The sequence below is a fragment of the Callorhinchus milii genome, unplaced genomic scaffold (assembly GCF_018977255.1).
Source record: "Callorhinchus milii isolate IMCB2004 unplaced genomic scaffold, IMCB_Cmil_1.0 Scaffold8, whole genome shotgun sequence".
NCBI classification, from domain to species: Eukaryota; Metazoa; Chordata; class Chondrichthyes; order Chimaeriformes; family Callorhinchidae; genus Callorhinchus; species Callorhinchus milii.
The window spans coordinates 9,715,218-9,857,299 of NW_024704749.1; the positions used below are offsets into that span (position 1 = coordinate 9,715,218).

The 142,082-nt window shown below is 42.6% G+C and overlaps 11 protein-coding genes and 1 long non-coding RNA gene across 13 annotated transcripts in view; 3 read left to right on the forward strand and 9 right to left on the reverse strand.

The window, feature by feature from the left end:
• The window catches only part of LOC103184067, a 36,394-nt gene extending 24,373 nt beyond the window's left edge, over positions 1–12,021 (reverse strand). Inside the window, exons 1-4 of the mRNA XM_042337262.1 lie at positions 11,804–12,021; positions 2,309–4,258; positions 1,584–1,716; positions 1–1,161 (exon numbers count right to left, since the gene is read on the reverse strand). The exon at positions 1–1,161 is cut by the window's left edge and continues 1,515 nt beyond it. Coding sequence (XP_042193196.1) covers positions 1–1,161; positions 1,584–1,716; positions 2,309–4,197 — 3,183 coding nt within the window. The 5' untranslated portion in view covers positions 4,198–4,258; positions 11,804–12,021. The remainder of the gene's footprint in view (positions 1,162–1,583; positions 1,717–2,308; positions 4,259–11,803) is intronic.
• A 12,083-nt stretch (positions 12,022–24,104) lies between these two features.
• LOC103184097 (transmembrane protein 17-like) lies at positions 24,105–26,545 on the reverse strand. Its single transcript, XM_007901946.2, has 4 exons — positions 26,431–26,545; positions 25,152–25,255; positions 24,763–24,876; positions 24,105–24,407 (listed from the first exon to the last, which is right to left on the reverse strand). Exons 1-4 carry the CDS (start codon positions 26,543–26,545, stop codon positions 24,105–24,107), a joined length of 636 nt encoding a protein of 211 aa, XP_007900137.1.
• Positions 26,546–27,673: 1,128 nt separating this feature from the next.
• On the reverse strand, positions 27,674–28,711 carry acyp1 (acylphosphatase 1, erythrocyte (common) type). The gene has a single exon (XM_007886820.2). The coding sequence runs from the start codon at positions 28,632–28,634 to the stop codon at positions 28,329–28,331; it is 306 nt and encodes a 101-aa protein (XP_007885011.1). The 5' UTR covers positions 28,635–28,711; the 3' UTR covers positions 27,674–28,328.
• Positions 28,712–32,752: 4,041 nt separating this feature from the next.
• LOC103184066 (NACHT, LRR and PYD domains-containing protein 1b allele 2) lies at positions 32,753–44,788 on the forward strand. The gene is made up of 13 exons (XM_007901914.2): positions 32,753–32,814; positions 33,116–33,209; positions 34,336–34,362; positions 35,219–35,254; positions 36,502–36,575; positions 36,657–36,718; positions 37,959–38,173; positions 39,224–39,477; positions 39,564–39,683; positions 40,412–40,553; positions 40,868–40,912; positions 42,112–42,387; positions 43,416–44,788. Exons 2-12 carry the CDS (start codon positions 33,128–33,130, stop codon positions 42,363–42,365), a joined length of 1,311 nt encoding a protein of 436 aa, XP_007900105.2. The 5' UTR covers positions 32,753–32,814; positions 33,116–33,127; the 3' UTR covers positions 42,366–42,387; positions 43,416–44,788.
• Positions 43,557–51,164, reverse strand: LOC103184096 (NACHT, LRR and PYD domains-containing protein 1-like). Its single transcript, XM_007901945.2, has 10 exons — positions 50,856–51,164; positions 49,138–49,221; positions 48,894–48,980; positions 48,346–48,420; positions 47,761–47,840; positions 47,612–47,673; positions 47,163–47,383; positions 45,783–46,039; positions 44,843–44,968; positions 43,557–43,565 (listed from the first exon to the last, which is right to left on the reverse strand). Exons 1-10 carry the CDS (start codon positions 50,959–50,961, stop codon positions 43,557–43,559), a joined length of 1,107 nt encoding a protein of 368 aa, XP_007900136.2. The 5' UTR covers positions 50,962–51,164.
• Positions 51,165–56,115: 4,951 nt separating this feature from the next.
• On the reverse strand, positions 56,116–58,658 carry LOC103184065. The gene is made up of 5 exons (XR_488479.2): positions 58,629–58,658; positions 58,385–58,465; positions 57,777–57,797; positions 57,211–57,237; positions 56,116–56,150 (listed from the first exon to the last, which is right to left on the reverse strand). It is a non-coding gene; the product is annotated as an uncharacterized LOC103184065 (long non-coding RNA).
• Positions 58,659–59,164: 506 nt separating this feature from the next.
• Positions 59,165–68,342, reverse strand: LOC103184095 (NACHT, LRR and PYD domains-containing protein 1b allele 1-like). The gene is made up of 16 exons (XM_042337381.1): positions 68,075–68,342; positions 67,181–67,213; positions 65,058–65,090; positions 64,899–64,958; positions 63,987–64,057; positions 63,805–63,863; positions 63,506–63,726; positions 62,715–62,968; positions 62,501–62,620; positions 61,820–61,961; positions 61,541–61,576; positions 61,308–61,379; positions 60,741–60,788; positions 60,332–60,397; positions 59,560–59,580; positions 59,165–59,175 (listed from the first exon to the last, which is right to left on the reverse strand). Exons 1-16 carry the CDS (start codon positions 68,340–68,342, stop codon positions 59,165–59,167), a joined length of 1,515 nt encoding a protein of 504 aa, XP_042193315.1.
• Positions 68,343–69,498: 1,156 nt separating this feature from the next.
• pxmp2 (peroxisomal membrane protein 2) lies at positions 69,499–76,135 on the reverse strand. Its single transcript, XM_007901912.2, has 5 exons — positions 75,952–76,135; positions 73,459–73,575; positions 72,782–72,944; positions 72,207–72,326; positions 69,499–71,428 (listed from the first exon to the last, which is right to left on the reverse strand). Exons 1-5 carry the CDS (start codon positions 76,056–76,058, stop codon positions 71,360–71,362), a joined length of 576 nt encoding a protein of 191 aa, XP_007900103.1. The 5' UTR covers positions 76,059–76,135; the 3' UTR covers positions 69,499–71,359.
• Positions 76,136–76,520: 385 nt separating this feature from the next.
• Positions 76,521–113,000, forward strand: pole (polymerase (DNA directed), epsilon). The gene is made up of 49 exons (XM_007901911.2): positions 76,521–76,628; positions 77,968–78,103; positions 78,331–78,411; positions 79,307–79,351; positions 79,592–79,684; positions 79,780–79,934; positions 80,423–80,561; positions 81,104–81,184; positions 81,802–81,909; positions 82,410–82,520; positions 82,862–82,947; positions 83,982–84,101; positions 84,708–84,840; positions 85,162–85,275; positions 86,036–86,248; positions 86,675–86,782; positions 87,423–87,551; positions 87,791–87,893; positions 88,240–88,386; positions 89,476–89,621; positions 90,137–90,285; positions 91,976–92,068; positions 92,460–92,604; positions 93,357–93,514; positions 93,883–94,078; positions 94,659–94,873; positions 95,240–95,342; positions 96,071–96,151; positions 96,816–96,938; positions 97,702–97,920; positions 98,264–98,470; positions 98,893–99,036; positions 99,142–99,282; positions 100,639–100,792; positions 101,324–101,430; positions 102,273–102,449; positions 103,495–103,718; positions 104,301–104,521; positions 104,696–104,900; positions 105,128–105,301; positions 105,567–105,692; positions 105,816–105,948; positions 106,312–106,504; positions 106,594–106,725; positions 107,364–107,557; positions 108,334–108,534; positions 110,078–110,203; positions 110,806–110,895; positions 111,532–113,000. Exons 1-49 carry the CDS (start codon positions 76,570–76,572, stop codon positions 111,643–111,645), a joined length of 6,852 nt encoding a protein of 2,283 aa, XP_007900102.2. The 5' UTR covers positions 76,521–76,569; the 3' UTR covers positions 111,646–113,000.
• A 3,929-nt stretch (positions 113,001–116,929) lies between these two features.
• Positions 116,930–126,591, reverse strand: p2rx2 (purinergic receptor P2X, ligand-gated ion channel, 2). The gene is made up of 10 exons (XM_007901943.2): positions 126,452–126,591; positions 122,586–122,733; positions 121,033–121,108; positions 120,269–120,362; positions 119,658–119,738; positions 119,060–119,201; positions 118,240–118,376; positions 117,758–117,848; positions 117,432–117,497; positions 116,930–117,046 (listed from the first exon to the last, which is right to left on the reverse strand). The coding sequence occupies exons 1-10, from the start codon at positions 126,589–126,591 to the stop codon at positions 116,930–116,932; spliced, it is 1,092 nt and encodes a 363-aa protein (XP_007900134.1).
• Positions 126,592–133,235: 6,644 nt separating this feature from the next.
• LOC103184060 (polyubiquitin-like) lies at positions 133,236–136,615 on the reverse strand. The gene is given in 2 exon segments (NM_001293148.1): positions 133,236–134,613; positions 136,447–136,615. A coding segment is annotated over 1 exon segment (468 nt). The 5' UTR covers positions 136,447–136,615; the 3' UTR covers positions 133,236–134,145.
• LOC103184061 (2'-5'-oligoadenylate synthase 1) overlaps positions 135,667–142,082 on the forward strand; it is a 10,104-nt gene continuing 3,688 nt past the window's right edge. The window contains exons 1-3 of one of the 2 annotated variants that reach the window (XM_007901907.2): positions 135,667–135,972; positions 140,128–140,267; positions 141,776–142,070. In XM_007901907.2, coding sequence (XP_007900098.2) covers positions 140,208–140,267; positions 141,776–142,070 — 355 coding nt within the window. In that variant the 5' untranslated portion in view covers positions 135,667–135,972; positions 140,128–140,207. Of the gene's footprint in view, positions 135,973–139,691; positions 140,268–141,775; positions 142,071–142,082 lie in introns of those variants that run through there. The other variant, XM_007901905.2, reaches the window with a different exon arrangement.

The following is a 142,082-nucleotide window of genomic DNA, read 5'->3' on the forward strand; positions in this document are numbered from 1 at the left end:
TTTCTTCCTTGTCCTCCTCTCCGCCCCCTCCCTTGGGACCCCCAGTTTCGTGGTCCCATCACCTGACAAGGAAACCTGCGGCTCTTTCCACATTTCGATGTCTTTTCCCCCTTTTGTGATGAACAACCCCGAGGCTCCCAACACCTCCTCACCCCTGGGGATCTCCTTGGGCCCGCTGCTGGCCCCCACGTCCAGCCCGCTGTGAGAACCAAGTGAGGTCTTCTCTAACCGGCTCCTTCCAGAGTCCGAGACTGGGTTGACCGTTCTCACGTCCTCTCTCTTGCGTTGGCCAGTTCCAATGGGGTCGGGCTTCACTTCGGTATTTTTCTCCAGGATCGTGATGGGCTCAGCGTGAAGCAGAAACTTCAACGGTCTCCTCCTATCGGAGAGGTCCTCGTTGTGGCTTTGCTCCACTGGGGGACGGGACCTCCTGCTCCTGAGGGGTATAGCCTTGTCCTCGCAGGTTGGGAGGGAGCAACTTATGGCCTTCTCACTCAGCGTTTGCAAGATATCCACCTTCGCTTCAATTTCGCCAACGTTCATTAACGAGAGCAGGTCAGAAACCTTTGGCTGCGGGGCTTGAGCATGTCTTTCCTCAGACACCTGCACGGCACACTTCTCCTCAATGATTGGACCTTTCTTCCTCTCTACGGGGGCAGCATCAGACTCAGAAAGCCTCTCTTTATGGCTCTCCCTCTCCCGGCGTTTAACCTCTGTGGCTTTCTCTGAAGTGTGAGCCTTGACTCTCGAGTGTATATCCCTCCCTGTGCCTCTGTTCTGATCAGCGTCACTGTGCAGCGAGGGCAGGGCTGGCTCCGAGCGCTGGGGCTCCGGCACTTTGTGACGCTCAATGTGGTTGTCAATCAGCGAGACCCTCACAGCCTTTACACTGGAGTCCGAGTCAGAGGTCCAGCTGCTGGCCGGCTTCTGCTCCGAGCAGTCAGTATCCACTCGAGACACAGAAACCACAGTGAATGGGATGTCTCGGTCCAGCCCGTCCCCCCTCCTCTCCCGCTCTCTGGTGAAGCTGCTTTTTACACCCATCTTCTCCGGGGTCATTTTCTCATCCCCGATCCCTCTGCTCATTCCCCCCACAGACCCTCGCCTCCTCCAGACAAACTCCTCGTAGGGATCCAGGGTGTGCAAGGGCTCGGTCTGCGCCTGGAATACACAGAACATTTCATAAGATTCTATAAAATGTTATAATTTTATAACTGTTTGTGGGACACTGCTGTGCGCAATTGGCTGTCGCATTTCGCTCACAAGACACATAGCCACGACACTTTACCGTATATTCTGTGAAGCGCTTTGGGACATCTCGAAGTCATGATAAATATAAATGCAATTTGTTGTTGCTGTTGTTGTCCTGTTACTCCACACTGCTCTGCAGTTGTTTTTGTCCAGCTGAGGCAGGAAGGGAGGGTTGAGTTTAAAATAACCTCAGGATGAGGGGGTCCTCCAAAACCAACCGAGAGATTCCGAGCTCCTGATCTTCCGTCCCAGAAAACAAGCGTTACCAACTGAGCCAAACTGACACCTGAGGTTTTAGTTTCTAAGCAGCAAAGTACAATACGGCCGATTACCTGGTTGCGTTTTCCTGGCTTCTCTCTGGCTCGCTCCCGCTCGGGCCTGCTTGAGGCTGGATGTTCCTGATACGTGGAGTTGGCTCGTTCCATTTGCTTTTCATCGTCCTCATCAGCTGCTTCAGTCAGAAACCTGCAGGAAAGTTTGTTCAGGACATCGTTAAGCGAGCCACTTTAGTGAGTCCAGACCCGACCCTGTGAGATCGGACAGGAGGCTGGAAAACTGGGAAATAAGACAAAACCGGTCAACAATTCAATCCCCAATCTGTGAGCTCTCTGATCATACCCAGGAGAGCAGAAGGCTACAACTGGGCTCAGTGCCCACAACAGGGTTAAGGCTATCGGAGGGTGATCAGACAGGAAGTGATCAGACAGGTAGTGATCAGACACAGTTCGTGCTCTTGATTCCATTTGGTGACCTCTGCACATTAAGACAGGACCAGACTCTCCTGTAATACCCTGATAGGTGAACAACCACCCTCAAGGCTCACGTGCGAATCATGCCCAATTGAACGAACGCCGTACCCACAGAACAACTGACACACGTGGAAGGAAAAATGAGTCAAGTACCTTTGCAGAGAAGAGAGAGGATAAATCGGAAAGAAGAAAACCACAAAAATCACTCCAAAAGCACTCAGAAGTGTGAGCCCAGTGACACAGCAAAGCTCTGGACATGGAATTGACAGCCGAACGCACACATAGTTCCGTGAAGCGCTTTGACAAACCTTTTGGTGATGCCCGTGGACAGCGGTCTGGGCTGGAACGAACGCCGTTGGGAAGCTCTGCGTTCATCTATTTTGGCCTCGCTCTTCTCCACGGCGAAGGTTTGGATTCGCTTCCTGATGCCAATGTTCAGCTTTTCCTTCTCGGAGCCAGTCTGCGGAGAATCCGATGTTTTTGGTGGGGAGCTGGCGGAATCCAGCAGCAGGCTGATCCGACTCTTGATGATCCCCCCAGACCCCGGGGTTCGGCTACCCTCCCGTTTCCTTCTATCATCAGAGGAGAAAGAGGACCCTTCATCCTCTCGCTCGTGGCTCGAACTCTCTTTCTCCGGTTCTCTCCTGGTCCAAGTCATTTGTTGGTCAGTTCTCAACATGTCAATGTCAGCTTTGAATGAGGTAGTAGATTCTTCTAGTTTGTCCCTGACATCTGCAGGGATTTTGAGGTCGTTTTCAAACCCAAATATTTCTTCTCTGGAGGTCAGTTTCTCTGGGTCTTCCCTCCCATTCAGCCTCAGCCCTTTGGTGTCCTTCGCATTGTTCTCAGTTTTGGGGACATTAGTGAGTTTTTTTTTACCAGTGCAATTCTGAGCATCGCTATCTCTGCGGTCATTCAAAGGAGTCACAGCCCATTTGTCAGTCTCCCCTGGAGGCTCCTCTTGTTGAAGCATCAGCTCACGTACCTCGCGTCTCGAGTCTGAGGCCAGCCCACTGGTGCTCTTGACTACGGGAACATTTTCCTTGCTGTCCTCCGACAAGGCTACAGTTTTTCTGTGACCACCGGGTCCTACAGCTTCAAAACGTGCCGTGAGGTCCATCGGCAGGGGCCTGGGTTTCTTAAGCCAGGTTTTTTCGTGACGGACAGAACCTGTCTTATCATCGAGGTTCACAATGGTTTCTGGAGGGGAGACGGACTTCTGGTCATTCGTGGTTCCTGGAAGCCAAGTCGCCAAGGGTCTAGATTTCCTCATGCCAGTCCTGGAGGGCACTGGGATCTCATTAGCATCTGTTTCTTTATCCGTTTTGCCCTTATCTTCCTCTGTGACCCGTTCAGACATTCCTAGAAAAGCCAATGAAGCAGCTTTAGAGGGGTATTTTGAGGTTCCGGGTCCTTGACTTGTACTTGGACTGTGCTTTCTGGAAAGTGCGGATGGTCTGGAGAGGATTAAAGATCTAGGGGTCCCTTGGGACTCTTGATCTAATGGAGAATCCCCCCTGGTCCTTTGTCCACTCTCTTTCTCCCATTCACTCGGTTGCTTCGATTTCAACCTCTGAACATCAGACTTTTCTAAAATGACTAACGCGATTGGCTCGCTTTTGGGTTGTTCGTCCTTCTGCTCCGCGAGCCCTCCAGTTTCCGAGCGTGAAACTACCATGGACTTGGGCGAAGAATAAGACTTGAGCAGCAACGTTTCCTCTTTATCCTGAGAATCCAATGGCCTGAAGAAGTGGCTGGCGTCAGATCCCGATGAAGTCCTTTGGCCAAAGGAAGACAGCAATGAAGACACAGTTCCACTTGGTACAGATTTGGCAGCTGTGTGTCGGATGCCTGACTCTCCAGTCAGCTTCTCGGGCAGCAAAGACTTAGAGCCAAGACTGATGGGCAGAGGGTCTATGAAAGGTGGCTTCATCTTCCCTCCTGTTTCGTAGAACGCGGATGGTTCCAGACTGAATGGTTTGGGAGATAGCCGTGGTTTGGGGCCCGCTGTGGGTCTAGTCAAGAAACTAAAAGTCCTACTCAGTTTGTTATCATTCTCTAAGATGAGGGGGCAGGATGGTTCAAACGCTTTATTGCTGGCATCCGAAAGAGGGCTCATGTGAGTCCGTGGAGATTTGGTCTCGTTGGGGCTGTCGCTCAGGAGTGTTGCCGGTTTCCCTTCCACTTGCGTGGCCATGGCAGGTCGCCTCAGGCAGCCATCATCCCTGCCGTCGCAGTCCCCTCAGCAAAGTCAGAACCTAGAAGAAGAGATAACAATGCTGATAACAGGATTGCTTCAATAATAATAATAATCCTCGCATTTGATACAGTACCACTTCCTTTTTATTTCCCCCAGCGAGTTGTTACCACTTGGAACGCACGGCCTGAAAGGCTGATGGAAGCAGATTCAATAATAGCTTTCAAAAGGGAATTGGACAGCTACTTGAATAGGAAAAATTTGCAAGGCACTTGCAAGTAGGTCTAGTTGGATAGCTCTATCAAAGAGCCTTCACAGGCACGATGGGCCGAATGGCCTCCTTCTGTGCTGTAAGATTCTATGTTGTTGAGAATATACTGTAAAGTGAATTGACTGTATATTTTGTGGGCGAAACGCAGCAGGCAATTGCCCTCCACAGCTTCCCAGTCATTGATTGAGTAAACACATTTTTTTTAAAAGGTATTATTACCCCCGGAAAGCGATCCACCGATCAATAAACAACCAGGTTCCTACTTACTGCTAGGTAAACAGAGGCGTATGAAGTAAGGAAACTTGCCTAAGTTTTCGTCCTGACCGGGAATTGAACCCAGGTCCTCTCGCTTTCGAGGCGAGCGCTCTAACCAATACACTGCAGGACTCCACTGGGTACAACTAGGAATATTTTTAATACGTAAAGAGAAAAAAATCCCCAAAGCATTGGTATCACACAGGGCAAATGGGCTTCTTCTGTGCTGTAAATTTCGATGGTTCCAGGTTTAAATGCAAAGCCCAACGCTGCAGGGCCCGTGTGTGTCACCAGGTGGCGGCACAATATAATGTGACTGCACTAGAAGGCGAGACAGTGTTTTGGGTCAATGGAAGTTGCAAACGTGGGATATTTGTGTGGAAAATTATTTACGTTTAATCAACGTGAAGTGGATCGGAAAAGCTCGATTGATGAAACATTCAGCGACGCGAAAGTGGGCGACAATGCACAAAGCTTCCACCAGCTTTAACCCCTACCCAATGGATCAACAACAGGAACTTGCATTTAGATAGTTCACGCGGGTTAGTGTCTCGGAGCACAAGACTCGATGGGTTTAAGTCCTGGTGAACGGCCAACAGCCGTGCCTCCTCCTTGACTCAAAGACTTAGGACAAGGGTGGGCTCTTATACAACTAACATTTGGGACACTGTGCTGGGCCAGGGAGGTGCGGAGAGACTTTACAGTTTGTTTTCTGGAAAGCCATCACCGTGCTGTGTTCTCACCTGTGCTGGAGTGTGAGCCTGGACCGTGAGCTCAAGTCCCAACGCGAGGCTTGAACTTAAAACCTTCTGACCGAGAAGGGACAGTGTCATCGAATGAAATTGCAAAGAGAAGTTGCCGGTGACTTGGAGGAAGGACACAGCTGGGTGTGATTCTCATGCGCCTTTACCCAAGGATTCAGCGCAAATTGCATTCAACAGGCAGGAAGTCACCAGCAGCCAGACCCTTCCACCAATTCAGGTTCGGAATTCCAACCGCCCAGTGAAAAGGAAACCTATTAACATGAGGGCCTCGACTTCCTGTGGACAGCAATAAAGCACTTGATGCAGGTCAGCGGTGGCTTCTGCAGGTTTCTTCCTCCACGACTGGAGTGGAAACTCCGCTTTCAAAGCAGAACCACACTCAACGCCACTCAAAGATGTTTATTTACTGAGTATAGCGCTGTTCAAATAAAAGGACTTCTGAAAGAGACCAACTAATGTAGTGGCGCAGATCAGGGAGGGGAATGACAGATATGAAGGTAATAATAATAATAACCCTTGTATTTAATGTAGAGCCTTATCATGTCATTGAGATGTCTTAAAGTGCTTCACAGCATATATACTGTAAACTGTAGTGACTGTACGGAATGCAGCAGCTAATTGCACACAGGGTTGGAAAGAAACAGAGGTAGCGTTTAGCGAGGCGGAGGGATTTCTGGAGGGAGTTCTGGAGAGTAGTGGCTAGAAGTGAATCAGTGAAAGGTGGTGGGCCAGAGGGGGCGAGGGACAGGAGGGAGACGACAGTGGGGGTCGATCTGCTGGAGGACGGGGAGCCAGTTGATCCTGGGGAAGACAGGGATGATCGGAACAAGGAGCCTCGTGTGGAAAAGGACAGGGGCTATTGGAGCTCTGTGTGAGCTGGGGCTTGTGAGGGAGTCAAGCAAGGGACGCCGGCGAGGAGGGAGAGACAAGTGAGCGAGTGAGGGTTTTGGCTGCATTAGGGACAAGATTGGGGTCAGAGAGTCATGGATCAGATGTAGGGCTTTAAAGAAACAGCACCAAGTGTGAGACTTAGAGAAGGTAGAAGTCGTGATTCGGTGAAGGTAAAGTAAATTGGGTTTTTCATGGCTGTGGATTGCAGGAGGAAATTTACACTGGGAACAAAGGAACAGGCCATTCAGCCTGTCAACTCCAACCTGGCAAATTATTAGATTGTGACAAAGGTTTTAATCCTATTTCCCCACATTTTCTTCATCCCTTTTCATAGAATCATACAGCACAGAAGGAGGCCATTCAGCACATCGTGTTTGTGCCGGTTCTTAAAGAGCTATCCAAATCAATCCCGTTCCCCCGCTCTCTCCCCATTGCCTGCAAACTTGTCCTCCCCAAATAATTATCTTATTGTCTCTTAAAAGTTGTTTTCGAATCGGCTTCCACCACCCTTTCAGGCAAACGTTTTCAATACATTTTCATCCACAAATTATACACCCGTCTCCCTGTTACACACCCACATTAACCTGCCACCCACGGCCTCCTGTGATTCAAATTTTCACACCCTCCCGTGTGACGGAACATTTTCAAAATCTCTGATGGCTAATGGTTAATATTCCATCCCCTTGTTGTTAGCCTTCTATTATCAGAGGCAAGAAGTCATCGACTTTCAAACTTGCCGATTGCCTTCATTGCTTTGAACCCAAAGATAGGAAAGATTATCGGCAGGCCTGTTTGGCGTCTGAGGAAAGGTTAACTCATTAAAATGTCCTACTTCCTGGTTCACCTTGCTTCGGACTCGCTTAACCATTCGTGTCACGTCCACTAACTCTGGCATTCAGCGCATTCATCAGCTGGTGCAAATGTCAATGGGCCGGATAGCAAACAGGAAACAGCAGAATGCGCAGCAGAGATTGACAGGGGGTGTTGGGGAAGCTCAGTCATCCTGGAAAGAGTGAGACCCATAAACAAAGAGAGACTCGTGTACAGGGCTCAACCAAACTGGTATTGATCCATACCAACACAAACACCATGTTCTCAGACTCCGAACCCCTGCGATTCACAAAAACCTGTAGCCACACACATGTCTCACCTCCAATCTTTACTCCCCTCCTTTAATACACCATCACAGGTACCGTATCAGACAGTGTATACACCAGCCCAGCAAGCAGGAGGTCAGACCTCACATAACCTGGCATATCGTCCCATCCAGGTCAAGGCATCACAAAATCCTGGGATACACAGTGACCTCCATCCAACCTGCATTTTATATTGCGAATCAAAGTGACACACGATACTCTCAAAGAATTAATCTTATAATTTACCCGCATGGATGGTACGGGACTCACCCACTGTTAGGCTTGTGTGCTATGCTCACTATGTCCTCTCACTGTGCTATGTCAGGGAATGATGTCTAGGACGGATTGTGACATTTCGATACTACATTCACCTCCTCCTCCTTCAGGTGGATTCACTGAGCACATACATAGGGAGGTGTGGCTGCTTCCAGTGACAATGACGGATAATTGAGGCGAGGTGAATCAATCTGGTAAATGTCAGCACTGTGTTTTGGTAGAGATCTAGGCAGGGCCTCAATAGGGAGGCACTTGACAATACGTCAACAGCCAAGTCATTGCAGAGAAATCTGTCACATTAACACGATCGCTTCCCACAGAAACATTCCAAACCCCACAACAAAATATCCGCTCAACAACAACGTGTCTTTATATAGAAACTTTCACCTCGAATAACATCTCATAGCACATGACAGTGGGGACAAATGTGGCGCTGGGGGAAATGGAGAGGTGTGGTCAAGGAGATAGGTTTTAAGGCAAGACTTGAACGTAGACAGATTGTGGTGCGAGTAGGGCAGGGAACTTGTACGCGAGGGTGTGGACCTTGAAATCAATCCGCTGAGAGACAAAGAGTCAATGGAGCCTGGCGAGGCCTTGGGCGATGGGCCTTTGGACCAGGTGAGGATGCGGACAACATTGTTGTTTTGACCATCCACTGGTCAAACTGGCCTCTTGTTCATCTATCTAAACTATCCTTGTGCTGGTGGGGCAGTGAAGAGGGATCTTTGCTGTGCTGACAAGGATTAACAAAAATAAATAATTAAATAAAGCAAAGATTGGCCACTTGGCCCAACACGAGGAGCTAAACACCTATCAAGTCAAAGGCCGGTAGCTCAGATGTTACGAGGCCTGTAGTGCAAAGCAACATAGGACATTTAACACTTCACCAATTTCCTTCACAGCCCTAAATCCACAGGGGCTCCCACTGAATGTAAGATTAACTTACAGAAATATTGTTTTTAAAAAGAAAGGGTCTAAAGGAAAGCGAAGGCCTGAAAGCCGCCTTTGTGTCAGCGTCTGGGGCTCGTGTGACACTCTGGGCTGCTCTAATTACACTAATTATATAAGAGCCCAAGCCAGCCTAGTGCCAGGCTGTAATGTGGTCTCTATGGGAACCAGAATCAAGAGACCTTAAAGCTGTGTTGACCTAGGTTTTCCCTCCCCTTATTCCATCTTAGAATTCTTCCCCCTCTTGGCAGACCCCCCTCCCTCCCGTACCCCACCCCCACCCCCTCAACAGCAGAGAACAAGAGTCCCACCCTTTCAGACGAGTGACAGACATCGATGCTGAAACTGAAGGATTGCAAGACCTGGAGCATCGAGGATTGGACCTCAATTTAACGAACGTCTCATCTGAAAGATGGCATCCTTGGTGCCCAGTACTGCACTGGATTGGGAGCTCAGTCTAACCGTTAGCCAAGACCGGGAGCTCATTCTTAGTATCAACCTACACAGAGATTAAACTGCATTCCCTTTAGCTGAACTAAGGCCTCAGGCAAATAGCCCAGAGATTTAATTTGAATACAACTCATTTGAAGCGGCTTATTCCTGTGCACTCAAACCCACAGTTTGACCCTAGCCATTGCAATAATCTCCAACATTATTTCCCCTCCCCCCATTGTACTAATAATCATTTGGTTTTTCTTCCACCACAATGGGCTAAAAATAGCCAGAGATATACTGGGCAGATGACTCAATAAACTCAATGTTTCAGGTGGGAAGTAACAAGGTTGGAGGTGTCGGTGTGGCTTAAAGGTGCCTATCCCATGCGGCAATCCCCAGCGATTACAGTGACTCACTCTCCAGCACTCTGTGGTGGTGTCAGCCTGATGCAGTCTGCAACTCTTTCACCTCTGGCTCAAAATGTTGTGAGTTTCAATCCACCACTGTTTGTGGGATACTGCTGTGCGCAATTGGCTGCCGCGTTTCGCCCACAAAATACACAGTCGATTCATTTTACAGTGTATTTGGTGAAGCGCTTTGAGATGTCTCGAAGACGTGGTAAGGCGCTGTATCAAATGCAAGGATTATTACCCCCGGAAAAGCAAACCGCCAATCGGCTAACAACTGGGTTCCTACTTACTGCTAGGTAAACAGGTGTGTGGAGTAAGGAAACTTGTCCAACGTTTCGCCCTGCGGAATCAAACCCAGGTCTCTCGCTTGTGAGTCGAGTGCTCTAACCATTACGCTTCAGGACTCCATAAGGTAGTTACTATGGGATCTAAATAAGTTGCATTTTAGACGAAGTGAGATAGACACACAAGGAAGAAAGGAGGGAGTAAGGAGTGGATGGAGAGTGGAGTAGATGGAGTACAAACACCAGGATGGACTAGCCGGGCCAAATGGCCTGTTTCTGTGCTGGAAATCAATCTAAAGTTTATTTAATATTTAGCTAGTTACTAAATAACAGTAAATATTTATATTTCACAGTAAAGTCCTGTGAATGGATGTTTGAGTTGTCTCGACGATGTGATAAGTCACTGTGTCAAATACAAGGATTATAGTATATATTGGAGTGATATTTGGAAGCGATAATGTGCATCTGCGAAAATGTCCAGCCAATCTGACAGGCAGGCGAGTGATCAGGCTGTGGTGTTTGCATGGTGCTTTGCTTGTTAATTTGCATGTTATGGACGAGAATAAGATGGATTCAGGAAGCAAACAAAACCAACAGTGAAAACCATATCAGTTCGGTTGTCCGTGTTTTGGATGCTTATCTGGTAGAGATTTCCAGCCAACTGTGTTCTAGAGCAATAAAGGCACCATGTAGCTTAGTGGTTAGAGCGCTCGCCTCACAAGCCAGAGGGCCTGGAGGGGCACATTTCCTTACTCCATTCACCTAGCAGCAAGTTGGAACACGGTTATTAGTCGATTGCTTTTCCGGGGGTAATAATTCCTTCAAAAATAATAATAATTTGGTCACTCAATGCATAACTGTTTGTGGGACGCTACTGTGCACAATTGGCTGCCGCGTTTTGCCCACAAAATATACAATCAATTCAAGTTACAGTGTATTGTATTCTGTGAAGCGCTTTGAGATGTCTCAAAGACGTGATAAAGGCTCTATCAAATGGAAGGATTATTATTATTAAATGTAGTGATTGTGTAATGTGTAGGCAAACGCAGCAGCCAATTTTGCACAGTAACATCCCACAAACAGCCATGAATTGAATGACCAATTTTATTTGGGGGAATTTTGGCCAAGACATAACACAAAAGAAGGTGGAGCCACAATGCTGGGGACTGAGGTTCAGGTGAATGTTAAAAGATCCCACGGCGCTATTTGAAAGGAGAAGGGAGTTTCTCCCAGGCTCCTGGCAAACAAACCTGCAAATAAAATTGCTCATTCACTTCATGGCTGTTTGTGGGATTATTGCTGTCCACAAACTGGCTGGCACAAAGTAGTCATTACATTACTTTAGTGCACTCTGTGAAGCATCCTCCCAACATGGAATAAAATCGTAAAATCGCCATATTCCCACCCTAACCCAATGACAGTTCCAAATTACACAAGGACTCCCAACAGTTAATACAGCAACAACAAATTGCATTTACTATAGCGTCTTTCACGTTGTGATGACTACACACGGCAATCAGTTAAACAAATCAAACTCAAACAAGTTTTACCGGAATCTTAAGACTGAATGAGACAAGAGAGAACAAACAGAAAGACACACAGACATACATCTAATCAAAATATCTTGTAATTCATTACAGTGGAAAAGGCAGGGATTGCGGGAGTGAGAGACTCCGCAAGGGGTTGAATTACCTTCACTCCACTCCACCCCAAGCAATCACTCACTCAACAGCAGAGCGTCAATATTTAGTCCTTTCTTCCTGGTTCCCACAGTAAAGGAGGGGATGGGGTGGGAGGTGAGTTGTACGCTCTGCCCGTCACATTAGAACACCTTATTTTGGAGGCCACTAAAGCCACAACACATTATTCCACTCCCTCCCTCCCTCCTTCTCCAGCAATATCTAAAGCTGAACACTGAGAGACTGTAAATTCATACCGTCTGTGCCTGTGTCTTTCAGATTCCTAAACAGAACAATCGGAGGAGCACCGGCCTCCCGCTACTGTCTGTCCACCTCCAGACTACCCGTCGCACGAGATCTCCAACCAGGATATAACCTCCAAGCTGTCCCCTAAGTCTCTGATCACCTCCTGTAAAATGACTTGACTTGTGCAATAGATCGCTTCGATAATCAACTCATGAGTCCCACACAATCCCGCCCGCCCATCACCGCCCACTTATGACTCTGTGCAAGGACACTTGTAGCACAGTGCAAAGTTTCCGGTAGTTTGCGTGAGGAATGACTGCAATTAAGATGTCACAGGTTCCAGGAGGCAGGCATCACATCAAGATGGCTTAACATATTCCAGCTTCGCTTCCAAACCAGAACCACCACAAAAACGTCTGAGCAACCAACCGGGCTTCTTTACAAACCAAAATGTTTTTTTCTTTCATTCACTGAAACCGGTCAAATGTCTCTGTGTCTGTGCTTCACTGCCACTTGCTGGACTTGAACCCCAGCCAAGTGTTGGAAGTGGCAAGTATTAACTCTATCATTGCCAAAGAGAGCTGAGGAGAGAGAGGCAATGTTGGAGGTGCTGTCCTTGGGATGAGACGTTAAACCGAGTTCTGTCTGTCTGCTCGGTTAAGACATTAAATCCCAAGGCACGATTTGAAAAGAGAAGAGAGTTTTGACCGGTGTCCTGGAAAACAATCCCCCCAAATAAAATTGCTCAAGCCTGTTGTGGGACATTGTAGGGAGACGTGGCAACACATTTGTACGCGACAAATATACACATGCGAAGCAATGCCCAACAAAGACCTTTGAGATCTCTCGAATGTTGCATAAAATACCAGGATTATGATGGTGTCCAGGACACTTGGCTGAGCAGATTTCGAGAATTCTGCCAATATTCTGCTGTTACACTCGTTCTCCTCCGAGTGTTTTCTCCGGATTCTTCCAGGAACTGACTTATAATCAGCATCTACATACTTACTCCCTCACCTCTCCTCTTTAGCCTAAGGTATGCACATCACAGTACTGTCATCGCATGTACCCTGCATCTCACATAATACACAGCGCTGTCTGTTCTATGTGCTCTGTATCACTGCATTCTGATGTTACTGGAAACTGTGAGGTTATTGTAATGATTTAAAGGACATAAGGACATTTGATACACCGTTGGAAACCTGAGATCTTGCAAAGCCACCGTGCGAGGTCAGAGGCTGTGACTGTGTCGAGTCAGTCAACGTCTTATCTGAGAACTGAGCAGGGTTTAAAGTCCATAAGAGCAACGCCCATGCTGAACACACAGACAGACGGGTGCAGCGTCACTACCCTGGACGCACACAGTATATTGTCCGGTTGCACACGGTTAGTGTGAGTCCAGGGGGAACGGGGTAATTGGTGAGGTGTGGGAGAGGTGATTGCAGGAGAAGGGGCTGGGGCTGAGGAGTAGGGGCAGGGATTGTGGGGTGGGGGAGAGGTGGGAATTTGGTCACTGCTGTGCACAATTGGCCGCTGGGTTTCACCCACAAAATAGTCAATTCACTTTACAGTATATTCTGTGAAGCGCTTTGAGATGTCTTGAAGACTAGACGTTATGTCAATTGCAAGGATTATTATTATTAATGTTTTGTGGTTTTAGCTGGTTGGACTCCAGCAGTACCCAGCAACTCACTCTGCTCCCCACCCCAAGCCTCATCTCTCGCCAATCTGTGCCTAATACTTTCCGGAATTAGGTAAGCAGGATGCATCCCTCCAGACAGAGAGAGAGAGTGCTCATTCCATTCCACCAACCTATCTCTGGACTTTCCATGTGTAGGCGGGATGCATGGAATTCTGTTTGGTTTGCAGACTGTTAAGCACGGTGATGGATTTCCGCACGTGAGGTTGTGGAAGTCAGGGAGCCAGGTACCAAAGCCAAGTGTTGTTGGGGATCATACAAGTGACTTCTATTCAATGGGAGTCAAAATAGTCCTCAGAATCTGAAGCACAGAAGCCACAGCAGCAGGATAGCCCTGATACCTTTGCCCAAATATCCCACACTTCATCTAAACACTAAACTAAAAACTAGACAACTAAACCTGGCCCACAAGAGAGCTTGGAGCTTCTTCCGAACCTGCCCATGAGTCTTGGGGTGCAGTCAAGTCACCAGCAATCAGCAGTCTACTGGATCTGCAGGAGTCAATTGGAAAACAATGCACCTCAGTACAGCAAAGTCAGTCTACACTATCCCCAGTAATACGCCTCAGTATTTTGCAAATTTTAGAGCACGGAATGTTTCACAGAAATGTGCGGGGTTTCTGTCAAATCGTTAAGAATCCTCAGTCTCTCTGCCAAGTGCAGTGAATAACACGAGTCTCTGAGCCCAGACACTGAACCGCTCACTGGAGTCTTCGCATACTTCTGGGAAGGAATGAAATGCGTGTCGGTGAGGGAATCCCACGTGGACATTCTCTGCTGGGAGGAAGAATGCACCATTGTACTGGTCAACACTAGTCTGCAGCTCAGACATGAGTATATGCATTGTGTGTGTACAAGCAACATGTGCATATGATGCAGAATGGGTACATGCAACAAAACAACTAACATTTATATAGGGTCCTCCATGTAGGGCAATGTCTTCATAGGGGAAGGGGAGGTCGCCATGGGTGCATTCAAAGAAGTAGGGTTTGAGGCATGACTTAAAGTCCAGAAAGAAAGGGGAAGAGACGGAGTGGGTGCGCTATGAGTTGAGGGGGCAAGCAGAGGAGGGTAGGAGATCGGAGAAGGGAAGGGGGTGTGAGGGAGTGGATGGATTTGTCGGTGAGAACCTTGAAATAAGAGCATGTGAGTTTGGGTATGTGTAGCATGTGAATGCAGCCAGCTTCTGGGTGTATGCACGATCAAATTCAGATCGCCTGTGCGCATGTATTGTGTGTGTGAGAGAGAGTGTGGTATTGTGTGCATGTGCACATAGACAAATGTCCATTCTCTACATGTACAGCCTCGTGGGGAGAGCACTGCAGGTTATTTCTCTTTGCTGCATTTCGTCCACAAAATACACAGTTAATCCACTTTACAGTATATCCAGTGAAGCGCTTTGAGACATCTCAAGGACATCATAAGGCCCCATGTCAAATGCAAGGATTATAACTGTGACTCTGATCATCTCTCCACCCCTTCTCCCTTCCTTGCTGTCCAACCCTGCCATTGTGAAGGACTCAAAGACACGATCCTATGTGATGGGTGCAAGTCGTTCTTGTTGATTCCCCTCTGTGTAAAGCTGCTCAATAAATAATTAAGATGCCGCAGTTGAATGGTGAGTGAAAATGTAGTCCAGTGTTTCAGAATGAAGAAAGCACATCACTGCTGTGGATTCGCAGCCTATTAACAGTGCCTCTGAGGATCGAGTACAAGAGGAGCTCAGTGCTGCCCACAGCACGCCTGCTCAGCTGGATCAGCAAATAGCTGTGGAAACAAGCCACAGAATAAACTGCAACCTCTGGCAGGCAGAGAGACCAGCGAGGCTTAACCGTGTCACTTACAGATCCGCACTAGCCCCTGTGTCTCGACCTGCCATCTTTACGTGTCAGCCTGGCGCAGTCACTAGCACTCTTGCCACTGACTCGGATGGTTGTGGATTCGAGCCCCATGTCGGGACTTGGAACTCCCCATAGACTAGGCTGAAATTTTCACTGCACGGGAACTTTCAGTCTGGTTTGGATAGACTTAAGCACGGTGATGGTTTCTGCATGTGTCGGACACCTGGCTGAAAAATGGACCCTCGCTGTGCTCACACAACTGCCTACAAAGCAGTCAAAACATTTGACAGCAATTACACTACAATGCTTTGATCCGATAAGACACCATAAAACTCTCTTGTGCAGTAAACGGTGGAGAGGTTCTGAGGCGGATTTCTGACCCGCTTTGTTCACTGCACCAGTGTGATTCTAGCATCCTTGGTTCTGTTGTCTGGGACATCGCCCGAGTCTCTCCAGTAGATCCCCGTCTGTGACCCGCTCCGATATCCTTGTAAAAACACCCACATTCCAGCCTGTAGCTCACTCCTGATAATCCATTGTTCTCTTACAGAAGCCTCACAAAACCTCATCTCTGCCCAGGGCCCGTTACCCAGGAGGAAGGCTGCAGTGTCTGTCTCTCTCTCCCTGTGTTGATCGAAGCTTGATGCCGGATACTAGCCAGAGACTAGTATCCCCAACTCCCCATCGGGATATCCAGCGCACAAGCCTAGTGCACGGTCCTGGGTAACTGACTTACGTGCGACAACAACTTGCAATTATCCAGCACCCTTCAGGTCAGATAAGCTGCTAAGAATGCACAGGTTATCTAACCTGAAGGGTGTTGTATAAATGCAAATTGTTGTTATCGTGCCAAGTTACCCATCTTAAACTGGAGCTGCAATTAACCTTGTCTGCCCACCGCCACCCCCTCCATCCCCAATCCCCTTACAATAAACTAAACAGCAAGAAAACATCAGCCAGGTCTGCATCCAGCGACTCCCAGCTGCCGAGGCCTTCACCTGGAGAATAGCTGTGGGCAGGATCAGTTTGGCCTCGATGTTTGTGGTGGAACAACAGCTCAACAAAGCTTACACATCACGAATGGTCATTCAGCAAAAGTACTGGAGGACCCCAAAGAAACATCCCCGACATGAGACAAGGGAGGGTGACGGAGAAGAGAAGAGATCTTTTTATGCTACATAGGTTGGACTCTGGAGTACAGGTAAAGTCCTGTAACTCAGCGGTTAAAGCACTCCCCTCACAAGCGAGAGACCTGGGTTTGATTCCCCACAGGGTAAAACGTTGGGCAAGTTTCCTTACTCCACACGCCTCTGTTTACGTAGCAGAAAATAACCCGGTTGTTAGTTGATTGGTGGATCGCTTTTCCAGGGTAATAATCCCTTCTAAAAAAATAATAAAATAAAAAATGATAATAAATTGGTCACTCAATCCACAGCTGTTTGTGGGACAGGACTGCGCACAATTGGCCTCGGTGTTTCCCCCACAAATTATACAGTCAATTCACTTTACAGTATATTCTGTGACGCCCTTTAGATGTCTAGAAAACATGATAAGGTGCTATATCAAAAGCAAGGATTATTATTATAAGTTAGACTCTGTACTCAGTAATTTGCCACAAAGCACTCACTCAATATGAGTTTGCATCAGCGACTTGTGCAGTTTTATAGCAGCTATAAAATGTTGCACTGTCTCAAAGCTTTTCACAGTAATTATTGTCACAACAAAATCTGCCAAGCAGCCATAAAATCAACAGCTGATGGATCTGGAGGATTGTTGGCCAAGACATAAAAGGGAAATCTCCCTTCTCTTTTGCAATAAGTGTTGCAAGATTCTTCAAGTCACCTGAACAGGCAGACGGGATGGGATCTCAGTTTAACACTACATCAGCAGGAAGAGGAAACCGGGTAGGGGTTAGTGAAAGCATTATAACAGACGACATCAGTAATTAATAGTGCAGGAGACATACACAATCATCTCCCTCCTGTCCTCCTGCCCAGATGTGTCTTGGTTCCACAGAGGCTATAGCTTCCCAGGTGCACATTATATAAGCGTTCTGCACACTCACTGCTGTCCCTCAGCTCACACACACCCAGCCGCAACACATCTGCTGGAGTCAATCCAGATTGTATCTCTCAGTCCCACCCTTCCCACCTCTCACCCTCCCCTGGACCTACGCACCACATAACATTTAGTAAAGCAATTCCTTCCTTTAAGAAATGAATTCCGGATCTGTCCCTTTTCTTTCTTTCTAATAATAATAATAATAATCCTTGCATTTGATATAGTCGCTTTTCACGTCTTCTAGACATCTCAAAGACATCTTTCCATCAGGATCGAGAGGCGACAGGGCTGGGGAAGATAAGCTTTCAAATCTAACAAGACTATACCGCAAAACTCAAGAGACAATCAATAATAATGTTAATAATAAACCTTGCATTTGATATAGTGCCTTATCACAACACTTCAAAGTACCTTGCAGGATTTTATGGTAAAGTGTAGTGACTTGAGTATTTTGTAGGCAACTGGATTTAACTTGGATACAGTCCTGATGTGTTGTGTGGGTCTTGCAGCACTGTGGGGGGGGGGGGGTCACATACACAGAGATTTGCCCAGAATTCAGTCGAGATGATGAAACAAGGGAAAGCGTTAAACACAGCAAATCCTGTTGTGACAAAGAAACAATGAATGGGGTGTGTCGGACATGGGAGGGGGGGGAGGGGGTCGGCAGGGGTCACCACGAGGCTGGCCGAGGTGGTTATGGGACAGGATAAATTCCCTTTGACCGTGAAGATAGAGAAATTGAAAAGTTTGCACAATTAAAGTAAATTATTAACCAAAGGAAGGAACCTCAGGCTAATTGATCATCACTGTACAGGCCTCGGCTCCAGACCCAACATGTCAGCCTCGCTCAGTGGCAGCGCTTTGAGACGTCTCGAAGACGTGGTAAGGTGTTATAGCAAATGCAAAGATTATTATTATTATTATTATCTTGCAGCCACCATGTGTGGCCAAAGCACTTTCTGCTACACAGACAAAACAGAGCAAGAGAGACATACACACATGCAAACGCACAGCCACACAAGTAGCTTCAGCCTGGTTCACTGGTAGCACTCTCACCCCACGTCACAAAGTCAAAAGCTGACACCCCAATGCAGTACTCAGGGGGTATATTGCATTGCCGGAGGTGCCTTCCTTCCGATGAGATGTTAAACCAAAGTCCCATCTGCCTGTTCAGGTGGATGTTAAAGATCCCGTGGCGCTATTTGAAAAGAGAAGGGAGCTTCTCCTGGTGTCCTGGTCAACAAATCGCCCAAATAAAATTGGTCACTCACTCCACGGCTGCTTATGGGATTTTGCTGTGTGCAACTGGTCACATTTCACCGACAAAATACATAGTCAATCCACTTTACAGTATATCCTGTGAAACCCTTTGAGACGTGATAAGACACTATATCAAATGCCAAGATTATTATTATATACAGATAAATGCTTATGCACACAGAACCATATATATGAATATATATAAACATATACACACATACGTACAGCACATACACACAGAACAGAGACAAACAGCACAACAAGAACTTGCATTTACATAGCGCCCTTTTTGTTTCATGTGATCACACGGACAAAAACAAAAAGACACAGACACACACAGCCAAAACAGAGACACACAGTATAAACACACAACCACAATACATACAGCACGGACATGTCCATACACACATATACATTGGACATACCTGGGGCAGCAACTAATGCTTCAAGAATTGAAACAGGTGGAAGATGATTGATTTATAGCTCAATGCAACGTAATGTTCTGATGACTAACCACACAATCACGCACGGAACAAAAAGAGAACAATCACATAACTTTAAGGTTGAACCTTCCTTCAACTCAAAACCACCAAACAAGTCACAACCTGGCAACACCCTAGGCCTGTAAACGACCACAATAAAGCTCACCCCACCCGTTCCATTGCCCAGGGTCCCACCCAAACCTCTCCCATACCTGGCTCTGCCCTCCCACCGACCCATACCCCTGTCCACCCCCGCGATCCGACCCATTCCCCTCTCTCCCCTCCCCACCCCCACAACAACTTGCATTTATATAGTGTCCTTCGCGCCGGATGGTGTCTCGGAACGCTTAGTAACAGTCTGAAGTACGGAAAACGTTTTGCCTCTGACTGTTTTATTAAAGACAATTTTCTGGGCAGGGTTGGCTGGAACATCTTGCCTGAGGTCCCGGGAGGATTCAGGAACCTCTTTTCGTGGCAAGCGCAGGGATTTTTTCCTGCACCACCAATGCTCTCCCTGAGGAAGGCGGTTGCTTCCTCTTTCCTGGGGACAGTTCTACAGGCAGCAGAAAGACAGGCAGAGTAGAAGAGAACACACCTTGGGGGCAGAGAGCGGCGTGATCAAAGCTTGTGAAAGCCCACCCCAAGCGTGCTCCAAGCAGTTTATTCTCCGCAGATCAGCTGGTACAGAGCTTTACAGAAAGAGCTTCGCGTGTATCACTGCGTGAATCTAGCCGTGGAATCCAACCTGAATCCAAAACGTTCCCCAGCTGAGCCAACCGTGGATACCCTTGTCACAAGTGTCCTGGGACGCTACCCTGCATGTGAGGGGTGCTATATAAATGCAAATTGCTGTTGTTTTTGTTAAAATTGTTACCCAATCTCACACACTTCAAACCCAATTAACAAGTAAACGAACACTTTCGTAGTTTCTGATCACGTTAAAGCATTTGAAAGCATTTACTGTTGATACGTCCTGTTTTGAGTGCAGTGACTGTTTTTGTAAGCCAATGCTGCAACCGTTTTGTGTACATCAAGGAACCCACAATCAATCATGAAGCAAATGACACTTATCAGGAGAAATTGTCCAAGAAGCACGTCAAAAGCTCCCTTCTCTTTTCTCATAGTGTCACGGGACCTAACTGTCGACCTGAACGGGCAATTGGGAACTGGGTCTAACATTTCTCTGAACGATGGCGCGGCCACTCATATCACTCGAAAGGTCATCGACCTGAAATGTTAACTCACTTTCCTCTCTCCATAGATGCTGCCTGACCTGCTGCGCGTTCTCAGAGACTGTCTTTATCTCATACCACTGTACTTGCCTGTCAACTCAAGGTCCTGGTATGGGACATGTATTCAGAGCATTCTGACTGAGGCGAGAGTCTTAACGACTGAGCCAGGCTGACACCTCAAAACAATTTGTCCCGAACAAAAAAAAGGACAGAGGGGAAACTTGACAATGCCTCAATAAAGGCAACAAAATGGGCTTGTCGTAACATGTTCTTGCGATACCTCAAACCAAGGGGATACTATGCCTTCTGTGCCTGGAGGTCATTAATTTGCCCTTTTAAAACGAGACCAAACTGCAAACAAGAGCCACGCACAGGACTGAAGGAAGCTTTTTTGTCATGAACATTGTTCAGAAAATGATGGGCAATCATTTCATGCACAAAAAAAAATGAGAACCTTGAAGGAGAGAGGTTACATTGCAATAAATGACAGGAGCAGAGTCAGGGATTGAGTGAGTGAGTGAGTGAAACTCACACAATAAGTGAACAATAGCCAGTGCTCGTATCTCTATCTCTATCTCTACTCATCCCCGCAAACACCCACGCACCCACTCTCCCTTAACACATACCCTGAGCAACATTCGCAAATCTAAAGGCTCTGTGTCTTTAAATAAAAACCCTGGATCATTTTTTTCCCATTGATTTCCTGTTCAAACGAGAGAAAATCTTTCTCTTTAACCACACACACACATATATATATATATATACATACACATATATATGTATGCACACACACACCCCATCCAGCACTGCTCACTCACTCACTCACTCATGTCCTACCCAAACCTCCTGCCTTTGCAATGTGCATTCAACGTAAGGACAAAGAGAAAAGGGCAACAAAAGAGAGGAAGAGAGGAAAGTTTGCCTGGAGCTGGGGGTGGGGGGGGGGGGGGGTGTAAGCAGCCCTGAGCTCCCTCTGCTCCTCTCCCCTCCCCTGATCTGCCCCACACAAAGAGCGAAGTCTCCCCCCAGGACTAATGAAAGCCACAAAAGGCGAGGTTTGTCCCGAAGAACAGAGAGAGAGAGAGAGAGGGGAGAGACGTCGGAATCACTGCCATTAACTCGTGAGAAGGACAGAGCCTCTGTGTATAAAGCACAGACCCAATGCCACAGAGCAGCAGTTTGCAAACACCCACAACCCAAACCCTCATATTAATCTTAAACCAGACACAAAAGACAGATGGGGTTTTTTTTTGTTGCAAACTTCACTTCCTCGAAGGTCTATGAGAAAAAATGATGGAAAGCCACAAATCATCTCCCAATCAGCCACTGTTCCCTTGCAATCACAACCTCCTCTTTTTTATTTCCCCTCTCTCTTTATTCCCTTTACCTGAGTGAGAGACGTGGCCTTTCCCTTGGCTGGACCTGCCCAGGTCTGCCCTGGCTCCAGTCCCTGCTGAAAGAGGCTCCTTCCAGCTGCAGATCTCACAGCATTGCCACCTGCCTTACAGACCCTTCACCTCCTCCCAGACTGGCCAAACTGGGGCAGAGCCTCCTGGTTCTGGGCAGCTGAGAGAGGGAGGGAGGGCCAGGAGGCCAGACAACACACACACACACACACACAATGGGAAACACAGCTTTACACACAACAGGCTCTGCTGGAGCTGCCTAGAATTACAACCACATATTCCCCACAAACACACACACACAAGCCTCAGGAACCTGCATGCTCAAGTCCTGCCAATGGTTCTTGACATCAATGCACCAGCGCTCTCTAGTGGACCTGAACGGGATGATTCCCTGCCCCCAGTGACCGGTCTGCCCTTCCACGTCCTGGCGGCGAGTCAGGTGTACACTGTGAAGCTCCTTGAAACAATCTCTCTACAATGTGATAAGGCGTTACGTCAAATGCAAGGCTTGTTATTATTAATATTAACCCTGCAAGCCAAAGGCTTAATGGGTAGAGCCATCCTCGCCGGACAAGCAGCGGGAAGCTTGCCAGACAGTACGTTCAATGGCAAGCTGTTTAAGTGCGTTAACCTCCAGTTACCTCAATCCGCACCCTGGGGTTCCGAAGCCTTGGCTCTTACAAACCTGTGCCTAGTTTCAGCCCCAAATGATGTCAGAACAGCTACAATTGGAGCTCTCCGCCCATCATTTTGTGCTACTTCAACTCTCCTTCCCACTCGTATTCTGACCTCTCCATCCATGGTCTCCTACGCTGTTCCAATGAACCACATCGCAAACTCGAGGAACAGCACCTCGTCTATCTGCTAATAACCTTACAGCCCTCTGGCCTCGATATTGATTTCAATAATTTCAGTCCGTAACAGCTCACCTTCCCCTGCCCCCCCCTCTTCTGTGATCATTACCACATCATCTAGGTCCCAGACACACCTTTTCTCTCTCTGGTCTGCCTGTTTTGCTCCATAGAAGCTGCCTGACCTGCTGAGTATTCCCAGCGAGTTCTGTTTGTGTTGCAGATTTCCAGCATCTGCAGTATTTTGCATTTTGACATCATTTTGTGCATCTGCCCAAACTCAATGGTGTTTTTAAACTTGAGCCCCTAAATTTAAATTCCCCCAAATGTGTTCTTCTTCCACGGCCCCGTATAGTGCTGCTGTGAACAAACTCCTCGATGATTCTGCAAATAGGGAAGAGGGTTCGAACCTTGGGAGGAAATGCATTGAGAGAAACATGTGATGGTTCTTTTGCTCATTTCAGCAAAAAAAATCAACCAACGGACTGAGAAATTATTTTTGCACCTACATCTTTTTATTTATTAACATATGAACATCTCCTGTTGAATGACGAATGCTGTTGTTGCTGAATTAAAGTTTTGCTCTCTGAGTCATCATGTGCTTCTGATGGCTCAGTGAGTAGAGACAGGACCCCAGGGATGTTCAGATTCTCATCTGGGCACAGATCCCGTTCCAGCAGAATTTTTGAAAAAATATGTTCAGACGACTTGGTAAACGGCCATACACTAATAAAATGACATTGTTGTGATGTCTCCAGTTTCAAGGCTGAATAACTAAACCATTTTGAGCTGTCAAATTTAGAGATTAGATTTGAGGGTTATTTTCAGATAACCAATTACATTGATACAGTGTCTTTCCCTTGAAAGAGAACATCTCAAAGCAATTTACAAAAAATGGTTAATTAAAAAGTGAATGTTGCTAAAACACTGCAGTCAATTTGCACCAATAGCATCTGTAAACAATGAGATTAGCCAATTTGTTTGAATTTGGATGAGAAGGGAATATAAACTACTCACTGCGAGAAAAACCTAGCTGACTCTGTATCTGGTAGAGTGTGGGTTTCACTTCCATTTCCTCTGTACTGCTCAAAGTCCTGAACCTGTAATGATCTGCAATATTAATCCTTGCACTTGATATAGCATCTATCATGTCAAAATGGCTCAAAGTGCTTTGGAGGTAATTGCTGTTATTTATAGGCAAATCTGGCAACAGTCTGTGCACAGCAAGGTTACACAAACAGGCATGAAGTGAATGAACAATTTAACTGGAATATTGTTGGTTAGGACACCAGGAGAAACTCCCTTCTCTTTTAGTATAGTGGCATGGGGATTTTTAACATCCACCTGAATAGGCAGACAGGAGTTTTGGTTAACCAATTGTGCCAACACATTGAGCTGAGGGTAATGCAGGAAACAAGTCCCAAGACACAGTGACAGCTGGGATCTAGCTGCAAGGCTCAATACCTATGGAAGTTGCTGCCCTACTGAATGCTGGTAAGGGAGTTGCTACCATAGGGAACACCAATGTCTTGGCTTCTTTCTGGCCGCTGGGGGCACTCTGAGTCCTGAAACTGCTGGAGGTAGAAGCGCATTGCCAGCTGGTTAGTCATCATCTTCAGAGCCTGGAAGCCAGCAACCACCTCGAACACCACAAAGCTGAGGTAGGGGATGTGAATGGCCCGCTCCAGGGGCAGAATGATGATGGCTTCATCAGTGAAGAGGAAGAGAATGATGGGCAGCTGGATAATAAAGGTCACCAACCAAAACCCAGCTAGCTCTGGTACCTGCAGGCACAGACCAAATCGGAAAGACATCACTGCACTATTGAATGCACGGATCATTATTATGATTATAAACATCAGCCTGGATACAACGTATCTGCACAGAGGTAACATGGATGGAATATGCTGGTCCAAGTGGTGACGTTACATTAACAACTCTCCCTCTGGGGGCCTTAACACCGAAAATAGAGCTTTTGAAAAGAGAGCAGATTTAACCAGGCGGAGAGTGGGTTGGTGGTGGGGGGATGTGGGGAATAGCATTACAAACGCAGCAGAAATAAATAGAATTGCTTATGAAAAGTACAACTTAAAGGCAAAATACTTCAATTGTAAATTGTCATTTCCTTACAAATCTTACCTTTTCATGTAAATTTCCCACATATCCCAGGGAGAGGCGAACACATTCCATCAGTGTGAGGATTACCACTGCCAAAGTAAGCAGGCACTGGTAATATCCTGGTAACATGCTGTACTGTGGTTTGAGGAGAGGAAGCTTTAGTTAGTGATTTCCAGATCATCACCTCTTTGCTGACCTCATTAAATCATGATTTAATTGTGATTCAGTGGATGTTAAGGGTTCCCGTGTAATAATGTAATTATTATAAAATAATGTCTTTATTGTCAAGTAAAGTGGAGTTTTCTTCACTTGTTCTGCACCAAAGAGACGTGAGTCAACGAGTCCTCCTATGATGTATCCTCAGACCCTTTCCCTAACTTTTGAGATTTTTCAGGTGAACAAATTCCTACCTTCATCTGAAGCATGATCACTTCTGAGACCCACCAGAAGGGGAAGAAGAAGGTGTTGAAATACAGAACTGTCTGCAGGGTGAGGCTGGACACCATCTCATTAACTGTCAACACAAAATGCCATAACTCAGCAAACCTCAAAAGACTCTTATAATTCATATAATTATAATTAATCCCCAAATAACTTCACGGTTATTTGTGGGACAGTGCTGTGCACAAATTGGCTGTCGTGTTTGCCCACAAATAAACACGTTCACTACCTTTCACTATAAATCCTGAGGAGAACATTTTCAAAAAAATCAAATACACAGGTCACTCCACTTCACACTAAATCCCATGAAACACTTTGGAACAACCTCTGGACATGGAAGACAATATACCAAATTATTATTATAGGAACAGCACCTCCAACTGAAGATATTTCAAATGGAATTTCGATTAAGTAGCTGATTTAATCACACTGTGTCCCCAAAGTGAGCAGTAACACATTCAGAGCCAAACAAATCAGATCAATGGAAAGTTAAACGCATTCAGTGACAGAATCTAGAAGGAAAAGTGCTTCCTTGTTTCTTTGCTCATTCCAAGTTATTAGATTCCATGTTCTGGTACTGGAGCAAATGGATATACTGTATTTGGCTATTTAGTATTGAGGGATCTAGTAATCCACCTCTTTTAAGAAAAATTAGCTATGAAAAATTACTAGAAAACACTGACATTTCAGCTATGAAAAGAAAAAGTCTAAGACAATTATGGAAGTACATTAAGTGTTAAATGGGGTTTAGAAAGCAACCCACAAAATACTTTTGCACATGCCAAGGCAACAAGACAAGAGGTTCTAGGTTATCCAGGGCCATTTTATAGGACAAACAACTTGAAACATTTCTTCACACAGAGGGGAACCAACAGGTAGATGGGGTTAACAGGAAGGGTGATTTAGGCCAGAACACTCAATTTATTTAATAAACAGATTTATGTTGAAATAGGAAGATGGTAAAATGAGAGTTTTGGAAGCATGTTATCAAATCACTGACAACAACCCCGTCTACAGATATCATTGACTCACTGAAGGAGTCAACAATAATTATCTAGAGACATATTGCTGTTATTTTACCTTAAAACCATGCAAAGCTGCAGAGTACCTGTATAGGCCATGAGATGCAACTGGTACTGAAATGACTGCAATACAACAATGCTATTTTGAAATGTGTAGCTGTCTTAAGTTGATTTATACGTATCTCATAGTATTAGATGGTTCCTGTTGGAAAACTCTGCACCTCACCTGGTATATTGGTATATCCATCTCCGCAGTCCTGCGTTTTATTGCTGATGAAGAGCGAGCCACTGAAATTGGCCAGCCTCTGTCTGATATTTTGAGGTAGAGAATACAAAGACATGGCTGGTAAAGGGCTTGTCTCCACCCGTGCTAAATCCACAGTAATCCCAGCACAAGCTGCTCGTAGTAATAGTGATCTTCCAGGTCAGGGGGCATTGGAGAGGTGTCATCATAACAGAAACATGTTATTCATATTCATTAAGTCCCCACCGTAGGGCATCAACGCCTCAGATTTTCTGTTAAAAACTGTTTTTAAATTTGTAGAATAATTAAGGTCTTTCATAATCATTCATTGTCTGATTTGCAAAAGGATTCTTATTTTCACATTATAATCATTCCAACCAAATCACTATTCGTTGGCTTAATCATCACTCCTGTAAACAGTAATTCTCTCACAGAATCTGTGCACTAACTATAATTATTAACAATTCCATTCTCTCATCTAAATAATTTGAAGTAAACTTTATATTGAAACAATCAGTTTTATTTTGGCCCTCCCTCAATCTGCAGGTGTTCCTGGTGTTGCCCTAACAGCATGTGCTGAGGAGGCTTTGGCTGATTTGTTGGGATGAATCCAAGTCCCAAGGAAGCCACAGCTCCAGTCTCAGCTCATGCAGTACTTATACAGCTATACGTGAGCACCTTAGTCTTCTATAAGGAATGATTAAAAAAAGCAACAAATTACATTTGTATAGTGCTTTTCATGTCGGGAGGACATCCCAAGGCGCTGAAACTGAATAAACTGAAACAGGTCCACTGCTCATATTTATCAATTGAGATAAATATTTATGCAAATCTTTTGCAACACCTGTCCATGCGCTGAGACATGGTGTCTTGGTCAACGATTACCCGCAAATAAAAAAAAATGGCCATTCACTTCATGGTGGTTTGTTGTGTGCAAATTGGCTGCTACATTACGCTACATTCTGTGAAGCACTTTGAGACGCAGTCCCAAACATCGCAGCACTATCTCAAATGTAAGGATTATTATCGTTTTATACATTATTTGTAGAAAGTACTCTTAAGACCATACACAGCATTGACTGCCCACAAACGGCTCAGTTAGTAGCGCTCTTGTCAGATGTAATACTGCGCGCCCGCCTGGCTTAGGAACAGGGCTACTGAGGCCCTGCTTACCATGACATCGTATTGTTTTAAAATACTGTGTAACAAACTCAAAATACAACACTTGCATTTGAGGAAAACGTTTAATCAGTGCGACAACAAATCGTCAATATCATAAAGCAAAAGATGTCAAACGACATTTTTACAATTGGAATGACTCCAAATAAATAACTCTTTAGAATTTAACCTCGAGACAATTTTACCCTTTTTTCTCCCCCCCCCCCCACCCCCCACATGTTACAAGATCAGAGCATCGTCCAGACCCTTTTTAAATCAACTCTAATCCGAATGAGTCAAATGTGCACTTTAACATTTATCTTCGAGGTTTCTACCAACGGGGGTTAACGTTAACGTTCAAAGAGAAACGAAGCATTATAACAATTAAACCACGAGCATAACCTTCGGGAGTCGCCGAAGGCAGCGATTCCTCGCGTTAACTCGGTTTACACGTTGAGGGTGGAGCTGTCCATGGTGTAAGCGGTGGGAATCCGAGAGAGAGAGAGAAAAAAAAAGCCAAACGAACTGGAACGAAACAGGAGAGTCAACAACGTGCAATAACGATTAAGGTCATCAACGGTACACATTGAACATCGAGGTGCAAGTGTTCGGGATGTATGTACTGTTGAAGACCAGTTCCCCGGGGCCGGGGTGGAGAGAGGAGGGGGGGGGGGTTGGGGTGTAAATGTCTCCCCAGCGCCGATCCCGGGCCGGGCGTTAGTTTACTTGATGATTCTGAAGTCCGAGTACTCGAGTCGTGGGATGCGCCTCTCTTCGCCGAAGAGCGCCTCGTCTATCCTGGCGCTGGGGCTGCCGGTGTGCCGGAGCCAGGCCTGCATGGCGCGCACACCGTCCTCGGAGCCCTGCAGCTGCCCCTGGACCGTGCCCCGCGGCGTGTTCTGCACCCAGCCCCTCAGGCCCAGGCGCCTGGCTTCCTTCTCCGTGTGTTTGCGGAAGAACACCCCCTGGACCTTCCCGAACACCTCGTAATCCACCGACACGAACAGGGCCTGGCCGCCCAACGACATGGCGGCCCCGGCGAAGAGCGGCCGTCCCCCTTGGCAACCGGCCCCGGAAGGGACGCTCGCGCCGCGCCACAGCAACTGCCACATCCGGGGGACTCGGGGCGGGGGGGGGCCGCCGTTCAGGCGAGCACAGACTTCTGGGAGTTGTCGTGCGCTTCCGCTTGGGCGGGCGGAGAGCAACGGGCATTGGGAGGGGGTGGGGGGGGCGAGAACTACACGTCCCACAGTGCTTCGCGCCCAACCCAACCCGCCCGCCTACCCGTCAGGCTCTGCGGTGGCGCCTGACCGTTGCACGAAAGGCGGGAAAAAAAAAGCCCCGAAGCGTTTGAGGATTTGTCGAGTCGAGTCGGTGGTGGTCCCGGTGACTCTCGCCACTGAGTCAGGAGGTGGTGGGCACGAACCCGGTGAAGATGGCGGGACAGGTGGATACAGCTGTTTTATGAACAGCTGAGTTGGGCCTCAGCCAGAGACTGTGTTCAGTTCTGGGCCCCACACTTGAGGAAGGACGTCAAGGCCTTGGAGAGGGCGCAGCGGAGATTGACCGCGATGGCACCAGGAACGAGGGGCTTCGGTTATCAGGAGAGGCCGGGGAAGCCGGGGTTATTCTCCCGGGAGCACAGAAAGGTTAAGAGGAGACTCGGTCGAAGTTTTCGAAACGATGAGGGGGTTCGATAGGGTGCGCGCGGAGAAAACCCTTTCCGCGGGCGGGCGGGCGGGCGGGAAACCCAAGGACACCGATTTAATATAGTTGTTAAAAGAAACAGGAAGGGAGATGAGGAGAAATTTTCCACGCAGCGAGTTGTTGGTAAATATACAGTCACTTCACTTTACAGTGTGTTCTGTGAAGCGCTTTGGGACGTCCTCCCGACGTGAAAAGCGCTATATCAAATGCGAGGATTATTATTATTATCTGGAATGCGTTGCCTGAAAGGATGGAAGACAACAGGGCGATTCTCCATACAACCCGGTCAACAGTCCTCCAGATTCCAGAGAGCGGGGACAGAATGGTGGATAATAATGCTCATTGCGTTTGATACAGCGCCCCATCACATCTTCGAGATACCTCCCAAGCGCTTTAAAGAATATACTGTAAAGTGAATTAACTATTTTGTGGGTGGTGAAACATGTACATAAACTTATACTGGCTTAAGCAAGTTTTAACAATAATAAACTGGATCGGACACGGGCATGAAGCAGCCCAGTGTTAACCGAGCAGAGCGATTGCCCAGGCTGGTGGTGTCACAGAGGTAGGGTGGTGTGAGGCCTCGGAGGGATTTGAACATGAAGGAAAGGATCTTGAATTTGATTCACTGAGGGTGGGGAGCCAGTGGAACTTGGGTGTGATCGGCTCACATAGCCTGGTGATGGAAGAGGACAAGGATTGGAGATTTGGGATCATTGTGTAGGGAGCTTGTGTAATAATAATAATAATAATAATCCTTGCATTTGATATAGCGCTTTTCACGTCGAGAGGACGTCCCAAAGCGCTTCACAGAACACACTGTAAAGTGAATTGACTGTATATTTGTGGGCGAACGCGGCAGCCAATTGCGCACAGCAATGTCCCACAAACAGTCGTAGATAGGAGCTGGGGAGGGAGTCCAGTAAGCAGGGCATTAGAATACAGGCCTGGAGACACGATGAAGGTATGAATGAGGTTATTGGCAGACTTGGGGGAGAGATAGTGTGGAGGCAGGCAATTTTGTGGGGTGAGGGCAGGCTGAGCACGTGAGAGCTAGGATAAAGACTTGGAAGACAGTTGAGGGTCAAACCAGGTACCAAGGTTCTACCCCAGGTCTGGTTAGAACAGCAGTAAACCTGGAATTACGTTCATATGGAAGTGGACCCATGATTGCAGATTATGTCACTGAAATTATTTATTACATAAAGATATTTAGTTCTCACATATCATCTAGAAGTATAGCATCTTTGTTCTTTAATACACTGGATCTCCTGAGAAGTGCAATTTCCAATAGAGTAACAAATAAGCACATTTATGGTTGCATATACCTGTACGTAAACTTACACTGTATTAAACATGTTTTAACAAATACAACAACAACAACAACAAGATTCCATTTATAAAGCGCCTTTCACGTCAGGAGGACGTCCCAAGGCGCTGCACAGTTGGGTCATGACCCGAGCAGGGGGGAAATGGTCAGGGTGAGGGGAGGGAAGGGAGGGAGCGAGGAGGGGGGAAATGGTCAGGGTGAGGGGAGGGAAGGGAGGGAGCGAGGAGGGGGAAGAGAGTCGAGAGGGGAGCTGAAGGCACGGTCAAAGAGAAATAAACTGGATAAATAGCGCTTTCCACACCAGGCATTATCCCAGAATGCTTAACAATGGTGGAACTCGATGCCAAGCCAGGGGTGGTGGGGAAAGGTGACCGTAGGCGCGATCAAAGGGGAAGGTCTTCAGGCGCAACTTGAAAATACGCCAGTTTCTTTTATTGAACTTTCTTAACTTCTGTTCAGAGTAGGCTTCCTCTGCTGCTGATGTTTCTACTCATCAACTGAGAATCAGAAAAAGTTTCTCCACAAACCCCTCACCCTCTAACATTCACTGAATAATTCTGTTCTTTGGAATTGAGAAAATGTGATAATGTGAAGCCTGAACACATTATAAGGTTACTTGTATTACTGTAAAATTCGTATAAGTCTGATTTGATGCAAGTCACACATTTGCCCAAGTTGAATTTCCCATTAAATCCACTTCAATTTATCTGCATTAGTTGTACTAACAATCATACAACTCATAACGCCACTGCCTCACTCGCCCCTACCAAATTTAAAGAGTCAAAACTTTGTTTTCTGAGCCATTTCCAATGATACACTGCACATTCGCACACCAATCCTCTCCATGTCCTCCTTGCTGGGGGTGTAACATCAACATCATCGCACACTGTAGCGGGGTGGGGGCGAGAGAGGAAAGAATCACCTGATTACGTGGAGGGGGCGAGGAATATCTAATCACTTGGAGAGGGAATTGAGGGTTTATGATTGACTTAACATTTTCTTAAAAAGTGATTGATAATTCTGTTGGTGTTAATACTGTAGTTCTTTGTAAGAGTTTATATTCTGCATTGTGACAACAACAAAATTACATTTATTGGGAGCCTTTCACATCAGGAGGACGTCCCAAAGCGTTGAACAGTCAGGGTTCGGGATCCGAGCTCAAACGTTGGAGCAAGCAAAGCTGCAAAGAGCCTCTGCTTATCTACCCAAACCCAACCCCAAGGAGTAGAGTCACTAGTTTGTCATTTGAGCCCTCACAAGATGGACAGCACAGGTTTTCTCTGTTAGGTTCCTGGTGAGTAGCACAGATTTGCATGAAATAATAACCCTTGCATTTGATATAGCACCTTATCACGTATTGAAAACGTGTTTAAATCCCTCCATTCCTTGGCACCCCCACTATCTCTCTAACCTCCTCTCTTCCCATCGCAGTATCCGTTGCATCTACTCTGCTAGGTCCGTCGTCCTCCGTGTCCCCCGAATCCTCTTCTCTTCCATCGGCGGCTGTGTCTTCAGTCATTACTCCCCAAAACTTTGGAACTCCCTCCCTCAACCCCTTCGCCTCGCCCCCTCCTTCGCCAACTTCAGGTAGCGCCTGAACACCTTCCTCTTCGACTGCGCCTACAGTCACTTCCCCCCACCCCCCACCACCACCACCGGCTTGGCATCAGGCTCCGCCATTGTGAAGTGCTCTGAGACATTGCTAGGCATGGAGGGTGCTATATAAGTACAAGTTGTTGTTGTTGAAAATGTCCCAAAGCACTTCACAGAATCTACTGTAAGGTGTATTGACATTTTGTGGGAGAAACGTTTGCAATACATAAAAGCAACCACACCGCCACAAGTATGGATTGAAACTCTGTGCACTCTGCAATCTGCTACTGTACATTACATAAACATCCAGCAGAAGGAGCCAATTCTGGAGTAAAACCTGTTCAGTGGGATAGATTATAGTTAAGAAAGAATCAGGAAGTGAGGGAAAAATTGATAAGCGGGGAGATCTATATGAAAGGTGTGGCCTGTCTTCCTTGTCATTTAAAGAAAATTTCTTGCACACGCTAGTCTACACTGGATCTCCACATTCACTTGTACTTCATCAGTGGTGAGAAAGTGGAGCTGGAAGGGATGCTAAAAATTGGCTGGAAATCTGTGCTAAAGTTGGTTGGGAGAGAGTGAGTGTGAACAGGCCAAAAACTGTTTGTGGTTGTGATTGATCACTTCCCATTGCCTGAAAACCACCTGGTGTGGCTGATGAAATGGATTCTGTGCTGAGTTTAAACCTCAGGAGAGGTTTGATACTGAGCAGCTACTCTGAGTCTCTGCTGGCAAATTCCTGGAGGACGGAAGCGAGGGATCCAACCCCAGTCTCCCAAGTGTTTACCGGGAACGGCTCTGCCTTTTTCCTGCGGGAAAACTATCTGCAGAAAATACAGAAAATATTGTTTTTCAACCTATGTTTCCATGTTGTTTCAGCCTCGACACAGAATGAGTTTCAGGTCAATGAGTGTCGTCGATTCGTTGGACGCACTGACTTTAGAAGAACACTCAGCTAAAGCGAGTCAGCGTTGTAAGTAAATAAATCCATTTCTTCTAATTTCATCTCTCCAGAACAGGGAAAGGTTTGCTGTGTGACTCCTGTCATTGCATTCCCCCAGGACAGAGCGAACCAAAGCAGTGATTTGGTTTGGTCTGCCAGAGCGACATATACCACTTATGTAATTCCAGAGTGTATTAAACGCAGGGTGGCAAGAGCCAAGGCCAGTGTCACCAGAGTGTGGGTTGGGGGCACTGCCAATCGAAACCGCAGAACTTGCATTGGAAGTACTATCTGGCGTGCTTCCTACTGCTTGTCCTGCTAAGGCCACCATTACTCCCAGGTGGTTTCACTTCCAACTGGGTTCTGAGTCTGCTGATAATCGAGATTGAACTGACCGGTGATGATTTTCTTTGCGATTCGGAATCTTTCTCTTTCTTTCCACTTAAAACCTCAGTTAACTGACTCAAAAGAGAAATTCAGTCTTAATTTAGAAGCTGGATTTCTGCAGGGATGGTTGAAGGAGACCTTCATAATTCTGAAGGGAATAGGAAGAATCTATATCCACTGGTCAGCAAGTCAATGGGTTGAGCCCATTGATTTAAGATAATTAAGAAATAAGCCGTAGCTTTTTTTACACAAGGGATGAATAGTATGTGGAGATCCCATGGCATGGTGATTAAAATAGGATCCATGTAAGCTTTCCAAGAGGGAACTAGATGGAGATCTAAATAGGAAGGTTTTGCAGGGCTTTGGGGAACAGCAGGCAAATGGGACTGGATGGATTTGTCTTTAAATTTTTTGAAGCTCGTCAGACAGACACAAAGTACGCCTCCTGCGGTCATGTTGGCTAGCAAGTTACAAAATTGTTTTCATACAGGTAACCTTCCATTTGCAATATTTATTGAAGACATGCTATCAAGCACATTGGCAATCACACACAAACTAATGTTTTTGCTAATATTTGCCTTGAGGACTTCATCAGCCACTCCATTCAGGCTGAACAATTGATTGAGAATGAAAGAAGTTACTAATTCAATAGTCTGCCTGTTTGAAATAATTTACCCACAAGATAATAATAATTTAGGTGTTGTATAGTTGATGAGAGTTAAGAATCTGTGAATTGACCCTACCTAATCTGCTGTGTTTTGTTTTTCAGTCGTTGACGATGATGTCATATACTTAGGTAATAATAATAATCCTTGCATTTGATAGAATGTCATATCAGCAGAATGTCTCAAGGCTCTTGACAGGATGTACTGGACAGTGTGGTTTCTTGGTAACGTGTGTGTTACATTTTATATTGGAAGTAAATTGAGAATCCTATTGTGACTCAAGCACCTCTTTATATAAAAAAAGGATTTCAAATCTTTTACCTGGTTCGATTCCCAAATGCAAATAAAGCTTCTTGAGATGCTCTCCACTGTTGCACGAGATCAGGTGCAACTGAGATGCAACCATTGCCCTATAATGGTGGTCTCTCTCTTGAAAGCTGATGTATATTGTGAAGGCTTTTGCATCACAGCGTGGGATGTAAATCTCCAGAAATCCTATATACATCTCAGTAAATAAGCAAACTTAAGCAAACTGTGTGTAAAGATCAACAATTTGTTATTGTATGAGGAACATCATTAAAATTATTGACTTCTGAAAAATCTCTCAGAGCAAGGAAGTTTGAGGTAATTGAAGAGTGTAGTGACTGGATATTTCAATTCCACTGCAGGAATGTACGATACAATCAATTTACATTTATGTAGACCTACCACATCAGGAGGATGGCTCAGAGAGTACAGTTATGAATGTAGAACCTTGTGTTGTGCTGCTTCTTTGGAAGTGTGGTTGAGACAGTTGACATATCTCCATTAGCTTTAAACTACTTTTTATGGTAGGTCTTTTTCTGTTGCGGTGAGTTAGTCAAACATATAGCACTTCAGAGTAAAGATTATTGATTGAAGCTACTGATGTAACATTTTTTACTTGTTTATTTGAGGATTACCATTAAGATTATATATGTCTGAAACATGTATTTGCCTCATGTGTAGGAAAATCCAAGTCTGCCAATCGCCATTCCAATACAGGTATTCTTTATTAATTATTTTTCAGCTTGTGCTCCATATCTGTAGAATCTTGCCATGGTAAATATCTTTACAAATGTTGCTCATGCATTGGATTTAAAATGCTTCTGAGATTACAGTATTTGATGATTTTTTTACTCATGGGATGAGGACTGTCACCCTGCTTTTCTGTGATAATAATCCTTGCATTTCATACAGCATCTTTTCATTTCCTCGAGACATCTCAAAGCGCTCCACAGAATATACTGTAAAGATATACTCTAATCACTGGGGAAAGAAGGGGTTTTCTGTGAGGAAACTGCACCCATGTTGCTCAGAATCTGTCCAATCAGTAGCCAAGGGAATCTCTGATTATCCATCTCTGTCGAGGTTGATGCTCCAGTGCAGTGCTGTTAAGAGGCTTCAGTCAAGAAAACTTGTCCGCTGATGAGAGCACTATTGTTTGTCTAACTAGGATTATCCTACCCTTTAGGGCTTCAGCTTGCGGGGTAGCAGGAGTGGAGTGGGAAGAATCCCTGCTCCCCGTCTGCCCCTCCCTCAGTCCTGCTGACAAGCCAGGCTGGACTTTCACCAGAGGTGCGGTGGATTACTGCTGACACGTCTGACTCAGCAATGTTTCAGTTTCATAGTCCAATATAATAAAATAATATTACTATTTTTTGTTACAGTGCCTTATCACATTGTCAAAACGCAACACAGAATGTATTGCAAAGTGTAATGATTGTGTGTTTTTAGGCAAACGTGGCAACCAATGTGCTCGCAGCAATGTCCCACAAACAGCCATGACGTGAATGACCAGTTTTTATTTGGGGGTTTGTTGAGCAGGACACTGGGAGAAATTCCCTTCTCGATTCGAATGGTGCAGGATTTTTAACGTCCATTTGACATTAGCAACGCAATGTCCTGGAGTACTGCAGCCCCGCTGGCTCTGGAATTTGGCAAGATGTCAAACAACAATCATATGAAGCCTATTAATATCCATTTCATCCACCAAGTATGAAGGAGTTGGGTTGACATTGGGCAGGACATTGTGTACAGCATCGACATCCCCTTGCACATTTTTCTTGTAGTAATTTGTATTTGTACTTGTACATCTGTACAAGATGATCAGAATTAATCCCCCGCCCCCCCCCCCCCAGCGCCTCATGCTATCACTACTGTGAGAACATGAAAGTTTTTGTTACTTTCTGTGCACATTGTTGGACACTAAAGTTAGTTTATTTTGATTCATATTATTCTACTTTCTAAAGCCGGACGGGAGAGAAGACCAGTCAAGGAATTTGAGGAATACAAAAGAATTTCTTGTGAGCTTTGTGGGGAAGAGGTAAGTGCATAAACAGCAAAGTCTTTTACTGTTTCCAGTTAACTGTGGTGGTGTTTCACGTCTCTCCATGTTACCTTCAAGGATTCATCAAAATGGATTATGGTGGAACCCAAAGTTCATTCAGAAAATGAGATGATGTTCAGGTAAAATAAAGCAAAATCTAACACTGAATGATTAAGTTCTGACCTCTTCTCTCTCGGTTATATCTAATAATAATAATGCTTGCATTTGATAGTGTTCCTTATGGCGTTCAGACCTCGCAAAGCACTTCACAGAATATTCTGTAAAGTGAATTAATTGTGATGGATGCTGACATCATTTTTGTGCATTATCAATCAGGCTCACTCCAAAGTCTCCCACAAAGAATAGACAGGATTGAGAATGTGTCTCTTTCAGAAAACAGAATAACTTTTGTTAGTCTTTGAAGCAATGCAGGACTTGGCCAAAAAAAGGTAATTTGCGATTTGAGGCATGAGATAACAGAGCACAGTTGAACGCTGAGAAAGCAAGTGCCATACTGAAGGTCCCACAATATGCTCATCCTAGATAAAATTTGATCTGATTTAAGACTGTCCCCTCACAATGTGTTCGGCAGTGCCAAAGCTGTATAGCTTTGTACAGTTCCGTTCCAATAGCAAATGGCCATTTTCCTTGCATACCTGATTTAACCTTGCCAGCCAACGGTTCAATCTGTGTCACTGTAAAACAGTGGCCATATACATAGGGGGCCAAGACCATTGTTTTTCACAGCTGCGTACAACATCTCCGCAAGCAGCAGTTTTCGACTTGGGTAAGAGAAATACATAACCCCCTCTGAAAGGAAGCAGAGAAAAGTTATCGGTGGTCAAAATGGCAGGCAGTCTTAAGTGGAGTGTATGGGGTCTGTACAGACCCTCCTCCTTTTTGTTGTATATTTTAATGACCCGCAAGCTAAAGCTCTTCCTGCTGTCCTCTCTCAGCTTACTCCCTCTCTAATTTCTGCATGTAAAACATTTACAGTTTTCTATCTATCGTTGACAATTGGTTTCTTTTTTCCTGATCATTTGACATTTTCACATTTGCCTCTGATTTTCCTGGTTTAATTTGCTGACATTTTCTGCTATTCCTAAGGTATGTATAGTTGCTTGCTTATCCTGTTTTGGATGGACGAAGACTGATTTATGCTGCTGAAGTAGTCTGTTTGTGGTGGGTGGCTAACAAAGCTCATGAGTCTGTCTCCTTCCCCACGAAGAAGCAAATTAGTCTAGATTGAGAACTTGTGTCTTTCAGAATACAAAATAATTTGTTAGTCATTTGTAGCAATGCATAAATTGGCAGATAAATATTAATAGTGCAATATATTAGAATTGACAATTCACACCCTTTTTAATCATTTTTGTTTAGTGTTTCTCTTCCAGGTACAGGCGATTATGAATGTTCTAAGACTGGACTGAGATGGGAAACCAATACAAAAACTATCATTTCCTACAGATATGGCTCATGGAAGAAAGATGTTTCTATGATGAATAGCGATCTGCAAATCTGTGGACCATTGTTTGATTTCCACGTAAAAGGACAGGTCACAGCTATTCACCTGCCTCATTTTTTATGCTTGAAAGGTACATTATTTTCATTATTTCCTCTTAATTCAAACTTTTCATTCGCAATCAAGTGTTTTGATTTTTAGTTCAAGCTGATAATTACCCACTAAAGGGTGAATCCAATCATTGGGATAAACGCAAGTCCCAATCCATGTTCCACTTGACAGCTGCAGCTGCCCTGTGCAACTGTTGGGACAGCTTTTGGCAGGAGCTCAAAATATGGAACAACAACTGGAGTGGGACAGAGACTAATTGCAGAGGTGATAGGAGCAGTAGCTATTGTGCATGGCATACATTGCAACAGCTTCAATAGGTAACATGGCGCAACTTCACTGTGGAACTGGGTTGTCCTGACTCATACTGGCAATGTTGAATATTCATTCTCATTGTATATGCACAGCCTGTTTACAGATTCCTTACTAGAGATATAATAATAATCTTTGTATTTGATAAGTGTTGTTTGCCATTGTAATGTCTCAAGAACAAATGGAGTTTACATAGCGTGCATATATGTGTCTCGGAGAGCTTTATTGGGAGAAACTCCCTCATTTTTTAATAATACCATGGGATAAGATTAACCACTACCTAATCAGGCAAATGGGTCCTCAGTTTAATGCCTGATCTGAAGGAAGGCACCACTAACAATACAGCATTCAGAGGGTTGCCAATTCAAGCCACAAGTCAGGGACTTTGAGCTCACACCATAGGCTAATACTCCAGTGCAATGCTGGGGATGCACTGCATTGTCAGAGGTGCCACCTTTGAAGAAGGCATCAAACTGAGGTCCCACCTGTTCGTGTGGACGTTAAAGATCTCCTGACGTTATTCAAAAAGAGGTGTCCTCTCCAGCAATGTCCCAGATAAAATTGGTCATTACTAACATGGCTATAGGAAATTGCTGTACCACGTTTGCCTACTAATATACAGTCACTACATTTTAAAAGTTAAATCTTGTGAAGAACTTTGAGAGTGTGACGACATGATGTGATGCATTGTATGAAATGCAAGAATTATCATTTCTGAGAATATTCTTCACTGAAGTATGGAAAACCACATTTTGTTGTGTAGGTTGCACACCTAAGGATGAATTGAAAATTATTCATGTGAAAGATGGGAACTATTCACTCATGAACCCATCAGCAATCAATGGCAGCCATGTGGAACTGAAGGCACCAAGTTTTTCTCTGCTGAGTGTTGTTATTTCGAAGGTTTCCTCGCGGCTGTTCCCTGTTCACACTCTGGCAATGATTTATCGGACACGGATGGTTGGAGAATTAACCCTCCACGTCTACTTTGTACCGAATGAATGCTCAATAATAAAGGTAATTTCTCTCTACTGCTGAAACTCATCAAATCATTCAAGGTTAAAATGAATCTTGAGGATACTAACCACTGAGTCTCTTTGCAGGCAGTTAACGAGCAAGAATCAGGTGCTATGAAAATTGAGAAACCTCCTCAGATAAAATCACTCAGTTATGGCAAAACCTATTTCTTGACCAGCCCTGCCAACGTCAATATTCTTCCACCAGTAAGTGCTGCTACAGTGTGCGTGGATGGCTTATTTCAGAAACATCTATTGGTGTGAGGGACAGATTTGACCTGAAAAGAGAAATTGCATGAAAGGACACTGATCTCAACCATATTGATTCTGTGACGGGCAGACTATATTCTGGAAGAATGAAATCAAAATTAGAAGGGCATTCTTCATCCAAACTAATCTTGTGAGATCATCAATTTTAGTGGAATCAGCATGTTTGGCAATAGTGCCTATTTAATATTAGTATAATGTTGTTGATGAAGGTGAAACAGTAGGGGCCCCACATAGAATCCAGGGAAACCTTTCAGAGCTACCCATTTCTTAGATGCAAGTTTCAGAGAAAGGGCAGCTTGGCCAGAGCTTTTGTACAGCCTCAGCCACTGCCCCACCCTCTGACCTGGCTATACCCTGATTGACTAGCAGCTGCCTGAAGTGATTCCACCCCTTCAGGGTTCTGTAGACACATGGTCGACTGAGCAGGGATTCTGAGATAACCACCATCTTAGGCTTTCTCTTTATCAACCACTTCAGCGCTCCAAGACACTATTCCGCATGAAGGGTGCTATATAAATGCAGGACCTTGTCATTATAACCAGTTGCCGATAGTTTGGCAGAAATGGCTGGGTTGAAAACCATCTTGTACCCAGGAAAATCTCCTGTCTGGATGCACCCAGGAGAATATTGCACAATTAAAGTCTTTTTTTGTACTTTTGTTGCAGGCTATCAACTTCTGTTACTTGAGGTCTGATCAACGCCAACAGTACTGTGAAGTACATAGCCAAGATGAGAATGCCAGCATCGAGTTAAAACTACGGCCGGAAAAAAAGAGCGATCCTCTCTGGGTGACCTTGCTGAGGCCAAGTAAGCATTGAAATGATCCATCCATAGTGTAGCAGTTTAACATACCAATGTCCTATGGCAGGGGACTAGAAAATACTGTTATGGTCCATTTGGCTGACCCCAAAGTAATTTAATCCATGATTATGTTATTATTTTAAATATACTTTGATGTTGTGATGGGGAGATGACAGGGGTGGATATTCTCGAAAGTTGAAATCAAATGGGCTGAAGGGCCTTCTTAATCTGAACCAATCTTGATTTCAATCAAATTAGAATAAATTCTCAGAGAAACCTTTCTAATTGCCATGAACTACAATATATTTTTGTTTCCTTAGTGGAGCTTCAAGTTCCTCCCAAAGTACCTTTGACTGCAAACCTTGGTAAGTCTTGGAGATTTTCTGCAGGGTAATTGTTAAAGTCATCTTATTCTAGTCAAAAGCCCTGGTGTTGGGATGAGTGTTTTGACAACTGCAATGTCTGATTTGCTCAGAAATGGTTGACTTTTCAGACCTAACAATACTTGCTTTTAAATAGACATGAACAATCCCATGACACATTTGAAAAGAGATTTCTACTGGTGTCTTGGTCCATGATCTTTCAGATAAATTGGTCATTCACTTTGATGTGAAGTGCTATACAAATGTAGTTTGTTGTTGTGCCAAATTGGGATGCAGCTCAGCTTTTATTTTGGACTCACAGTTCCAAGGAATATGGTAAACATTCCTTGTTCTGTAACAGAATTGCCATAAACACCAGTGGTTTCCAATCTGATTTGTTTAGATCTTTGAAGTAGATTATAGTGCTAGTGATATAAAAGCAGTGGAAATTGCCTCCAGAGGCTTGGGTTAATTTTACACACTCACACCAATGTTACGTGGCTCACTCTATAGCATGGGAATAAGTTTAAAATGCAGGAATTTAGGATTTAACAAAAGTATAGCAGGAACAGAATGGTAACTTTATATCTCTGTTGGGAAATTTCACTGTTGTTATTAAGGAAAGTGGATTGCAATCCTAATTCCACTTGTTGCTGTTGCAGACCCCCTCTTACTAATGTTTTAATTCTCAGGGCTCATCTTGGAGGCAGTGTAAGGTATCATTGGGGTATGAAATCTTAAGTGTTTTGTAGTCACTTATCTCCGAGGTGTTCCTCTACTGCAGTGGTGGCCAACCAATAAAATACAATTTTCTTGATTGAATGTTTCTTGATTTATGGCATAAAACGAAAAATATTCAATCAAGAAAAAAAATGGAAATAAAATATAGCCTCGGCTAATGTGAATGTTGAGCGGGCCACTTCTTGACACCCCCCACGGACCATTTTGGGGTTGGCCACCACTGCTCTATTGTGTGGTGAGAACCAGAACTAGATGTACAGTACTCCTAATATTGTGCTGAGTCAAAAAGCAATCTTGTATCTCATCTACTGTGCAGATTCAGAGAATACTGTCAAAGACTTTTGTTTAAAAAGATGTTGTTTTACCTTTTAATTCTAAGCAAATTTGCACAAAAGACATTTTTTTAAATTGTCACAATATCTATACTCCTGGCTGTGTCTGATACAGAACTGTTTCTACAGCTGTGGAGTTCATTAATCGGCACAAAAAAAGTATCATTGAGAGACTTGGAGTAATTGACCCTTACCTTAGACACTTGCTCGAAGAAAAAGTGATCAACGAGGATGAAGAAGAGGAAATTCGTATCAATCCAAAACGTACGAGAAGTAATGAAACACTAGTGCGAATGGTAATGAAAAAAGGGCCACATGCCCAAGAGCAGCTTTACAGAGCCATGGAGACACATGATCCCTTCCTTGTAAAAGATTTGCAGTAAAAATTGACAAGCAACAGACAAGGTGAGTTCCTGTTGACAAAGGTGTTGCAATTTTGTAAATTCCTCTGGTTTGAGCTTTAATAACCTGCTTAAGTATAGCTGAGTGCAAAGCAAGGTGTCAGGGGCCTTGGGACATTCTCCCAATGTGAATGATGCTATATAAATGTAAATCTGTATTGTAAAGAGGGCTACCACTTTCAACCTCACCCAGCCTTCCTGCTCTTGAGCCCATACAGTATGTGCTGATTTCCTATAGATACAAACAAGCCCAGAGTAGCCTGGAACAAACAGGCTTTCATTTCACTGTTTCAGGACAAAGGATTGTATACAATAGTTTTACTCAAGACAAAATATACACAACAAAATGGTAAGAAATAAGTAAACAAAATAAAAGAGAATATAGGGCAGATACAAGCCAGTATATGTTTTTCTCTACATTACACTGACACAGAGGCAAAATCAATATCACTGACCCTAACAAAACTTTCAATGTTTTACTTCACTTTTTAATTTGGCCGCCAACAATTTAAACTCTTTGAATTGTGCATGGACAGTGCAAATAAACTCTGTGACTTTCCCTTACTTAAGGCTGAATCTGTCTGTTCCGCATTTCTCCTACTGCATTGTTTCCCTAAATTCCTCCTGTCTTCTGAGTCACTTTTGTAAAACAATTCATTTCACCCTATTTTTCTTGATTAAGTGTTGTCATTTCTTAAGAATTTATTTTAAAAAATAGATCTTAAAGTTGGTTTGATATCCACAAAAAAAAATTTAGATCACAAGAAATTCCAAATCGGAAAAGTCTTTTAAAGTGTTTCTTGTGGCAGATTTTGTGGTGGTAAGGAGTTGTATAGACCTTCTTTAATGACTGAGTCATAGAAACTGAATATTCAAAACTAGGCAATTGCAGCAATTTTTTGCTATGCAAATATCCATGGAAAAATGCTAATAGCTATTAAAAAATGTTCACTATTGACAGCTTTAAAAATGCTCCATAGTATTATTTGCTTAACATGTGCAATATTAAATGCAAATTATTTCTTATTTCAGGAACAGAAAATTGAGGATCTAATAAGATTGTTTTCTGCTGAAGAGTGATTTGTTTCTCTGGTGAATAAAACTGTTTTGATGATTCTAATATGTTGTATTTTAGTGCAGCAGAAACCAACATTTAAGAAAATCTGTAGCCAATTAGAAAACCTGAAATTATACCAAAAATTATACAAACCACATGAAGAAACCACATTCCTTCAGTTCTACGTGTTGCAGAGAAGCTCCCTGGCTGTACAGTTGTTAAACCAAATTGTCTTATACAGTTATTACATAATTTGTACGAGTAGTTAAATTCCAAGTTCTGCACAAAGTCAGAATTATTTTTTAGCAATGCTTTATACAGTTCATCTTCTGCATCTTCTCCCTTATTCATTACTAGTTGAAGCATGGCTTTATTTTGTTGAATTTCTACATTATGAGTGACAATTTCGGACTCTTCAGATTTAGTGATAACATTTGTATCTCGTAAATGCAACAGGATAGGTTGAATTGTTTTGAGACAACAAATTATTTCCTTTTTGTGTCTATGAACAAAGTCTACACATCTTTTCAACTTCTTAAACATATCTGAAAGAAAAGCACAATGGTTAGAGAACTGTAAATTATATTGTTTATAATGACTGCTGCTGTTTTAAAAGGATAAAAAGAAGCGTTTTAAACTAGTTCCAGATACCCATATGTGTCAAAGGTAACATATTATAATAATCTTTGCATTTGATATCAAGCCTTACCCATTCATCAAGATGTCTTAATGCACTTTACACAATTTTTTTTGCAAAGTGCGGTGAATCTGTATTGGAAGGAAATATGGCAGCCAATTTGTACACAGCATTGCATTCTAATGAAATAGAATGAACAGAAAATACAGATTTCTTTCCCCAAACTATTATTTTCTTTAAATGGTTATGCATGTTTATTTTATATCTGAGTTTAGGTACATTAGCACTGACCTGGTCGTAACAATATTTCCCACAACACATTGAGCTTGCTTCTTTCAGTCAAACACAGCTTAATGCTATATTTCGACTCCTGGATATAAACCTCATGGAATGGTTGCTGTTGTTTATACCTGAAGTAGCTGAATTTTATATCCTATAATAACAAGAATTTGAGAGAGTATAATGCACAGGAACATGTGTTCAATGAAGGTACAGTCGGTGTAGCAATAACATGGCAATTATCTGTAGAAAACCGATAAACTGACTTTACAATGACAATTGTTTTAATAAAATAATGAAAATAATTATTTCCTTATAGTTTTGTATTTGAATCAAGATTTTTTTTAATTGTTTCAAGGATCTATTCATTTTGAAGAATCTATCAATAGTAAATAAAAACTTATCACAATAAATTCTGATCTGTCAATACGTTATATGCCTGAGTGACCAATTTTATTTGGAGGATTGTTGACCCAAGACGCTTACCAGTGGTTTTATAGCTACATTTGAAAAGGATGTCAGCCTATACTTCTTGCCATAGTAAACTGATGTTATTTGTGGAGGCTTTTGAATTTTCAGGGACCTTATTTCTTTTTCCTGCAAGTCAACTGCCTGAAAAGAGTTAGAAAAAGATAACTTTTGTTTCCTTATATGATTATATTTTAAAGCAAAATACAAAAAAAACACCACAATAAGTAATCTGCACCTAAATAGTTCTCAGATGCTCTATTCTAATTATCACTGACACTGACAGAAAAGCAACATTCATATTAATTAATTACATATTAATTAGATTCACATTCATATTCATTATTGGTCTGGCAAGAACCACTGAAATCAGGGAGAATTAGGTTGGAGGGGATAGCAATGGTAGGGAGTGGTAAAACTTAGGGTTTGAAGATCTTGGTCTTTCTGTTGGGTTATTGGAAGCCGGTAGAGGCTGGCGAGGGTGCGTATGAAGTGTGCAAAAATTCCTGCTTATTTTTAGATGGATAACCGAAAGTGATTATTAATTATTTCTATTAGTTTGACAACTATAAACATTAAGGTTTTGTAGCAAAATCCACAAATATTTTCAAGTACAGTACAACGTCTCATTGTTACTGAAGTTTCATTTAAATGCACAAGCTATGTATTAACTTTGAAATATTTAACTTTCCATAGTTAAATCACACCTATCACTCCGCCTCGCCCCCTCCTTAGTCTCCTTCAAGTCCCGCCTCAAAACCCTCCTCTTCGACCATGCCACCAGCCACCCCACCCTTTCCCCTCCCCTCCCTTCTCCCCCCCTGACCCCAGCTCGGGTCTGAAATGCTGTACACTGTCCAGTGCCTTGGGACATTCTCCTGATGTGAAAGACGCTATATAAATGTAATCTTATTGTTGTTGTTAAAAAATAATATAAAAATTGAATATTTTCAGTTACCTGTATTAATGAGCCATCATTTGGTAACACATAGACATGAAGAATTGAACAATCAGCTCGAAATGTTTGATATATCATTATGACAGCATGAATAGCCACCTGATGGACCTGACCAAGGATGACACCCATCAAGGTCAACGGTTGATTTCTTTGCACGACATGAGATAAATGGATTTCTGATGGATTTTCCAATACTAAGGTATCATCTCTGAGGCACACAATACAATATCTCGCAGAATGTATTGCTTCCCCTGCACCTAAGAATATTCAAGTTTTATCAATTGCATCAATAAGGTATATTACACCACATTCACAGTAAAATAAGTCACTTCACTTTGGAGCCTGAGGCTGCACCAGTACATATCAGGTGTATGGATGGCAATTAAGGCTCTTAAAGATTGTAATGTATCAAGGCCAGAAATGTAGTGCAATGCTTAATAATTGACTTCCCTAATAGAACTATTACTACTTGAAATATTTACATCCCATAATCAAGGTAAGGCTATCAAACTGGATTATAATTTATACAATTAATAGTCACAGGAAAGTGCAACCTGATCAGATACTTAATATCTGAATTCAAAGCTTTGAAATTTTCTGGGCTCATGCAACAATAGCAAGTTAGTTCTTTGATCAAACATGCATTATAAGGCATTGGGTGGTTGTGGCACTCTTTTGGAAAAGCAGCAAAGCAAAAATAACAAATGGATAATCTTTGCTTTAATATAGTGCTTATAATGCTAAAACATTTCAAATTGCTTCACTGAGATTTGCTGTCAAGTGCAGTAATTGTTGGCAAACGTGGCAGCCAATGTGCATACAGCATAATAATAGGCAAAATTTGGAAAACACCATAAAAGACCAAACAAAGCCTTTAGAAAGTCGTACTTCCTCTCATCAACTGATTGTAATGCCCTTCTGGCTTAGTTAGTAACTCTTGTCTCTAGGTGATGAGGCTCTTGGTTCAAGCCCCCCGTCGAAAGCTCATGGATCTAGATTGACACTACAGCGGTGCATGTGTGGGGGGTGGGGAGCACTGTATTTTTGAAGATAGTACCCGTTGCATCAATGGTTAAACTAAGCTCTGCCTGTTCAGGTGGTTATTAAAGATCCCATAACACTATTGTAAAATAATGTCCTGCCCAACATTCTTCCATTTAAATTAGTCATTCACTTCATGACTGTGGGACTCGAGGCAAGACTACTGCGTTTTCCTACAAATAGTCATGATTTTGATAGCAATTCCCTGTGAAGCACTGGAGACATTTTTACCTTTTACTAATGTCAAACTAACGAAGTAATATACAGCATGAGAAAACAGACCACCGCATGTAATAAACAATCAGAGAAATATTAAACATATACAACTTTACAAGATACCTGATTCACAAATGAAATGAGGAAGATGAACAGCAGCAATATCACCATAACTAACACGAATGTTGAACAATGGTCCTCCGATTATCCAACATTCTCTTTGCACATCAGAAATATAGTCATCCCAGGAGTTATACTCGTAAAAGATTCTAGCATTGGATTTCGATTCCCATCTCAGTCCTGTTTCAGCACATTCATAATTGCCTTTCTCTGGTAAGGTAATACTTTCAAAGAATATTAAAAATGTTAATATGGGCACTGATTTTAAGTAAATAGAATCAAAATTCATACACAATACTTCTTATGATATTTGCAATTCCTGCCATATTTTGTCCCATTTACAACAACTTGCATTTACATAGTGCTCTTCAAAAAGGTAACATCTCAGAGTATCGGTTACAAACTACAATGAATGGAGCTAAGATTGCACAAATTTTACTTTCAGAACTTACCAGAATTTCCCATTTGCATCTTCTGGAATAGTCGGCTTAACAATGATCCACTTTAGTTTATCCTGGAAACGATGAAAATAATGTATGAAAGAATTCCAGCGTTAACAATGTATAAAGTTGAAAGTTTAAACACGGTGTAATTGTGTCACCTTTCTAATCTTGGGTATTCTACAGGGACAGTGTTCCTTTTCAAAGTAACAGACTACATCTGTAATGCCTCTGCACACTGCTGTTGGAAATAGATACAATACAGTAAGCAATCAGACTATTCCCCCAAGAAAGATGCGCCTCATTCTGCTTCAACACATTAGCTGGATACATAGTGACCTTGGCTGAAGACGAGGAGTTCAAGAATCTTGCCTTTAATGGGGATGCAAATGAGCAGTGTACTGTGGCAATAGCAGATGTAAGATATCATCCCCTCAATAAAAAGGGTCAAGGCAACAGTCAACAAGGAGCTGAAGTACCTAAAAACAATGGTGAAAGTCTCCAACGACGACAATATTGGTTGCCCGACATGCAAAGAAGCATTTAGCACAATCAGAGCCATTGAAAGAAATGGAAGAAGCAGCTAAGTATCTGGATAAGATACAACCACTAACTGTCCCTAACTGCAATATAAGAAAAACAGTGAAGGCTGCTCTTTTAAAGCAACAAATATTAAGGGTTTACATAATGAAATATCTTTCATGCACTGCTAAAGCAAAATAGTAAAATGTTACTGAATGAATTACCAGGAGCTTCAAGAAACTGCATTTGTACACAGATTTCAGGTCCCAGCGTAGTGCACTGCTGACCGGTTTTCACCGCTGAAATAAAGTAAAAGACATTTCACTAAAAAAATCAGAGTTGTGATAAGAGAAAGAAAAAACCTGGAAATACAGTTGAGTTTGTAATGGTATTATATAATAATAATAAATCTTGCATTTGATATATTCTTCTAACTGCAAAACGTTAGCAGTTCCAATCTAGTCCAAGACTAAATGAGATCTACAAACACACTATATAGATGTATATCGTTTCTTTAGGACCGAGACACCACTAACCAGAGAGGATTGATAAATCCTTTATCCTGTTACACACTGCAAGGGACATCGCATAACAGCTTCTGCAGCTACTGATGCTCCCCTCCTTACAAAATCTGTCTACATTTTTCTTCAATGTGTGGACCCTGTTCGCACGAAGTATCACGTAGGAGCCTTTATTAATTACGAAGTGACCCAGACTAACAGGCCAGGGTGATTTTGTAATAAAGGAAGTGACCTAGACTTGTTAGTGTTACCTGAATACGAGGGTGAAGATTTCAAATTTTCTGTTTGTACCGCAATATCTGAGGCCACAATTCCCTGCTTTTGAAGAAGTAATTGATCTGAAATACAAAAGTAATAATAACTATGAATAACACAGTGCCAAATCATTAAGAGCTCATTCTTGCACTTTCTGGCTTTTTATATTTTTATATTTTAATAGCTACTGCCTTAAATTAAGTGGTTGAACAAAAATAAATAAATATACAAGATATTTACCTAAATCAATAAAAGATTGTATATTGTCTGTTTCTGTAGCAGAATCAAGCAGAAATGCCCTGAATTCCTCTGGTGTATATTTACCTGAAAGATAAAAGCAACATCAATTATAAAGTACGTTGAAAAAGCATTTCTATCACCATCAAACAGAGAAAACAATAAAGTAGAGTGGATCAATTGGTAGATCTCTCACCTCTGAGTCAATTCTCACAATTATGGGATTCAAGCCCCACATCATGACATAGACAAAGTCTAAATTGAGATTCTAGTGCAGTGCTGGGGATGTATTGCATTGTTGGAAGTCCTGTCCTTTAGATGAGAAGTTGAACCAAGGCCCCAACTGTCTATTCAAGTGGATGTTAAAGATCCCAATTTCCAACAGAAAGAGGTGGGCTGGGTTGCAAAGGAGCTAAGGGAAATGAATTAATGGCTTTATCGGTAATTAAAGATGGCTTTATCGGCGATGATAACTTATGAGATGGTGAGGCCCTGGTAATCACCAGATCAAGGAGGTGACCCTGGAAACACATCCCTCCTCCACCTTGCTAGAAAGGCATAAAGTAAATGGCTGATCAAAATGAATATATACAATATTTATTTAAATCAGCAAAATATTGTGTATATGTTTCTGTAGTGGTATCAGACAGAAATGCCCTTGGGGTTTTTTTTTACCTGAAATATAAAGTCAACACCGATTATAAACCACCCTTACTGGCAACTTGTTCCAGTCACTAATTACCTGCTGATGATGTTTAGCACACCACATGAGCTATTAGTGTGATGCTTGTCTCCTTAAAGGACTATCCTGCACTCTGCTTTTACAGAGTTTTGACACAATCTATATAGGCCTCTAAGCATTTAAAATACTAATATACAGGCTTACATTAATGAAAAAGATTTTAAATGTACCTGGGTAAGGGGCTGAATAATGTAAAAATGTGACATTTAGTACTGACAATACACTGATGAGATTTTTAGACAAGTCTTTCAGGCCGACAAATTATTTTCAATAACAGCTAGAAGATAATTTGTTGCTGGTGCAGAACAATTGCTGTGTTTATCTACATAACATTATACAGGATTTCTGTGTTTTGGTGTGGGAGGGGGGCAGAGTCTGAGTGAGGGGGAGCTCTGTAAAGAACGGAGTGCAGTCAGAGGGGTGGAAAGGGAGAAAGGAGACTGGAAGGAATGCTCGGGAACTCTGCTCTGGAAACTGGTAGAGACTCAAGACCTTTCGAACTGTAGCTGTGAAAAGAGCCGAAACAACATATTGACTTGTAACAGTCATTCTCTTTCTTAATAGCACTTGCATCAGCGAAGCGTGGTTAAATCTACAATCTTTAATTGCTCCGAGATGCTACCCGCATGAAGCAGACTATATTATATATATATACAGCAAGTTGTTGCTGTATCTCTGTGGGTAACTGGACTCTGTTAATTACAATTACAACAACATCTGAATTAGACTGTCGCTGCGATTTCTTTTTTAAGAAGATTCTCAATCCTGTAGCATTAATATTATCCATGCAGGTGCCTGAGCTGAGCAAGACAGTTGGATACAACTCGTCCATTCTCAGGGGACAGAATTTGTGACACATTCATGTACAGATAGTAAATTACATCCCAATTTCCAATACCCCTAAATAGTTCTTGGACTTGAAGCAAATTAAGAGACCAGCGTAGTCACACATTTCAACATAAATGTACACAACATTTACCTAAAGCAGTGTGAAAAGATTCTATGCTGTCCATTTCTGTAGTAGAATCTAACAGGAGTGTTCTATATTCCTCCAGAGTTGCTTTATCTAAAATATAAAAAAACATCAGTTACAAAGCATACTGAAAAAGTATGAGTTTCAATCTCTCAAACCAATTCCATTGTTGCTAAATCAGTTGTAGTTTGTGTGTAGAGGAGCTGGGGGGAACGGCAAGGTGGGTATTGGAGAAATTCTTCTCATATCACTGCTGAAACAGATATAGATTTAATGAATAATTTTACTTAGTTGCGAAGTTGGAAATTTTAATCTTTCTGTTTCTTTACCCATTTTTTTTCCCAAGAGCTTGATTATCTGAAATGTAAAGGAATACCATGAAGAGAACTGACGGTTCAATGACATTGAAACAAAACAATGTTAAGATAAAACAAAAGTTAAAACAAAATAGTTTGTATCCATATATAAGTGAGAAACAAGCATGACCCTTCTCATGGCGTATTGAATGAAAAAGTTTGAAATGTTAGGTGATTGAGAATGAAAATTTTAATCTTTCTACTCTTTCACCTATGTGTTCTCCGAGAACTTCATTATCTGAAATGTAAAGATACTGGCATTTAGGGATAATAACACAACAACAACTTCCATTTATATAGCACCCTTCATGCGGGTTAGAGTCTCAGAGTGCTTAATAGAAGAGACGGAAGATGTTTTTCAGACCCTTAAACCTTTTGTTATCAATGTTGAATCATTCAGTCCATATATTTGGCCAATTATGTTGTTAAACATGAAGCATTATGTGAGCTACCGTTCAACAAATATTTAAGACTGTTAATATTCCTTAATTATAATTATGGTGAACATATTTATAGAAATAACTTATTTTGGGAAATGCACATAAGAGGTAGGAAATAAGGTAGGAGACATTGGAAAAGGACGGAGGAGGTGGAGGGGAAGGCATTGATATCCTCCATCCAGTACCAACCCTCATAACAGTCTAATACTGGATCTGGACTCCCCCTCTCATCCAGAACTTCCACAGTTCAACCATTTCTGAGGTCTGCCCACACCTCAACAAAGACCTATGATCTTAATAACCCCATTCATTGAGGTCCAGATTGTTTAAAAGACTCATCAAGGTGTTAAAAAAGTGCCCTTTGTCTTTGAAACAATATCTCTGACTATCTTAGTTCTCAACACATTTGTATCAGAATGTTTAGAAGACGATGCCTTTTTTAAAAAAATTCCATGAAGTGGCTTGACAGCTTTTGATTAAAGAACATAAAATGTTAAGTTCAAGAATAAATAAATTATCTAATTGGATATTATTCAGTGTTTTTCAGTTTTAGATATGATGCTAAAAAAAGAATAGACGTGTGTACATGTAGACACTGAACAACTTTTACCTGAATCAGTTTGAAATGGAGTTTCTTCCGTTTGTGTACCTATATAATTGAACGGAGCTCTGCCTTCCCCAAAAGCTTGTTTGTCTGAAATACAAAGTCAACCCATTTAGGAAATATGACCTAATTGAGAGATCCTCATGTGAAAGATCACTGGTGTAAGCAATCAATGCGTGGTTATAATATTGAAATAGAACAAAATAGATATTTCTAAAAGAAAAAATAAACCTTTTTCTGAATCAAGATGTTGAGATTCTGTTGTCTCTGTCTGTATACCGATATCACATAACACGGTACCTTGATCTCCAAGAGTTTTTATAACTGAAATACAAAGGCAAAAATATTTTTAAATAATTGCACTAAAATACCAAATCTTACTTAAAATGTCATACGAAAAATCTTTGCTAAAGCCTTTTTTCTCTTGGGGGGAAAAGTCAAAGGACCCAAAGTTTATTTGCATTCCCCAAGCTCAAAGACCAATGCCAGAGGGGCAGAACAAGAATAAAAGTACAGCTCTTTTACAGCGTCTCAGGTCTATGCTTACATATCTATAATTTAGCTGGACATTTGCAGCTAACAGTAACAACTTCAGTCGGAATTCAATGGCCACTAAAACATACACTATAAAATGAATACTGAATACAAAAAATGAATACAAAAGAATTAATAAAATAAATTCAGGAATGAAAGAGAAGGCAAAATACATCTTCTGAACCTTTACCTTTCTGAATAGATAGAAACTGCTCTTGAATGGAATCAGGAATGGTTACTGGTGCTTTTAAGAAAAATACAGATTTGTTAGTTCTATTATAAACATCCAACTTCTTTTTTTGTGAATTTGAAAATTACAAACTAAATAAAAATTCTGTTCCAGCTGTCTGATTGTGAAGAAAGACCAATGAAGAGGTGGTCTCATCAAGAACTTGATTTGCATTGCTGTATAGCAATGACTTGGACTTGAATAGATTTTTCCATGTTTCATGGACAAAGATTGCTTCAAATCAATGACATGGATCAATGAGCAGGAACGAAAGGAGGGGAATTTCTGGGCGCTGACCAAAGGCACGGTCAAATAAATAAGATTTCAGAGGGTTTTGAAGAAAGCAGACGCAAAGTGAAGGGATGAGTTCTGGAGAATGAGGGCACAGTGACTGAAAGCTTGGTCGCTGATAAACGATAATCATTGTGTTTGATATAGCAGCTCATCACATTGTTGTGGCTAGGGAATTGAGCAATAGTTCAGGAGTGAGATTTTTGGGGCAGGTAGAGTACAACTGTGAGGAGATTTGAAGATTCGGACAAGGATCATGCATGTACTGAAGGTGCAGAAATTATTTAACGGATATATTTCCAGGTAAAGCATTCACATATAGATATCCCAAATAAAATTAAATATGCATACCTATCTGATGACAAGATCTTTGGTCATCAATTGAATCCACTTTTGCATCTTCACAAGGATCGGAAACACCTAAAATATTCTTGGCTTCTAATGAAAACAAAACTAAAGATTTTATTTGTTGTTTGACATCAGTTTTTGCAACTTGATATGTGTGAACTCAAGCACTTGACTAGCAGCACAGTGCAGTCAGTGGGTTTATGCCAACAGACTGGCGAATCAAAAGCACATCAACAAGGGCCTAACCCTAACCCCAAGTAGACATCTAAAGACATTTCAATAAGACACTAACACAATCCTAAACAACTTTCTGTCAATGTATAGGATATAGCAGCAAGGAGATAAATAAGGCATTATTTAGGGTGGAGCATTCTTAAACATAGTACTAAAATACCTGGTTCTGATATTGCAGTTTCCAGCATTGATTTGACTTCGGCTAAAACGCTGCTATGTTTACATTCGATTTCTGCATCATGAACAGATTTACTTGTTACCACAATAATCTATAAAGATATTTCCTTTCCCACATACAAATAATATTTTTCAAGATATTAAATAACTGGATTAAATAGAGATGAAAACGGTTGTAATACTTCAAAAAGAAACTATCCAAAATTAAGGAGGAACCAACTCTAATTTCATTGTCAGATGTGATTCAAAACCAGACTGCACACCAGAGAAAATTGAACATTTCCTGAGGGCATGTTATAATAATCTTTGCATTTGATATAACATTGAAACATCTCAAAGCACTGAATGCAAGGATTATTATATTACCCTTATCTACATGCACTGCCACTTTTAATGACCTGTACACCAATTGTGATTGGAATTATTTTGAAAGGTATTATTGTTGGTAATAACCAAGCCTGCATAAAAGATGGACGAATGAAGTTGTTTTCATTATAAGATTACGACATTAAGATTTAGTAGCAACTGGCTTATATCAGAATGTTTTAGTTAAAGTAAGTACATACAAACAATTCTATAAACAAAAAGTTAGAAACGTACCTGACTGATTATCCATTTCTTCAAGTATATGTTTGCAAACATCATCTTCATCTGAAATACATTTAAGATGTAAAATGGTCATATCATGTCCCTGAATTGCATTAGGTACGTATTCCTCTCTACTCAGTTACCAAGATATTTTCCTATTTATGTTTCCAATATACTTGTATAATTCACAAATAGCAATATAGATTATAATGAATGAAAAAAATTAAAATATAAATTTACTAAAATGTTTATGTCATAGATATTTGCTCTATATGAAGTATGACATGACTATTCTCATTATAAACATATACAGATTTGGCACAATGACATCTGGCAAAAATGGTGCACATGTCTTTTCCTTCCCCCAAAAAAAGTTTAGCCAAAAGTTGAATTTAAGAAAATAAGTAAATTTATACCTGATTGATCATGAGGCAATCCCAAATTTTCCAGTAACATTCTAACTTGGCATAAAAGAACTCTATATTTGCAGATACGCTTTGAACCTGGAGGAATACAAGAGTTCAAATATTTACATGAAATTACAAAGCAGGATGATTGACATAAAACATGATTTTGGTTCATAGCTAAGAAGAGATGACCAAATAAGTGACTCACAGTTTAAAGCGGTCATCATGCACACACCACTAACTATACCTGATGGATGGGATGATACAAGGAAATTTGATTTCACAGATGGAGGTTTGCAAACATCTTCTCCATCTGAAATATAGTTACAGTGTTTCACTTTACAGTATATTCCGTGAAGAGCTTTGAGACATCTCAACGACATGATAGTGCACTATATCAAACTCAAGGATTTTTATTATTATTATTCTTTAGCTTTTCAATCTATTTCAACCAAAGCAACATACATTACAATTTGTTGCATCGATTAAATATGTTCAACATTTTTTGCAATTACTTAAATGTAGTGAAGAATATTATTTGAAGATGAGTATCCCTGAAGTAAAACACTAAAATTATACCTAGTTGATAGTGAGATGGTCGTACTTTTTCCAGTAGTGTTATGACTTCACATAATTCAGCTCTATGCTTACAAACTTCTGATTCTGAAAAAATGCAAGAATTATTATCATTAGATAAAAACAATTTTGCAATTCTGATCTTCACTAATATTTTTTCTCACATTACAAATAAAACTATGATAATTCTTCACAACAGATATCTCTTCTAAGGACCTCTTCAGATTCTTTTCCCCAGTCCCACAGACAGCTGGAACATAGAAAGTGCTAAGTTCTATCCACATCAACATGTTAGACTGACTGTATATGCCACCTGAAAAGGATGGGGTGTCAAAATTCTGTACCATAATCTCCTATCAGAGGGAAGCTTCATCCAGGAACAATGCCCTCTGCATAACTCAGAGATCAAGAAGTACAAAAAGAAAATAAACCTTACCTCCATTGGAATCTATAGTTTCATGTTGTATAGCTTGTGTAGCAGCTGCCATATCTGTTTCTTCCTCAAAAGGTATCACATCTAAAAATGTATTTAAATGTTAAACACATTTAACAAATACAGTACCGCAGTACCAATACTGTATACTATAACATATCAGGCTATGTTTCTGAAAGTTTGTTAACTGAAAGAAGAAATAAGTGATGAAGGTTATAGCAATTAATTATTTAACTATAATCACATTAGTTTACAAAAGACAAATTGACTGCCCAATTCTCCGTAGATAGCAAAGAATATGATAGTGGTACTATGTGGGAAGAAACATTGGTAATCAATTTTCCAAGCATAATGCCAAAATTGTTGAATGTTATTGAATGTTCATAAATTTAATTACAAACAATACAGGATACATGATAGTATATAAGGGTTTCAAATTCTTTTTTTATTGATTTTGTCTGAAGATTGCAATCCTGAAAATAGGAGCAATAGAATGCAGTGAATATTGATAAAAGTAGCTTACAAATATGAAATGGTTGTTAAATTAGTCTTGGATCAATACCCACCATATTCCACTGACCTTAGGGCCAAATAAAAGATTCTAAGATTACTATGCCACTCAATAAATGTAACATATAACATTATAGGATATACTCTGCTGCATCTGCCCCTTTCCTATAGTTTACCTGAATGCAATAGTAGTAAACTTCCAGATGCAACATTTTTTTTAATGTTACAGATATTAATGTTTTACATGAAGTGGGTTAGTTTCATAAGGTCATGTAGTTCTTTGTTTCTTCTTTCAGTGGATAATCTTCATGTTTTGGATCTCGATAGTTAGTCTTGTCAGACTATTAATTATAATCCTTCAATCCTTCAATAATCAAAGCACTTTATACGATTTTACTGAGAACTAGAATGACTACATTTGTAGGCGAACGCAGCAATTTGTTGTGCATAGCAACGTCCCACAAACAGCCAAGACCAATGAATAACCAATTTTAATTGGGGCTTGTTGACTAGAACATTGGGAGAAACTTCCTTCTCTATTCAACTGTGGATGGTGTGAGCAGTTCTGTAAATCCTGTGAAGCATTTTGAGACATCCTCCCAATAAAAAGCATTTTCAATATTGTTTTATTTACCTGAAAACAATAGTGGTAAACTTGTAGCTGTAAAAAAGAAAATTTAACGTTAAAGACCATCATTTGTTTCCTGAAGCAAGTTAGTTCCACAAGGACTAACAGTTCTGTTATTTCACTCAGTTTAACTGTGGATTGTGCTAAAGCTCTGTTTGACCCCATCCTCACCAAATAGACAAGTAGACTGGGTTAATTGCCATGTTTTTATTTATATCATCTAACTCAGCAAAGACTGAATCTTAGCAAAGACTGAACCAAGATTGAATCTAGGACCTTTCGTTGATTGGCTCCAAACAGTGCATTCATTCACCCAGTAACTCCACAATATAGTTTAATATGTTCTATCTTCATTCTCGCTTTCAACCGCCTTAGGGTCCCTCTGGATTTTAACCTGACAACCTTCTTTCTGCTAAAGTATCAAAAGATTCTGGGGGGCATTATGTAATCATTTACTCCCTTTCCTGTTCTCTCTATTTAATCTACATTGTTGCAGACGTTGGAGTAGTTGTTTATAGAGAAGGATACATAAAGTAGAAACATGTTCTCTTCACAAACAATGGATTCCTCACCTCGTTGCGGTTCAAATTCATCTAGCATAAAAAAAGGAAAAAAAATTAGGTATAGCTGTGCAAAAGGCGTTTTATTTGGTTTAAATTATATTTCCAGCACAACCTTACATTAGGGAGATCTCTTTCACAGTATGTCATTAACAAAGCCCACTTAAAATTTAGGGTGCAACATTGTAAAAGGTATTTCTTGCTTTATAGTATTGTGTGAGATCTTTCCGAATAAAAGTATGGTAAGTTTTATAACGTTCATAAATTTAATTACAAATAATCAGAGCAGCAAAGTTCCTCCTGCCTTACGTAAATGGAGTAAAACAATAAAAATAGATATTTTTCAGGTAAAATAAAAAACATTGGATTTCTGTTCAGTACACACATGTTGAAAAAGGGTATAAACTCTCTCTTCGGAGTAATACTTTAAGAACCACATAAACCTCAACACATTTCTGGCTTGACCTGGCGTTATAATACAATGCATATAGTAATTTTTCTACCATTTCTCTATGCATTTTTGTAAATACACAGTTCAAGTTGAACGCAAGCCAAAGGGAATGGTTACACTTCTCATTGTTTATGGATTGAGAGAACAAACTAAAAAAAATGAAACATACCTTCAGAAGAATGGTAAGGTTGATGAGGTATTGGCTGTATATTAGATGACATACTTCTAATTTCCTGTAAAGCTTCCACATCTGAAATTTTTAAAATACTGTAGTAAGCAAATGTGCAGTATAAGCTAGAACTAAAAGATTCTATTTTCTGAAAGTGTAGAAATGTAAGCAGATATAGTTCCAGAATCACCATAGGTCTCAAATGGAAAAATCGAATAAAAAAACAATATATAGCATATATTACCAGAAAAGGTTCTATGCACATTGCTATCTGCAAAAAAANTCAGAAATAATTTTTAGAAATGTTATTTTTTAAATAGCGTGAACAATTGCATATCAAAAGGATTCTGCTCTGCAATATACAGGCTGCAAAAGTGCTAACTAAGTTTTTTGCCTCAATTTTTACTAAGGAGGAGACAGGTAATTTATTTGATTATATTGGAAGGGGAACTCGAGAGTGTTGCAGAGATAAGTTGTAACATCATTCGCATCACTACCAGCATAGTTGCCCAAAAGCTGTACATAGGTAAATAAGTCTCAGGGACCAGATAAATTGCATCCCAGGATCCTTAAGGATCTAATGGAAGAAGTTGCAGGAACTCTGGCACAAATCTTCCAGAAATCACTGAATACCGGAGAGGTGCCTGGAGACTGGAGAAAGGCAGATGTTACTCCTATTCTTTTTTAAAAACAAAAGGCAGCAAGAATGACCCCAAAAACTACAATCCAGTGCGTTTGACCATTGTGATGAAGCTATGCAGACCCTTATTGATGATACGATCATGAAGCATCTGGACAGAAACAAAATCATAAAAGATAGCCAATATGGGTTCATGAGGGGGAGATCTTGCCAATCTAATTCACTGTTTTTTTTTGACAGTGAGCTTGATAAGGTTAAGACAGTGGATGTTGTATATTTAGATTTCAGTGAACTCAATATTCAGAACTTGAATGTACAATCTGATAAAGACACAAGAGTTCTGAGCGGCATGCACAATGACAACGGCACATGAAATCTGATTGGGTGTCTTATATTGTCCATTGCAATTGGATTTCATAGATGGAAATCTTATACATCATAATCTCTAAATTACCAGATTTTATTTTTGCAAATTAGTGAAATAACTGTTCAAAATAATTTCTGCTTATTTGTAGCAAGCAAAAGTAGTAATTACCTGAAACGGAAGAACGAATTCCTGCAAAATATGAATAAATTATAAATATTAGCATTCTCAATCTAATTTATGTCTCAGACATGGACAATATATTGATCAGAGTATTTGAGATGTTATTTTTCCCCTTGCTTGTGTATCTTGTAATTATCAACTGGTGTACCACATACTGTTGACAATTTTCTGCAATAATAAAATGTTGCTAAAAGGTCAGAGCTTGGGAATGTGCTTGTCAGTTTGTTTTTGACAAAAAACAAATGAAACAAAAAAGGAAATAAAATTGTCAAGCTAACACTACCTGAGGGGCTTGAGGGGATAGCACGGAGAAAGGGCAGTAGGCTGAGGAAGCATTCAAAGAATAAGGAAGACTGCTTGGTCAGGCGATCAGAACATGGGTCAGCAGACGTAGCATGCTGCTGCCTAAAAGCTTTTAAAGCAGTGTGGCCTCTTTAGCTATTTTTCATGTTGGCATTTAACCAACAGTATTAGGAGTATGTGGAATCAGGAAGAATGAGACATACATACAACAAACATCCACCCAGCCCTAACCCGTAAGATGGTTTTGTCTTCAAATTTAAGATGACACAAAAATGCGGAAGATGCTTGAATTCAGTTTTAATTTGGAGGCCGGTTCTCTTTAAAGATTGTGGAAAACCATCTTCCAGATTAAGAATGTATTTCAGTTTTTCACAATTCTGGACCATCCTAAATTTTAAGTATGACAGAATAAGATTATTTAGTACAGCATATCCGGCCAATAGTATTTGAAATATACCTGATTTTGAGTGTAAAAAATCATCCGTTACATTGTTACGCTCCATGCTCCTAGCTGCTTCCACTTCTGAAATATTTAACAAGTACAATACTGATAAATTTAAGAATATAAAGATGACAACACTGTACTAACATTCAATCCATAAAGTATGTCAAATTCAAGTAATTTAGAATCCTCTCCAAAATCTGCAATTGTACCCACATGGTAACACTTCCAATTAAATTACTAAAATGCTGTGCAAAAATATACCTGCTCCAGTTGTCCCATCACTTAAGACTCACAATCTGGAGAACAGAAAATCAAATCCTAGGTGGCAGCCATCCACCATTGCGCTCAATATGACCCTGTAAAGCAGTTAGCAATAGAAGGGATATAAACACTAAATCTGGAGGATCTCAAACATACACACCGGGCTTTGGCATTGTCTTTTCATCCTCATCATCCTCAACGATGGCATCTACAGTACAAAGGCAAAAACAAAATCTCCAAGATTAGGTGCCTTATAGGATCATCATCATTATGCCCTTGACATATTTCAGGAATAAAATCAGATTGACAAATACAAAAAACTAGCCTGATTTGACAACTTACTGAAATTAGGTAGGGTACACATTCAATGAAGCTAAGTCTGCCTGAAGAACTGCCAATGTTGTACATTGGATAAACACTGAGGCCGAATGTGCAATCTTCACACATATTTTCATTGCTAGCGAGTTCTATATTAATCAACTCTATTTTTAATCATGAAATGAATGCATCTTTTTCTCCACAGGTTACATTCAACAATCAAGGTGAAATAAAGTGCAAGCCAAAGCCCTAATGGGTACGGTGATCCTAGCTGGACAAGTATCGAGAAGCTTGCTAGACAATGTTCTCAAGGCAAGCAATGCCGTTTTTACTGCTGGTTAAATTCCAGTAGTATCCCATTGCACACTCTGGGCGCCCATTATGGTTTACATATTTAACCTATACGTACCTTTGGTACAAACTGAGTCGCTGCTTTCTGATGATGAAAGTTCCACTTCATCATTATCCACTTCATCATTATCTTTCCAATATAAATGAACATCATCAAAATAAGATTAATTAGTTCAACTTTCCAAACCCATTCACGTTGTTCTGCAACTTTTCTAACTGAAAACATAGGAAGGTTTGTTTTCTTTTAGGTTAATAAAATAAGTTTGGGATAAGAAGCACTTCAAGGCATACCTACTAAAGCAGCCGCAGCAGAAACTTTACCATCTTCTGGGAAAACAAAAAACAATATTCATTTAAGCTATTGATCAGTAATTGTCATCGCCCCCCCCAGGGTCTATGTAATAATAATCCTTGCATTTGATATAGTGCCTTATCATGTCTTCGAGACGTCTAAAACTGCTTCATAGATATTCTGTAAAGTGAAGTGACTGTATATTTTATGGACGAAATACAGCAGCCAATTGCCATGAAGATTTGTATGAGTAAGGTTGTTATTTTTTCAATACTCACTGGATCTTAACAAGATATTCCATAAAGCATCATTCTTTTTTCTCTTTGTCAGTTTTAACTCAAATAAATCATTTTCTTTTTTAATAAATACTTCATAAAATGGCTGTTTTAAATCCATATCAATGTAATGGAATTTCATTTCCTGTAATAAATATAAAATTATTATTTTTCTTAAAATGCAACAGTATAATGAACTAAAAATAAACACAATTTCCACAAATACAAACAGAAGTACTTCTCCATTTCCTACTTGATTTACTATCAAAACTTCTCTCTTTCGCTGCAATATATAAATTCTTCCAATATGGCAAGTAAGCGTGGTTTGAATAATCAATGTTCATTTGCTTTGTGTATTCAGAAAACATAGGTCCCTCCAGTAACAGTCTGTTCCTTTATAAATGTTGCTTTATAACTGTTGACTTAAATTTGTATTTTTTATATAATGTGTCTCATTCAATGGTTTAACATACAGGTGACATATTAAATAAGATTTCAGTTAGATGAAAAGTACAACAGGAGTGAATTTATCATCTAATTATGACTATAAAATAAGATGAATTTGTCCCATTTTTTGTTCCAAAGCTTTAATATTAATTAATAATAGATTCGTTCTTAATAATATGGCATTAACACTTTCTGAAGTTAACTGAATTTTAGCAGTACATACATATTTCTGCTTACTTCTGGTATGATCTGAATATCTGAAGAGCTAATTAGAGAATACTTTCTACCAAAGTAGAGGGACCTTGTGGGTGAGGGACGTTTAATCATAACCGATTCGGATTCCTGCAAATGAACTGCCTGCAAAATAGTGGAGAAGCACAACTTTGTTTTGCAATGCACTCTCATATCATAAGGTAGTCACAGAATAAAAATTGAATTAAAACAAAATTACCTGCATTATTGAAAGGTCATTTGGTATAACATAGACATGAAGAATTACAGCAGCTGGGTTTGCAGTTTGATAAATCATTGTCAGACTATAAAATGAAAACCACGAGTTTCTGTCAACAATAACTCCCATAAGCGAAAAAGTTGGCATTTGTAATTCAGCATGAGCTTGATGAATTTCTGATGGCTTCAGTACACTATAGGAGCTTTCTTTAACATGGAAGATGGCAAAGGTATAATCTATTTTTCTATCTGTGCCTGCAGAAGAAAAAAAACATGTTTATGCATAGTTGTAGTTTTCTATAAACGAAACACGTCATAGGAGAGAACCCTGAAAATTTCAACCACAGGAAAAAAAATTAATTGATGTTTCCCTGGAGGATTGTTCGTTATGTATCAACCTTCGGAACAAAAAAGGCCATACAAGCATTTTAAAGTCATTATCTGAAATATTGTCTCTGTGATTTTATCCTCTCAAAATGTCAGCAAATGTTGGCACCCAATTCTCTGTGGATGGAAATGTGAAATGTTTTCCTTTGGGTGGGAACAATGTGTGTAAACATACTTAGTTTATTATTTATTATTATTATTAATGTATCAGGCTATTTTTCAACAAGGAACAGTGACAGTTTTTCTGTAATATCAAACAATACAATTGAACTATGTATACACTATCAACTTAATGGGAACTACTTCCCTAAAAAACATTGTAATACCAATTGGAACAATAATTTAAACACAGTATAATGCATGTGTACAGTCAAGCGCAGAAATAAAGAAAATATTTAAAGATACCTTTTAAACAAATAAAATGAGGAAGATGAATAGCTGTAATAACACTGTCTTCTGCCAAAATATTAAACAATGGACCTGAAAATTCTGCTTTCTGTATCACAATAATAGGAGCATATTCACGCCACGAGCAATATCTGTAATCAATAGTTGTTGATTTTGTGATTTCCCATCTTAGTCCAGTTACAGCACATTCATAATTGCCTTCATCTGGGAGGGAAATCCTGCACAGAAATGTGAATATGAGAATGTAATATAGAACAAAAAGACATAAAATGATTGGGTTTCTAATCATACTTTACCTAAAAAATAACTCATGATCAGAGACATCAGGCTCTATCACTGTCCAGTTTGTTTTTTCCTACAGAGGAACAAAGAAAGGGAATATATCAGATTTTGGAGTAAATCAGATTGTTCCTTAGTATCCTATTTTTACTACATGAAACACATTTCTAGCCAATTACATTTAAATCAAAACTGTTACCTCTTCATTCTCATACATGTTAGAAATAGTCATCTTTTGGTGACTAAACTCACAAAGTATCCTCATCATTCCTGTGCGAAAAGATAAATAGGAACAGGTTTATTTTTTCTCTCTACTTTTTCATAAGAATTATTTATTACAATTTGTAGAATTTTGCAGCTACAGTATTTGGATTCACCAAGACTCATCAGAATCGAGTACAGTGGGAGTTACTGCAGTAAGTGCACTACAGTTACATTAATAGCATAACTGGATTATATGACACATTACGCAATTTGGTCAACTCCCAAGTAGTCCAATGTTACAACAGTTTCCCTACTATGTCAGCATGACAGATTTAGTAATCCAAGTGGTGTAATTAACAAAGCTGTGAGTTTGTTTAGAAACATGATGACATACATCCATTTGTCCACATTAACCAGATATAGACACATCATCTACTGTAATTCCAGTATCATATCTATTTGAACTCATATAATTCACTCATTGTGTATTTGTTCAATATACATTTAGAAATAGCTAATCTGGCTATAAAGGAAAAGGATGCCAGTTCCTGTAAGAGACTTTTCCAGGTGAAATTATATAACATTCTTCTTTCTGCGCTTTACAATAATACTTTCAACTATAATAATAATCCTTGCATTTGATATAGCGCCATATCACATTTTCGAGACGTCTCAAAGTGCTTCACAGAATATACTGTAAAGTGAATTGACTGCGTTTTTAATTTACGTTATATGGGAACACTCCTTCCAAGGCAAGGTTTCCCGATAAATTATCAAAAAAGATTGTTTAAATAAACAGATATTTAAAAAAACATAGAAACTTGAGAAAAAGGTTGTTACTTCTAATTTATATATTTTTAAAAAAAGTGGCATTAGCTATTTAAAACAATGAAGGCAGATAACGTACTTCTGTGCCTCTCAGTAGTTTCTGAAGTCACAGGTTGAAATTTAGCAGGCGGGCTCCAATCTAAAATATATTTAAAAAGATATATTTTAATATTATCACAATTAAATATCAGAAAATAACAATAAGAATGTAGTATTAAAATTCTACAAATAGTGTTACCTGCTGATGTACCTTTGGGGAATTCGCCTGCAACTGAAACAAAAAAGATTGTGAAAATCTGTTCACAATTAACTAGTGTTAAAATACACAAATATTTGAAATTTTGACACGTTAAAAATACCTGTGATTTTAGCTTAAGACTATCGAGTCCACTCAAAGTCTTCCAAAAGAAAAGCCAAGAAAAGCAGCAAATCTGAAGATTGGGAGAGTTTTAGAAACCAGCAAAAAAAAACTAAAAAACTCATTAAGAGCGAGAAAAAGGAGTATGGGGGTAAGCTATCGAGGAACATTAAGTCTGATTGTAAAAGTTTTTACAAATATATTAAGAGGAATAGTCGAGTGAGGGTAAATGTAGGTCCACTTCAGTCAGAGACGGGAGAAGTTGTAATGGGGGATAAGGATATGGCAGTGTCCCTAAATGGGTACTTTGCATCTGTCGTCACCCTAGAAGACAAAACAAGTCTGCCAACAATAGAGATGCACCAAGTGGATAAGGACAGGGAGCAACTTAGGGAAATTTTCACTCATGGAGAATTGGTGCTCGGGAAACTGTTAACACTAAAAAGTGACAAATCCCCTGGTCCGGATGGCTTGCATCCCAGGGTTTTAAAAGAGGAGCTTATGAGATAGTGGAGGCCTTATGTCTGATCTTCCAAAATTCCTTGGATTCTGGAACAGTCCCCATGGATTGGAAGATCGCAAATGTCACACCACTATTTAAAAAAGGTGGAAAAGGAAAGATAGGGAACTATAGGCCAGTTAGTCTCACATTAGTGATAGGAAAAATTCTAGAATCGTTGATTAAGGATGTGGTAGTGCGGTATTTAGGACACAATATAATTAGGCCAAGTCAACATGGCTTTACAAAAGGGAAGTCATTTTTGACAAATCTCATAGTTTTTTGAGGATATTTTGAGTAAACTTGATAAGGGTGAATCAGTGGATGTAGTCTATTTGGACTTCCAGAAGGCATTCAATAAGGTGCCGCATAAAAGGTTAGTCCAAAAGATAAGGGCCCATGGAATTGGGGGGAAGCATATTAACGTGTATTGGGGAATAGTTAATGGGTAGGAAACAAAGAGTAGGGATAAACGGGTCCTTTTCAGATTGGAGGGATGTGACTAGTGGAGTACCACAAGGCCTCAGCTATTTACCATCTACATCAACGATCTAGATGAGGACATCGAAGTTAAGATATCTAAATTCGCGGATGACACAAAACTAGGAGGAAGTGTCAACACAGAGGATGACATTAAAAAAATGCAGCGAGACATAGATAGGTTAGGTGATTGGGCAGGTAGGTGGCAGATGAAGTATAATGTAGGGAAGTGCGAAGTCATCCACCTGGGTAGCAAAAACAGTAGATCGGGTTATTTTTTAGAAGGGGAGAGATTGGAATGTGTTAGCGTCCAGAGGGACTTGGGTGTCCTTGTACACCAATCACAGAAAGTTAGTCTGCAGGTGCAGCAGCAATTAGGAAGGCGAACGGTATGTTAGCATTCATTATGAAAGGATTAGAGTATAAGAGTAGGGAAGTCTTGCTGCAACTGTATAGGGCCCTGGTGAGACCACACCTGGAATACTGTGTGCAGTTTTGGTCTCCTTATTTAAGGAAGGATGTACTTGCCTTGGAGGGGGTGCAGCATAGATTTACTGGGTTAGTACCAGGGATGAAGGGGATGAGTTACGAGGATAGGCTGACCAATTTGGGCCTTTCTTCTCTAGAATATAGAATTAGAGGGGATCATCAAAGAGCATAATCATCAAAGGGTATGGCTTACTCCTGCTCCTACATGTCATGTTATGTTATGAAATTTCAACTGCTGCTTAACTATGGCAATCATTGAAGTGTTTAACTGAAATGACACCATTTCCATTTCCGTTAAAGAACAAACACAAAATTCTGTGCAATCTGCAAACCTCATACCCGGAAATCGAATTACTGAGGTGATTCGCTTTCCCAGACAGCAATATCACATCCCGTGAACCTCAGAAACGTGTCGGCACGTCTAATGCGCGTCGAGTATGCATTTACTTTAAAAGCTGCCACAGAATCTAGTGCTACTTGTGCGACTGTAAGGTCCAATCCCATTAAGGGTGTAAAATATTAAAAGGCAAATTACTGGTATAGTCAATGACTCCAGATCCATCTGCACCTGCAAAGAGAGAAAAAAAAAGAGGAGCCTTTTATTTATTTATTTTTTTTAAAAAAAAAACAACATTTCGATCCACGGCGCTTGTCCGAATAATAAGAACCACCGCCGCCGCCGCCACAAGACGCCTCTTGCCTCTCGATGTGGCGCTTTCCGCGCCGTCGAGACGTCTCGAAGGCGCTCCGCGGGCGGATCGTGCAACCAAATTATTGTGGGTTTTTTTTTCGGTCTTGAGGGACTATATGTGCAATAATAATAATAATGTGTGGTGGGGGTGGTGGTGGGTTGGGGGGTGGGGGGAGGAGGAGGAGGGGGGGGAGGAGGAGGAGGAGGGGGAGGAGGGGTGGGGGGGGGGGAGGAGGAGGAGGGGTGGGGAGGAGGGGGGGTGGGGGGAGGAGGAGGAGGGGGAGGAGGGGTGGGGGGAGGAGGAGGGAGGAGGGAGGAGGGGTGGGGGAGGAGGGGAGGGGGGGGGGAGGGAGGAGGAGGGGTGGGGGAGGGGGGAGGGTGGGGGAGGAGGGGGGTGGGGGGGAGGAGGGGTGGGGAGGGGGGGGTGGGGGGAGGAGGGGTGGGGAGGGGGGGGAGGGGGGTGGGGGAGGAGGGGGGGGGGGTGGGGGGGGAGGAGGAGGAGGGGTGGGGAGGGGGGGGTGGGGGGAGGAGGAGGAGGGGTGGGGAAGGGGGGGGGGGTGGGGGGAGGAGGAGGAGGGGTGGGGGGGGGGGGTGGGGGGAGGAGGAGGAGGGGTGGGGGGGGAGGAGGAGGAGGGAGGGGTGGGGGAGGAGGAGGAGGGGGGGGGGTGGGGGGAGGAGGAGGAGGGGGAGGGGGGGCTAGTTCTAGCCATCGAGAAGAGTCAATGGCGCTGCACGTACTCCTCTCCTGGTAAGTCACGATGGATTCCAACGCGAGACCACACTCCCCCACCGTCAGGTCGTCCTCCAGCGGCTGCTGGGCCGCCAGGAGCCTGAGCCGCTCGGGGCTGACGGGCTCGGGGTTGCTCGGGTCCGCGTTCAGCAACGCCGTCAGGTTCCGCTTCACGTCCTCGATGGTGTCGCCCAACTTCACCCCCACACGGAATTGCCTCCCGTCGACCCGCAGGACGTTTAAGTCGAAGGTCGCCTCGGCCCCGGCGTCGGCCATTTGCTGTGAGGCCATCTCTCTCTCTCTCTCTCCCTCCCTCTCCCTCACTGGGGGGTGTGTGTGTGTGTACGAAGCTCCTCTCCCGCCCTCCCGCCCCCCGCGTGTCGGTTCAAATCGGCCACGTGGTTCCAACGGTCCAAACGCCCTGCGCTCGTGCGCACCACGTGCTCAAACCGTCCACGTGCTCAAACCGTCCACGTGCTCAAACCGTCCACCTGCCCCCCCCCCCCCACAAGCCAACCATGCGGGAAGCGCGGGCACCGCCGCAGGCGACGCGGGCACCACAGGTAATGTGTAACATGGGCACCACAGGTAACGTGTAACATGGGCACCACAGGTAAGCCATAGGTAACGTGGGCACCACAGGTAACGTGGGCACCACAGGTAACATGGGCACCACAGGTAACATGGGCACCACAGGTAACATGGGCACCACAGGTAACATGGGCACCACAGGTAAGCCATAGGTAAGATGGGTACCACAGGTAATGTGGGCACCGCGCAGGTAACGTGGGCACCGCGCAGGTAACGTGGGCACCACAGGTAACGTGTAACATGGGCACCACAGGTAAGCCATAGGTAACGTGGGTACCACAGGATTACATGGGCACCACAGGTAACATGGGCACCACAGGTAAGCCACAAGTAAGATGGGCACCACAGGTAACATGGGCACCACAGGTAAGCCACAAGTAAGATGGGCACCACAGGTAACATGGGCACCACAGGTAAGCCACAAGTAAGATGGGCACCACAGGTAAGCCATAGGGAGCATCGCCCTTTTAGTGACAATATAATGAGTACTTGGCCTGCTTCGTGCTCCCTGCTCGATCCACCCCACTGTTGGCGAAGGAGCTCTCAGCCATTCTGCCCCTGTTGTCTGGAACTCCATCCAGGGGGTTCCTGTGACTCACTTTCATCCTGCCCACTCTAAAGGACCATCTTCAGATGGTCATCTGTCCGGCCCCCAACCCTTCTTCAGCTCCCCTGCCCAGCTCAGGTGCTCAACCAGATGTTCCAAGTGCTTTGAGACATTTCCCTCCCCCACCTCCAACGCGTGAAAGGTGCTTTTATTGTATTGTAAATTGTATTGTATCACATAATGACTCCCTAATATGTAGCGGTACATTGAAAATAAGATACGAGCAAAAAGCTGTACAATTTTGGCAATTTTATTTTGCTGTCAACATCAATACAACTATACGCATTTTTTTTTCTGAAAACTGAATAATTTTCTGAAGGAACATTTGAGGTTTTGCCCTGCCTCATGCTATCCATTGATGTATTGCTTCTGGTTAGACCAACCCACTAAATTTCAATGTACACCTGCATCATGAACATCGGGCGGGATGTGATATGACAAACATTGATAACCAAACCAGGTTTATTTTCAATCAGAAATAAATGCAAAACATATTTTTTGATCATTCACACTGGAGAGAGAAAATGGTGTTGAGGAAATGTGCAAAAATGTTTTGTTTAAAAAAAAGTTAAAATCATCGTGAGCAATCATCCTCTAACACAGTGTAAAACAGCACTAGAACTTGAAAAAACACTGCCTGTGATGAATTGGATGCTTATAGGATGCATTTATGTAAGTTTAAATGTGAAATACGGTAAACAAAAAACTGTTTTAAAATTAATGTTCCAAATTTTTAACCAGGATTGAATTTTTGCAGAAAAATTATAACAGTTTGGTTTGGGGGCATTCTTTCCTGTGCAGAATTTTGTCTCTTCCCACCAACATCCAGCCAGCAATTTCTAAGGTACTTTTACCTTTAATTGATTATACAAAGTTAAAGACATAGAGACAAATTTAGCAGTCTTCAGTCTCAACCAGCATTACTTGAAAGTCACTCATTTTATGAGCAGATAGAGTTAGATTCACATGACATACTGGAGAGCAGAAAAGCCACTTGTAAGCTGGTCACAGGTCCTGAGCAAAAGACCAACCCTTTGACATGTAATTAGTTTTGTTTTTAGTAACAATAATCCTTGTTTTGATATAGTGCTTTATTACTTCTTCGAGACGTCTCAAAGCGCTTCACAGAATATACTGTAAGGTGAATTGGCTGAGTATTTTGTGGGCAAAATGTTAGTTATTTAATAACTATACATCTGTTCCATAAACAAATTGTTGAATGATGAATTGAAGAAAAGCTTGTCTTAATCTGCTCGTGAAGACTCACTTATAACTATATCTGCCCTCTTCAGCTAAAAAATAAACTGCATTACAGCTCCCCATTGCATATCCTAATAACATCCTTCTCAGTGCTAGAGAGGAACTGTGAACTCTGAAGCCCTTTGAATTAAACACGTGTCTGCAGAACATTCATTAAATTTGTTATTAAACACTTTTTAATGCTTCAGATACATCTGTATTACTAACAAATTGTGAACTTAATAAAACATTTATGCAGAGCTTTGGCTTGAGTACAAACAAACAGGATAACCATATTATTGGCCATCTCCTTCAAGGGAGAGGGGAGAGATGCACATTTAATTCAAACAGAACATAAAGAATGGTACTTCATTCTGCCTATTTATGCTATTCACAGGAGGTGTTTCTTTATAACCCACCCTGAAATCAAATACCATCGCAGTTGCATGGCTAACCAGTGCATTTATCAATCATGCACACTTTAAGAGCTAGCCATCCATTTTTAACATAATCCAGCCCATTTATCCTGTATAAAAGCATCTGTGTCCTGAACATCAGTGAAGAAAATTATGAATCTAAGGAACTGACAAATGTTCAGTAGTGATGTGTTAAAGAAAAGATTTTGTCAACACTTTTTTCAATACGACAAATAATGTTGTATCACAATGTTTCAGGAAAACAATTAACTTCACAGTTCATTTTTAAGTAGGTCGTCCAGTGGCTGTCTTGTGGAAATATAGAAAACTGTAGGGTTTGGCCAAAGTCAGTTCATTGAATCCTTCCGATGGAGTCAAAGTTATTTCCAGGTTGGAAGGAACCATTCGAGGCAGAGACCAACACTATCGAAGGAATGCCACTATCTCCTGATGGAAGCCAGGTACGCGTACCAGAACAGAGCTACCAGATTAGCGAACAGCACCCGGAACTGAAAAGAGGGACAGTAAAAGGATCAAACCAAACAGGAGGAAAGGAAACACAGACTTTGATCTTAGCTATAGAGAACTCCATACTAGAATCCACAATGATTTTATCTTTGAACTTGCAGCAACCCAGTAGCATTATTGGAAGCAAAATCATCTGCAAACAGAAGCACTGTAATTCTATCGGAAATGCCTGGATCAGACATACTAAATCCCTCTCTCTCAATGCCATTCAATACATTATTGATGAATACTGTGAATAAAGTGGCGGATAGACAAATTTGCAATATCCCCCTTTTTAGAGACAAATGTTCAGTCAGTGTTCCATCAACCCTTAGCACTGATCTTAGATTTGGAATACCTATCCTAGGTAAAACATAAGAGCTGACCATGCATTCCCATAGCTTTTAGCTTCTTCACGAGCTTCTTGAGGCACTAGTCTGAAATCCTTACAGAAATCAATGAACAGAACTTAATTGGGTTTCCGAAGTCTTACGAAGCTCTGAGACCTCATACAAAGCCACGAGGTGCCCCACACATTTCATTCACCTTGAAAGCTTTACATACTGGTTTTGTCTATACAGATATGTGTTGAAGAAGCATCACCTGCTTGCTAAAGGGTTACATAACACTCAGGCTGCAGATTTATTCCATCATTATGCATAAATACTGTAAAACAACTTGTTACTTTAACTAAGGATAGGTCAGTGGCAGTTAAGCACCATGAGCAATTCCAAGATGAAATTTTAATATTAATCCATGCAACCAGTGAATATACTGTACCTGAGGAGGAACGTAATTGATGTTAATGTATTGAAATATTGTCCAAACTTTCCAGTTCATTTTCAGAGCTATCCAGTAACTGGTCTGCATTTTATCCTTCAGTGCCTTCATTTTCTTCCCCTGTCATAGACAAAGTAATACAACATTCAGATCAACGGATTGCCTCAGACCTCCCAGCCCAGGTGATTGTATGGGACAGAATCCCTTCCATTAACCCTACTTTAATCACTCTGAATCAAAGATGATTATTAGAACTACTCCAACTCATAGACGAAAACACGCTCCTTAGCTGAGCCAATCACGGGTACCATTGTTACAAGCACTCTGGGATGCTATCCTGCATGAGGGGCGCTATATAAATGCAAGTTGCTGTTGGATATTAATAGCACCATAGCATTGGTTAAAATGATACGAGAGTATGTCCCAGTGCGCTGGCGAACAATCCTCCGATAAATTGGTCATTCACGCTGTGGCCATTTGCAGGAACTTGCTGTGCTCCATGAAATAAAAGCAACCTTCTGAGCCAGGGGTAAGAGTGTTGCCAACAGAGCAAATGGATATTCACTGTGACCCACCTCGAGCATACTGATAACGAAGAAGAAAAGAGCCAGGAAGGCTGGAGCAAACACCAGACGATCTACAAGCAGTCTCTTTATTTGTGAGAATGCAACATTGGATGGGATATACTTGTCCAGAAACTGATAGAAGAAGTGACTTAGAGGCCCTGTGAAAACCAGCCTGAAATCAAATAAAAATAAAGCAATGCATTGTAATATTTTGCAGCACAGAAATATGCCATTAGGTCCATCAAGTCTGTGCTAGTGTTTTTCTCCACATGAGCCAAATAATCTATTAGCACTCTCCTACTTGCTCCCAATACCATTTAACATCCCTATATTTTTAATTCCTTAAGCATCCTTCAAAAATCTAATTCAAATGCACTTACTATTATTATTATAATTCATTATTTAGAGACTAAGGAATATGAAGTAAAAATTCTGTTCAGTGTTATACATTGGCGATACACCTGTTAGTGGCCACTGAGTTGATCATCAACAGTGCTCTGGAATATTACTGACTGCCTGGCTCAGGTATCAGACTTCTGACCTCCATAGAGTACCTACTTGATTCTATTCTTCCATTACCATTTTGTATCCTTCCTTTATCAGGGTCCAGCAAACTGTACCAAATACTCAAAATATATGACCTAACTATAACTACGCCCTTGAATGTAAGTCTCCAGTCTGCTTACCCAAATACTCCAAATCTGATCGGACCTCCAATGTCGAGACTCGTTCCTGTGTTTGGTTGCTTGCCCCTTCTCTCAATAACTTGGGACAGAATGTTTCCAAATCCTGAGAGGATTCCACTGCGAGGAAAATGAAATAATGAGTACAGTATTCTTATAAAACTATATTTGGGTGGGAGGAGTGGGGGAAGAGGAGTCAAGAAATTGTACTGGCAGTTTAATTTTAAAAGCTGTGGGATGTGGGTACTGCAAGATATTCCTAGTTTAAATACAGCAATATCCGAAGAGATTCCACTTGCAGATTAGGATAATAAGCAAACATGGAGCATCTCCACATGTATTAGATTACACGTAGTTGTTTCGGCCACCAAATACATAGACAATCCACTTTTCAGTATACCCTTTGAGGCATTCTCCCAACATGAAAGCTGCTATATAAATGTAAAATTATTGTTGATTACATGCTCAATGTTAACAGCCATTTCATTCAAGGTTATTAACTCAAAAGGCAAAACTAACTTTGTGATTTGATCTAAACAACAAAGAAAATCGACTGCCCATGGAATGTTTGCATTTACAGAAATTCAAACTATTTTGAGTGAGTGAGAAGTTCCCTGATTCAATCGCAGTCTGTGCTGAGTTAACTCATTTCAATCAGGGCAATAGAATGGGTGCTATAGTTTCCTCAAAGTCCTGGGAAAGTGAACAATCACAATGGTTCCTGCTACTGATTGATTTCAATGGACTCCTGCTAAAAATGCGCATATTGGTGATGGATGAAGATAGGATTCCAAGTTGGGTTCAGATGTAATTCTGCCCACAGTCAGCTAACATTCAATGCTAAACTCACAATGAAGAATTGCCACTAGGGTGAGGCTTACAAAAATACAAAAGATACCTGAAATGTATTAATAAGTGCAGTGACTGACATATTATGTAAGTCTGTTCAGTGAAGCAGGCAGATCGCAAGGACAAAGTTGATGTTGACTACTGTTAACTTTTGTGTGTTCAAGTTACATATAATGTCAATTTCACTTCAGCAAACTTTGCCCTGTTCAGTGTTTCTTGGGTAAATGATAAACCACTAGATTAACAGTGAACCCTGTGATCTGCACCTTCAATTAAAACAAACATCTGGTTTCAGTGAGACTCAAGTGCCTTCTCCCTTAGGATCAAAATTAGCAAAATTAATAATAATCCTTGTATTTGATAAAGAGCTTTTCACGTCATTGAGTCGTCTCAAAGTGCTTCACAGGATATACTGTAAATTGGATTGACTGTGTATTTTGTGGGCGAAACTCCGCAGCAACAACAACAACAACATTACATTTGTATAGCGCCGTTTTCGTCGGGAGGACGTCCCAAAGCGCTGGACTGTCAGAGTTTCGGACATGAGTTGGGATTGGGGAGGGCAGGGGGGGGAAGCAGGTGATCAAAAGCACGGTCGAAGTGGAGGGTCTTGAGATGGGTCTTGAAGGAGGCAAGGGAGAGGGCAAGGCGGAGGGACTGTGGGATGGGAGTTCCAGAGGGGGGTGCAGAGTGCCCGCCCGCCAATGGTGGGGCGGGCGAGGTGGGGAACATGAATCAGGCTGGAGCCCGCTGAGCGGAGGGAGCGGGCAGGATGGTAGGGGGTTAGGAGGTCACAGAGGTAGAGTGGAGCAAGGCCAAGGAGGGCTTTGAAGGTGAGGACCAGGATCTTGAACTGTATCCTCGGTGTGATGGGAAGTCAGTGGAATCGGGCGAGGATGAGGGTGATAGGGTCACGGAGGCCCGGTGCCAGAGAGGACACAGGCTGCAGAGTTCTGGATGATCTGCAGCCGATGGAGGGAGAAGTTGGGGAGGCCGACACGCAGGGAGTTTGCATAGTCGAGCCTGAATGTAGTGAAGGCGTGTATGAGGGTTTCGCCGGCCAGCGGTGTGAGACAGCGGCGGAGGTGGGGGAAAGCATAGCTGAGGGTCAAACAAAACGCCAAGGCTCAGCCCGGCGGAGGGTGCTTCTGTGGACGGTGATGCCGTCTGCGCCCGAAGTGCGGAGACACTGACGGGAGCCAAACAGAAGGGGCCTCAGGTCCTGTTGGCGTTCAACTGAAGAAAGTTAGCGGTCAAACAGGACCTGGGGTCTGACAGACAGTCTGTCAAGGAGAGCAGTGATCCTGGAGTCCAGGGGGGGAGGATTACATCATCATCTCTCCCTCCCTCTCTCTCTCTCTCTCTCTCTCTCCATTTGAGGCTAAATGCAATTTGGGGCCTTGAGTCAAATACCTATACATTCATTGTGGGGGGAAGAGGAGAGAGGGGGTACGCGGGTCAAACCAAATCACCAGAGACAACCAACGCACCGAAGGGAATAAGGATTTTTTTTTTTTTTTTTGCAATGCAACTCCTGCTTCAAACTTCCCGGAGCAGCTGCAGTGCCGGATTTCCCGGCTGTGGGGGGGTGGGGTGTGGGGGGTGAGGGGCCGTTTCCACGTTGGGCCGTCGCCGGTCGGTGCTCACCTGGTGACCGACTTGGTCGGGATCGGGTACTTCTTGAGCAGCAGCAGGTACTGTTGGAGTAAGAGTCGGTCGAAAGACCGCCCGGGCGCGGTGTGCCCCGCCATCATTCAATCACTGCCGACGGTAGGGGGGTGAGGGGGGGGGACGGACAGCTCCCGCTCCCCGAGAGCGACGCGCGCTCTCAGCGCGGCCGTAATTACCCGAATAGGAGGGCAGACGCAAATTTTTTTTTTCTCCACCGGAAGCGTTTTATTTCGGCGCTGTTCGGTCCATCACCAAACTGCGGTGCGGGAGTTCCTTGTATCCCTCCCACCCCGTGAGGGCTCACAACCCTTTATAGTAGTAGTAGTAGTAATGATGATGATGATCACCACAGGAGGGGTTCCGGTCCCGGTGCTCTCCGGCAGCCCCTGTTTATGATGTGCTCGCGTACTCGGGGGATTACAGTAACACGGTGACGAGGAGGGAGGCGGGACTCCAAGCCCCGCCCCCGCCCCCCCGAGCATCCGACCAATCAGCGATCGGTCTCGCGGTGACGTCGGGCGACTCTCGCGAGAGCTGACGGCGGCGGCGGCGGCAGCGCGGGAAGGCGAAGCGGTCGGAGAGAGCAGCGGAGACATGGTGCTGCAGAACAGCGGGCGCCTGAGAGCCGAGCGCGGCGAGAGCGCGGACAGCCCGTGAGTTTATACCGTGCCGGGGCCCGGGGCAGCACAGCACAGCGCTCCGGTTGCGCCGAGCTGCCAGGGTTGTTGTTGTTGTAGTAGTGGTGGTTGTTGTTGTAGTTGTTGTGGTGGTTGTTGTTGTTGTGGTGGTTGTTGTAGTTGTTGTTGTTGTAGTTGTTGTGGTGGTGGTGGTTCTTGTAGTTGTTGTAGTTGTTGTTGTTGTTGTTGCTGCTGCTCTCGGTATAGGGTCAGAGGCCGGGGGGGGGGATGGCAATGTACCGGCAGCAACTGGCAAATACAGGGTGGGGGTGGTTTGTCTCGACATGGCAGCCGCGGCAGTTGGTTTGCGCGGAGCGACACCCCCGCTGACAGCCATGGGGGGGAGTGACCTGGTTTAAAAGGCGGGGAGGTGGGGTTGGTGGGGGGTTGACATTGTTGGCCAGGACCAATGTTATCAGATGGTCAGAGGGGGGGGGCAATGAGGGGTTCACGCCCACTTGGGCGGTTTTTGTGTGTGCTGCTCCATGCGAAAATGTTTTTTTTTTGGGGGGGGGGGGTGCGAGTGCCTAATTTTTAACCCAAATATGATTTAAACCTGCAAAAAGCATCATCGCCCGTCTGTCCGACGGTCGGTCGGTCCGTCCGTTCCCTCCCTCCCGCACCTTTCAAGACCTTTTCTTACACGGTTTCAAAAGCACTGACCTAAAGCGCTAGCCTTGGCCACTCTGCTACCCTACAGTAGGCGACGCAAAGCTGTTGAGCTACTCTCGGGCTACTAGTATTTGTCTGACTTTGAGCTACAAACACATATTAATTTCTGGCAACCCTGGGCAGGACAGGACACCGGGGGACACTCCCTTCTCTTTTCAAGTAAGTGCCATGAGATCCGTAACGTCCGCCTGAACAGGCAGACGGCACCTGGGTTTAATGTTTCATCTGAAGGTCTGCACCTCTGATGATGCAGCTTCAGCAGCACCACACTGGCGTCTCGTGAACTCAGTTCCATTGTAGGAATTGAACCCACAACCTTCTGACTCGGACATGACAGTGTTACCAACTGAGCGAGGCTGGCGCTTATAACACATAAGGGTATATGTTACAATGTCTAAATATATCCACAGAGTGAGATTATGCATTGGATTGCTGGTTGATTGCTTGGGACAAGGCTGCAATTGGGGAGCTCTTTCCCCCATAGACACCCCTTACTTTATTAAAGGAAAGGTCTGTGAGGAGTGGTCTCTACCTCAGGAAGAGTGACTCAAGGGCAGCTGTTTAATTTAATGTGCATCTACACAAGGCTTTGGAATAAACATCAAATATTAATTATCTAATTGAGTCATTTTTGCTTTTGTAGTGACGATGGTTCCGCTCTTTCTGCACTCAAGCGCTTGGAGCGCAGTCAGTGGACCGATCAGATGGATGCACAATTTGGATTTGATCGTCTGAAAGATCCAGGAGAGAAGACAGCCTGGCTCATTAACATGCACCCAGTTAGTCACACATCTGAGTTGTGTTTTGCTATTAATAAATTCAGCTGTAAAATTGAACGTAAATGTACATGATGTGGTGATTCCAAACTGTAGAATTTTTATACATGAAATAAGTTGACTATGTTTTTCAAAACAGGTTAATATTATTTTTTTGAAGTTGCTGTCTGCTTTTTTTTCCAATCGTTATTTGCTACACTGAATTTGTTTTCCTTTCATTTCTCTTGCAGACAGATATTCTGGATGAGGACAAGAGAATGATCAGTGCTGTAGATTATTATTTCATTCAGGATGACGGGAACAGATTCAAGGTCTGGAAAAGTGCATTTCGTAAAGGATGATCGATTGTCATTTGTAGGCTGTCTCAAATTGATTAATTAAACAAATGTTTGTGGGGCAATTCTATGCGCAATTTGCTGCCACGTTCGCCTACAAAGTACACAGTCAATTCACTTTACAGTATATTCTGTAAAGCTCTTTGAGACTCCTTAACAATGTGAAAAGAAGCAAGTATTATTATTCAAATGCAAGTATTATTATTGATGAAAAGTTTAACAGTTTTGGCTATAGGGTGCAGCCATTAGTTAACAAAAAAGATTGTATTAATTTCTAGACCAAGAAATGAACAATATTTGGGAGGAGGTGTAACAAAATAAGATTGTTTCCTTTTTTATTTTTGGTTAGCGGGCCATCACCATGATTGAGAATCCAAACCAAACTCTGGGTCTGCATTAAGCGCTCTGTGAGGGGCGCCATATAAATGCAAGTTGTTGTTTCCATGCATCCCACCTACAGATAAAAATTGTTGTGTAATTGGAATAGATTATGCCCTCTCTCCTGGAGGGATACATCCTACTTATCCAATTCTGGAAAGTATTAGGCGCAGGCTGGTAAGAGCAAGGATTGGAGACCCCAAAATTTGCATTGGGGTATTGCTAAAGTTTAACCAGCTAAAAGCCGCACCGGTGCCATTGAAAGCACTCTCTGGTAAGCTTTCCTGTTGCTTGCCCAGTTAGGACCACCCTACCTGGCTTGGTTTGTTAACAAGAGCTGAGTGGGAAGAACCCCTTTCCCCATTCCTGCTTCTATTTCTTTAAACCCCCCCCCCACCCACCACCACACCGATTAATTACTTTTATTTGTACGTCTAGCTTGTTATTGGTCTTTGTGCTTCAGTCATTGACTGTCTGTTTGTTTGATTTCCAGGTTGCTCTTCCTTTTCAGCCATACTTCTACGTTGCTACAAAAANGGTTTGTAGAAGTCTGAAATGGATGTATTCAAAACTGAAATGGTGCAAAATATATGTAGTTTTATACATCTGGATATATTGTATACAGGCTAAGTCTACAACTTGTATTTTCATTTTTAAGGAGGAATCTTAAGCGCTAGGGGTGATGATGTGTTCTTACATTGTAAGTGGTTTGCATATCTACTCCCCTATAACAAACAGCTTATTTTTGTCATTAACATGACCATTTTGTGAAACACAGGGCTATGAGCGAGAGGTTTCATCATTCCTATCTAAGAAGTTTCAAGGCAAATTAAGCAAAATCTCAACCGTCCCCAAAGAAGACTTGGATCTGGTGAGTTTTTTTCCACTCTACCCGTTCCCCTAAGGCGACCTGAATGAAAAGTGTGAGTGAGTGTTAATTCATTTTCGCATTTGTTTTTATCACAGCCTAATCACCTAGTTGGCTTGAAGAGGCAGTACATTAAGCTCGCCTTTAACACAGTTGATGACCTAGTGAAAGTTCGGAAGGATATTTCCCCCGCTGTAAGGAAAAACAAAGAGCGTGAAAAATCAAATGATGCCTATACTGCTATGTTATCCAGGTAATCATTATAGGTGGCACCTCCCTTGCTGAAAAACGATAGTGATTTGGGGGTTTCTTCCTTCTCACTCCCTAACATTGACACTTAACTGCTGGCTGAACCTCTAGGCATTAAGCAACCTCTGGAATCACTGGAGGTTCATCCTGTAGCCCCTTGCCCCCCTTTAAATCCAACTTAAAACCTGCAGTGCCTACAGATCTCCTCTTCTTCCTTGCTCGGGGTCCAATCGTGCCCCTGAGATGTTATCCTACGTGAAGGATGCTATATAAATGCAAGTTGTTGTGGTGTGGTCTCTTTAACAAAATAAAGAAAGTACTGTGCTAACTGAATTTGCAAATTAAACACCCACCCACATACCATGGCTGATCGTTATGTTGTGTTGGACTGCTAGCTATTTAACTTTTGAAGCCCTCTTTTGGTGCAGTGTGAAACCTTTTATTCTCTGCTGTTTAGAAGGAGCAACTTGTTTGTTTCTCTTGTTATGGCAGCGCACTGGCTGGGGGGAGCATGGCAGAAGCAGAAGGAACGTCTAAAAAGATTGCCGATCAAATGGAAAACATAATTGAAATTCGAGAATACGATGTGCCTTATCATGTCCGTGTGTCCATCGACCTGAAGATTCATGTGGTGAGCCAACTCCAGGGTTTATAGCAGTTGATGTACAATTAGAACAGCTCTAAACCATTTGGTCACTCATTCTACAACTGATTGTGGGGCATTGCTGTGTGAAATTGGCTGCCATGTTTTGCCCGCAAAATACACAGACAATCTCTAATATATTTTGTGAAGCGCTTTGAGCCGTCTCAACGACATGATAATGCAAGCATTATTATTACCAGCTGATTGTTTTTATGGTGAGGAAAAGCTAGTGGGTATTGTATCCCTAGTTCACTTGTTACCAGACCACGTCAGCTGTGTCTAAGAGGAGTTATAGTGGTCTTTCAAAGATCTTTCTGTGGATAGAATACCAGTGTTAAAACACTCAAGTTAAATCAAAGTATTTCTTTAAAATGAGAGCTGTGTGAAATCTGGATGGTCGAAATCTTATATTCAAAGCTTTGGTTTAGTTGAAAAATAATCCTCTAGTTTAGCCTGTTTGTTTGCTTTGAAGCCCTGTTGTACGCTGATTAAAATTCTTTTAACTCTTGCTTTTAACTCCTTGTCATTAGGCACATTGGTATAATATCAGAATCCGTGGAGGTGCATATCCTCCTGAGATCATACGCAGGGATGACTTAGTTGAACGACCAGTAAGTATATGAATGTTTAGTCTAATCCAAATAAATGCACATCTGGTAGTCACAGTTATACAAAAAAATGCAATTCTGATTATAAGAACTTGTCCTTTTGCCTGTCAACTAGTCTTGCATAGAAATAAGAGAGTAATAGGGAGCCATTCCCATCCCGGAGCTGACTACTCTATTAAAAGGAGATCGACAGATACATGAGTAGAAGAGGTTTAAAAGGATATGACGAAAGGGAGGAACATACAGGTTTAAGGCTCCATGTTCCTGTTTTCCTTGGTTCCTATGCCAACTCCCTGCTCTTTCCCTGTACGATTTTTGTATTCTTCCTCTTCAAGTATTTCTCCATTATATAGTGCCACTGTAGTTAAATGTTTGTGTGTTTAGACAGAATAAGTAGCTGTACTGGTATTTTGAGGAAGGAATCGCATTGCAGATCCAATATTTAAGATCTAAAGTTTTGGAGGATGTGATTAAAAAATGTTTGTATTCTGATAACCTGTGTATATGATGGTCTTGAAGACATTCAGATCTAATTTTGCTTCTGTTTTTTGCGTTGTGTTAGTCTTCGGAGGATGAATTTGTCAGTGATTTGTTTGATAATTATTTCTGGTTCCTTCCAGGATCCTGTTGTTCTGGCTTTTGATATAGAAACTACCAAATTGCCACTGAAGTTTCCAGATGCTGAAAATGACCAGATTATGATGATCTCCTACATGATTGATGGACAGGTAAAATCAGACAAACAAAACAGATATTGAGTGGGAGAAACCCTGCCCCCAGTGACTGGCCTGCCCTTCAAGTCCTACTTGGGCACTTGGAGGTGGGTCTCCTGACGTGAAAGGCACCATACAAATGTAATTTTGTATTGTACTGATGAGCCAGGCTGGTGGGTCTGTCATCACCCTGGAGTACTGCAAACCCGCCTGGCTCTGGAACCAGAATACTGAAACTGCCACAGAGGATTGAATTGATTCCAACATTCAGTTTCCACATGTCACTTTGGAATCATTTCAGCTCCAAGGAGACCCCACTTACCTCCACCAGTGAAGATAGTTACTAGTCGATCATTTTGTGTCTGACAAGCGCAAGTTTGAGTCCTCATTAGGTGGATGGCAGGTACCAGGAACTCCCTGAGAGCTTCCTGGTGAGCAGCACAGCTCAGCATGAAATAAATGTTTGAGAGCATTGCTAGCATCTTCCTGCTCACAGCAGTTATTTATGTTTTCAGGGTTATCTGATCACAAACCGGGAGATTGTGTCTGAAGATATCGAAGATTTTGAATTTACCCCCAAGCCTGAATATGAGGGTCCTTTCTGTGTGTTTAACGAACAAGATGAGGTGCGTGAGATCAATTAGGATTTAATTCTTAACTGTTTTTATTGGTTCTTTGATCATTACTCTTATCTCTCCCAAGCTTCAAATGCATCATTCTTCATGCTCTTTCTCCTTCCTGCAGTTGACCTACAATAAGACTCCTTCGCTTGCTCTTAACTTAATCCTTCCCATGTCTACCTCATTATTCTCTTGTTCCTGCAACTTGCAAGTGTTTTTAAACACTAATTGTGGTGACACCTAACCACTTATTTTCCTGCTGTTTTTAACCTTGTTGTTGCACTTCGTTGTGGGCAAGAGGAAATTTCCACTTGTACACTTTTTGTCATGCGTTTGCTTTGGTTTAGGCCAGTTTAATTCGGAGATGGTTTGAACATATCCAAGAAATTAAACCCAATATATTTGTGACATACAACGGTGATTCTTTTGATTGGTGAGTACCATATCAAATGTAAGGATTATATTATAATTATTGTCTCGTTCAGTTTTCTCTGTTTAGCCTTAGTTTCTAGCAGTGGCATCAGACTGCCATTGAAGCAGACAATCCCATTTAAACAACTCTCTAGTGGTGTCATTGCTGAAACATTCACATTGTTGTGGACAGTTTTATGCAACAATCCTGTATGCCCACAAAATATGCAGTTGATTCACTTTACAGTATATTCTGTGAAGCGCTTTGAGGCGTCTTGAAGACACGATAAGGCACGATATCAAATGCAAGGATTATTATTATGTCACGAAAGTTCACTGGTGAAAGTATTCTTGTCTCTGATTTAGAAGGATATGAGTTCCCAGAAGAGCTGAAGTATTACTCTAGTGTTGCTAAACTAGAATGAAGAATATAAATGCAAGTGTTATGAGTCTGTGCCCCACTGAGAATTGACTGAAGAAAACCTGGTTATGTTGTGGGAACTTGTTCCATTGTCCACCTGGTTAACGTCATCAGAGAATGAATGAAATAGCTCCAGAATGAATGAAACTATGTGGAGCGAAGAATGAAAAATGGTGTCAATGTTGAGCCCACTAATCTTTTCTATTAATAGAAATTCTGGTGTTTCAGATGCAAATTGAATTAACAGGTTTGAAGGAAATCTATCTTTGTGTTTGTCAAGTTTGAAGTCAACTAGCTGTAGTTCATATTTCCTGCCACTCGATGTCGTCAGAAAGCCGAGGTTGCAATTCAGGATGTCAGCATTGCACAAGATAACAATAACGTTTGATATAGTCTTTCGTGTTAGGAGGATGTCTCAAAGCACTTCACATGATACGCTATATAGTCTAGTAAGTATATTTTGTAGGTGGACGTGGTAGCCCATTTGTCCCACTAATAGCCGTGAGGTGAATGAACAATTATATCTGGGGGAATTGTTGGCCAGGACACTCCGAGAATATTTTTACTCTAGTAAGAGAGAATAGGTGCCTCTTTGTTTTCAAACACTGTATTTTCCTCCTGTTTGTGTTTTCCAGGCCCTTTGTAGAAACTCGGGCAGCGGTGCATGAATTGAACATGTATAAGGAAATTGGCTTTCAGAAGGACAGCCAGGGCGAATTTAAAGCCAGTCAGAGCATTCACATGGACTGTTACAGGTACAGCCTTCTAGCTGCAACTGCATTAGTGCAGGTATGCAATGTTGTAGCAAGCATATCTTGTGAGCGACCATAAATCTGATATTTGATAAACACTTCATCCACCAGTAGAAAGAAGAAATGTTAGCGGTGCTTGTTATTACTGGACAACCCAACTATAATGAGTGTCTGGATCCAAAGTCTCTGACCCTGCATTATATCAGAGGTCAGGAAAATAGACTTCGGAATTGTTATGGTGCTGCTGACATCTTGGGAAAAGTATAGTCAAGGCATAAAATCCCAAATAGCCTTGTTTGAATGAGAGCTTCTGCTCACGTTGATACTGATTGCATGACAATTGGCCGGACTTCAAGATCATTAGGCTGTCGCCAACATCACTTCAGACTATGCTGTGCAGGAAATTATGGCGCTGACTTGATGAGCTCCGATTCAAGGCTGGTCCACAGGAACCAACTTAAGAGGGGAACCGGTATAATGGAGTTTTTTATTGACGTTTTACTCATTAGACAGTGTTAACCCTTTTTTCATCTGTTCAGTGTCACACACAGCTGTATGTTTGTACTGCTGTTAGACTATTGGTATATAATTGGTCTCTTCTTTTGGCAGGTGGGTGAAGAGAGACAGCTACTTGCCTGTAGGCAGTCAAAACCTTAAGGCTGCAGCCAAGGCCAAACTGGGCTACGACCCTGTGGAGCTGGACCCTGAGGATATGTGTCGAATGGCCACCGAGGAGCCGCAGGTAATGGCAGCAGATTGTTGCTCAGAATTCAGTTTGCCACAGTGCAGTCGCCCAAATCTTACAGTGTTAATGCTGCTACATATAGCGTCCTAAAGTTCAAAAGGTTTGGCACATTTCTACCGAATCTCGTTTGGTGACCTGTAAGCATTCACCTTTGACTTGTACGGGATGTACACAAACATGCCATCTCTTCAGCATGCTGGATATTGTCTTAAGTGAAATAAACCTCTTTGAAACAATCATTACATTTAGAACAATTTCAAGGTGCTCAAAGTTAGTAGCAAGGAAACATCCGATTTAACTTTTGTGTTTCTTTGGCAGACTCTAGCCACGTACTCGGTGTCTGATGCTGTGGCAACTTATTATATGTACATGAAATATGTACACCCCTTTATTTTTGCCTTGTGCACCATCATTCCTATGGAACCAGATGAGGTAAGTACGAGAATGTTAGGTTATGTTCATGTAAGAATTAATGATTTATTTTTCTCAACTTTTCTTAAAGCAATGTGCCTTTAAAGATGCTCGGTGAATAATGTGTGACAATTCTAGTGTTCCTAAAACATGCCACAAGGTGGCAGGAACACATTTGTGATCAGTAAGATTATCAAAACGGCTTGAGTTGTTTATCCTATAATCCTTATTCCTAAGAATATAGACTTCCATCAGATTTCCATCTGTTGATTAATTGGAAAGAGATTATTTGATTTCAACCATCTTTCCTCTTACTGTGCTGCTACACATAGATTATAATATAACAGAAAAACTAGGCATTCAACATTTAATATATTTATAAGTGCTGCTATATCATGTTCCTTTTTTGGTGTCTGAGACATGCAAAAACCCATCTCTACGCATTACAAAGTGATCAAAAGGTCTCACAGTGCCTCATGGGTTTTACTGAAAAGAGCAGGGACAGTATTAGTAGGTAAATGTGGTAGCCAGTTTGTGTGATGTCCCACAAACAGCCATCAAGTGAATGATTTGGTTGGTTGTTGTCAGGACACCAAGGGAAACTACCTTCTGTTTTTAAACAGTGTCATGGGATCTTTAACATCCATGATTACAGTAGTGCCAATAACAGTTCTTTAACCAAACAGTTGCAAAATTAAAGCTGTAACTCTTTCAGAATAAATATACTGATTATGTCTTTGGATTCCAAGAAGTAACATTTTTTATTTGTCATTTTTGCTAGGTGTTGAGGAAGGGTTCTGGGACACTGTGCGAGGCACTCCTAATGGTTCAAGCCTTCCACGCTAACATAGTCTTTCCAAATAAGCAAGAGCAGGTCTTCAATAAGCTGACAAATGACGGTCATGTCCTTGACTCTGAGACCTATGTGGGAGGACATGTGGAGGCTTTGGAGTCCGGTGTCTTCCGGAGTGATATTCCTTGTAGATTCAAAATGGTAAGTGTTGAGAAGGGAAGATGTAAAGCATAGACTGGAACTGCCTCTATCAGCAACATAATCGCTTCAAAGATACCAAGCACTTTTTTACAGGAATTAATACTCAGTGTAATGGCTATTTTTAAAGGGAAGAACAGCAGCCAGTTTGCACACAGCGGTCCAGAAACAGCCATGAGGCAAATGGCCAAGTTATCTGTAGGAGTGCTGTTCAATTTCCCTTACGTGACATAATTTTGGGAGTTTTCCGGCGGCTCAGTCTTGCCAGCGGTTTCAGTGTGTGTCAGACTCCAGGGTGAGGGTTGACATTTCATTTCAATTCGACGTGTTCAAATCGGTCCCTGCCTTGATTTTCAAATCGTCTTTCATCGAACAGAAAACTGTGTGAAAATAGACTCAAGTGAAATATCTGCTTATTTTTCCTTTTAGAATCCAGCAGCTTTTGATTTCTTGCTTCAGAGAGTAGAGAGCACCATGCGACATGCCATCGAGGAGGAGGAGAATATCCCCCTGGATCAAATCACCAATTTCCAAGAGGTCAGTAATCTGACCAATCCTGTGTGCTGATGTGCGTTTTAATTGTGATCGCTTGGTTTATCTCGGCTGCTTTAAATGTTTTTCAGAATACTGAGTCAAAATTAAACTGTAAGATAATATTTGCTCTGTGTTAACATTAAATAAAACGGTCTGAGTAAGTTTGAATTGCTGGAAATCTATTTAACAAGAGAATGAGTTATCGTGCCTATGGACTCTCCAGCGTTGACTGACAACTGATCTATGTCATAATATCCATGTCCAGGGCATCCATTGAATTTAAACACTTGTTGTTAACTACTTTTCATTAAAAACCTTTCATCAGTGCTCTTGACAATTTTTTTGGGTCAGCTGGGCATCTGACTCACGCAAAAACTCGTCACTATGCTCAAGAGTGTCCAGACTCGACTGTGCCCTTGAGCTTTGAACTAATTGTGTTGGACTCCCAATTGTGCTGTTGAGCATTTGCATATGGGTTTTGGCTTTGTGTGTGGTGTGTGTGTGTCTGTGTGTGTGTTTAAAAAGGACAAATTCTCTGCAGGTCTATCAATATTGGGAAGAGGATAGGTCAATTCTTCGTGATCCCCATCATCAGCATTTCATTACCAGTTTCTGTAGCTTTTATCTGTTCTTGCCCCTCTAGGTGTGCGATGAGATTAAAAAGAAGCTGAATTCCTTGAAGGAAGTTCCCAACAGGATTGAGTGTCCCCTTATTTACCATTTGGACGTGGGTGCAATGTACCCCAACATCATTCTGACCAACCGCTTACAGGTAGAGTGAAGGAGCATTAATGCGCTGTGTGGGTTCTGTTTAATGGAGGGCAGAATACGGGAGGATCTTGCTTTCTCTGAACGAAACTATAATGGTCCGTACTTCAGGCCCTTCAGCTGGTCATTGCTGCTTCCTCTTGCCTAGCCAATAGACAGTGCAGTATTGATGATGTGTTGAATAACTTGCATCTTGTATGTTTAAAGTTGCACTTTTGAACATTGTCTCCTTTCTCTGTGTAGCCTTCTGCTATGGTAGACGAAGTCATCTGCGCAGCCTGTGACTTCAATAAACCAGGAGCAAACTGTCAACGCAACATGACTTGGACATGGAGGGGACAGTTTAGTGAGTACAGCTGAACCCTGTCAAGTCACAGAATGTTACAGCACAGAAACGGGCCATTCAGCCCGTCAAATCTGCTCTGCTAGTTTTCTCCACCTAAAACGCAAATTTAATCCCATTCTCTAGCTTGCATCGTGAGCCTAGGCACAGTAACTCCCCTTTTTTTTTCACATAAAAATAGACTGATGTCCTATAGGTTTTCTAAGATGAAGTTTTAAAATTCTTTTAATTTAAGAGTCCTGCTTTATGTTTTAAAAAAAATTCTGTATTCATTGTGACAAAACTCCGGCTAATCTGCAACAATCTCTGCCTATTATAGGATGGGCTAACCTGACATTTCTCTCTACAGTGCCAGCCACTCGCAGCGAGTATCACCGCATCCAACAGCAGCTTGAATCTGAAAAATTCCCTCCAATGTTCCCGAACGGCAGGCCACAAGCCTTCCATGCGCTAAACCGCGAGGAGCAGGCCAAGTATGAAAAGAAGCGATTGGCAGGTAAAGCTCCTATTCGACTTCAAGATCCTCCTCACTCTCGTGTTCAAATCCTTTTACTCCCTGCACCTCCCTACCTCTCCGACCTCCTCACTCCCAAATCCACCACCTAGCGCCTCCGCTCGACTGGTACCGGCCTCCTGCTCGTCCCTCTCGCCCTGCGCTCCACCATTGGAGGTCATGCTTTCAGCCAGTGCGCCCCAAAGCTCTGGAACACTCTCCCTCTGTCCTTCCGCCTTGCCCCCTCTCTCCCCTCTTTCAAGTCCCGCCTGAAAACTTTCCTCTTCGACCGTGTTTACGGCCACCTCCCCGCGGCTCGGAATCAGGCTTTGCTCCACCACTGTTAAGCGCTACCCAGCGTGGAGGGGGCTATGTATTGTATTGCAGTGATGTTCTGTTGTGGGTGGGTGTCCCATTTCCCTAGAGCCATTATAGTCACTGTCTCTGAGACTGAATGACAGCCTCTTCCCAGGTCTTAACCAATGTAAATTCAGGGCATCAACTGGATATGCCTGGTAGTGAGCTAGGCTTAATTAAATCAAAATTGCCACTAGTATTATTAATTTAATACTTTTCAACTAATTGCAATGGGAAAAGAGCCAATGGACTGATATCCTTCCGTTGTAAATTGGTAGACTGAAATCTATTTATGACGCTGGCAGTATATTGACCTGTTCCACAGTGTCTCTGACAGCGTCAGTTGGAGAAAACTAGTCTTCTCATCAAATCAAGTAGGAAGGAAGCTAATTTATTTTAGTTGGAGAAGGAATAATAGAGTATAATAATAATCCTGGAGAGAGAATGAGTCACATAACAAGTGGCAAAACGTTCACACAATCCTGCATCGTTGCTATCTGCGATCCAAGCATATTATAAAAAGAATTTGTTTTTCAAAGAAATGTTTCCAGCAGTGATATTGAAATGGATACATGCGCTAAGTATTTTTAAATTGCTTTGAGTTTGATTAAAAAGCACTTTACTGTGCAGTTGCTGATGGTAATTGATAGACTCGTCTGTGTCCTCTGACTGGAATCCGATGGACTCAATAATTCTGAAAAATTTGTGTGATTCCATCTGTGCCACCTGTTTCAGACTACTGTCGCAAAGCGTACAAGAAAATCCACAACACAAGAATAGAGGAACGGGTAACGACAATTTGCCAACGTGAGAACTCTTTCTATGTGGACACAGTGCGAGCATTCCGTGACAGACGTTATGAGTTTAAAGGCTTGCATAAGGTGAGTAAGATATCCTTCATCAACGACAAATTACATTTGTATAGCACCTTTCACATTGGGAGGACGTCCCATGGTGCCGGACAGTCAGGGATTTGGACCCAAACAAGGGGTTGGGATTAGGAGGATGACAGAAGGCACGGTCGAAGAATAGGCTCTTGAGAGAAGGGAAGGAGCAAGGCAAAGGGGCTGGGACGGGGGCAGAGAGGCTGAAGGCCCGATGGCTGATGGTGGGGTGGTCTGGGCCAGCGACATGGAGCAGGCTGCTGTTGTGGCTTTTGTAAATGATTCAACGACATATTGGCAGAGTTTGGAAAGTCCCAACAATAGTCACGATACAGGGCCACTCCAGAGGGTGAGGAGAAGGAGCTTAGCACTAGCTTCAGTTAGTATTGAATCTCGCTCATGCTATTTGGTAATTAAGCTGTCATTTTGCTTATTATTGTGTTGGGAATCATATTTGCAGTGTAATAAGTACGTGTATTTTAATCTTGATATTTCCCTTTAACCCTTTTTAGGTGTGGAAGAAGAAGCTCTCTGCAGCCACTGAGTGTTGTGATGCTGCAGAGATCAAGCGCTGTAAGAACATGGAGATCCTGTATGAATCCCTGCAGCTGGCACACAAGTGTATCCTCAACTCCTTCTATGGCTATGTCATGCGGAAAGGGTTGGTATCAAAGCTCAATGCAGACATGCTGCGGCTGGCAAGCAGCTTATATTAACCGTAATATCTAGGGTAGTGGATTGGAGCACTGATGTGATGTGGTTGTTATTCATCTAGCTGTAAACCGGCTATTGAAACAGTATGAGGAAGGTTCCTTAGAATCCGCCTTTTGTTGTGTATTGTCACTGCAGGTGGAAGTTTCAGGGAATGGTATATGGACTCACAGCCATAATTGTGTATATAATTGTATATAACATCAAGTCTTATTTGAGATGGGAAGGAGATTCTGGCCAGCGATCGTGTGCGATCAGAGAATAATTATATAAACTGCAACTAACGCTTTTTCGAGAAGGTCTATGTTTTGATATTTACTTTTTTCAAAGATACTAATGGGTTTACCAGATGGGTGTTTGTTCTGAGTTTATTTCCAGGCAGGTCAGGGCGAAACCTTGGGCAAGTTTCCTTACTCCACACGCCTAATAATAATCCCTCCAAAAACAATAATAAATTGGTCATTTTCAATCTACGACTGTTTTGTGGGACATTGCTGTGCGCAATTGGCTGCCGCGTTCGCCCACAAATATACAGTAACTTCACTTTACAGTATGTTCTGTGAAGCGCTTTGGGACGTCCTCCTGACGTGAAAAGCGCTATATCAAATGCAAGGATTATTATTATTATTATTATTACTGGGACAAATTTAATTGTTATCCTTTTGAGGCTGTTTTTATTTTCATTGTCCAAATATCCAGTGATAGTGATAGGACATGTGATATTTCTGAAGGCTGGAATGGCAATTTTCCCGGTTTTAATAAATTTAATTCCAACTTTTTCCTGGATGTTTTCACTGGGATTATGCTGAAAGCAAAGACTGAAAATGCTTCCTTGATTTTTTTTGCCTGACTGTTTCCATTAGCCAATCTATTCAAATGTCTTCTATGCTGCTAGATCCACCCTAACAAAATTACACATACACCTGAATAAAATTACATCCTCCCAAATGAAATTAGATATGTTTTCTGTTCCTCTAAGCCAACACTCCTGATATCATTTACATTTAACTTTGTAATTGTTTGAGTGCAAAAGTACCAATTTTTTTTTTTACTTCGATCCATCTTGGTGTTTTCCCTGCTTCTTTCCTGTAGCTGTTGATGCTTTCTTCATCCTCAAAGACTGAAAGGCACTAGAATTATTTGTAGTGCTCCAACTGACAAAGATAAGCTAATTCACCATAGTGAAAATTGAACTTGTAACCTATATGGCTCCCTGCTATACCAGGTAGTGCCTTTACCCATTTGATTCACCTGGTAAGCGAGAGGACTGGATTTCATTCCTGGGTGTGGTAAAACTTTTCCCCCTTATTTGACTAAAGTTGACTTGATTTGAATAAGTCTTCTGATCAATGACACAGTCACACTTGTTGTGGTACCCTCCACAGTGGGCCACAGACTGCATGACCTTGCCTTCTGTTATGACACTGGCTTAACTATAGAAGCGAAATTCCCTGCTCAAGTCCAAAGAACTTGGACTAAGATAAGTTAATTCACCATAGTGGAAATAGTGTAATGCTGGGTAACTGGCTAATAATATGATTAGGATTATTTCACCGCACCCTAATGCAGTTGATTTGTAGTTTGAAAGAATTATGAGTGTATTTTTTAAGAACAAATGCATGTTTCTTGATTGACTGCAGGGCCCGTTGGTATTCGATGGAAATGGCCGGGATTGTTTGTCATACAGGCGCTAACATCATCACCCAAGCCAGGGAACTGATAGAACAAATTGGGTAAGTTTAATCCAGGATGCCGACACCATGATGGTTGTGGCTTCTTCTGTTAAGATTGTGTTTCATTGATGCGGCTGAGCTTTCTTGTCACTGTATTGAAACTCCAGCTGTCCTGCTCCTGGGCAAGGCACAGCTGATAGGGATTGAATAGTTGGAAGTTGTGGTTAAGGTCCTGATGCATAAGACTGGTGAGTGAAATTAGATTGAGCGTGTCTAGATTTCACTTCGTATACAGTTGCAGATTGAGACTCCAATATGCCCCTTTGACATTCCAGAGAATTCAGCCAGAGAATGGGAATTACCATCACTTGCTGCGAACACAACATTCATTATTGGCTTCTTAATTATTCAGTCTTGAATTAGCAAAACACAAAGATTGTTTCTGTTCCAGGAGGCCCTTGGAGCTGGACACGGATGGCATTTGGTGTGTGCTTCCGAACTCTTTCCCAGAAAATTTTGTTGTTCAGTCAAATAATCCTAAAAAGCCAAAGGTTACAGTCTCCTACCCTGGAGCCATGCTCAACATCCTGGTGAAGGTAAGCATGAATGCAACCTACCAAGTATTTTGATACTGTTAAAATAATATATCATACAATAATAATCCTTGCATTGGGTATTGCACCTTTCACATCAGGGGATGTCTCAAAGCACTTTGCATGATATACTGTAAAGGGTAGGTACTATGTATTGGCAGCCCATTTGAGCAGAGCAAATTGGCAGCGGAGATCTGAATTGATTGGGATTTGTGAATGGTGGAGCTGGGCAGTCAGGCAAGGAGGGCTTTCTAGAAATCTGGGTGGGAGGTGATGAAAGCATCAATGAGGGTTTCAGCAACATTGGGTGTGAGGTATGGAGGTGAGGGGAATGGTCTTTGTCAGGGACCAGATGTAGGGTAGGAAGGACAACTGGGAATTGAAGTAGATGCCAGGTTGCTCACAGGTTTAGTGAGTCAGGGATGAGCCAGGGAGGTTAAAGACGTTTGGCTTTGGTTAAAAAACGTTGGCAGGAGATGAGGAGGATGGATTCAGTCTCATCCCATGTTCAGCTGCAGAAAATTGGTGCTCGTACAGTCAGAACTTCTGAACTGGATATTCAATCTGTATTCTACTGACACACTCACTGATCTGGATTTTTTTGGGACGGGAAGCAGCTTTGTTAAAGTGTGGAAGTGGTTCACTTCCAATATTCTCTCCAGAGATTGACTCGTTCAGTGGGTTGTTGGAGCAGAAGGGTATTGTTATGTGGCAGTGCATCTGGTGCTGAAGATGGCCTCCACTTTGTGTTATAGGAGCGCTTTACTAACGAACAGTACCAAGAGCTGGTAGATCCTGCAACTCTGACCTACATCGCACGCTCAGAAAACAGTATCTTCTTTGAGGTGGATGGTCCATACTTGGCCATGATCCTACCAGCCTCCAAAGAGGAAGGGAAGAAGTTAAAGAAAAGGTAAGCGAAGAGGAACGCTTGCTGAGCTTTCTGGTGTGTTAGATTTAATACTGTGAGATTGCTATCCTCTCCCTGGTAGCTAACATTACAGATCTGTAGCAACCTGCTGGGAAGGTTATGAGGGCAATGTCATTTTCTAATTATAATTGGTTTAAAAATGAACTTGCGTATCCCAAGATCCAAACAAAGTTTTAACCTTGAACATGTTATCTTAAATCGTAAGATCATAGATTTTGGACAATTCTTAAATTCGGGTTTAATCTGGAATTAATTGTTTATCCACAATTATTTATTTCAAATTAAGATTGATTTGAAGGATTTTCCAAAACTGGTTATTTGATTGAAGGGCATTGTTCTGGTTGTGACAGGTATGCTGTGTTCAACGAGGATGGCTCATTGGCTGAGCTGAAAGGCTTTGAGGTGAAACGCCGTGGTGAATTGCAGCTCATCAAAATTTTCCAATCCTCTGTGTTTGAGGCCTTTCTGAAGGGCACTACACTGGAAGAAGTATATGCATCTGTGGCCAAAGTAGCAGATTATTGGCTGGATGTTCTCTACAGCAAGGTAAGGACTGTGTGAAATAGAAGGGGTTTGGCCTCAATGGTTCGAGCAATTACAATGCCTATTCAACCACCATCTCAGTGTATTGAATAATTCATGCTTGAGTTTTCCCAAAGAGAATTCCCTTGAGTAGATCCCTGAAACCCTGGTCAAACAGTTGTGGTTTTGTAAGTTCCGCAATAACCCACTAGCAATTAAGTAATTGACCGTAATAGGTATGTTAACAACTCTGCAGGGTTTGAAGTGCTCATCTGTTTGAGAGACTATGATGCATCCTTGACTCATGATGTAGAGTTTTGCATTAGTTATTTTGCCAAATGTCTATAAGACCACTGTTAAGGTAAGATCATGACGTTAGATCACTAAAAGGTGCAATGATTTTAACTTTGGTATGTTGCTCTTTTTTCAACTGAGTCGCATTTTAAATCTGCCCTCCACTAAATTGATTACAGTAAATGTAAACACTATCAGATGCAATAAATTACAATTGCAAGAGTATTGTTTCCCAGAAACGTATCCTCTTCACCTGAGAAATAACTAAATGAAATTTGTTTTGATGTACTTTTTGTGCTTCAATCTGCAGGCTGCCAACATGCCAGACTCTGAGCTCTTTGAGCTGATCTCTGAGAATCGATCAATGTCGCGCAAACTGGAGGATTATGGTGAGCAGAAATCCACCTCAATCAGCACAGCTAAACGACTGGCCGAGTTTCTGGGGGATCAGATGGTGAAGGATGCAGGGCTGAGCTGCCGTTTTGTCATCTCCAAGAAACCGGAAGGGTCACCGGTGACTGAGCGGTGAGGATGTGAGAAATCCAGACAAATGCAAAACTTATAGAAGAAGAACTTTATAGAAGTGATGATCAGTGTACTAACACTGCTCCGCTCAGTGTCTACTCAAACATGCAAAGTTAATGCTTAGCTCTACCTCATCCTAATGCTAATTTATGGACTGCAAACCCATTTACCTTGTACACAATTATTTTTTATCAGGACAATAGATTATCCACTGTAAGGAATAACAAGAATTTTGGGAGCTCTTATAGTGGTGATATCATCTATTTCAAACAATGCCTGGGTATACTGGATCAAGAGTGAACAAGGGAATACTGTTTGAGGAATATTTAATTATTCACTGTTTAAGTATATGTTTTGTTTGTGTAGAGCAATTCCACTGGCCATCTTCCAAGCAGAGTCGAGTGTGAAAAAGCACTACCTGAGAAAATGGCTGAAGTGTGCCTCCTTACAGGACCTGGACATTAGATTAGTAAGTTTCAATTAGATGAGCTTTCGTTCTTTATTTTACTTTCAAATCCCCGACTCTCCAGCGCCTTTGGACGTCCTTCTGACGTGAAAGGCACTATACAAATGTAATTTGTTCCAGTTGACCTCTGGATAAAGAGAAGCTTGCTAGTGCCTGTCCTGAATTTGCCCTTTGTAACTCAAAACCTATGTCCTTTTATTCTGTCTAAGTGCATCCTTAAGTATTGTTATGGGTTTACCTCTTCAATCCCAATTAAAATTTGATAACCCTCTGTAAGGTCACCTCTTAGACGTCTTCTCTCAATACTGAATACAAAACTTCCCTTATCTAACCGTTGCTCGTAGCTCATTCCTCTTAACACCGAGGATCATTTTTCTTGCTCTCCTTTGCACTGCCTCGAGAGTCTGGGAAACTCACTTAGTCACAGCGACCAGAACAGTATCCAGTACTCCTTAGTATAACACAACAACTTGTGTTTATATAGCGCCCTTCACGCGGGGCAGTATCTCGGAGCACTTGTCTAATCAGTACAGCCTAATCAGAGCACTCTATAATACTAGTATGTCATCTGGGATCTGAGCTCACCTGATTTAGAAATATAACCTGGCTTCCTGTTTACCTTGTTTATTGCTGACTCGCACTGTTTTGATAAAGTTAAAATCATTCCAGGTGAGCAAATAAATCTATGAAAGCAGTCTGTCTAACACAGTGCATCCCTTTGTTCCTTCTAGATCCTAGATTGGGATTATTACATCGAGCGACTTGGCAGTGCCATCCAGAAGATTATCACCATCCCCGCAGCCCTTCAGCAGGTTAGTGTCTCACTTCTCTCAGCTCATTCTTATTTGAAGCTCTATGCCTGCATAGGAGAGATGGAAGCCTTGGGGGTGGGAAAATGACTGAAGGCACGGTCAAAAATGAAGGTCTTGAGACAGACCTTGAAGGAAGCGAAGGAAAGGGCGAGATGAAGGGACTCTAGGCTGGAGTTCCAGAGAGCAGGAGCAGAAAGGCTGAAAGCCCGACCTTCGATGGAGGGGCGGGCAAGGCGGGGGACATGAAGCCGGCTAGTGCCAAGCGGCACATGTGGATGGGCTGGGTAGGGTAAAGCTAATACTGCTAGGAATTCAGAGGGGCAGCAAAAGCCCAATAGACTTACAATAGGCCTTAGCATGTACTACAGTAACCACATGTGCCTCATACAGCTGAAGTGTTCAGACTGTTGAAGCATTTGTGGATTTATAATAATCCTTGCATTTGATATAGCGCTTTTCACATCTTCTCGACATCTCAAAGGGCTTTAAGGAATATGGGGTAAAGTGAATTGGCAGTATATTTATGGGCGAAACGCGGCAGCCAATTGCGCACAGCAGTGTCCCACAAACAGTCGTGGATTGAAAATGACCAATTTATTATTGTTTTTTTGGAGGGATTGTTATTATTGAAAAGACTTTATTGAAAAGAAGTGTTCCCTTCCAGGTGAAGAATCCAGTTCCTCGGGTGCGCCATCCTGACTGGCTGCATAAGAAACTGCTGGAGAAGAATGACATTTACAAGCAAAAGAAAATCAACGAACTGTTTACGAACACTGGGGTCCGGCAGGTATGTGCTCTCAGTGACCCAAAAGTTCATCACATCCTTCTTGTTGAGAATGTGTGACATAATCTGAGCTCTGTACTATAACAACAAAACTGCATTTGTATAGCGCCTTTCACATCGACAAGATGTCCCAAGGTGCTGTAATTAGATAGGTAGATTGAGTGAAGCTATTCCAGTCAATAGAACTAATTGTTCCTGTAAAGTCTAATGTATAAATCTCCTTTTAAAGAACTTCAAACTGATGATAACCCATCAGTGTGATTTAATGGGATTTTAAAGAGGGCGGACGTAAAATTGTGCTGAAATATTAATCGGTGCAATATATCCATGACCAAAGGTGACTGGAGCTGAAGGATTCTGTCTTCGGGGGAAATATCTGGCTTCTTCTCTGACCCACTGAGTAGTGTCATGAATGATATGGGGAGGGGAAGGGGGTTGGTGGCTCCACAAGGTGAGCCATCAAATGCCCTCTGACCTCTCATGCTTGAGTATTCATTATTTTGGAATTTTCTTGATTATAAATTGTTGACTACAGAAAATGTTTTGACTCTTATCTGTTGACAAAATTGGTGCTACCTGCATTACTATAGAACTATAGTGTCCAATGTAAATTAATTGATTGTTAAATCTTCTCCGATGCAAGCTGTCACAGGAATATTTTTTGTAACTGCCGCATTCCAAGAGGACTTGTCGCTCTCGTGGGGGGGGGGCATTGGAGGTAGTTCAGAGCTCTGTTTCCAATCTAAGTGAGGTGAATATGTTTCAGATAACCACTAATCAGCAAGTGGAGAACACCCAGCAATCAGAGATTGGTGACATGGAAGACTTCGGTGTTCCCAAGCGCCGGGTGCAGCCAGCTATCCCCATCAGCACCAAGCGGCGACGTGGTCCAACTGACGAGAGTCAGGAAGAATCTCAGGACCTGGAACTAACTCAATCCTGGAGGGAGATATTGGGACCTCCACCTCCCCTGGGAACCACAAAGGTAATTGACCTGTTACAACTGGACGGTTGCAATTTGATGGATTTATGATAAACATAGCCATTCTGTTTATTCTTTCCTGGGTAAATTTAATCGTTGGGTTTATAAGTGCTTGCGATTGTTTGGCAAAGTGTTCTTATAGAGCACATTCCAGTCTAGGGTGAGCTCTAGAATTAATTTGGATTACTAACTCTGCAGGATCCGGGGCAAAGTGAGTTTGGTGTCCAGTGAGAGTCGTCGTGCCCTTTGGGGTAAAAGTAACACTTGCCTGTACTTTTAGCACTAATAGACACCATAAAACAATTAGTTGAAAACTGACTGTACTTCTATTTTTGCTTTGGAACAGGACGAGCGACTAGTGTGGCTGAGGTACCACAAAAAGAAATGGGAGCTACAAGCCAGGCAAAGGAAGGAGCGCAGGAAGAGGAGAAAGCTGGACGGTGGCGAGGCTGCTATAGGAAGACCGATTCGAGACGGTCCTGCAACCAGCCTCAGCAGCTTCCTGCGTCGGACCGCCCGCACCATTCTGGACATGCCGTGGCAGATTGTGCAGGTAACTCCTCTTAAACTGACGAAAATATCCAGAGTCAGAAAAATTTAATATGGATTGTGCAACAACAACAACAACAACAAGATTCCACTTATAGAGCGCCTTTCACGTCAGGAGGACGTCCCAAGGCGCTGCACAGTTGGGTCATGACCCGAGCAGGGGGGAAATGGTCAGGGTGAGGGGAGGGAAGGGAGGGAGAGAGGAGGGGGGAAATGGTCAGGGTGAGGGGAGGGAAGGGAGGGAGCGAGGAGGAGGAAGAGAGTCGAGAGGGGAGCTGAAGGCACGGTCAAAGAGAAAGGTTTTGAGACCGGCCTTGAAGGAGGAAAGGGAGGAAGCAAGGCGAAGGCACTGGGGGATGGAGTTCCAGAGCCTGGGGGCTGAGAAACACTTAAGTCGAATGATTCTCTTGATTTGTTTCTCCTCAGATTGCAGAAACAAGCCACCCCGGTCTCTTCAAGCTGTGGGCTGTGGTTGGAAGTGATTTACATTGCATCAAACTCAACATCCCGCGATTATTTTACGTCAACCAACGAATCCCTAAAGCAGAGGATGGTGCTGTTTTCAAGAAGGTATTTTTTTTGTTCTAGTTCTGGTAAACACTCAGCGATTCCTACCTAAGAAGTTCCTTCACATGCTGAACCATGTAATATGTTATTTTTTGTTTTTGTTTATAGGTCAGCCGTATCCTGCCCCGGTCCAATATAGTTTACAACCTGTATGAGTATGCCGTGCCAGAGGACATGTACCAGGAGCACATTAATGAGATCAATGCTGACCTTTCTGCTCCAGATATTGAAGGAGTCTATGAAACTCAGGTTGGTGGAGCAAGTTGAATACTCTGCTGTGTCTGTATGACATTGACTCACCGGCTCCGCCACTGTCTCACACCGCTGGCCACCAAAACCCTCATACATGCATTCACAACATCGAGGCTTGTCTATGCAAACTCTTTGCTTGTCGACCACCCCAGCTCCTCCCTCCATAGGCTGCAGATCATCCAGAACTCTGCAGCCCGTGTCCTCTCCCGCAGCAGGCTCCCCCATCCTCGTCCGACTCCACTGGCTTCCCATCACACAGAGGACACAGTTCAAGATCCTGTTCCTCGCCTTCAAAGGATTCCATGGCCTTGCTCTCCCCTACCTCTGTGACTCCTAACCCCCTACCATTCTGCCTGCTCCCTCCGCTCAGCAGGCTCCGGCCTCCTCCCTTGACTCCTTGCAGACCCATCTCAAGACTCTCTACACCCTGCTTCCTGACCCCCAACTTGGGTGTTATTATCACCAAGGTGCAGAATGGTCTCTGAAGCACAGAATTGTATAATACAAGAGATCCGCTGACTAGATGGCTGTAAAACGGCCTATTTCCATTTCCTCATCTCACGGGAATACATAAGAGTCAATGTCTCTAAAATATTCTCTGCTGATGAAGGTTTTTAATATTGGCGCAGTCCTGGAAGACGGCTACGTGCTAAAGAGGATACTCACTTTAACCTGGTCAAACAGTGATGTGGGAAGGAATTGAGTTTTCAACTTTCTGTTTAGAATTTTTCCAAATGGAAAAAACATGTACAGAAACACTAATGATCCAGTGCCTTGGGAAGTCCTCCCGACGTGAAAGGCGCTATGCAACTGTAATTTTGTGTTGTAGGAATAAAGATGGTTAATCAATACAGACCAACATAAATGTCTGAGAAATCCTGTATTCTAATATGCACTGTCTAGAACTAGCACTATGGAGACTGGTTCTATCAATAATAAATACAGCGGAAACTTGCTGTTAAAGTGCTGCAGGCAATAGTTTTCCTCTGATTGAGTTTGAGAATTTGGTTCCTGTCAAATGGGGGGGGAGGAGAAACTGACCAAGTAACGGCCCTCACTAAGATGTCCGTAAGAAGTAGATAAGATGTAGATAATTTGGTGTGTGCGTTTTTCGGCCAGTAAAAGAAAAGTTCCAACAAAACCCAGCTTTTGTTTGCATTTTTTGAACATGTATTTAGAAGCAATAGATGGTATTTCACAAATACACTTCACAAGTTGATCGATTGGATTTGTAGGAATTCTCCCCAAAAGACATAGGGTTATAGGGGTTTTTGTGGTACTTGTTACAGTATTTGAATGCTACAATGGCAATTGCAAGTGTTGAACTGGATTTTTTCCCACTGCTCTTCCCAGGTTCCCTTGTTGTATCGTGCTCTGGTACAACTTGGCTGTGTCTGTATGGTCAGTAGACAGTTGTCACGTCACCTTATCGGTCGAGAAAAGGACACCTTTGATTTGGAGCAACTGGAAATGCGATCCTTAGCACAATTCAGTTACTTGGAGCCAGGTAAGGATCACCTAATAACTGACGTTCAAATGGTTAACTTCAATCCAGCTGGCTTATTTTACTTTGTAAAATTACTGAAACTTTTAGTGTGGGTTAACAAACTTTAGAATTTGCTGTATTGAAGGCATTATGTGCTTCAATAACATCAGTATCAAAAAAGTAACACTTATGACCATTGAAGACCTGATTGAAGAGAATTTGAAATTGAATTTCTTTGTTCTAAGAGGTGCTTAAATACTTAGCCATAGGTTCTCATTTTTCACATTTAATTGCATTATTTCAACTTTTCAGCTGAAGGAAGTTGTTCAAAGGAGTATAGTCGATTTGTAATATTTCAGTCTTTTGTGAGCTATTAGATGCAATAAGACACAAGTCAATTACAGCATTTGGTGTCTAGTTAGTTCCCAGAGGGATTTCCTTTGGCACAGTGAACTAAATGGGGATATTAGACATTTTATAAGCAGAAAGGGGATACATTTGATTAATATAGATGGTTCTATAGAAACTAATGCTTGTCTTTCTGTCTCACAGGCAGTGTCCGACATATCTACTTGTACCACAACGCTCAAGGGAACAAAGCGCTCTTTGGGTTGTTCATCCCCTCTCAGAGGAAGGCTTCGGTGTTTGTTCTTGACACTGTAAGTAAAGTTAGCAAGGCCAATCGTAGAGAAGATGACTGATGAGTATTCTGAGAGGAGATACTTGCTGCATTAAGTGTCTCAGGTACATATTGGTAAACAACAACAACTTGTATTTAGATAGCGCCCTTCATCTGGGTAGTGTATTTGAGCGCTTAAAAATGCTACCATTTAAAATAATACATAAGATACTGATTTCAAGGATATTGATTATTGAAGGGTTGCTTCACAGGACTCAAAAGGCTGTCCTCACCTGTGAAATCTGGCTCTTTGATGTTAGTAAAGGGGATTTCCATAATATCAACGTAAGCCACAAAATAGATCACAAGATGGAAATGGTCCTTTGGATAATTGGTGTTCATTTTTCTAGAATATCAACCCTGCCAACCTCCCAGTACAGCATCAAAATGGTTCTTAAATGAGTCAAGCAACTTGGCCTTTAACCATTCCTGGTCACCATTCCAACTACCTTCTGTGTAAAGAAGACTCTCTGGTGCCTATCCTGACATTGCTCTTTGCTATCGGGATCTGTCCTCTTGTTCTGCTGCCTTGGAGTATTTGAAGGCTGCCACATTTTTGACATTGTAAGCAATGGATCTCCTTCAGCTTTCTGCTTGGCAAGTTCTGCCCATCCATAGAGTATATACATCCTAGTTTAATTTTACAGACTTTCAAGACATGCAAGTAACTCCTCCTTCATACCTATTACCAATCAATGCCTATTTTGACTTAGCTCCCCCTATAATAATAATCGTGATTGTCTTAGGGTATTGCTTCATAGCATCTAGATGTCCATTGCACAGCATTTATCTGAATACAATATTCTGTTTAATCTGAGTTAGGTTCGTAGTAACCAGATGCCGAACTTGACAAACCTATACACAGCCGAGCGGACAGCCATGCTGGAGAAACTGGATGAGGAGCTTCTGCCTCCTGACAAGCACACCTTTGAGGTTCAAGCAGAAAAGGACCCAAAACAAATCTACAGAGCAATTCAGCGACTACTCCTGAACTACAAGGTAACAAAACTGCAGCAGGGAATGCACGTTAAGGTTGGGAAAGATTGCCTTTTATTCCATTGTGGAGCCTACGAGTTTACACAGATCAGATAAACTAAAAAGGTTGATTGTTCCATTTCACTCTTAAATATACCACAAATCTCCAGCATCTTACGTATTTTAGTAACTTAACATTTGTGTAGAATTTCACACTTATCCTTCACTTTCAACTGAAACAATCTCGCCCCAAAATGTGTGCATGCATGGAAATTTGTAGAAGTCTGCTGCTAACAAGTTATCTTTCAAGTCTCTCCATAACTGGAATTAGATTTCTACCTGACCACTCAACTAGTCATTATACTATAGCCATTTGAAATGATTTTTATTTTTTACATATTATTGTTTAACATTTTGTGGCATTGCGTGCTTTGTCTGATCATTGAGTGTTCCATGAGGTTAGAATTGGTCAGATTTCCATTTTCCCTCAGGGGTTGCTAGGCTCAGTTTTAACGATACTCATTTAGACACATCCCAGCTATGAATAAGTTTATTCCCCATGGCAATGATGCTAGTTTGCAGCTATTCCAGTAGAATGCAAAAACTGGTAGATTCCAGAGGCAATGTCATGTCATTTGCCTTCAATTTAGCGTCTTGTGCAGCCCTGGTTGAGATCAGCAAACTTTGGGTTTGCATCACTACGCTCCTGATCCATAAACTGAAACTATCAACTACTCTGTCAGAGTTCCCCAATTTTGCCCTTTCTACAACATCAAGGGGTGCACATTATTAAGTGTTTGCCATGTGGCTTGTGTTGTACTGGTTGGGCTGATTTTCTATGGTTTCTCCCAAAGATTAATATCACAGCGTAGACAATAATAAAATAATCCTTGTATTTGATACAATGCCTTTCACTTTGGGAGGATTCTCATATTGATTCTCACACTTTACAGTACTTCATACTATAACGTGACTGCATTCTGTAGGCAACTGCAGAAGCCAATTTGATAAGAGAAAGGAAGATGGTTGATTCATTTGTTGGTTTTAATATTAACTTTCTATTAAAAAGGATGAGAGAAGAGGTCCGACCCTCATAGCGATTCAGTCCAAATGGGACCTGAAGAGGCTGGTCAATGGAATGCTTGTTCTGGATGATTTTCCACTAGTGCCTGTTCATGTGGTTGATGACATCAACTATAGTGTGCTGGATTGGCAACGCCAAGGGGTGCGCAGAATGATCAGACACTACCTCAGTCTGGACAGTGTTCTTTCTAAGGCATTTGAAATGGCCAGGTGAGACTACCTCAAACCTTACACACTTCATTTGAATGCACACTGAGCTAAAGCCTGTTGTGGAATTGGTTGCTTTCCGTTTGTCTGCGTCTTGCACACAGTGAATTGCCTCTCTTAACTCTGCCAGTGGGGAAGATTAAATAACCCCTGGGCCGGATGCAGCCTACGGGCCACCAGTTGGACAACCCAGCTGTAGACGACGGAGTTTCAAGAGCCTTCAACATTGGCTTGGGAGCAGGTTGCACAAAACCCTGGACAAATATCTTTCAAAAAGAATATCATCCTGAAAATCAATTGGAACTATTTTAAGATGGAGAAATAATATAAAACATAGGAGTGTTGCTCTGTCAACTCACTAATGACGATGGTAGAAAATTCTGGGAACTGGACACACTCAGCCCATTTTACCTGAAGGCATGTGATTACCAGCAGGTGACATTACTCAGACATGGAAACAACCGAAATAAATGAGCCAAAGTAAAATGAGGTTGAAAGATTCTGATTAAGATATAAAATATTTTAGAAAATTCTTAGGTTCTTGAGAAAAGTTTTAATTCTGACTCCCATTACCTCCTTCCCCAGGTATTACCACATTCCCATTGGAAATCTCCCAGATGACATCTCCATCTTTGGCTCAGACCTCTTTTTCTCCAGACACCTTCGCCGACACAACCACCTACTGTGGCTTTCCCCAACCTCCCGCCCTGACCTGGGGGGCAAGGAGGCGGATGATAGCCGCCTGGTGATGGAGTATGATGAGAGATCAGCGGTAGAGATCAATAATCCAGACTGTTACTCCACAGGTATGTCTTGTACTGTTGCAAGGTTGTGGGTTCAACCCCGCCCCCCCCACCTCCAGTCGGGACTTAGAACATGGTTTTATTTGTGGCATTCTGATAAAATTTAGTAAATGTGACAAAATTAGGGCAAGAAATATATGTTGATGCAATTGGTTGTGAAATTCTTGATCCCTGCAGTTTGTGTGGAGCTGGACATTCAGAGCCTGGCAGTGAACTCCATCCTTCAGTCTCATCATGTTAACGACATGGAAGGAGCGTCCAGCATTGGTGTCAGCTTCGATGTTATTCAGCAAGCTTCACTCGAAGACATGATGTCAGGGAATCAGGCCGCCAACGCACTGGCTAGTTACGATGAGACAGCCCTCTGCTCCAACACCTTCAGGTACTCGATTATGTGGGGGGGTAGTGGATCCACATTGCTGCTATCTAGAGATAATTCTCAGGAATTTATTAACCAGGAACAACTGGCTTTTCCTATAATATTCTACCCCTCTGAAGGCTTATTTCGTCGACCAAGCTTTCGGTCATCTTTCCCAGGAACATTACTGATGTCTAGAGCTTGCTGGTTAAAAGGTCCTGCTAATGAATGTATCACTGTTGTTCCTCCAGGATCCTTAAGAGCATGGTTGTTGGCTGGGTGAAGGAAATCACTCACTATCAGAACGTGTATGCAGATAACCAAGTCATGCACTTTTACCGCTGGCTTCGGTCTCCTTCCTCACTGCTGTTTGATCCTGCTCTACACCGCACACTCCACAACATGATGAAGAAACTCTTCCTTCAGTAAGTAGTGCCCCCACCCCCCCAGTACAGTAACAGCAGCTCATAAGAAAATGGAACTAAACAACTGGGACCTCCTGAACAGAGAGTTAAATCATTCATTAATTCCATGGCAGATTCTGAGACCTTGCTGGGTGCAATTGTTTGCTGGATTTGCTACAAAAATAATCACTTGACCATTGCTACTTGTGAAGTGCTTTGACGTGATAAGGCGCTATAAAAAAAGTGATTGGTACAGAGGTGACGCTCATTCTTCCTTTTGACACAGGCTGGTAGCAGAGTTTAAGAGGTTGGGCTCATCTGTGGTCTACGCTAACTTCAACAGAATAATCCTGTGCACAAAAAAGCGTCGGATTGAAGATGCAATTGGCTATGTGGAATACATCACAAAGAGGTAACCTGCTTTTCTACAGATTGCACCTTTTCTTGCTGTAATAACCCACTCTCCAGAAACAGAGGGACTCAAGCTCAAATCTTAGTAGATATCTCTTACGGTAATTCACTTTTTTCTTTACAGCATTCATTCCCGTGAGATTTTCCATTCCCTCTCCATCTCTTTTTCTCGCTGTTGGGAATTCCTGCTATGGATGGACCCGGCTAACTTCGGTGGGATTAAGGGCAAGCTTCCCTCCAGCGTACTCTGGGGAGAGGTAAGAGGATCCTACTTTCTTTTCTGTGGTATTAGAATGGTGATTTCCCTCAGTTCTTGTTTATAACTCAAATTCAGTTCTCACCCTGTTGCAGAGCGCACCTCATTGGCTGTGCAAGTGTGCAGATGGCTTGCTCACTTGATACGTACTAGTCAGATTTCACACTAATATAGCTGGATTCTGGAGGTCATTAGGTTTACGGGGAGTGAAATCCAGGCACTGCTTTCTGTGCACAGGAAGTGATGTCAACGGAAATCGGATGATCCGGATGTTTACCATTTTAGCTTCCTTTGTTCAAATTGTCACCGGCATCATTTACCATCACAGTCAATCTATGAACCATATCTGAATATGTTATGTCAGGTGGGCAAGGAAAATGAACCAAAGGAGCAGGTTACCGAAGAGGACAGTGAGGATGAAGATGAGGAAGAAGTTCATTCTGAGGTGGAGGAAGGTGTGACTGATGTGGAAGATCTGCTAGACAATAACTGGAATATCCTCCAGTTTCTGCCACAAGCAGCCTCCTGCCAGAGTTATTTCCTCATGATCATCTCAGGTATGGTAACTACCCATTAAAAGGATGGATTCATGGAGGTATCTCGTATACAAGTCGCTGAACTTTTCCATATCAATCATTCCTTGCAGCTTATATTGTGGCTGTCTACCACAGCATGAAGGAGGAAATGAGGCGCAATGCCCCAGGGTGTACTCCTATTAAACGACGAGAGGCCAGCCAGACTACACAGGAGCCTGCAGGAGAGGCTGGTGCATTAGCAGGTAACAAACCATGTTGAAGGTCCTGACATCCTAGAAATAGTCTCCACAGCGCTGAGCTTGGGAAGGTGAAGATCAGGGTTTCTGCTCCCAATTGTTTTCCAGTTCAGTAGCCTGCTAGCATTCATTTCTGGATATAGAATGGGGCCTGGATGTGGTACTGGAGGGTCTTCAAGGAACTACCCAGCAAAGGAGAATAATTTGAGGGATAGAAATTGTAGGTCGTTTGACTTTAAAACCCAGAAGAGAAAGCTGCTATTTTCAATCACATGAGAAGTTCAGGTGAACATTGCCCTTTGAGTCATAAGTGCTCTGAGTCACTACTCTTATGTGAAGAGCACTATATAAATGCAAATTGTTGTTGTTGATCGCGTCTCTGGAGAATAATCACCCCAATGTCTTCCCATTACAGCAATAAGTAATTTCGTAAATTAGCCCAATGTCTTGCCATCTTCCAAATTTCTGTTGATCTGTTCCAGCTAATTTACCCTTTTATATGAAGAATTATTTCCTCATGTCAGTCCTGCTGTCTTGGTGTATCTGAAATGTTATTGATAATCTGTGTTTATCAGAATTTAGAATGACATTCATTTCAGAGATAAATTTTCTGTGGACTTTCTTTTGCCTCATCCGTTCTGTAGGGATGATTACCTTCTCTCAAGAGTATGTATCTAATGAGCTCACACAGAACTTCTTCACGATCACCCAGAAGATCCAGAAGAAGATGAGTGGCACACGAAATGCGACTCAACCCTCTGAAACGTTCCCCCTCCTGCCTGGCTCCTACCTCCCCTTGAACAACCCAGCACTTGAGTTCATCAAATCAGTCTGTAAGGTGAGACTGAGCTGTTCAGCCAGACACAGTAAAATAGTACAGTGTTGAGAATTTAGTCTGTTAGAACCCATGCTATGTTCTTGCTACAAAAGGCCTGACTTCAGTCTTAAATCCAAGCAAATAAAAAAATGAGCAAGGAGTCACTGCTACCCGTTGAGGGGAGCAGCCGTGTCGGGGCCCCTCCAAATGACAGCCTCACACATGAGAGGAAGTGGTCTTTGATGGGTATTTTTCAACAAACGGCGGATTCTCGGAATGTGCTTGTTTAACCAGGTTAGAAACGACTCAGTGTCGGATCAGACCGGCTGATCTGACAATACGTGAAGGCATCACTTCCTCTTCGGACACGTCTCCGGGATGGAAGAACGGTTGCCTGCGCACTAGGCTCTCAGACTTGCTGTTCAGATGTACAGTGGTTCGTGCCTGGACTGTACCTGGAGGCGGCCTAGAGGGTGTCCAAGACATATCTGGGTGTGACAGTTTAGGGCTGATTAGCATCAGGACGCCTGGGACACTGCGTGTGATCGGTCGGGTAAGTCACGACAGCCCAACCCCGGTCACGTTAGTTATAGTAAATCCTTCTTGAACCGTGTCCAGAATTAGACACCCACCTCCAAATGCGCTCTTTTAATCAAGGTTTAATGTCCGTAATGCTTCCAATTCACTAGCACTCCACAATGATTGAGTGAATGGTTGATGTTCCATGGATAATTGAGTATTATTTTTTTCTCTCTCTATAATCATTAAATCCCGCTGCTATTATTATTTTCACATAGGTCCTGTCTCTAGATTCTAAAATAACTAATCAAGTTAACAAGCTGAAGCGGGACCTTCTGCGACTAATTGACATCGGGGAATTCTCTGAGGAAGCCCAGTTTAAAGACCCCTGCCAATCCTACATATTGCCCGAAGTGATCTGCAAAAACTGCAACTTTTGCCGAGACTTGGATCTCTGCAAAGATCCCTCGATCTTGCAGGTAAGTACAAGTAGCAGGGAAAGGAAACAAACACCTCATCTCTCTGAAGCACCCTCAAACCTCAATAAACCTTCTGTTTAGGTTTTTTTAAGCAAATACATTTTCATTAACTTCTCTCTCAGTTAAATATGGGGCTTGAACCCACCACCTTCTGACATGAAAGGCTATCAGCTGAGCCAGGCTGACACATGTCTTAATTGAAGCAGAGCCCATCTGTTCTTCAAGGGTGTTAGGTGGATGCTTGAAAAAGAGAAATATGAGAAGGTTATGGAAGTGAGTAGGATTAGATTAGATCAGGGACTCATGGAGAAAAGCACATTTAATGTCCCTTTTTTCTATTTCAGGGGTTGCATTATTGGGAATAAATGGTCAATGTAGGCCTTACATTATTCCAAATCTAATTTTTGTGATGTATTCTACACCCATTACTTGTAACACTATCCGCTGGCTAATGATGCAGCTCAAGATTTTTTTTGTATTAAAGTAACCAACACAGTCGCACAGCCAACTAGAGTGCATCCAGTTTCCCAATGATCTCCTTACACAGAATGTGGACACTCGCTTTAAGTATTCGTTAAGATGATTTCATGAATCACGTTCCTTGTTGCATCTGATCAGACATTTGGAGAATGCTGAAATAACAACAGTTACTATGAACAAAACGCAAAATCCTGTAGATGCTGGAAATCTGAAGCAAAAACAGAAGTCGCTGGGGACACTCAGCAGATCAGGCAGCATTTATGGAGAAAGGAAAGTGAATCAATGTTCCGGGTCCACGGATTCTGACGAAGGGTCGTGGACTCAAAACATTGACTCACTTTCCTTTCTCCGTAGATGCTGCCTGACCTGCTGAGTGTTCTGAGCGACTTCTGTTTTTGTAATAGTTACTATGCTTCCACTTGAATATAGCTTTCTGAGGCTGCTCCTCATTCCTGTGGTGAGTGTGTAAAAATTCTCACAGGCCTCTGTCTACAATTTACAAAGGGAAGATGTGAGAAAAGTGGATTTCTTACTTTGCTCTCCCTCTTGTGGAGACACAAGGTCTCAATTACAGAGCAGTGAATTGGAGGCTCGACAACACTACAGTGCGCTTTAATCAAAGATTTTTAAATTACTCCTGCAGAACTTTGACCATGATGCAGTGTATTGGCTTGGTACTTTACCCTTTCCTCCTGTCTTTGGAACTCTCTTCCTCAATCCTTCCCTCTGTCTTGCCGCCTCTTTCAGATCACAACTTCCTTTTCGCCCGCACAAGGCTCGGAGTCGGGCTCTACCACTGTTAAGCGCTTTGAGACCTGCCCCGTGTGAAGGGCGCTATATAAACGAAGATCTAACTCCCACTAAGCAATCAGTTTTGTTATCACAACGCCTCATGCTGTGGAGGTTCCCTCTTTCCAGCGTTGTGCAGTTTCTGTTACATTTTGGACGGTGCGCTTGGTTCCATGAGGTAGTGGTCAGTTTCTGTTTTCAATTGTTTGTTTGCCTTTTATATTGCTCGTTCCAGGTTTACAAGCAACTCTAAATCACCTGTTCTCTTTGACAGGATGGCACAGTTTTACCAAAGTGGTGCTGTACAAACTGCCAAGCCGAATACGACTCTGATGCCATAGAAATGGGACTGGTCGAAGCATTACAAAAGAAAATGATGGCTTACACTCTCCAGGACTTGGTACATTAACATATTCTAAATTCCTGAACAGCACTCAGGCCTCCCTTTCCAGATACACTGTGAAAAACATCCGAACCTGGTTAATTCACATAATAGAAAGAAACACTTAATAAAGAATTGCTGAGCTGATAAACAAAATGTACCTAAACAAAATCCCAGGTAACTTCTGCATGGGGCAGAAGGTTCTGGGTGGTACTGTGTTGATGGCTTTGTGATAGAGATAATTAGGGTCCCTGGAGCTGGAGTGGCATTGAGGAGATAAGCCTGGCAATGGAATGGTACTGTGGTTGATTGACTAGCCTGTCTAGCTTATTAATGGGGTACAGTGAAGATGAGATGTGCCCTCACTCTGGTGAGCTACAGCCCTAATAGATAGAATGGTCCGAGGTGGACAAGTACTATGTTGCCAGATTTCTCTTCTGGTGCCATCATAATCAGTGAATTGACATGCAGAAGAAATCCAGGAGTAGAGTAATACTCCTGACCTTTCTCTGACTGCTCTGTTAGTTGCAGAGCTCAGTTGGAATCCTTAGGTTTCTCCTGAATCTTATACTTTGAGACCTGCGGTTGGGCTAGAGTTAATATCCTTTTTGTTTTTCTAGATTTGTTCAAAATGTAAAGGCATTAAGGAAGCCAACATGCCCATTTACTGTACCTGCGCACGGGATTTTGACCTGACATTTTCAGTGAAGGTATGTATGTTTTATTCCATTCTAAGTCATAAACAAGAACAGCAACAAATTAGATCAGAAACTTTCACGTCGGGAGGACGTCCCAAGGTGCTGGACTGTCGGGGATTTGGACCCGAGCTGGGGGCTGGGGTCAGGAGGAGTGGATAGGAGAGCATAAGAAAATTGCTCAGATCTGCTCCTTAGTTTACACTGATCCAGTGCAGGAAAAGAGATGAGTGACTCAGAGATAAATTAATTTGATTAGGGTGGCCGTCTGAAAATGAGGATTTTGCTCACGTGACTGATTCTACATTATTAAGAAGGTCTGTGATCTGTGGAAGAGATGTCTAAATTGATGCTAATCAATATTTTTGATGAGGTTATAAATGCCTTTACGTTCGTCAATTGTGTTGTGGGTCTCCAAAAGTGAATTTCAAAAATGAATTAAATGTGACCAGTAGATTTTGACAACCAGACGATTTAATGTAGTTAATTCCTTGCGTGCGGATGGCATGAAAGTTTCACTTGCTGTGTAGACAATAGCAATTTACATTTATTCATGCGCCTTCATGTCGCAACCGAATACAAAATCTTTTTTGTGGTGTTGTGGTGGATAAAATCTTGAGGACTATCTGAATTTTCTGCTCTGGTTTACAGGGATTCGCAGAGCAGATCCAGGTGTTCAGAAACATCGCCCGGCACTACAGCATGCCAGTCCTACAGGACACGGTAGACTGGATGTTTCAGATGAACCCACATATGAGGACGTGAGGACACAGTACAAGACCACTGAAATTACACACCTAGTCTGGGGTGAATAGCAAATATTGCTCTGTGTACATATGCACAAGGGTAACCCTTTCTACAGCAAAGCCTCTTCAAACCCATTTCACTGTTCACAATTGCTGGACTGTGCCACATTCCACCATTAGTGCAGAAATACAGCCAGTTGCTGGAAGTGGAATTCAAGAACACCAAGTTCCGTCAGTGTTTTAAATCCCCACTGTGTGTGTATGTGGCAATGGGCGGGCATGAGGATAGTGACTTCTCACGGCCCAGACTAGCAAGAAGACTTCACCCGAAAGGTCTGAATGCAATGGTAAATGCTTTTATTTCATCATGTGCAGTCAGATAGATGAACTAATGGGTCCTCGTAAGCAATTTGAATGAGTTGAGGAATTAAATTGATGTGTACTCCACATCCTGGTGAGTGTAATGGATGGCCTTTTCAGTGCATAAAATCAGAAAATAGGGCGATGGTTCAATCCTTTTATTTAATGGGCCATTTTCTTGACTCCAATCAAAGCTACTGTAAAGCTACAGCCTAGTATTTATAAGGCATCAAGATCTTTGCCTTGTTTGACATGACAGGGAAAGGAAAGAAAAAAAAGTTCACTTAATTTTGGGCAGTTTTCATGTCTAACTGTAACCTCACACATGGTCGCTGTGTGGAACTATGTGCTGAATGGTTTCTGAGCAGCTAAATAGATTTTGATCAGAGGGAATGTATCTTCACTCACTGTTAAATCAACAACATTTATATTCTTATGTTTACATCCTGCTTTGACTCAAAATGCAGGCTTTTCCAGGCACTTTTACAGCCTGGAGGAGGAGAAGCACATGTGTATCAAGGAACCAAAGGCAAAAAGTTAATATCCTGAGATAATAACTCTGGATTATTATTAATATTCTAAGTTGAAAGCTTCATCTTACATAATGTGCCTATTTCCTATTACTCTTGTGTTAATATTTAATGCAATGCAGAATTCTCTACAGGTTACTTATTGTAAGTACAACTAGTAATGTTGAAAATTACTGGCATTTCTTTAGGACTGTTTGCTGCAGTCCTAACGTTTGCATAAAATAAAGGCTTTTTCAATCCTAACTGAATTTGATGTAGAAATGTGTAATGTCAATGGCAAGCAATGTGGTTTTAACTGGTTAAACTCCAGCAGTATCCCAACGCATTCCAGGGATCCCAACCCTTGGCTCCAGCCACCATGTGCTTAATACCCTGATGCAATCTTAAAGTTAATAAAGTATTCAAAAAGGATTTGGTCACTTAGTCCACAATTGTGTGTGGTACGCAATTGGCTGCCGCATTTTGCCCACAAAATGTATAGTCAATTCACTTTACAGTATATTCTATGAAGTGTATTTAGACGTCTCACTGATATAATAAGGTGCTATATCAAATGCAAGGATTATTTTTAAAAATTGTTAAATTATGATCAATAATATAATTGAATCATCAAGCGCACTTTTACCCTTTTTATCAACCACTGCAGCAATTGTCTTGCTGAGAGAAATGCCCGCAACCCCCCACCTCCCCCCATGTAGTTTAATCTCATCAAAGATTACTTTGTGCGGCCTTTCTTGGTAATGTGCAACTATTGCAATTACACAAAATTTGTGCTCTTTCTTATTAATTTGTATGTCAGTTGTCAACAGAAGATCTGGTAACCGAATGACTCACAGATTAAAATGCGAATAGAAATATCAGAACCAGTTTAACTGGATTTTAATTTCTTTAAACCAGCCTCGCCTTTTGGAACTCTGGTGAAGCCTCAGCATCTGGCTAATGGAAGCCAGGAAGTTCAGTCAGGATTATCAGCACTGTGTATATGGAGCGTCTGATGCAGGATATCATGTCCTTTGCTTTGTCTCCTTGGTCTATACTGCCTTGCTCTTCCCCTCCTCTGCTCCAGTGTATACTGTGCTCAAACCAGCACCGCTGCATGTTTGGGTAGCTCACCCGCCTAAGAGCTATTTTACAGTTAGTGTGTGGGGAAGAATTGAGCTGAAAAACCTTTGTCGATCCTGTTGTAATATGAATTATAACATCAAACGTGTCGTCGTACAAAACATATTTTCATTCGTTTTTTTTAGGATTCAAACGTTAACTTTATTCACCGGTTGTCTCAAAATACAAATAAAGACAGTTGAAGAGATGAAGTGAGAGCATTTTTTTTTAGTGAAGTTCATATAACAATCTCTGTCCTCAGATCATCTTCACCGGACACACAAGCAAACCAGGCTAGGCTGAGCCACACAGGCCACCCTCAGTGTTCACTTGAGCAGGCTAATTCATACAGCAAGCAGTTTAGCACCTAGTTAGACCACATCTTCTGTGGGTGTTGGAACTACATCAGTCAGTGTCAGATAAGGTTAGTATGTTACTGTGTTAGTTGTTACTGTGTTATATTGAGCAATAAGGTGAATTTGATAACTGGAGAGGAAAGGACTCCAGGTCCTACAGAGGAGAGAGCATGCAGCACAAGACAATGAATGTAGACTTGCCATAGGAAGTAAGGAATGGAAAGTAATTGAGCTCATTGAATGTGCTCTGCTACATACCAATGCCCTATGTACTACTTCTCCCCCTGATCACAGTCTTAACTCTCGCCACATCCTTTAAATATTTGGACATGTACCTGAAGCTTTGCAGCTGAGGTCAATCTCTTATCAATCTAAATTAATTCTATATTACACACAGCCTAAAGGAATAGAGTTTACACCTTGTTCCTAAATAAACAGAAGGAACTCGCCAGGTAAAATAAACTGGAACTGTTCCCACTTTTGAAGTCAAAATTGAAGAATGTGAATTTATTTGCTTCCCCAAAATGGATCTAACCTTGTATTTTTTCCAGTTGTTTAACTAAGGTTGATTGCACAGTGGAAGAATTTAGATTGCAATTTAAGCTTTTAATTATTTGTCTGTCAAATGCCGACAGAAAGGGTGGGTGTTGGGTGGAGTTGACACTTTTGTGCTGGAGGTTTTGTGGCAGATACTTATTGGAATAACTTGCTCTTCACATTTCTATCCTGGCCACTGAACAAATATGTAAAGCCATTTGCTCCTTCTGGCTGATATGCCTGGGAAAGTAGCTCATGAGTGCTGCACCGTATGACAGTTCTCTGTTGAGACAAATTTGGTTTTCAAATTCATTCCTTGGTTTTAATGTCACTACTGTGTAGACTGCAACCTGCTTTTCCCTAGTTTGTATTCAATTAAGCAGTTGGTGAAGTAACCAGTAAAGGTGCCCAGGATAACCTGCAAATGAGGCTACAAATGGTACTGACTTCAAGCGGTAGGGGAATAGGGCAGTGGGACTGAATAAACACCTTGCTCTGCGAGCCAGTGGAGACTTGATGCGCTGAATGCTGTATATTTCTATTATTCTAAATAGACTAGCTTAATAAATAGTTTTGTCTGTCCAGAGGTTGGAGAGTCTGGTACTAAGAAACCTAGATATGAGCTGTGTGACATTTGGATAATTTCGCAAATTGGAACTTTGACTTTGTTCCCGTACACCTACTGCTCTGACTCTTACTGCATCTCGCTAGGACAGACAGGAGAATTTGGCATTTAACAAAGTCCAGCTGGTGATGATGGAGTTCCTTCTGGTGAAATCCCATTCTGATTGACCATAATCTCCTTAGCAACCTGTACAATAAAAACATTTCAATTTTACAAATAGATATTGCAGATGTTAAATAACTATCAATTAAGTTTTCCCAGTAGCCTCGTGGTTAAATCTTTCTCTTCAACTGTGCCTTCAGCTCCCCTCTCGACTATCTACCCCCTCCTCGCTCCCTCCCTTCCCTCCCCTCACCCTGACCATTTCCCCCCCCCCAATGCTCGGGTCCCGACCCAACTGTCCAGCGCCTTGGGACGTCCTCCCGACGTGAAAGGCGCTCTATAAATGCAATCTTCTTGTTGTAAAGGCAGATGTCAGGTTAGTGCTAAATCAGATTGATACTGGTTATGCTACGTTGACTGATCTCAACAACTGACCTTGGGCTAAGGAATGAAAAACATTACCCTTATATTAGCCTTTTGACCTCGTTTAAAATTTAAGATTGTGCAGAATCAGGCGAGGACCATGAGAAATTTTGGCCTCCGATCACTGGTTGAGAAATATATGCATTGACTGATGGGGTGACAAAAAGATCAGTCTCAGTTGTGATACCCCCACAGCCAAATAAGCTGCCCACACACGCCGTCTAAGCTCATACATGCCCTTTGGTTAAGGTAACAGAAAGCGCCACCACCAGAACTTTGAGCAGTACAGGAGGAGGGGAGAAAATTAGTAAATTAAAAGTTTTATAACTTTCTTCACAGTCAGAAAATGCAACAAGGAGCAGTGGATAGAACTCCAGGTAAGCACTGGAAATCATAAAGGAATGCTGCACGTTAAGATACAGTGATCGCTTGTGTTCCTACGTGAAGAATGTCTCATCCACTTTGTTTTAACCTGAAAGTATAAAGGGACGGACGACTGCCATTAGCCATGAGGATTTCTGTGTATAATCCTAATAATTGTGTAAGGAAATTTAAACTTGAGAAGACTGATATTGTATTGAATCTCTCCAGATCACTAAATATTCTAAAGGCAGATGCTCTACCGTACTTACCATGTCACCTCTTTTTTGCCCTGGTAGGTTTGAGCCATGTCAATCAGAAGCATCCTGTGCAAAACTTTCTCTCAATTGACATTTTTAAACATACATTTATAGAAAGTATAGAATGGACCTGTCTACCACCTTGGGACATCCTCCTGACGTGAAAGGCGTTAAACAAATTTAATTTGTTGGTGGTGTTGCTGTTTCTCGGCGCCTTGCACTTGACCAGCTAAAAAGGCAAGTTTTTAGGCTGCTAGATAATAATAATAATCCTTACATTTGATAGAGTGCTTTTCACGTCTTCTAGACGTCTCAAAGCGCTTCACAGAATAGACTGTAAAGTGACCATATTTGTGGGCGAAACTCGGCAGCCAATTGCGCACAACAGCGTCCCACAAACGGTCGTGGATTGAAAATGACCAATTTATTATTGTTTTGTTTTTTGGAGGGATTATTATTTATGCAATTTAACTGCGAGACCATTCTCCCACAGATGCAGCCAGGCCATTCCCACCTAGAGGTACACGTTCTATCCTGATCCTACCAATGTGCAGATGTCTACAGCCTAGACCCTGGCTAGAGGTGGGAGGAGTGCTGTAAACACAGGAAAGTAATGGAAGAGAAAGAGGCAGAGTGTCTGTGAAATGCATCAATAAGTCGTTGAACATTTGGATCGTTCATCCTTCACCTCTTCAAACTTCTTATCACTGTAGACCTCATTCTTGTTCATAAACGTCAGCAAGATCCAATCACACAGGAACGATCCCTGGGTTCAATAACAAGAGAAGAACTCGTCAGAGTCAATCAAACATCATTCCTGACAAGTTCCTAACAAAGACTGGGATTTGTATTAGATGTCATTGAATGGCAACCTGGGCACTAAGAGCTGTCAAGGTCTCCTGGTCAGTCAGCATGTACTGGTGCCTCTAACTCTTCAATGTTCTGAGCAGATCCTTGATGCCAATCCCGGTATACGAGCAACTCAAACATTAAGAGCCAGGCACACACAGGGTCAAATCCTCCTATTCTCACTTTACTTTTCCTTCATCAATGCAACATGTATCACTACCAGTTGCAGTGCTGTAAAACACACACATACACACAACATACATTACAGAACACTTAAATACAAAGAATGAGAAAGTACTTACGAGACCAACAGACGTCAAAGCTGCAGCAATGTTAATAATTGTTGGGACAACACTAAATTTCCCAGCCTGGAAACAAAATTGAATCATTCCATTTTATTCCAATTACTGAAATTCACCTAAAGAACAAATGCATCACGCATGTTGACAATATTTATTTTTAGTTTTGATACCTTCAGGAAATATCTTAACAACCACCTGCTCGGGTCCAAATCCCTGACTGTCCAGCGCCTTGGGACATCCTCTGGATGTGAAAGGCGCTGCCTCTAAATGCAATTTTTGTTGTTTAAATATAAAAATACCTCGAAAAATTAACAGAGCAGTTTTACCTGACCATGAATGATGATATCGATTCTGATCCCGTACACCTTGATTAAAGTTCGATATTCGGTGTTGTTCATGATGTAGTACTTTGCATGTCTGCCGCCCAGACACAGAAGTGAAAAGAGAAAGATTATTAACATATATGAATCACTAGCAGGTTTTTGCTCATTTCCACACTCAGGGGTCTTTAGCTGTGCCTGAGAACACTCTGGGGGTGGTGGGGAGGTTGGGGGGGCACCACATACTGGATTGAATTTTGTTATCATCATAGAAGGGGTCTATTCCTGAGCCGCCATCTGCCTTCTATACTTTGAGGTTCTAGCTGGGTTTGGTTGTCTTCTTCAAGAGATTGTGTGGGTTAGGTAGAGTCTATGATAGGACTGTGAAATGGTCTTTTTTCGTTCCGTACATGTTCCATTCCTGCTCTGCAACTAACACACAAATCCATTACTACTTCGTCTCTAGAAAAAAAATGCGACGCACTGACCTGAAATTGTAACCTGAGGAGACGTTGTTGTGTCTGGACACAAAGTCAAGCCTCCTGAAAGAATACTTTGGGTTACATTCTGAAGCTGACTTATCCAGATCACAATTCCAGCTTATTACCACTGCCAGAACTCCTCCCTGTACCGTGCACAAAATGACAGATAAGGCACAGGGTCAGAATCTCATCATTGGAGGAGGAGATAGGACACATAAGAGGGCATATATCTGAGATGTAAATGACAAAGGTCCTTGTTTTCTGGGTAGTTGGTCCCTTTTGCCCACAAAGTATACAGTCAATTCACTTAACGGTATATTCTGTGAAGCAGTTTGAGACGGCTCGAAGATGTGATGAGGCGCTATATCAAACGGAAGGATTATTATTTGCCACCCCTGACAAGTGAACCACATTATTTTCATGGTCCCCCTAAAGTTCAGAGCAATTTTGATAACAGAATGATGTTACTCGTGCAGCATGTCACTGTGAACATGAGACTTCAAAGCATGGAGGTTACAGTGCGAATAACTGTGTTGATAAAATGAAATGGATTAATTTTTATAATAAAAATGCCATGGGTTCTTTAATGCCCACCGAAAAACCAGACAGGGCTTTGGTTTAATGTATCACGTAAAGGATGGCACCTTCAACATTGCAACCCCCCACCCCTCCTCCCCCAGCAATGCCCTGGAATATCAGCCTAAACTATGTGAATTGAACGTACCAATGTGGGGGCTTGAACCCACAACCTTCTGACTCGGAAGCAAACTATAGGTGAGTGTGAGGATCTTGAAATTTTCTGTTCTACAAAATATTAGACTAATACCTTCCTGACCAGGTCATCAAATGTCTCTCCCGCTTTCTCAATGATGAAGTTCAGAGGAAAGATGGGGCAGTAGAGGTTGGTCTCCTCGCTGAAAGTGCAATTCCTCAAATAATCTGGTGCCACATTCTCCTGAAGGTTTCCCCTGGGGAAAAATGGTCAGAAATAATAAAATAAAATCACTCAGCCTAACGTACAGTCAAGAAACGGAGGCAGCATTTTTTAAAAAAAGTTATGCTGAATAATTAAAATAAATCCTTTATCAAAGTTAGTTCACGTATATGTTATTTACATAAAATACAACTCATGGTTAATAATGCAGATGATAGTCACAATGGGATTCACTAATAGCGACTCAGGGTTGTTAAAATGAATACACCTATAAGTCATTGATGCCGAGCACTGATTTGACCCACAGATTATGTTGCATTGAAACACACAGCTACAGCTCACTGCTTAAACAACAGTAGTAGTCTTTGCATTTGATCAAACACCTATCGTGTCGGGAGGACATCTTAAAGTGCTTCACAGGATTTACGGCAAAGAGTAGCGACCAAGTATTTTCTAGGCAAACTCGGCAGCCAATTTGCACACTGCTTACTTTGTAAATCTGAATTTGGGGAAGTAGATGGTGTTTTTGATTAATATGGTGAAATTCTGTGCCTCTCTCAGGACAAAGTCACTGTGGAAGGAAGGAGAGAGAGATACATTCAGAACCTGGATTTCAACACCCTGAATAAAGCCATTGTCAACAAGTAATAATAATAAAGTAATAATATTAATAATAATATTCTATGACTCTATAAGGTAATAAGAAGCCATTCCTAGTAAAAAGGTCAGGTTTATTTCATCAAGTCCCTTATTTAAGTATTATTCTCCTTCCTCTTTATGTCTCTCACTGTTTACCAAACCCCTCCAGGGAATCAATGCACTCAGCTCCTGATAACCCTGCAAGCCAAAGACCTAACAGATAGGATGGTCCTGGATGGACAAGTAGTGGGAAAGCTTGCCAGCCAGCTTCACCAAACCATTTTAGGGCACAGCAATAAAGAACATCAGCCAGCTCAAAGTTGATTTTATCGCAGTTCTTGCACCCAATTCATTCTGTCTCCTGCATCTGAATAAGTTCTGGGTGTGCCTGGCACCTTCAAATGTTGCACTGTCTGAATCCGTGACCATTGACGAACTGAAACTAGGAAGCATTTCAGGCACCTTTCATCCGGTTCTTTTTCCACTGGGCACCAAGCATAGATTTCACACGTCTTGGTGGAGTCCTTGTATGTTACACATTTCCCAGTTTTCACACCTGCGCAGAAAGAACCATCATTGAAACATCACTGATCGCAACCCAAACATCTAATTCTGCAAGGTTTGATCAAACTTTCTTCTTAAAAGGATCCCTATACAATGATCCAAGGGACCTCGGCTAGACCTACTGTTAAGACTTGGTGCTAGTTATCGTTTCTCTCCTGTGACAGGAGGTTACCTCACTTTGTGGTAGGCAAAGAGACAAATCTAAAATCAACCTGGCAGCAACAGATGGTAATAGCGCAAAGGTGCAGGAATGACTCAGAACTGAGTAACACAGGCACCGGTCATGCCGGTACTCCCCTCCCTTACTTCTTTCAAGGCCCGTCTCAAGACTTTGCTCTTCAACCTCCCTACCCCACCCTCCTTGCCTCCACGCCTCCAGACCCCAACCCCTTCATCCTTGAAGGTCCAGCGCTTAAGGACGTCTTCCCGACGTGAAAGGCGCTATACAAATGTAATTTGTTTGTTGTTATTGTTAACTCCAAAATACATTGTCAGAGTAGGCCTACCTTTCCTTCCCTCTGATTGTAGCTAAACACTGGATTGATGTTTCTCAACTACGTCAATGATGCTTTTTCATATGGTTAATGGGATATTTATTTGGTAGGTTAGATTTTCACCCCACTATCCCACCCCTGCCCCCTCTAGGTGTGCTCATACTGTACCATTTCCCAGCATTTCCATCTCCCCAGCCACACAGTCCGAATCAGTTGTGCAATTCGCTTCTGGAACTTCAATATCCTAAGGAAGGATGGTAAAGAAGGGTGCACAGGAGCTGTTAATTTCAACACCCAAGAGAAAGTCCTGAAATCTCAATAAGAATTGCATTCAAACTCGTGGAATCCATTCAGTCTCGCCCATTACAACTGAGACACTCAGTGATCACCCATATTCAGTGGCCCCCTCCCCAGACTTCAGATGGTAAAGCTACCAAGCCATTGTACTCACTGACCATATGGACCAGGATTGCTCCAGGTTTAGCCATGATCAGTTGCGTTAGAAGGTAATAGGGTAACAGAGGAAACAAATCAGCCAGGATTTCTTATCACTTAGTATTTGAGATAATGTAGACCATGATAAGCTGTTTCATCTTGTATCCAATGGTAGAACCAGAGGACACAGCTTGCGATTCAAGTGGGGGTCAATTCAGAACAAATCTGCGGAAAGACTACATCAGTGAGCATATAGAGCAGTGGTTAGAACACTTGCTTCATGAGCGAGAGACCTAGGTTCTATTCCCAGCAGGACGAAACCTTGGGCAGTTTCCTTACTCCAACACCTGATAATAATCCCTCAAGAAATGATGTGGGCTTGAACCTACAACCTTCTGACACTGAGGCGAGAGCGCTATCAGCTGAGCCAGGCTGACACACACTCGCATCAAAGCTCGAGTTTTTAAAATCTTCAGTTTGTTCATAACTGAGTCTAAAAAACTCCAAGTCTCACCTCAGCACAAGTCCTGAGTGTCTGGAATGGGGTTGTTACTGTTTGTAGAGTGATGCTGAAAATATCTCGACCCTGCAATACAAAACACCACAAAAATCAGATCTTCTTCCATGAGGTTTGTTGAGGAGTGAAGGAGAGTTCTAACTCCCAGTCCAGGATCGCAAGATGATATTTTCCTTCACTTTTATGCTCAGAGGGATTTATATTACATTTTATCAAGTCATAGCTAAGAAATATTGTCTGCGCAGAAAACAACAAGAATTATGCATTATAATTTTCCATAAAGCTTTCAGCCTGTTTTTAAGAAGTTCTTCACCCATGTTTGTGTAAGGAAATTTTACTTTTATTATCTAATTAATGATAAAATAGTGGGGGTACAATTCGGATGTTGAACAATTATTTCGTTTATAATAGTTCTACAGTCAGTGATTATACAAAGAGCAAAGACCCACTACTACAAGATGTAATAATGGGAGCAACCAGCTTGTCAAGAAATAAGTATTGATCAGTTACCTATCCCTGGGGAGAAGCAGGCAGGCCACAGTGCATTTCTACAGTTAACATTACATTATCTCAACTTCAAAACGATCAAGTGGGATTTTTTGTTCACAATTTTGATCAAACAAATGATCAAGACTGGACCCACGAAGGTTTGAACCCAGAAGTTTCCAGTCCCATGTCCAGCCTGTAATTAAGAGTCTTCAGAAGAGATGGATTCAATGACCAGGTGCAAGCAAGCCCCTCCGAACGCTTTTATAGAGAGCGCTCTCACCTCTGGAGGATTGACAAACTCCACCACGTCCCATATTCTTTTCTCAAACGAGGTGTTTGAGAATGAGATTCCTTTCATTTTGGTCATGACGTAACTCTCTGGAGCGTTCTCGGTTTCTTGATACGCCTTTTGAAACAAGAATACATACCTGCGCCAAACAAGCAACACAACATAGGCTGAATTCACTCAGTGCATCACTGGCTATCCCAGGACTCCTATGTAGAGCCAGTAATATATATAATAATAATATACTGTAAAGTGAATTGACTGTATATTTTGTGAGTGAAACATACAGACACAATGGGTCGAATGGCCTTCTTCTGTACTATAAGTTTCTATGGCTTCTATGGAATTAGATGAAATGTATGAAAAAACAATGATTAAAGGATTTGGGGAGTGGACAAGGTTTAGCAAGTGGTTTGATTTAGATGAATCATGTGGAGAAACACAGAGTCGAATGACCCGCTGCTGTGTTGCACAAATCTGTGACTTTATGAACTGTGGCGCGCCCATCACAGCTGATTAAGAGGATTGATACAGAGAAGCGCTGTGGGATGTAGCCCTGCGTGAGTGGCACTATATAAATGCAAGTTGTTGTCGTTCATCCCCTCCCCACACAAGGGCTGCTTGCTTGCTTGGGAAGCTACTATTTAAATAACATTTCGCCCACGCATCGTCACTTCAATCAGAACGTCTGGAGAGAAGCGATGTTACCAACTGACCCAAAGATATAGTTAATTAAATGAATCAATTGAATGGCAACACACAGTGACAATATTCTGTTCACAAGGACATGGCAACCAGAGGCAGACAAGAAAACATAACAGGAAAAGTGGCATAAATCTGGCACTATTCAGAGCTCAGGTATTCTCCCTACCAGTCTATCAAACATGAAGCAACTTTATGGTGTAGTTATGGATTATGCTGCTCTCACTAGGCAAGCAAACTAGTCTTTCACATCTGAGATATGGGTCCAAATCTATAATAATAATCTTTGCATTTGGTGTAGTGCCTTAACTAAAAAAGGAAATTGCAAAATAAAAGGCTTGCATTTGAACTCCCCTTGTGACCAACCCAAACAGCACGCAAATCCATGCATTATTCCCATGATTCTTAAAATAGGTCCAGTAAAATGTCTCCAAATAATCTTGTATTTTACATCACATCTGAAATCACACACCTTCACCCTTTCCGGCCTCACCCGGCTCAAATTCCCATTCAGGCACTTGAAACGTTTTCAGATGTCCTCCCAAATTGAAAGGTGCCATATAAATGTGAATTGTTGTTATTGTTTCCATTGTGAACCCTCTGGTGAAGGGTCCCCATGTCTCGAACAAGGTTAACAATAACAGGGAAAGAGGATTTCAGCAGAGAGGAAATTAGTTGAAAGATTTGGTTTTGTTTGATAGAAATCTGGAAAATTATATGAATACAGTAATAATCCTTGCACTTGACATAGCATCTTATCATATCGTCGAGACATCTCAAAACGCTTCACAGGATATACTGTAAAGTGAATATTTGTATATCATGTAATTTTTGTGGATGAAACAAAGCAGAAAATTGTGATTAATTAGTGCAGTGACTGTTTTTATAGGCAAGTGTGGTATACATTTGTGCACAGCAAGAAGCCTACAAATAGCCGTGTAGAGAATGACTAAGTTATGTGATGGATTTGTTGGCCAGGACAGCGGGAGAAACTCACTTCTCTTTTCCAAAAGCATTAGGGAACTTTTAATATCCACCTGAAGATCAGCAAAGGACCTCAGTTTAACTTCTGATCTGAAAGTAAGCACTCTGCCTAGTACAACCCTGGAGTGTCAATCTAGACGATGCGCTCAAACGAGGCTGATCAAACACCCACAACCTACTGACCCTTTGAAAATTCTTGTTAAAGAAGGTTTCGTATTGTGTATGAGATGAAACTCCCAAATGAGTAAAACTGATATGAATCAGAATGAATACAAGCACCAACACAAAGTTGAGATGAGATGTGTTTTGGAAAGAAAAATTGAAAAATGGGATTGAATGAGGAAGGGTAGAGAAGCCGGGATGGAGGGATGGAGAAGATACCATGGATTTTTCACAGGTTCAGGGCATGAGAGGGTGCGTATAAGGAAACTGGATAAGGTGCATTTAAGTTTGGACATCTCGGAGGCCACAATACATTGAGAGTTTTTGCACAATGTCAGTCTGGTGAAAGGGCAAACAAAGAGCCACCACCGGTGGGTGTAATGTGAGAGGCAGTTGACTCAACCTATTCCGAGTCTGATGGAAATCTTAACGATATCATGGGATTTCCGGAAAAAAATTTGCATTCAAGCACAAGAAATAAACAAAGCTGAAATATACCCTGCCCCAACATAAACAGTGTTATATCAAATACCCGAGGAAATGATACGCTACGGCTGTGACTCTGATGGTTCAGTGGTGAACCCATTGTCCGGTGTGACACTGAGCCGTGCAGACAGGAAGGATCCAGGTTCATCGCATGGTCTGTTGCTGAGTTAGCTGATCTTAGACAGGGTGGTAGTGAGAGCTATAATTGGCTTCAGTGCCTGCTGGGTTAATGAGGAGGCAAATCAGGCAGTGTTCCTGCCCCAGATCTCTGCTCACAGACCTCCTGCTACAAACTGCGCTGTGGTCATTGGGTGAGGGCAGGATTCACTATGATTCTCTGCAGTTGAACGCACTACAGTAGTCACCTTTGAGGCTCAGACTTGAATAACGACCAGTTGGTTGAGATAGCAACAACAATAACTTGCATCTATATAGCGCCCTTCACGCAGGGTAGTGTCCCAGAGCGCTTTGGAGACACATAGATTAGACTGTTCAACACGGAAACAGACCATTTAGCCCAACCAGCCCATGCTGGTGTTTATACTCCACGTGAGCCTTCACCCATTCCTTACTCCCTCTCACACCTTTCTATAATCCCTCTCTCTCACGCATGTATTTAGCTTCCTCTTAAAGGCATCTACACACTCTGCTTCAACCACCACTTTCTGCAGCGAATTCTACATTCTGACCATCCTGTGTGTGAAGTAGTTCCTCCTAAATTCTCTTTTAGATAATAATAATAATATTAATAATCCTTACATTTGATCATTTGATGTAGCACCTTAACACATCGTCGAGACCTCTCAAAGCACTTCACAGAATATATTGTAATAATATAATAATCCTTGCATTTGATATAATATATATAATATATTAACAGAATATGCTGTAAAGTGAATTTACTGTATATTTGTGGGCGAAACGCAGCAGACAATTGCACACAGCAGTGTCCCACAAACTGTCATGGATTGAAAATGACCAATTTATTATTGTTTTTGTTTTTTGGAGGGATTATCATTAGGCGTATGGAGTAAGGAAACCTGCCTGGAATTGAACCCAGATGTCTCGCTTGCGAGGTGAGTGATTGCATATTTTGTGGGCGAAACGCGGCAGCCAATTGTGTGATAAGGCGCTATATCAAATGCAAGGATTATTAAATTATTTGCATCTCCATACTGTACACCAATATTCACACAGGGTCGGGGGTATTAAACTGCAGCAATACACAAGGATGAAAAAAAAACGTGTTTAAAAACTTTATAAGGGAATCTTTCACTGTTAATCTGTCCAGCAGAAGGGGCAAAATCGGGGTGACAGCAGAGAGAGAGAGAGAGAGAGAGAGGATTCGGAAACAAGTGGAACCACTTTAAACCAGTTCAGAGGCTTAAGTGACATTAGCAAAAAAGGTTAAGTGACATTAGCAAAGAATGATATATCACGACTCCCAACAAAATGATCACTTAAAATCCAACGGCAGTAAAACCCTGAGCAGAGTCTGTGCACTGTGCAGAGAATATTATACTCACACTACGAAGTAGATGATGATCAGGACTTGGATGATCCTGTAGATAATTCCCAGATTCCGATTTTTGACCACCACAACTTTGGGAGTTTCGTAATCCCAAAATTCAGCCCAGCACAGCGCACAGGTCTCCCTGAAGCCCATGGTGCCTTGTTCCAGCTGATCTGGTCTGGTCTGAGCTGCTGTGTTGGGTGGCAAAGTTGCTTCTGCTGGAGACAGCTGGAGAATATGTGTGTGTGGTGTGTGTGTATGTGTGTGTGTCTCACTGCTCTGGGCTGTTGCTTTGCTCTGATGGGCGGCAAAGATTGGAGCTCAGATCTTAAGTCACTATCGCACTGTGTAAACACAGTGACACCTCGTCTACAAAAATGCAAAAAGCCTTTTTTTTTGAGGGGTGGGGGGGGGAAGGGGTGAGGCTTAAAACGCTCCCATGTCAATGCATGTGTTTCCCCAGTGGAGAGATATGGCATGGCAAGTGCCACAACTCAACGCGCGTTGATTTCCTGAGCACTTTCTGGCATCCAGGATTTAGGGAGGGATGGCTCATAGCATAAAGCTGCTCAGCTAGCCTGAGGCTACAGCCCTGCTTTAATAACAACAACTCGTGGAGCCTCGTAGCGAAGTGGTCAGAGCACGCGCCTTGCAAGCGAGAGGACCAGGGTTCGATTCCCGGGCACCGCAAAACCTTAGGCAAGTTTCCTTACTCCACACACTTCTGTTTACCTCGCGATAAGTAGGAACCCGGTTACTAGTTGATTGGTGGATCGCTTTTCCGGGGGTAATAATTCCTTCAAAATTAATCCACGATTGTTTGTGGGACGCTGCTGTTAGCAATCGACTGCCGAGTTTCGCCCATAAAATATACAGCTAATTCACTTTACGGTATATTCTGTGAAGCGCTTTGAGGCGTCTCGAAGGCCTGATAAGGCGCTGTATCAAATGCAAGGATTATTATTATTGGTTGGCAGTGTTAACAAGAGGCTGTGGAAAGAATCGCACCACTCTCACCTGCAGACGGTCACTGGTATTGGCACTCTCCATTCGCAGCAGAAGGAAACTTCGGGGGATAATTCTGCAGTGTCAGACCTGGGATATCTCAAGCGCCTGATTGCTGGCACTTCCAATTTTGTGTGAAATCAGAAGACCCAGATTAGGGGAGGAGTGTTCCTGTCATCGCGACTCTTATCTGCACAGGAAAGGTTTGATTTGTAATAACAACAAGAAACGAGTGAGTGAATGAACACAGGAAAGCCAGCACAGAGAGAGAACATGAAAAGAGAGGTTGAGGAGGAAGGGAACAAGGCAGTGAGAAAATAGGAAAGAAAAAGAGAACATTTGATGTGGAAAGTAAGACATCAGTCAGGTACAGGCAGAGACCAGTGTGTCAATTGTGATGTTCGAAAAGAAGAGCTTTCATTTTTACAGCTCCTCACACATCAAAGTGTCTTAAAGCACTTGACAGTAATTAATATTAAGTTTAGTGACTGTTTCTGTAGGTTCACAGCAGGGTTCCACAAACAGCCATGAAAGTGTTACCAGTGAGCCAGGCTGACAACTGGGCTGAGAACCAATATGATTCTCATTTGATGAAAATTGCTAAAGGTTGGCACTATGATTGCGATGTTTCTATTGACCAATGTTATGTAGCATCTCCAAATTGGTGCTTACAGTTTCTGGCCTGTTCCCCTGCTCTTGATACATGGTGTAAAATCTGAATGGCCATGTTAGACATTTTCCTATTGCAATGCTCAAACACTTGCCCACATTTCTTAATCCAGGAAATTTCGCAGATATGATCACAGTTTCCCGGCACTCAGTGGAAACGGCACTTCCTTTGACTGACGAGCACTTAACATCTCAACTCACTGATCATCAATCACTCAGGACATCCGCACGCAACATTGTGACTTTAACCACTTGACCCCTGACACATTCCCTGCTTTCACGACTGTGATTCCCTGTAAAGGTCTACTCCTGGCCACCCAGCTTCTCCTCCCCTACTAGCTGACATTATCAACATCTTCCTCCCCACTGGCACAGAGCCTCCACCTTCAATACCATCATCAACCCCCCCAACCCTCTACCGCCCCCATCTCAACAAACCCTCAAAGGGCTTCTCCATGTTCTGCAAGGTTCTGAACCATCTCCATCCTCTCTATCCTCTCCCACATTCCCTCTATGAGCCCCTCCAATCTGGTTTTCTCCCCACTCATCAGCCTGAGACTGATCATAGTCATGGTCATCAATGACATTGTCTCTGCCCCCTCGTTCTCCTCGATCTCTCTGTCACCTTCAATATTGTCAACCACTCCATCCTTCTTCACGATCTCGCCTTCCTGCTCTACCTCAAAGGCTCAGTCCTTTCTTGGTTTCACTCTTACCTATCCCGGCATTTTCATTTCGGCTCTTCCAATGGCTTCTCCTCCTGTCCGTGCACAGACATTTACTGCATTCCTTGAGCTCTATCCTCGGTGCTCTCACAGATATATTGTATAGTATAGTGCCTTTTTTTTTGTGGCTGAACTGAGCTTGGGTTGAAGTTTGGATGTTCTGAAATGCTAACTACAAATGTGGTAAATCTAGACACAGGTGGAATTCTTCCCACTTGGATGTGTGTCATCTGTGGTTGAAAAGCTCCCTCTGCTGATGAGCGGAACTACTGTAAATGAAGTCAAGAACTCCAGACATGAGATACTGTATAGCTTTTAGCTAAGTATCAATTGCCCTCTGGTGGCTCTTAAAGAAGGTACATTTTTATGGAGCCTTCTCATTTCATCTCAAAGGCCTACTCAGCTATAGAGGCTGTTATTGTAGGCAAACACGGTCTGACTCACAGCCATGAGGTAAATGATCAATTAATCTAGACGACTGCTGGCCCGGAGACTGGAATGATCTCCTTTCTCTGATTCCAATTGTATCATGAGATTTTTAACATCCTCGGTTTGAAGGCTTATCCAAAGGACAGCGACCCCCAGCAATGCAACACTCCCTCCACCACTCACCCATGAGCCAGTTAGACTCCAGCAATTACCCCAACGCACATTCTGGGGTCCTCAAGCTTTGTCTCTTGCCAGCCTACGCCGAGTGTTTTCTGGAATTCGGTAAGCAGCACGCATCCCTCCTGGGAGAGAGAGAGCGCATTCCATTCCAACAATTTATCTCTGGAATTTACATGTGCGGGTGGGGGATGCATGGAAATCTCAGTTTGGTTTGGGGACTCTTAAGTACGGTGATGAGCTTCCGCTTGTGTCAGACACAAAAGGGCTGACCAAGAAAAAGGGGAAATCAGTGGCATATATATTATCAAAGAAGGAAGGAGGATTATCAGCATGAGGAAAGCTAACAGTGGGGGAGACGAGGGGTGAGATGGCATTCAGACAGCAATAGCAGCAAAGGGGCGAAGCTGTATAATTTTAATGTTAATGTCACAATTTCTACGAGAACCACTATATAGAACAATGCATAAACAGCAACAAGTTACACTGGAAAGTAATGGAACATTTCAGATGGCTTACACGTAGAATTCCAGATACCTGGGTTGGTGGTGGGTGGGGGAGAAATTGCAGGAATATTATCAAAGGGTAGGTCGTTTTTAAACACAGAATGATGGGTAACCAGGGTTTAAAACTAATGAAGGAATCAGATGATTGTAGGCTGGAATGTAACATGGTTTTCTCTCTCTCTCTCTCTCTCTCGTTCTCTCTCTCTCTGATGCCGACTCGCTAGAGCTCAGTGTTTCTTGGGCACCTCTTCCACCATGACCCAGTCCTTGTTCAGATTCACCGCATTCTTGACCTTCTTTTCGAAGATGTCGTACAGAATTGGTTTTGTCTCGGTGCTCACATCAAACCATCCAGCGCTGCCATTAGCAGACTGAAGACTGGCCAGGTCCCTGATAATCTCGGCCTCGGTGATTTCCACCAGCGTTTTGAGATGGCCAAAGTGCCTCTTTTTGGTTTGGAGCTTCAGGACTCTCTTGTAGATGAGCTTTCGCGGATTTCCTGCCTGGATTTTAATTTGCCTCATCTGAGGGCAAAGTGAATGCCCCACTTTGTAGAAGGAGGTTCTGGCCTCACCAACAATGTACATGTACATGAACTTCCCGTTCAACGCCAGGAACTCTTTCTCCTCAATATCACCAATGCTCGAATCTTCTGAAAAATTCTTAATTATCTTTTCCTCATCGGGGCCAAAGTCAAACTCATCAAAATCACTCGGGTTGTTGCTTTGGTTGTTGCCCATCTTGTGGTTCTCTTCCTCCTGAGGATGTCTTTGTGTCTACGTTCTACTGGTGTGAAGATGCGTTGCTTCTCCTGGCAGTGTCTACTGGGTTGCTGTTCTGCTGTTGTCTTTTGGATCTGCTGGTAAAAAGCAGGAGGGCTGCTGGTAATGTTCGCTGGTCAAATGAGAGCAATTAATCTTTCTAAATGGGATTATGTTATTCTGCTGTTCAATGCTAAAGGGAGATGAAACAAGAGAGAAAGTAAGACACAAGATAAAGAAGTTCTTGACAAAGATTCGTTAACATTGGCTGCCACGTTTCGCCCACAAAATGTACAGTCAATTCACTTTACAGTATATTCTGTGAATGGCTTTGAGACGTCTCTCAAATGCAAGGATAATTATTATAATAATGTAAGAAGAAGATACCATTCAACCATGAAACTCGCTCCCTCTAAAATCATACAAAATCTACTCTGAGGTGGGAAAGCTCTGCAAAGAGACTCCATGAGATCAAAGCCAATCAAGTAAAAACTCTATATTACTTTACTGTCTCTGCTATTCAAACCTAACAACATTTCCCTACCCTCTTTTCGACCAGGCTTTCTGTCACCTTCCCCTTAGCCACCTCGGCCTCGCAGTCACAGTGTGAAGCTCTTTGAGGTGACCTACAGGTTATGGCCATGTCAACGGCTCGACTGCTCTAGTCAATGTACCATTGGAAAATTGAGCACAGACCTGTGTATGTCAGTGTGTGAAATTTCCTGGCTCCAGTCCCTCTTTTTTGTTTGTTTTCAGAGAGCCAGAGGGTGGATATATTTCCCCAGGGACATACCCAGGAACCAGAATCCAGGAACCGAGTACAGCAGGTGAGGTGTGTGCTGACACAGTGAACCTATCTGTAACAACTGTGGTTGCTTTGATTTTCCACCGAGACGTTAAAAATACTTGATTGCAAAGATTGTTTGGAATAAAACAAGTAGTGAGTGCGGTGTGTGAGTGCGGTGTGTGAGTGTGAGGGGAACATCCCATGTTAATTCACAAAGCGGATTGCAAGGACTGGCATCAATACTACCCCGTAGCTCACAGTCACAGAAACAGTGGGTAAACTCGTAATGAACAATAGTCACCTTCCTATTTGTTTCCAGGAAGGGATGGGAACTCCATTCCAATTTTCCAGCCTAATCACGATGAGATCACTCCCATCCATTCCCAGGTCACTCCGACTTGCTTCCTCCCTCCCCTCTTTTTGGGTATGTCTTTCAGTCATCTTTCCCCTCCTCACCCCCACCCCACACCCCACCCAGCTCCCACCCTCAGCTCCACTACCCAGCCAGAATTGTCAAGCACTTTGGGACATCCTCCTGACGTACTGAACTGCATCAGACCTTGTGGATGTCAGCTTCAGTGATAAAGTGGGAATTGCTACCAAAACGTTTCTACAATCTGCCAGAAGACGCAGAATGCAGCAAAACACAGAGTAAACACACACAGACCTGCTGGGGTCCAGGTGAACCCAGGTAAACCTCGATTTGCACAATCCTTTGGCAATTCCCTCTCCTGGTCTGTCTGTCCGTCTGTTTGTCTCCTATCCGTTCCTTCACACCGACTCTCTCGGAATGAGTGGAATGATGTCTCTCCACCTGTGTCTCTGGCTCTCACCTGTTATTTGCAAACCTGATGCCTATGTTACCGCCCGAGGCTTCCTGATTGACAGTCCCTCTCTGCTCTGTTCTGTGATAAACAGGAGCTGAATGTTCCAAACTGCAAATGACCCTCTTGGTGTTTGACCAACGGAAGCTGGAACAAGCCAGAGCCCCGGCACTTGCAGGTTTCCTGGTCATAACTCTTTCCTTTTGTTATTTCTCTTTGCCGTTGTGTTTGTGCGGAGGGAAGTAACACCAACATGCCATTGCCTGCTCATTGCACTGCAGCAATAGCATGCAATCCACTTCCATCTGCTTGATAAGGCTATGCAATGTTACAGCACAGACACCGGCCCCTTGGTTAACTTGAGGTGAACCCTACATGTCGAGGCAACTAGTATCCGTGTTTATTATATTTAGCCAGTAAAAGGGGGTTCTTTACCAGAATAATTATTTGGGGGGTGGGGGGGAGTCATGAGGATATTATTCAATGATGTGTCCCTGTTAATTCCCCTGTGGCATTCCTTGACGGATAAAATAATCCACGACAACATCAGGGAGGGCATCACCTAGGCAACTGCCCAAGAGATTCTTACTGCTCCCTGTTGAAAGTTCTGTATCTTCACTGGGCTTCAGAACAGTTATGCGTTTTGAGACATCTCAACGACGTGATAAGGTGCCTTTGGAATCCTGTAGTTTAGTGGTTAGAGCACTCCCCTCACAAGCGAGAGGAACTAAATTCCCAGGCAGGGCAAAATGTTAGAATAGTTTCCTCACTCCTCATATGGGGAGAAAAATACTATCGCTGGATATGTACTGAGTTTTCACACGAGTTCAATTAACACACGGGCACCAGTTATTCTACTCATGTGCACCTTGGTGTAAGTAAGGCAGAGATAGAAACATTTTTTATATATTTTTAAATACAAATTTTTATTGGAGTACTTACGAGCAAGATAAAAGTGCGTTTGCTGTGGCAACAAGAGAGCAACAAAAGTATGAGCTTGAAATACTGCAGTAACAGGATGATCAGGGTTAGGGTTAGGGTGTGTTCATTACCTCAGGTGCAATGTGACTGACCAGAGAAAGGGCCAGACCAGATGGTGGAAGCCTTTAGCTCTCGGCCTGGGGCAGTCTTGGTCCCTCCGCGCTAACTACAGGCAACGACAACAATAAATTACACTTGTATAGCACCCTTCACGTCGGAAAGACGTCCCAGGGCACTGGAAAATCAGGGTTTTGGATCAGAATTGGGGTCAGGAGAGGTGGACAGCAGGGGAGGTGGGGGTGGGAGGATGGTCGAAAGCACGGTCCAAGTGGAAGTTCTTTAGATGGGACTTGAAGGAGGCAGGAGAGGGGGTGAGGCGGAAGGACTGTGGGAAAGAGTTCCAGCGTGTGGACTGAGATCAAAGCCATAGCATGGTCCCTCCCTGGTGCAACCTGTGCCCCATTAGACCAAGACAGATACTAGGAACATAGGAGCAGGAGTAGACCATTCAGCCTCTCAAGCCTGTTCCAGCATTCTACGACATCATGGCTGATTTGTACCCCAACTCCAAACAGGTCTTTACTAAAATCAAAGAGGTCACACTCAGGCCAGCAACATGGCTGGGAGCACTGATCAAATACTGGGCAATAGTGGGGGGAAACTGGGACCAAAATAGGAGGGTTTTGCTGAGTGATCATCAAGAATAGCATTAAATAAAAAGTTCTAAGAGCCGATCGGATGCTGAACCATAGTCGATTGGATGTGATGGTGGCAGGGAGAAGGTCCCAGGGACAGGGAAAGGATTCATTTTTCTATTGATGGAGCGAGCGGCTGAGGCTGAGGTTAGCCCCCACGCAGACGGAGCAGGAGGCAGATGGTGCTCTCAGCTTGAATGTTGTAGTCGGACAGTTTGTATCCGTCTTCCAGCTGCTTCTCTTTGTGCAACAGGCGCTGTTGATTGGGAGGAACTCCTTCCTGACGGCTAACCCGTTCTTTAAAACTTGTGACTGAGTCTGAGGGCTGAACCATGTGTGTGCTTATCTTCCCCTTCTCATTCTTCAGGAACACTTGGATGGGGCTGTTGTCCTTGACGATCAGGAGGATGGTACTGCTGGAGGTCACGTTGAACTGGCACAAACGCTGCTCATCACTCAGCTCCACTCTGTTGCCGTTCTGTAGCACCAGCCGTTGCTGGTGGTCGGGCACCTGGGTTTTCAGAAAGATCATGTTCTTGAGCTGTGAGACCTGGATGGATGGATCCACCTCAAGATCCACTACTGAACCAGTGATGAACTTCACCTGGATCCTCATCTGTGGAGAGACAGCGAACAGGACGTAAGTGACTGTCACATGGGTTAAATCACCCAGTGTAGACACAATATTAGTAATTACCAGGCCTGCCTCTCAACGATGTGTTAAAGCACAATATCAAGGGCAAGGATTATTATTATTCCCATCTAGACCAATATATCCCACGACTCCCAACTCTGAGAATCTCTTTTGTATTATTCTGCAACCTACACTCCTCCATCACTGTCCCACCTGCCCGTCCTCTACTCTGGATTCTAACTTGGTGATTGTGCAGGACAGGCGTAGGGGGAAAGAGACGGCAGATCTTTAAGCGGAAGGAAGCGGAAGCAGAACCATTGTTAGACGCTCTTGAAATGAATGTTCTTGGTATCACTTGGCAGTGAGCTGCAGTGTTTAGCATTGTCACAAGAGACCCTCAGTGAGCTGTGCAACAAGTGGAGAGATGGCAACTGAGAAATGAATTCATTATGGGACCTGAGATAACAGTGGGAAATTGAGACATCGTTAGGGTTAGAGACCTGGGTTCGATTCCCGGCAGGGTGAAACCTTGGGCGAGTTTCCTTACTCCACACGCCTGATAATAATCCCTCAAGAAAAAAAAATAATAATTTGGTCACTCAATCCAAGACTGTTTGTGGGACGCTGCTGTGCATTTCGCCCACAATTATACAGTCAATTCGCTTTACAGTGTATTCTGTGAAGCACTTTGAGACATCTCGAAGACGTGAAAAGCGCTATATCAAATGCAATAATATTATATGTTATATTATATTATTATTATAACTGAGTCTCACTGAAACACAGAAGATTGAGAGGAAACGTGGACTGTATTACAGTACATTGCAAAATATAAATAGATAGCTCTTTCTCTCACACAGCAGGTACAGGCATGGTGATGGTCTTAATATTGTAAGCAAAATATCAGAATTCTGGATTGTTTGAGTTGACCAAAGGAAAATCGCGGAGTTTCATGGACTTGTTTCTTCAGGAAAGCTGCATCTGCCTGAAAACCAAGGATGGTGGAAATATATTTTCTTCAAAATCCGCGCAGGACAAAGACAGACTTGTTTTGAAACGAGCTGTTGGAATTTTGATAAAGTTTGACCTTGGTTTGCAGCTGTTTTTTCTAACAACACATTGAAGAGACCGGGGTATGTGACCAAAAAGGTATAAAGAATCCGAGATCTTTTGGATTACATCGGAGAAGAGAGAATGGAGCAGCTGATCGCATCCAATCTCGAGGAAAGAGGAATGGTACAACAATCACCGTGGATTGATGCACGTTAACAAGCCGATTCCGACATCAAAGCCACTATATTGATCTGATCAACCCATTTTGGTGAACTTCACGAACCTGTCGTAAGCATTACTTTAATTTGGTCAAACGTATAACTTTGATATGCATTTCTTTACCAATTTATATTAATAGATATCAATTGAAGAACTTATATCGGTCCTTCCTCCACTGCAGGATCACAAATGTAATTAATCTTTACAATAATAATAATACTCCTTGCATTTGAGATAGCGCCTTATCAACTTGTCGAGACATCTCAAAGTACTTCACAGAATATACTGTAAAATGAATTGACTTTACATTTTGTGGCCTTCTTCTGAGATGAAACATTCTACAGTTCAATGTAATAAAATCAGACAAACCGATGTGCACTCAGAAACAGCACTCAGAAACTCACAACAAAACCAGGCTCACATCCTCTAACAACATCTAAATTTTTAAAAATTATTTATTTTACCCAGTTTCTCTAATCCGCAACGTTAATTAATATGAAAGAATGAATTAGAATACCGAGAATCAAAGTAAAACCCACAGACCTTGCAGGAATAAAGGCAAATCTGGATAAACCTCAATCTGCACAATCTTCTGCTGATTTCCTTTTGCAGTCAGTCAGTCAATCAGTCTCTTCACACCGACTCTGCTGGACCAGAAATAAACAGAGGAAACTACTTTAGCACTTTGAGAGCTTATTCTCGGTCTGAATATGCTGTGTTGTACCTCTGGCTCTCTCCTATTAAACTCTGCAAAAGTCACAGCCCTGGCACTCTGATTGGCTTCCCCAGCCTCTGGCACATTGACAAACCAATGATTCTTTAAGGTGAAGTTTAATTTGTGCAGAAATCCTCTATGTCTAAGAAATGATATCAGCCGGGGGGGAAATCACCTCTGACAACATCACTTTCAGATTCCTTTCTGGCTACAGGTTTACAATACCACATCACTTGAGTCACGTATGAGGTGTGTGAGGCTGAGATACCTTAGTCTTGGGCAAAGTGACAGGACCCTGGCAGAGAAGGTGGTGGTAAATAAATAAATAAATAAATAATAATAATCCTTGCATTTGCGATAGAGCCTGATCACGTCTTCGAGACGTCTCAAAGCGCATCACAGCATATACTGTAAAGTAAATTGCCTTGCGCACAGCAGTGTCCCACAAACAGTCATGGATTGAGTGATCAAATTATTTTATTATCATTATTTTTTTTTGAAGGGACGATTACTCCTGGAAAAGCAAGCCACCAATCGGCTAACAACCGTGTTCCTACTCACTGCTGGGTAAACAGAGGTGTGCGGATTAAGGAAATTTGCCCAACGTTTCGCCCTGCCCGGGAATCAAACCCAAGTCCTCTCGCTTGCGAGGCGAGTGCGCTAACCACTGAGCTACAGGGCTCCGTGGTAGTGGAATAATGTGGTAGTTGGGCAACCAACAGGAAAGCTTCTTGTCAGATGGTAAGCCCCACTTTGTAAGTTGGACTCACACTCCAGGCTGATGCCCCAGTGCAGTATTGTCAGAGATGCTGTTTCTGGTGGAGGTTAGAGATCCCCTGACACTATTGGAAATGCAAGTGGAGTTTCTCCAAGTTGACAATCCCCCGGATGATTTGGTTATTAACCTCAGGACTTTTTGCCTCAAAGCTCTACACGGCCTTGCTCTCCCCCCTACCTGTGTGACCTGCTAACCTCGTATAGGCTTGTCCTCTTCCTCCACTCGGCCGGTTCCGGCCTGCTCTATGTCCCCTGACCGGTCGGCCCCACCATCGGCATACGGGCCTTCAGTCTTGCCGCCCCCATCCCACAGTCCCTTTGTCTCGCTCCCTCCCTTGCCTCCTTCAAGGTCTATCTCAAGATCCTCCTCTTCAACCGTTACTTCAGTCCCAGTCCTATCCCTACCCTCACTGCCCTCCATCACTCCTAATACCAGCACCCAGCTCAGATGCAAACCCTTGACTGTCTCAGGCTTCGGGATGTCCTCCCAAAAGGAAAGGCGCTATACAAATGCAATTGTTGTTTGTGTTTTATTTCTGGTGTATATTAGTTGCCATGTTTGCCACCAAAAACAGTTATCACGTTTGACAACAACTTAAAAGTTTTCAGAAACAATAAACGTGAGCGATGTAAAAATTTGTCACAGGCTTAACCCAAGAGACGGAAAGAATGAGTCACTAAGGGCTGTGTTGGGGTCAGCTGTTCCCACAAGTTAAAGTTAGGTCAATGCTATTCTGGGTGAAAGGCGCTATACAAGTGCAAGCCGTTGTTAGTTGTTGTTGTAGAATAATATGGTGCCCCCCTCACTGTACACGCTGAGTACCAGTTTCCTTTTGGATATTTCCAGCTCATTTTTTTCCATCTGCAGAAAAATTCCCAACAGGGTAATTCCGTTCAGAACAAACCAACAGGATTTGGAGATCAAGTGACTCAGCTCTTTGCACAGAGAGAAGTGAAACATGCCCAAAGCGTAGAGGAAGCAAAGTCCATTGATTCGTTGAAAAGAGAATTTAGTTGCTTGCGAAAGAGGAATATTATGGGCGGTGGGTGGAGGTGGGTGGAGTGCGGTGGGTCAGGGAGCAATAAAGTAAAATTAGACTTAGATGGCTTATGTGGAGAACGATACAGAGTTTCGCCCACAAAATACACAGTCAATTCACTTTCCGCTATGTTCTCTGAAGCGCTTTGAGACGTCTCGAAGACGTGATGAGGCATTGCGGATATCAAATTCAGTGATTATTATTATTAGAGTGTAGCCGTTTGGGAAGTGTGTCAAACTTGGGGCTTTGCATTGCAGGGTTAACAGGTGCCGAGTGGCTTCATCCCCAGTCTGCCCCTCTGAATCCCACCAATGAGCCAGGTTGGCTGGGCTATCATCAGTAGGGTCTTGGACCACTGCTGACCTGGTTAGGAAGCAAACTAGGGAGATTCCCACAGACACTTGGCTCGATTGCAATATTCGGTTGGCAATCCAGTAACAGAACAGAAACTGATCCTATGAGCTCATTCACTTTCAGTTTCCATTTCCGACATTGCATTTCACACAGCAGTGTGTGACAACAGATTCAAAATATTATCTAAAAGATAAAAGGCAGTGCCTCAAGCACTGCCTCTCTGAGAGAGAGAGAGAGAGAGATGCTTCTGCTACACAGCTGATGTTTCTGTTCAGCTTTTAGCAATGAGTCTGAACAACGGAAAATGTAGAACGTTCTTGTGGTTAGAATGGGGCTTTGACTCATGCTATAATAATAATAATAATAATCCTTGCATTTGATATAGCGCTTTTCACGTCGGGAGGACGTCCCAAAGCGCTTCACAGAACACACTGTAAAGTGAATTGACTGTATATTTGTGGGCGAACGCGGCGGCCAATTGCGCACAGCAATGTCCCACAAACAGTCGTAGATTGAAAATGACCAATTTATTTTTGTTTTGGAGGGATTATTATTAGACGTGTGGAGTAAGGAAACTTGCCCAAGGTTTCGCCCTCTGCCTGGAATTGAACTCAGGTCTCTCGCTTGTATACATTACTGTGCGCAAATTGGCTGCCATGTTCGCTAACAAATGCAGAGTCACTCCACTTTACGTGAATCTTGGGAAGAGCTTTGGGACGTACGTCTTCATGACATGGAAGGTGCTCAACTGGACGCAAGGATTATTATTACAACATCCAAATGTTTCAAAGCGTTTCATAAATAGCTGTTAAATGTAGTACCTGTAATGTTTATTTGTAAGCAAACGCAGTAGGCATTTTGCATATACCAAGGTCTCACAAACAGCCATGATGTGAGTGATCAATTTTTACCTGGGAGATTGTTGGCCAGGAAACTCCCTTTGCTTTATGACTAATGTCTCAGGTGAGGGCAAGATCATGTGGATGTGAAGAAAAGCACTTTATGAAATATATCTAGAAACGCTAGGAGCAGGACTGGGCAGATAGGAAGGATATTACATATCAAGCAAGACCATATATGTAGGTCAGGGTAACAGCCAATGAAACATTCGTCAAGAAGAGGGAGGCGGGAAATAATTTAGGCGCCAGTTTTAAGGCAAACGCATTCTCCAGACTCAGCCGTGCATGTGAAAGCTTTAGTAAGATAGCAGGATGCAATTCAATCAGATTAATATGTTTAAGCTTTTACCGCAGATCAGTGCGAACAATTCAATGTATCAAACAGGAATAAACAGTTTAATGGACCAAACAACTGAGAAGCCTTTGTTGTACCAGACAGACGCGAATCAACTACATAATTTCATCAAAAAACTGAAGCCCAGTGATTTCAACATCCAAGTGAGAAATATTGTTCACAAAATGTGTGATTTCTTAAAGAACCAGTGCCTTATAAAGCTGAAGGTAATCCGGGTCGTAAAGGTAAGTGAGCCAGAGTCTTTCAGAATAAACATTTTTTTTTATTTTTATGTCATATTCATATTTTATTCATATTTATTTTTCAAAATTTATCACTGCCTTGTTAATTCTTAATATTTCAAGCGTTCATTTTGTGAACCCTGTGATTAGTAGAGCTAAATGTATTTGGTTTTATACATGTCTGTGGATCTGGGTCCCTCCACAGGCAGTGAATGACTGACTGACTGTTTAACAGAAGATTTCTTCTGCTGGCAATGAACGTTAAATGACTATAACATTAATAATAATCCTTGTATTTGGTAAAACGCCTTTCACATCAGGAGGATGCTTTGCAGGATATATTGTAGGCAAATGAGGCAACCATTAGTGTCCCACAGTAGTGTCCCACAAATAATTGTCCCACAAACTTCCCTCTCTTTTCAAATAGCGTCATGAGCTCTTCAACATCCACATGAAGAAGCAGATGGAGCCTTGGTTTAACATCTCATCTAAAGGATGGTAGTTTTAGGTGGTTAGATTCCAGCAGTACCCCCAAATCACACTCTAGGGTGCCCGAGCCTTAACTCTTCCCAACCTGCGCCTAACAACAACAAGATTACATTTGTATAGCGCCTTTCACGTCAGGAGGACGTCCTAAGGCGCTGGACAGTGTACAGCATTTCAGACTCGAGCTTGGGTTAGGGGGGAGAAGGGAGGGGAGGAGAAGGGGGTGGCCGATGGAATGTTTGAAGAGGAGGGTTTTGAGGCGGGTCTTGAAGGAGGCTAAGGAGGGGGCGAGGGGAGTGATTGGGGGATGGAATTCCAGAGGTTGGGGGCAGAGTGGCTGAAGGCTCTCCCGCCAATGGTGGGGCGGGTGGGTCGGGGGACGTGGAGCAGCCAGAGCCGGCTGAGCGGAGGGAGCGGGTTGGTAGGGGGTTAGGAGGTCGCAGAGGTAGGGTGGGGTGAGACCATTGAGGGCTTTGTAGGTGAGGACCAGGATCTTGAACTGGATCCTCTGAAGGATGGGGAGTCAGTGGAGTCGGGCGAGAGTGGGGGAGATGGGGTCACGGAGTTTGGCGCGGGAGAGGACACGGGCTGCAAAGTTCTGGATTATCCGCAGCCTGTGGAGGGAGGAGTTGGGAAGGCCGACAAGCAGGGCGTTTGCATAGTCGAGCCTGGAGGTAATGAAGGATGAACAAATTTCAGCACCTGAGGGGTGAGGTAGTGGCGGAATTGGGCGATGTTACGGAGGTAAGGGAAGGCAGAGCGGGTCAGGGCTTGGATACTCCCAGAGCTGCTTATAAATGGCTGGATATTCCTGCCATCTCTATCCCGAAGCTGCTTGAGACACAGAAGGCAACCAGCGCTAGATTTTGACCGCATTAACCGGATATTTATCCAAATTAACCAGATTTAAAAGAGGTAAGAATAAAAATGAATCTGGGTACTATCCTTTACATCCTGTCCGATCTACCCAGCGGCCGGCTAAAGTGGCTTCCACTGTAATTCTCTGTCACCCTCCGACACCACAGGGCGGCTCGTTTGGGAAAGGAACAGCTCTGAAGAACAGCTCGGATGCTGATCTCGTCGCCTTCCTCGATTGCTTTGACAATTACCGGGATCAAAGAGAAACCAGGCACGAGATCCTGGAGGAAATTCGCCAAATATTAATTAACTTTGGCTCATCCAACACATATGAGACAGAGGACATCACAGTGCCACGTGGTAACCCCAGCAATCCACCCCGGTCAATAAGCTTCACCATCACGTCCAAGAAGACTTTGGAGAAGGTGGAGTTTGATTTGTTGCCGGCCTTCGACGCTGTAGGTAGGAGAATGT

Bases quoted from the DNA above. Each gene is read 5' to 3' on its own strand.
- LOC103184097 (XM_007901946.2), bottom strand. From the start codon at position 26,545: ATGTCTTTGTATTCTCTACCTCAAAATATCAGACAGAGGCTGGCCAAT. The intron at 24,877-25,151 runs GTAGGAATTTGT...CTCAAACCACAG, and splicing joins TGATCATGCTTCAGATGAAG to TACAGCATGTTACCAGGATA. The intron at 24,408-24,762 runs GTAAGATTTGTA...CTGTGCCTGCAG, and splicing joins TGGGAAATTTACATGAAAAG to GTACCAGAGCTAGCTGGGTT.
- acyp1 (XM_007886820.2), bottom strand. From the start codon at position 28,634: ATGTCGTTGGGCGGCCAGGCCCTGTTCGTGTCGGTGGATTACGAGGTG.
- LOC103184066 (XM_007901914.2), top strand. From the start codon at position 33,128: ATGAGTTTCAGGTCAATGAGTGTCGTCGATTCGTTGGACGCACTGACT. The intron at 39,478-39,563 runs GTAATTTCTCTC...GTCTCTTTGCAG, and splicing joins ATGAATGCTCAATAATAAAG to GCAGTTAACGAGCAAGAATC. The intron at 39,684-40,411 runs GTAAGTGCTGCT...CTTTTGTTGCAG, and splicing joins ACGTCAATATTCTTCCACCA to GCTATCAACTTCTGTTACTT.
- LOC103184096 (XM_007901945.2), bottom strand. From the start codon at position 50,961: ATGTTTTTTTATATTTTAGATAAAGCAACTCTGGAGGAATATAGAACA. The intron at 49,222-50,855 runs GTAAATGTTGTG...TTTATCTTTCAG, and splicing joins ATCTTTTCACACTGCTTTAG to GTAAATATACACCAGAGGAA. The intron at 46,040-47,162 runs GTATCTTGTAAA...GAATATTCTTAG, and splicing joins TCATTTCATTTGTGAATCAG to GTGCAGGGGAAGCAATACAT.
- LOC103184095 (XM_042337381.1), bottom strand. From the start codon at position 68,342: ATGGCCGACGCCGGGGCCGAGGCGACCTTCGACTTAAACGTCCTGCGG. The intron at 63,727-63,804 runs GTAAAGTATGAT...ATTTCTGTGCAG, and splicing joins GATCATGAGTTATTTTTTAG to GATTTCCCTCCCAGATGAAG. The intron at 60,789-61,307 runs GTACGTATAGGT...TTTGTACTGTAG, and splicing joins CGACTCAGTTTGTACCAAAG to ATGCCATCGTTGAGGATGAT.
- pxmp2 (XM_007901912.2), bottom strand. From the start codon at position 76,058: ATGATGGCGGGGCACACCGCGCCCGGGCGGTCTTTCGACCGACTCTTA. The intron at 73,576-75,951 runs GTGAGCACCGAC...TTTTCCTCGCAG, and splicing joins CCGACCAAGTCGGTCACCAG to TGGAATCCTCTCAGGATTTG. The intron at 72,945-73,458 runs GTAAGCAGACTG...ATTTGATTTCAG, and splicing joins ATCAGATTTGGAGTATTTGG to GCTGGTTTTCACAGGGCCTC.
- p2rx2 (XM_007901943.2), bottom strand. From the start codon at position 126,591: ATGGGCTTCAGGGAGACCTGTGCGCTGTGCTGGGCTGAATTTTGGGAT. The intron at 121,109-122,585 runs GTGAGAGCGCTC...ATCCTTCCTTAG, and splicing joins AGTTTGTCAATCCTCCAGAG to GATATTGAAGTTCCAGAAGC. The intron at 117,498-117,757 runs GTAAAACTGCTC...TTTTGTTTCCAG, and splicing joins ATATCATCATTCATGGTCAG to GCTGGGAAATTTAGTGTTGT.